This window comes from Antedon mediterranea, chromosome 4, assembly GCF_964355755.1.
Source record: "Antedon mediterranea chromosome 4, ecAntMedi1.1, whole genome shotgun sequence".
NCBI classification, from domain to species: domain Eukaryota; kingdom Metazoa; phylum Echinodermata; class Crinoidea; order Comatulida; family Antedonidae; genus Antedon; species Antedon mediterranea.
This window is the reverse complement of record NC_092673.1, coordinates 33,664,129-33,788,717: the sequence shown is the minus strand read 5'-3', so window position 1 is coordinate 33,788,717 and position 124,589 is coordinate 33,664,129. Positions and strand designations below refer to the sequence as shown.

At 32.8% G+C, this 124,589-nt stretch overlaps 7 protein-coding genes and 1 pseudogene across 13 annotated transcripts; 4 read left to right on the top strand and 4 right to left on the bottom strand.

Annotated features, from left to right (window-relative positions):
* Nucleotides 1-9,535: 9,535 nt before the first annotated feature.
* LOC140047378 (protein FAM78B-like) lies at nucleotides 9,536-22,343 on the bottom strand. 2 transcript variants are annotated; one of them, XM_072092374.1, is made up of 5 exons: nucleotides 22,328-22,343; nucleotides 22,121-22,168; nucleotides 20,479-20,619; nucleotides 17,467-17,791; nucleotides 9,536-10,421 (listed from the first exon to the last, which is right to left on the bottom strand). In XM_072092374.1, the coding sequence occupies exons 3-5, from the start codon at nucleotides 20,606-20,608 to the stop codon at nucleotides 9,887-9,889; spliced, it is 990 nt and encodes a 329-aa protein (XP_071948475.1). In that variant the 5' UTR covers nucleotides 20,609-20,619; nucleotides 22,121-22,168; nucleotides 22,328-22,343; the 3' UTR covers nucleotides 9,536-9,886. The 2 variants fall into 2 exon arrangements, with proteins under 2 accessions (XP_071948475.1, XP_071948476.1); XM_072092375.1 differs by lacking the exons at nucleotides 20,479-20,619; nucleotides 22,121-22,168; nucleotides 22,328-22,343 and adding an exon at nucleotides 19,462-19,603.
* A 2,874-nt stretch (nucleotides 22,344-25,217) lies between these two features.
* On the bottom strand, nucleotides 25,218-31,598 carry LOC140046436 (deoxyhypusine synthase-like). The gene is made up of 9 exons (XM_072091080.1): nucleotides 31,517-31,598; nucleotides 30,980-31,190; nucleotides 29,786-29,953; nucleotides 29,077-29,295; nucleotides 28,279-28,365; nucleotides 28,003-28,108; nucleotides 27,334-27,437; nucleotides 26,208-26,333; nucleotides 25,218-26,007 (listed from the first exon to the last, which is right to left on the bottom strand). The coding sequence occupies exons 2-9, from the start codon at nucleotides 31,169-31,171 to the stop codon at nucleotides 25,903-25,905; spliced, it is 1,107 nt and encodes a 368-aa protein (XP_071947181.1). The 5' UTR covers nucleotides 31,172-31,190; nucleotides 31,517-31,598; the 3' UTR covers nucleotides 25,218-25,902.
* Nucleotides 31,599-32,148: 550 nt separating this feature from the next.
* LOC140047828 (uncharacterized) lies at nucleotides 32,149-81,763 on the top strand. Its single transcript, XM_072092861.1, has 51 exons — nucleotides 32,149-32,660; nucleotides 47,335-47,479; nucleotides 48,785-48,949; nucleotides 49,559-49,754; nucleotides 51,166-51,261; nucleotides 53,678-54,442; nucleotides 54,980-55,102; nucleotides 55,564-55,668; nucleotides 55,967-56,074; nucleotides 57,602-57,655; nucleotides 58,011-58,064; nucleotides 59,283-59,381; nucleotides 59,842-59,886; nucleotides 61,082-61,180; nucleotides 61,471-61,524; nucleotides 61,950-62,048; nucleotides 62,572-62,670; nucleotides 63,381-63,488; nucleotides 63,815-63,868; nucleotides 64,295-64,393; nucleotides 65,486-65,536; nucleotides 66,198-66,353; nucleotides 66,447-66,500; nucleotides 66,839-66,892; nucleotides 67,811-67,954; nucleotides 68,238-68,291; nucleotides 68,542-68,595; nucleotides 68,826-68,933; nucleotides 69,168-69,275; nucleotides 69,387-69,494; nucleotides 69,958-70,119; nucleotides 71,594-71,647; nucleotides 71,923-71,976; nucleotides 72,142-72,249; nucleotides 72,697-72,804; nucleotides 73,230-73,334; nucleotides 73,644-73,751; nucleotides 73,917-73,970; nucleotides 74,216-74,269; nucleotides 74,843-74,950; nucleotides 75,260-75,331; nucleotides 76,495-76,548; nucleotides 77,195-77,239; nucleotides 77,481-77,555; nucleotides 78,170-78,319; nucleotides 79,069-79,242; nucleotides 79,343-79,481; nucleotides 79,797-79,900; nucleotides 80,190-80,320; nucleotides 80,762-80,906; nucleotides 81,022-81,763. Exons 1-51 carry the CDS (start codon nucleotides 32,288-32,290, stop codon nucleotides 81,163-81,165), a joined length of 5,979 nt encoding a protein of 1,992 aa, XP_071948962.1. The 5' UTR covers nucleotides 32,149-32,287; the 3' UTR covers nucleotides 81,166-81,763.
* On the top strand, nucleotides 43,095-43,212 carry LOC140048167 (5S ribosomal RNA; annotated as a pseudogene).
* Nucleotides 81,764-82,966: 1,203 nt separating the features above from the next.
* LOC140047377 (uncharacterized) lies at nucleotides 82,967-91,964 on the bottom strand. 5 transcript variants are annotated; one of them, XM_072092370.1, is made up of 11 exons: nucleotides 91,898-91,964; nucleotides 90,901-91,101; nucleotides 90,343-90,534; nucleotides 89,881-90,021; nucleotides 89,520-89,660; nucleotides 88,528-89,202; nucleotides 88,062-88,253; nucleotides 87,789-87,923; nucleotides 87,437-87,562; nucleotides 86,589-86,655; nucleotides 84,314-84,442 (listed from the first exon to the last, which is right to left on the bottom strand). In XM_072092370.1, exons 2-10 carry the CDS (start codon nucleotides 91,090-91,092, stop codon nucleotides 86,605-86,607), a joined length of 1,845 nt encoding a protein of 614 aa, XP_071948471.1. In that variant the 5' UTR covers nucleotides 91,093-91,101; nucleotides 91,898-91,964; the 3' UTR covers nucleotides 84,314-84,442; nucleotides 86,589-86,604. The 5 variants fall into 5 exon arrangements, with proteins under 5 accessions (XP_071948469.1, XP_071948470.1, XP_071948471.1 ...); XM_072092373.1 differs by having other exon boundaries at nucleotides 84,338-84,442; nucleotides 86,603-86,655; XM_072092372.1 differs by having other exon boundaries at nucleotides 84,352-84,442; nucleotides 86,579-86,655.
* A 495-nt stretch (nucleotides 91,965-92,459) lies between these two features.
* Nucleotides 92,460-120,932, top strand: LOC140047375 (breast cancer anti-estrogen resistance protein 3 homolog). 2 transcript variants are annotated; one of them, XM_072092366.1, is made up of 9 exons: nucleotides 92,460-92,497; nucleotides 106,100-106,197; nucleotides 110,071-110,191; nucleotides 112,991-113,060; nucleotides 113,363-113,387; nucleotides 114,479-115,699; nucleotides 116,586-116,683; nucleotides 117,249-117,417; nucleotides 117,990-120,932. In XM_072092366.1, the coding sequence occupies exons 2-9, from the start codon at nucleotides 106,105-106,107 to the stop codon at nucleotides 118,524-118,526; spliced, it is 2,334 nt and encodes a 777-aa protein (XP_071948467.1). In that variant the 5' UTR covers nucleotides 92,460-92,497; nucleotides 106,100-106,104; the 3' UTR covers nucleotides 118,527-120,932. The 2 variants fall into 2 exon arrangements, with proteins under 2 accessions (XP_071948467.1, XP_071948468.1); XM_072092367.1 differs by lacking the exons at nucleotides 92,460-92,497; nucleotides 106,100-106,197; nucleotides 110,071-110,191 and adding an exon at nucleotides 111,224-111,297.
* On the bottom strand, nucleotides 93,998-96,856 carry LOC140047827 (uncharacterized; the record flags this gene model as incomplete). Its single annotated transcript, XM_072092860.1, has 1 exon — nucleotides 93,998-96,856. A coding segment is annotated over one exon (1,500 nt), but the record flags the coding sequence as incomplete, so codon positions are not given.
* LOC140046435 (uncharacterized) lies at nucleotides 99,021-102,318 on the top strand. Its single transcript, XM_072091079.1, has 2 exons — nucleotides 99,021-99,419; nucleotides 102,050-102,318. Exons 1-2 carry the CDS (start codon nucleotides 99,083-99,085, stop codon nucleotides 102,067-102,069), a joined length of 357 nt encoding a protein of 118 aa, XP_071947180.1. The 5' UTR covers nucleotides 99,021-99,082; the 3' UTR covers nucleotides 102,070-102,318.
* Nucleotides 120,933-124,589: the final 3,657 nt, after the last annotated feature.

Below are 124,589 nucleotides of genomic sequence, written 5' to 3'. Positions count from 1 at the left end.
GGTGATATAAAGTTTGCGGTACACCACATATATTAAGTTCTGAAAAGAACTGTTGAATTTTGTCAGCCTTTTGATCAATATACTTTGTTGTAATCTATCTTACTCACAAGAAGATGTGATTTTTTACCTAAAATATTTGTTATTATTATATATTTACAGTAGTTAAATAAATATAATGTATGTAAACAGAACTCCACAACTTCAATCGAAAATCTGGAGGAGAAAATAATTTAACTATCATATCGAGAACAGTAACAGTTACATATTTCTTTTGTCTTGGCAAACGTTTGCGTTCAGATGAGTCAGACATAAAAATGCTTGTTTGCTTTCTTTTTTAAATGTCATTTTGACTTTGTTTTATATCAGTGAGATATTGATATTGTGCTTGTTTTATTGTCTAACTATAATGCATTGAACAAATATTTTGTAATGAATAAAAGAACGAGAGAATACGGTTGAACTCGCCAACAAAAATTAGTCTTTTCAAAAAACCACAAAAAGAAAACCTCAATTGATTCCGGTCTTGATTGTCAAAACTTTACTTTAAATTTATTTATTTCAGAAATTCTACAAAAATTGTTTACTGTGAACATTATATTCATAAAAATTATTTACAGGAAAAATTAGATTCATTAAAATAGTTTCCTACAAACTTTATATTCATTAAAATTATTTACAGCAAACTTTATATTCATTAAAATTATTTACTGCAAACTTTAGTTCCATTAAAACTATTTTTTTGGCGAGATTTGTTATTTATTAAAATTTACTGCTAACATTACATTCATTATAATTATTTTAATTATTAAAACATTAGATTTATTAAAACTATTTACTGCCAATATTAGAATCATAAATTATTTTTTGTCTTGCGAACATTTCGATTCACTAGAATTATTTACTGCGAACATTTGTAAATCTTGAAAGCTAACAAGCATAAAACAGGATGCTGTTATTTATGTAGATTTTAACCAATTTCCTGATAAGCAAAGTATCATTCATCTACTTGCAAAGTTGATATCAGAAATGCAGTAGTTTTGTTTTCATCAAGTTAGTATACTTGACCAACTTTAAAATACTTCTTCTTTCCAATATTAATTTCTAAATTGATTTATTATACAAATGTAGCTTAGGGTTAGGATTTAAACTAGGAAATAGCAAGCTTAGGTTTATTGAGTATCCCCATGTATAGATGGGTGCTATTGGCTGTTTGAAATGTATTATTGAAAATTAAACAGTATTTTGTGAAGCAGCACATAATTATAATATAACAAATATTGGTTTATACAAGAGTACTATAGATTTTTAATTTTAAGATCACTCACAGGAATGGCGATGCAGTATAATTTTAAATTCAAAAAGGTGTTCTGTTTAATGGGCTCAGTTTTTGTGCACGGACAGGACATTTAAATGTGGTATCTGTATTCCTTGTGAAACTTCAGATAAAAAGATAATCTAGAAAGTGAATGGTTAAGTTCTGTTTATAGTTTAATAGTTTATGGTTTAAGTTGTGTCTATATTTAGGGTATAAAAATGTAGTTGGATGCAGGAAATTCTGTCACCTTCTTAAACCCCAGTTCCTACCATCCAACTACCAAGATACACTTCACACTATTTGCACAATTGCCCGATATTCCCCACCATCAGTAAAGATTCTAACCTTCAGTTGATAATGACTCGGATATTACAAAGCCATATGACCCGACTAATTCTGTTTATTAATTCATCTTTTTAATTGCAAACTGATTAGATTATGTACATTCAAGAATGTTGAAATTAGATGTTTCCTTTTTCTTGTACTTTGTTTGCTCCAAAACCATACTCATCACCATCACCACACTTGATGAAATTAGATGTTTCCTCTTTCTTGTACTTTGTTTGCTCCAAAACTATACTCATCACCATCACCACACTTGATGAAATTAGATGTTTCCTCTTTCTTGTACTTTGTTTGCTCCAAAACTATACTCATCACCATCACCACACTTGATGTATTGTGTGATTTTTTTTTATCAATCAATAATGAATGATAATAATTTCTTAAATAAAAACAAAGTACAGAAAACATTTTCTAAAATAATACATAATAAATGAGAAAAGGGGTACCCCACTGAAAGCTTAAGCTTTAAAATGTGGGGTCTAGTGGAGTCTGTTAGGGATATTTTGGTTCACTTTTTTCCAAAAGCATCAAATTTGGTATACAGGTCGCCCACCCTATACAAATTAAATTTTTGATGGGCGCCAAGCAAAATGACCCCTTGGGTCACCTAATTTGCATAATTTAAAATGGCGGACACTTTCGCTTAAACAGTCTATATCTCTGAAACTACTGGTCATAGAGAGTTGATTTTTAGCTCAAAATGTTCAGAACATAAACATTCCTATTTACTCTATTGAAGTATTTTTGAAAAAAATGACCGGAAGTACCAGTTTTAACCTTTGACCCATATTTTAAGGCATTGCCATATCTCAGTAAATAGTTGTCACAGACAGTTTATTTAAGTGTCAAATTGTTCAGAATATATATGTTACTATTTAGTTTAATGAAACATTTTATCCAAAAATGACCGGAAGTACTCAGTTTTGCCTTTGACCATTACGGTGTAATTACGAATCTTTTTATGATTAATATATTTTGATATCCATTAAACTACTTGTCATAGAGAGTTAATGTTGGTGTCAAAATGTTCAGAACATAAACATTTCTATTTACTATAATAAAGTTTTTTCTAAAATAATGACCAGAAATACCATATTTGACCTTTGACCTGTTTTTTCAGGCAAATTGCTATATCTCATTATTGGGTTGCGTGGAAAGTTCATTTTGGTGTCAGATTGTTCAGAATATATATGTTACTATTATGTTTAATAGAAGTTTTTTCCAAAAAATGTCAGGAAGTACAGTTGACCTGTTACATACATAAAATTATAAATTTGTTCAAGTTAACTGTATATTTATATTATTTTGCAATCCACTTTTGAGCACTTGTCGAAGATGGCTACTTGCATGTGCAATTGAACGAAGTATACTGAATGAAGTTGAATATAGTCCTATTTGTAATGAGTCTAGAGTAACGCAAATGAGAGAAAATTGTATAGACAAAAAATACCCAATCTCATTCTCATCTAATCGAGTACTTAAATGAAGTCTTCTACACATTTAGCAATAATGTTTACTGATGAAATCTATTCAAATTTTGTTTTGGAAAGTTAGTGTTTCCATCACTTGTGTTTGTTTGGTTGTTACATTCAGGGTAATTGTCCTATATTGCATTTCTTTGCTGAGTATCTTTCTTTAAAGGGCCTTCAAACTGGGGTATAACCTACTAATTAAAAGGATGGACATTTTCGGGATGCACAATATAAAAACTAGACTACTGTTGCCATATCACGAACCACAACTGAAAAATATTTTTTCCACCAGACCTAAAGTAATCCTTGGTCCGCCAAACTTGGCAGAATTCTCGAATTTTAATTTTTAAAAATGTGGCCATCATCTGGACACGATTTGGGTATTACAGTTTTGTTACTTATGACATTACGCCTTAGTAACATCTTTTTCATTATTGCCTTTTTACTTGATTTTTGGTTGATTAGTAAATGTTAAATTGTTGTTATATTGGAGTTGGTAACAACTCTTGGCTTGTGTAACATAATGTATTGATGAGCTGAGCTTTTTTTTTTTAATTTGAAAATCTTTGAGAACCACCAAGCTGGACGGTCCTTGGATGACTTATGTCTGGAGGACAGAAATCTTCGGTGTCTTTTCCCCATTCAGTGGTTGTTCGTGTTATGGCAACAAAGAGAAATGTAGCAACATGAAATTGTTATGCAACAGCAAACACAAGTGACGGAAACACTAACTTTCCAAAACAAAACTTTTACTGGATTTCATCAGTAGGCCTACACATTATTGCTAAATATGTGGAAGACTTCATTTAAGTACTCGATTAGATGAGATTGGGTATTTTTTGTATATACAATTTTCTCATTTCTCATTTACATTACTCTACTACAAATAGGACAATCTATTCAACTTTGTTCAGTATACTTTGTTCAATTGCACATGCAAGCAGCCATCTTCGACAAGTGCTCAAAAGTGGGTTGCAAAATAATATCATAAATATACAGTTAACTATACAATTAACTGAACAAATTTATAAATTTTATGTATTTAACAAGTCAATAACTATACTTCCTGACATTTTTTTGAAAAGTCGTCTATTAAGCAGAATAGAAACATATATATTCTGAACAATCTGACACCAAAATGAACTTTCCACTCCAACCCAATAATGAGATATGGCAATTTGCCTGAAAAAACAGGTCAAAGGTCAAATATGGTATTTCTGGTCATTATTTGAGAAAAAACTTTATTATAGTAAATAGAAATGTTTATGTTCTGAACATTTTGACACCAACATTAACTCTCTATGACAAGTAGTTTTATGGATATCAAAATATATTAACCGTAACAAGACTGGTAATTACATCGTAACGGTCAAAGGCAAAACTGAGTACTTCCGGTCATTTTTGGATAAAATGTTTCATTAAATTAAATAGTAACATATATATTCTGAACAATTTGACACTTAAATAAACTGTCTGTGACAACTATTTACTGAGATATGGCAATGCCTTAAAATATGGGTCAAAGGTTAAAACTGGTACTTCCGGTCATTTTTAAAAAAAAAAACTTCATTAGAGTAAATAGGAATGTTATGTTCTGAACATTTTGGGCTAAAAATCAACTCTCTATGACCAGTATTTTTAGAGATATAGACTGTTTAAGCGAAAATGTCCGCCATTTTAAATTATGCAAATTAGGTGACACAAGGGGTCATTTTGCTTGGCGCCCATCAAAAATTGAATTTGTATAGGGTGGGCAACCTGTATACCAAATTTGGTGCTTTTGGAAGAAACTGAACCAAACACCCTTATTTCAGCCCTAACAGACTCCACTAGTCCAGGCAACATATTTAAGTAAGGTAAGGCAAGAAACAAAAAAACATTATGTAATTTTGTATGAATATTTTCATTTAGAAATGACACAATGCTGACAAATTAAAATTTGCCTCTATTTCTGTTACATCTACTAGTCCAATATTGGCATTGGCTTTTGATATTTACTTTAATTATTAAAATTTCTTATTATAATTTATAACACAACTAAGTGTGTCCATTGGTTTATTTCCTATCTGATGCTGTGGAACTGTGATACAATTGAGATTCTACTAGCCTTTCTTTTTTTCGTAAAATGTATTGAGTGAGGGACCAAAAAAAACCCTGACAATTCTTCCAAATTCATAGTTTTGAAGATCCCACATACATTCCTGATTATAATAATTCTTGAGAAGACAGCATCAGGAAAACCGGACAATTGAGCTGAACCCAAAATGCTTTTCAGAAAATTGAGTTCATTAACTTTTATGTTTTTGTGTTTAAAGCCCACATGTTAATAAAATTTTGTAAATATTTAATATGCTTCTCAGTAATATTTACCTCAGTTCCACTGTAATATTTTCTATAGAAAGTTAATAGAGCAAGTGAATCGTGTCAATCCTTTCATTTTATGTGTTAGTCAGCAAAACTTTGTCACAGGTTATATTTTCTATTTGCTTTGGGTGAATAAAGGACTGCAGGGCATCTAACTTTAGTCTTTATCTAAGTCTTTCTGAAATACTGTAGCTTTCTTTTATATTGTGTGTTTTTTACTGTTTATGTGAAAAACATATGTTTGTTTGAACACACCATTTATCTTTTCATCTGCTCGTCTTTAGAATGATCAGCCACAAGTCTTCTTATTTTGGTAGGATAGACTGAAGCCTTTTTCACTCGAGCTCCTGTGAATACTGTTCTGTCACCCTACTTTGGGACCCATCATCATGTCCCCATAAAAGATTGTCCCCTCAACAGGGGTGTCACCCTACTTTGGGAACCATCATCATGTCCCCATAAAAGGTTGTCCCCTCAACAGGGGTGTCACCCTACTTTAGGACCCATCATCATGTCCCCATAAAAGGTTGTCCCCTCAACAGGGGTGTCACCCTACTTTGGGACCCATCATCATGTCTCCATAAAAGGTTGTCCCCTCAACAGGGGTGTCACCCTACTTTGGAACCCATCATCATGTCTCCATAAAAGGTTGTCCCCTCAACAGGGGTGTCACCCTACTTTGAAACCCATCATCATGTCCCCATAAAAGGTTGTCCCCTCAACAGGGGTGTCACCCTACTTTAGGACCCATCATCATGTCCCCATAAAAGGTTGTCCCCTCAACAGGGATGTCACCCTACTTTGGGACCCATCATCATGTCCCCATAAAAGGTTGTCCCCTCAACAGGGGTGTCACCCTACTTTAGTACCCATCATCATGTCCCCATAAAAGGTTGTCCCCTCAACGAGGGGTGTCACCCTACTTTGGGACCCATCATCATGTCCCCATAAAAGGTTGTCCCCTCAACGAGGGTGTCCAAAGGAGGGGGTTCTACTATTATTAAATAGGTAAACAGATTGTTGAATAACATCATAACTTTAGGTACTTGTTTACTGTTGTGAAAAAATAGGTCATATAAGCTGATACAATTTGGAAATCGGAGCGTCTTTAGATCCCGGTTTACTCTTAGTAGTGTGGCTAGTGGGCTCTCTTCTTGTTCCATAATCGTTGTGTATAAAAATGTCTGTGCCTATCAAAAAGATTCACTGGTCGTATTCACCATTCCCACCCTTTAAACTTCAAATCCAAATACCACTTAAAGGAAATTCATTTATTGACTTAAATATAATACTTTCTGATGGACAAAAATCATAGACAAAGATCATTGATTGCACTGAAGACTAAAATCAAAACTTACGAACGCAACTAAAATTGAAAGTGAGAGTTTAAGTGCATTTGTCTGTTGATCGTTTCTCAGATTTCCTTGCTTATTCAAGCATCACACTGTGCACTGAAGCATGACTGTCAATATAGCTGAAGGTGTAATAATATAATGAGGGATTTCAATGCCTATTGTATTCTGATTTCATATGGTTATGATTCATGATATGCCTTTTGAGTAAATATTGTTGGGCATTTTAACCTTAAAAATCCAAAAGTAAATTTTTAAAAAAAGTACTTTATATCCGTTTTACACTTCCAAACAAAAACATATGTGGAGAGAACAACCTGCGAAGGTTGTATGCGTACACTCCCTTATAAACTTGTGAGTGAGTGGCCGAGCGGTTAAGACAGTGAAACCGTAATTACGTAGCCATAACATCGGCAGGGGTTCGAGGCTCACTCACTCCATGGTTCTGGTGGTAGAACGAGTCTTCTCGGATAAGGACTATAAACCGTAGGCCCAGTGTACACATCTAGCTCGTGTGCACTTTAAAGAACCTAGTACATCTTTCGAGACGAGTAGGGGTTACCCCGGTGTATTAGTACATCACAGCCACTGATCACCAACTGGGCCCTCTGGGAGACCAGTCTTTGACTGAAGAGGTTACCCAGTATAAATATAAATTTCAAAAAATTTCAATTCAAATAAAACTTCACTTCAGTTGTTTGTATATGTGATCAAAATATGAATAAAGGAAAAATCCCTAGAAACATTACAATTTAATTTTATATCATTTATTATTATTTATTTATTTATCATTTTATTTTGGGACTTCACTTCCAATTAGCGATCATATTTTTGTAACATGTATCTACACAAAATAAATTGATTCTCAGTAGAGGCCAGAAGTCATAAAACTACTTAAAACCCTGGCTTAAAAAATGATATTTAATTTTCGGTAAATATGATATAGGTTAAATATTATAGGTTTCTCTGACCTGTAGGATAAATAGAGTTGGAGGTCCTTAATTAGAGAGGAACAATATAGTGTAATATTACAGTTGTATATGCCTTTATAAAAAATATAGCTAGTGATGTTTTATTGGAGGTAAATATATAGTTTGATATTAGCGTTGATGTCATACATGTATAAAAAATGTAATAGTGGTCCCTGTAGACGAAATATAGTATTACAGTTGTATCTGCCCTATATAAAAAATATAGCTTGTGGTCCTTAATTGGAAGTAAACATGTAATAGTTAATATAACAATTACAGTTGCTATGTTTATGATTAGAGACCTTATTAATAATCCGATGTTACATTTATTAGATAATAAAGCAAATGAACTTTACTGATGGATTGGAAGTGAGTTATAATGTACTGTATCAAGTTATCACAGTAATTCCCTATTCCCTATTAACGGTTTCCTTTATACTAAGTCGTTCCTTTGTTTTATTTCCTGTCATCTATCCAGAAATCATAAAACCTGGCGCAACAGTCCCACCTTAGGACCTTGGCTTTTAGCTTTTTGTTGTCCTTATCGACCTTTGTGTAAACTCAGCTTTTTACACATTTTATTTCAACAAAATCACTAGACGGTTTAACGTCTTCAGTTCAGATTTATATACTATGTAAAAAATTGATATGAAATTATCATAATATTGTTAAGTTGATAGATTTGTTTTTGCATTGTATTTGATTTTGTGTATTTTAAAGGTAGAATAGTAAAAAATGAATAAAAGTTTTAAGTCTCGCTCCTTATTTGTATAAATAGTCTATCTATATAGATAGTTTTAGTGGTCTTTGTTTTGTTATTGAATTATAGTATTATAGGTTAGGTTATAGTGTATAGGTTTTGTTTTTTCTTTGTCAAAAAGTAACCCCTGATTGCAGAATGGCTTCGGTTACCACATCATGCATTACCTACAATATGTATTCCACATGTTCATGGGTTACACTATGTATACCATTCACCATGTAGATGTCACACAAGGTCATGTTTAGTGTTCACACAGTGTAGTTGATTATGTTTAGTGTTCACACAGTGTAGTTGATTATGTTTAGTGTTCACACAGTGTAGTTGATCGTGTTTAGTGTTCACACAGTGTAGTTGATCATGGTTAGTTTTCACAGAGTAGTTTCCCACACAGAGTAGTTCCACACATTCAGTTGTCACACATCTGCTGCTCATGTTCAGTGTTTACACTCACACATTGCATTCAGTGTTCACACAGTAATTGCTCAGTGTTAATGTTTAATTAATCATGCTTACTTGCCATTACCATACTATTGCTCATGTGCATTTATTGCTACACACCTGCAAACAGTACTGTAGTTGCTTGTGTAGACAGGTCACAAATAGTTCAATTGTTTGTCAGAGGTAAAAAAATATATTTCATACAGTTCATACTTTGCTTATGTCAAGTGACTACACAATTTGTACTCCACTTTTTAATATCCTAATCAAATTATTTTACTGTAGTTATACTGCAGTACCAACATTTTGTTTACTGTTTAATCTGTTTATGCAAATTGTTTGTAAGCGTTTTTTGTTGTATTAATACGCACTGTTTCAACAAACATATTGCAGTAATCGAATCTTGTTACTACTGCAGTAACTGCAGTATAATGATTTATAATAGATTTATTGTATGTAGTTTATACAGGTTTTCATTTAAAACATGTAATACAAAAATTGACGAGACATTTGCATTCAATTTATACATTTATATTTATTACCATTTTTTCTCACACTCTCACTTGTTGAGTTGAATCATATATAACTTTACAATTTGTTGTTTTTATTTCAAAGAAATCAATAATAGTCTTTTCACAAATTCTCTTTGAGAAGTTTTTTACAAAAATATCAATTAAGCACATGTTGATAGACAAAATGCTAGCACCAATTAAAAACAAAACGTTGATTGTATCTCCACGGAAGACAAAGGAAAACGATGAAACCATCAAAGTAAGAAATTATGGTCTTGTAAAAGATTGCGTTTGCCCGATACAAAAAAAATTAAATCGTTTTGAAGTACTGAAGAAATTTGAGAAAGCATAATTTTATGAAGAAACTGGCGGTACTATGACAACGTCTCCACCTGTTGTCGGCCTCCAGATCAAAGTTTGTGCATTGTTTGCGTTTGGCGCTCGTAGAGATTCTGGCGGTGCTACTTCATTTTGCCACGATTCTAATACAACTGGTTGTTCTTGTATCTTCGGCTCTAGTAGTCGGGCACGTTTTCCAAGCGGTTGTGTACCGTCCACAGCTATATTTATTTGCATCCTCCATTTTACAGTTCGGAGCACAAATTTTTGTCCGGTCGTTTGATTGACGGCTACTAGCCAGACGGTAAAACTTTGATCGCGTGCTAGACGAGTAAGTTTAACTTGATGGCTATTTCGTACTGGTATATCCCAGGTAATTGACGGGTGAAAATTGTCATTCATTCTAAGGTTTAAATTTGTCCAACAATTTGTCGGTCCAGATGCAGTGGCAACCTCGGTTGTGCACCCGTACCAGGGATAATGTTTTCCATCCGAATCACTGACAAATCTTTGTTGACCTGTTTTAAGTGCTGGTATTTCCCAACTTGATCTAGAAGAAGAAAATGTACAATAAGTCATGGAAATTGGTAATAATTTTAAAAAGAGTGAGTCTTGACATTTTCTATTTTATCTCTTTATGGAATATTGCTGTAGTCTTTTGTCTTTATACATAGCAATTATATTGATTGTTAATGCATTTTGTGTGAAACAACTGATTTTAATAAAAGTATGGAATCTAATTTCCCAACAGCGGACAATTTTGGGTGGCCTACATAATATGATGTTCAGGAAAATCTAGTTTTCACAATACATGTTAGGGCTTACTGTACATATTAACAAATAATAGGCATATAATGTTTGCATGCAGGAAAGTTTAATTTTCACAATACAGTTTAGTCTTACTACTATACAATAGACCTATAGTAAAAAACTACTGAAATCACACATTTTATTTAAATTTAATTTAAATCAATTATAACCCAGGAGCAACTTTGATATACATATATGAAACATTAAGAAAAATGTAGATTTTAGTAAGTTTTTGGTGTTAGGTATGGAGAGCTACATATAATATTTTAAAAATGCACTGTTGTTAATTGTACATTCAAAGTTTCATGCAGTTTCATTGTGTGTGATATTGAACAAGAAAGAAACACATTTGGTCCAAGAAGAAACTCCAGAAATATTGGATAAATTACTTCAGTGGAACTTGTGCTCATTTGTGGTATAGAGGAAAAATAACTGAAAAAGGTAAGTTTGTTAGATTGAGGTAAACATTAATAATTCATGTATAATGCAATTGTAAAATTATATTTAGGACACTTGATAAAATATTTCACCTGATTCTCTATATTATTATTATTCTTTATTTGGTCCAATATAAAAAATACATCAGAAATTTTTCTTATATACACTGCAGTGACAATGCATACTGTAACTCCACTTATGTCCAGTATCATAGGGATACAGTGTGGCATACAGTTTGTGTCACATGTGACGCCTGTATCATAATATTTAGGTGTCATATTTGATACATATGTGACAAATGATGATGATGATGATGCAGAACCTGAGCTCTATATATTTTAAATCCTAATTAATACCCAGTCACTGCTAACATACACCACTTTTGTCCAGTAACCAAAATGCATTCAAAACATATGATAGCTACTGTAACACTGTATTGTAGAAAGGAATTGGATGTTTCGCAGTTCAAAACATAGTGATTAGTTTATAAGGATGGTTAATTTTTCAATTAGAGGATGTCGTCAAGATTCTTTGACGTAGTTTGAAGCTTTTGAACAGTTTGTGCGTTAAAGTTTGCCCTAATTCAACGAGTTTCCTGAAAAATGATATCAGCTGAAATTTGAGTGATGACCATCGTGGTTTTTTTATATTATGTACAGTAATATCGTCGTTATAACTTTTAAAATAGATAATGTTGGTGATATGATTGTTAGGGAACTTCAGTAGTCCTGTAACTAATTTAACAATCGCATACGTAACGCATTTGAAGTTTTTGAACAGTTTGTGCATTGATGTTTGCCCTGATTCAATGAGCTTCCTGAAAAATGATATCAGCTGAAATTTGAGTGATGGCCATCGTGGTTTTTTTTATATTATGTACAGTAATATTGTCGTTATAACTTTATAAATAGATAATGTGGGTGACATGGTTGGTACTTTAGTAGGCCTGTAACTAATTTAACAATCGCAAACGCATATGTAACGCGTTTGAAGTTTTTTAACAGTTTGGTCGTTGATGTTTGGCCTAATTCAACGATATTCCTGAAATTGCAAACGAGTACGTAACGCGTTTGAAGTATTTGAACAGTTTGTGCGTTGATGTTTGCCCTGATTCAACGAGTTTCCTGAAATTGCAAACGAGTACGTAACGCGTTTGACGTTTTTGACTAACAGTTTGTGCGTTGATGTTTGCCCTGATTCAACGAGTTTCCTGAAACGCGTTTGAATTTGTAGGTTCGTAACTAACTACTGTACTGTAGGCTAAAGTTAAGAGCGTTTATTTTTCTATATAATATAAAACATATTTTTTTCTCGTAAAACTAAAAGCAAATACAAAAATAAAACCGATCTTTGTTATTAAGCCCTAATAATTGTTCGTGATGTCACGTAAATAAATATTCAAAAACAAAATACATGGACGGTGTACAATCTTAAGGGATCAAAACTATTCTACTGCAATTACTGCAGTAACTATACATTTTGTTTACTCTTTAAGTCCGATAATATTTAGCGAGCGGTTTGTTGGAGAATCATACACACGGTTTACTGCAGTAACTGCCTCAACATTTAAACAATTTAAATCATGTGTTATTGCAACCAAAATGTAGTTACTGCAGTAACTGTAGTGGATTAATTTTTACATACCAATTTCTAAAATTTGAAAAAATGTTGAGAACATCAGAATGGAGACGTTTGCTTTCTACAAAATAACGTTTAATTCAATTTGCGAAAGACCACGACAAAAAAGGGTGTATATTATATCCTTGGTAAAAAATATTCAACATCCGCGGTGGATGTAATTGTTATCTCGGATGTACATCCTTGACGTAGGAAATGAATTAATACATCACCGAGATGATTATTGAGGCCTCTACAAGAAATGACGTCATATCTCGTTTAACTCGCTGGTGTTTAATCTCGGGTACAGGAAATGGTAGGCTCTGGATAAATTCGATTGTCACAGTAGGAAATTGGTGACAATAAAAGTTACATCTTACTTATAGTTGCGACAAATATGAGATAAGTGAGATATCCGTGTGATGAATAAGATATCCGAATTTTCTTTTTTTATTTTTAAAGTTAACCTTTGGCGTTCTTAATTTAGATTCCATGTCATTATTAGTTATGATCTATTTTTAACTTTAAATTTTTAATCGAATTTCCTTAATTTATGAAAGGCTAATAATCCACGTTTATATAGGCCCTTGGTAGTTGAAATACGATCTAAATTTTGTTAGTGATATGTCATCATTTCCATATATGGGCACATCACATTCTTTTGTCGCATAAAGTTTGATAGTGTAGACAGAGCTTTAAAACAGGGATTCTAAAGCTTAATTCCTACTAGGACGTAACGCAACTCAAGCAAGTCGAATAATCCATCGTTTGAGATTGGTCAAATAATTTTGCGTTACGTCCTTGCGTTGCGTTCTAGTAGGAACCAAGCTTTACCCATCGTACGTGCTAAGTGCATAATCTACAGGATTTTCTTGTATTCGAATTATTAATTTGTTTTCACTGGAATAGCATTAGCACACGGAAAAGAATCGATGTTAAACCTATCTGAGGCGCCACGGAAAGCATGCAAAGGTTACCGACATCTGATTGGTTAAATGTTTCGAAGTTTTCTTCAACACACTCTGACGATAAAGATGATGATAGAATTTAAACGGAAAAGACTGCGGAACTCATCTTAGTCATACAAGATTTGATTATCATCTTTGTTTTGATCAAACGAATTTATATTTAACGTAATTACCGAAATTGTCTCTCTTTTAGCTCTGGTAAAAAAAATTGAGATACACGCAACCCATTGAGGCACTTGTTTCGTCGACTACGGTCCTTCTCCGTCTCTGGGACACTTATTCGACTGTGGCATTTAATGGGCTGCGACACTTATTCGACTGCTGCGTTTAATCGGCTGCGACGCTTATTCGACTGCGGCGTTTAATCGGCTGCGACGCTTATTCGATTGCGACGCTTATTCAACTGCGACACTTATTCGACTGCGACACTTATTCGACTGCGGCGCTTTAATAATAGGCTGCGATGCATGTTAGATGCACTTATTCTACTTTGGCGCTTTTTTGTACGCAGAACTTATTAATTTGTGACGTAATATACCGCTTATGTATTAGTTCCCAAGCTCAAACTTCTAATTAAAAAAAGCTACAACGGCACAATAATGTATGTTTAGTCCGCGCTAACAAAACCAAACTATAGGCCTAACTTATGTAGGGCCCTATAACCTTATTGATAGTGTTTCGTATTATTCCGCCAATGACCCACTAAAACACGCGCGTAAGTAACGATTTGTTAACAATTGTGGTTATCATCATGAACATTCTATAAATCCGAAAAACACTTAATATAGGCCCTATATATACTTTTTGTTTTGGGTTCCTATGCGATGCGAGATGTTGTTAGGAATGACAAGATATTTATATTTCCGTTTGACCTTTTTAATCACATAAACCACAATATTGTTGGCTAAAGAACAAAATCAAAACATTGTTATTCCATTTTGAATAAAAAATTCAGATTATGAACTACATCTGTGACGCGGGATAAACAACACAACGTGTTGCGCTGGCAACTATGTTTACTTAAGTCAAGATACTATGGTTAAAAGGTGCTTAAATGGAAACTTAATAATTAATCTTATGGAATCGATATCGTCATATAAAATTTAAAGAAAAATTTTTTTTATTGAAACTTTTGAAAACTGACTTAAGCAAGTCACTGACAACTCAAAGATGATTTTGTGGCTAAGCATTTGTTATAAGTCTGACCTTTGATCCTCAAAATGAGTGAAGTCTCCAATTATCGAGACCTTGTGAAATTACTAATTCCCGCTATATTATTTCCTTCTCTATAAACTCTTGTCCTCCATTTAAAAATTATTATAAATTATTTGAGTTATGTAGGAACAAAGGGGCATTGTTCTTATTCGAAAATATTCACACAATTGATTAAAGGTGTACTGCAGGTTATTAATACATTTGGACATAATAAACAATTGCTATACATAACCAAACAGGTAAAGCAAATTATAACAAGCGATTTAAGTACATCGTATGCTTAACTCAACACGTACAAAGTGTCGTGTTATTTTACTCGATTTGGAGTACAAATACGGTTCCATAATAGGGTCGAATGATTAAGTGACCCGTATGTCGTCTCCTCAATACTTTAATCATCTTAATGCGATTAGTAACCACAATGAGTGATTGAAAATTTAACGAAATATTTGTCGTGAATTGTTATTATTTCAAACAATAATGGGAAACACCCTGTACTATACGACAATAATTCTAGTATGGGAATGTTAATGCCGTCGTATGTATTAGACGCAGTACCATATTTACGTCATACATGTATTTAGACAGTTACGTTACGTCATATAGGAGTAGTAATGTACTGTAACACAATGTACAAGTAGTAATATACGGTATACAACACTATACGTTACTGTTACGTTATGTCATGTATGAACAATATACGTTACCGTTACGTTACGTCGTGTATGAGCACTATACGTTACGCTACGTACAAGCAGTAGGTCCCCTTATGTACGTAATGCAGTATATGTTACGTCATTTACAAGCAATATATAAAATCACAATGTAGTATATTTAGTATGCTTGGTTCCCACTAGAGACGCAACACAAGGACGTAACGCAACGTAAGTGATTTGATCAATCACAAGCGATGGATTATTCGAACTGTTGCTTGTCATTGGTCAATACGCTTGCGTTGCGTTTACGTCCTCGCGTTACATTCTAGTGGGAACTAAGCTGTAGGAATGTACCGTATTCAATACAGTAGGCCTACGCATTACGTAACAACATTACTTAACATACGTTATTATAATATACGGTTTACAGTAATTCATTATTTGTCATAATGTAGTTACATTTTGTTTCATTATGTTCATCAATAGCAATATATTATGTATGATGTAAACAGGTCTCTTTTATTTTCTTTCCTTTTATTAGGGACCACTTTACTTTCGTCTGATACGGATCGACATATACCCAAACAAATGAGAGACTACCCAGTCTTCCTTTGAGGAGTTAGTGACCGATTTGTTACTGGCGGTATGTTTGGTATTTATAGGGTTCCATTCGCACATGTTGATTCGTAAAATGACAAATAATATACTCGAATGATTGATGTTCACTTCCCTAGCAACGAAATGATTGATACCGTTGCTATAGAATACAACTCCACTACATTTACAACTAGGTATGTCTTCCCAGGCTCGTATTATAAAATCCTTTTTTTGACGATTTCGGCCTCTAACAAATTCTTAATCGTTCTTTTGTCCGTAGGCTACAATACATTCCCACTTAGCAAACATGAAAGGGGGCCTCCCGTGACAAACTGTCATTGTACCGTATAATATCAATCTCTAGTATTAATACACCTTTTTTAAATATTTTTTTTTTCGTGATTTACCAACCGAGTGCTTTTTTTATTAGCTTATAGGCCTACATTTTTAATGTACAGTTTTACATATTGTAGGCCTATGTGTTTGTATTGTTGGTCGTTGAACGGTGTGAAATCTATCATGCCGGTCAAAATCATCATAGTATAAGCCTACTCTCCAAAACTAGTATTGATACACTTTTTTTTTTTTACGGACCATTTCGGGTTCCTAACCAGGGGCCTCGGGCATCTGCGTAGGCCAACAGTACTTTGTATTTGAAAAGCCTACACTTGTTTGTCGTCGAGTACGTGAAGATAACAACTTTTCTTACATAGCTTAATTGCGTTATGTGATATATTTTTAAAGCACCGAGTCATACTTAAGATCATTTAACGGCTCCACATTTATTATTAACGCTTGGATGCTTCTTCATTTTTAATAACTAATAAATTTTAATGGCAACCAGCAACGATTTGCGGAAGTAAAAATAATAATAGTAATTTCTATGTTCTTAATTTCTAAAATGTTTGTTGTTTTGTTGTTGTTTTTCACTGGAAGTATTTTAGCCATTTCGTAGTTTGATATTCATAACATCAGAAAGATATTATATCATTTCATAATGAAAAAATATATGCATTAAATAGGCCTAAATGTAATTGTATAGTAACATGCTTATGTATAATATTGTATGTTCACTTTAATGCACCTGATGCTTTTCAATGTGGTAAAACAGAAAACAAATAGTCACTTAATATGTTTACACAATTATTTAGTATTGTACACGATGGTGTTTTTTTAGTTACATTTATCGTGAGGTAACTCTTAGTTCGGAACTACTGTAACAATTAATATTTATTATGTAAAAACAAAACGTTATTTTATAAATTAGTGATAGAAATAATGTTTAAATACTTACGTTCCTAAGTTTCCATATGTAATGGTAAAGTCCATATTACTGCATCCTTGCACCCAGCCTATCTGCCATGTATCATTACCACTTATTGGTGGAAAACGCACTTTGGCAGACGCTCGAAAGTGTGGTGTCTGGTATTTGAGTACAGTGTATGAAGATTCTATTAAAGACGTCGGGTGAGAGTCTATACGAGCTTGAAGATCATATACTTTGATGTCACCTTCTAGGCCCAAGTTCTTCTGCCTCTTGGGTAGTATGCACCCCATCGGTACTGGGTTGCAGTGCAGATTAGAGTTCTGAACCTCACTAGAGTTACTGTGACACGGCACTGGATATATCGAGAGAGTAAAAAAGAACTAATGTTTGTTACAAAATCCGAGATTTTAAGATTTAAAAACGACACGACGAGAGAACTGGTCGACTGAGTACTCAACAAGTTTCTGAAAGGATGCGATGATAGTACAGAAAGACCAGAACAGCCGGGGCTACCTCTAACGGAAGCTGTGTCTGATGTCATTTCCACCATTTGCCATTCAGCCCAGTGGCTCACGTATTAGGGAACATAGTGTAGAATACATTCAAGATACAGATCGTGTAAAAAACTGAATAAACTCCAAAATAAAGCAGTTTTTTTCTTTACCACTCCATGTGAATACGTGGTGACTACCACCACAATACAAACAGTCACTGAGTCAGTTTGCTAAGTACAGTTAAGTACATTTCCATTTCAATGGAGATTTAGCGAAGCGTATACTTGCTCAAGAAACGTAGTTAGCAAAGTTAACAAAAGAAATTATATCTGATTTTGTATTGAATAGGTACGACACTGTATGCCTCAAAAGTTCGTAACAATAGACCGTGGGTGAGGCGTTTAAAAAAAACATTTTTTAACCCCAACTTTGTAATAAACGAGGCTGTTTTCCGCTAAAGCTCCACATCATTATCAGGAAGTAACGGTTTAATTACAGTTTTATATACTACTAGTGTTAATATGAATGATTTCTACATATTTTCGGTTTCTGATTCATACTCATTCATCTAGGCCTACTACGAAAAGCAAAAAAATGGGTTCATTGGTGGTGACAGGAATGCCTTTGTCTAACTATACTAAGTGCGTAATTCACACCGTTAAATTCACACTAATCCGAATTAAAACAGGAAGGATTTTTAGGAACTAAACAATATTTTTTTTCTCTTTTGTGGGAATTTAGCAATATTAACAAGGATTTTACGTCATTGTTTAGTTGTTGTTTGTTATATGGAATATTAATAATTTGTATTTTATCACTAATGAATAATAACCGGTAGGAAGGATAGGATAAATCCCACACAGATATTCGGCACTGACTCCAAAACAGTCCGACCAGGCTTAAACAAAGAGTAAATATTAGATACAAAATAAGACATTAATATATATATATACCAAACAAAACTATATACGTTACTGTGAAAGTGTTTTATCTGCAGATCACGCGAAAATAGAAATAATAATAAACATTAATAAATAAATAAATTAGGCTACAACATACAAAAAATAAGGCTAAAAATACAAAATAAAAATATACGTTTAATCGTAAAATTGTTTTATCTTCAGACTTAAATATTAACTGTATTTATTTGTTTATGTTTAATAATAACATACAATATTTATGATCATCTCACTCGAAACTATAAATAATAATAAACATTGATAAATACATTAGTTTTCGCTTGTTTTTCATGATAATAATAAACACTAACTATGATTTGATTCATTTTCATTAGATAATAATGCCGCCAGTGGGGCAGTCTATTGATGAAATTAAGAAAAGTTTACGCGAAATCGAAAAGAGGGCGATATTCCGAAGAGAATTGTAACGTACGTGGGACTTACAGTACCCTTACATTTTGTCAAACTAGTTTGATAGTGTAGACAGAGATTTAGGGCCTTACTAGGCGACTATCATCAATGTTCAACATAAAAATACAGCTGTAAAATATATTTAATCTGATTCTCACCTTTTCTGCAGTCGCCGAATTGTTTGTAGGATGTTTCATCGTAATCTTCATGATTCATATAAGATGTTTTGGAATACATTTAAGCTTTTTATTATATTATTTTGTGGACATCTATAGTTGTACAGCTTACCCTCCAGTGTTTGTTTGGGTTCTGTCTACTCTGTCGCCATGCACAAAAAAATGCTATAGTTGCTACGTAGTGTTGCTATAACGCGCAGTTATGTACGAACGGCGCATAAGAAATGACGTCATTAAATTGTAGAGACGACGCGTTTGTTTTGGAGATTTTCGGCACAGAAAAAATTAAATGGTTGGTTTTTTTTTCTGTTTTTGGTGGGATTTTTTTTTTGCATTTATAACGAGGGTTTAAATTACAATATTGTTTTTAACGAAATTCTGTAAAATGGATAATAGTAGCAATTTAATTCACCCGCAAAACTACCGGTAGCTCTTGAAGAAGACAACAACAAAGTAAAAGACCAGTTGGAAGAACAAAGAAAATATTGACAAAAATGACACGGGATGACGGAACAGCACTAAATTGCACTGGCCCATTTAGACACACCCGGTCCACGACAGGAATAAATGGCACAAAATAGTAGATCGCGATATCTCATTTATTTATTCGACATCATGTCCTGGGACCCCAAAAGCAACAGAGTCGCCATAACATGAAATGTCTGGGGCCCCAGAAGAACATAACTACATAAAATAAAAAATCAATATAGGCCTACATTTCAAAATACATTAACAAATTTAAAAACAAGAACAACTGGTAAAAGAAAAAGAAAGCACACGGGGTAGAATTAGGAATCAGTAAAATGTTGTTTTAACTGCCTGAGGAAAACATAAAGAGAAGAAAGGACAGACGAGTCTTTGAGAGAGGAAGGAAGACCAAAGAATAGGGAAACGATGAATGCGAAGATGAGAGTGAGTTTGTACGAGCATAAAGATGTTTAAAAATGAGGGAGTTCGGATAACGACAATGAAGCGTATTTATATGTCTGTTTGACCTACCTGTTTCGTTTCGTCCGTCATCCTTTCGTTTGGGTCCGATGATGCTTGATATGGTTCGCAATTTACCGCTGATTTTTCTACCAAAATCACTGGTCATCACCACCAACGAACATTTTCTTACCCCTACCATTCTTGAGCTGTCTACAAAAGCAACGATAATTATTTTATACACTATCTTCAGTTCTGATTTTTATTTTTTATTTAAGAAACTAAAATTGATAATTGATATTCTAAAATGTTTTTAAAACGAACGTACAGCACATAATCCAACATACCTTGAATTTTTGACACGTTACACATGTCCTAATCAGAAGAAGAAGATATTGTAAGTAGGCCTATTTCAGAACGTAATTCTGTAACTAATATGGGGTGGAAATACAATTCGAAGGTATGATCCAATATTTTGGAATGGTGTTGATGTTTCTATTATATTATACGAAATTCTTTTTTCTGTTATCCAAAAACAGGAAAAATGAAGATTAATTAAATACTTTTACTAATTTTTTTTTTTCATCTTGTACCTTTAAAACCTTATTTCATGTTTTTTTCTTTGTGATTATATTTTTTCCCAAAGGCTCTTACGACTACAGACACTTACGTGTCTCTGTAAGATCCTTGTAACAATGTAAAAAAATAACATTTTTTCCGATCCAATTTTTGGCATATTCAACAAAACATTTTTAAGAATTATTTTTTCAGGTGACAAATATTTTCAAAAGTATATATATTTTTATTATTATCGTTTTTATTCTTGTTGCCATAGGATGTTTGTAATTGTTACCATCTTTTAATTTGTTTCTTTTTAAGGTGACAAGACCTTGTGCGAGCTTTGCTCTTTTTTTTGTCATCCTTTCCATTTTAAATTAAATGTTGTTATATTCTAAAAAGAGAAATTAAAACATATAAATAAAACCGAAGGCTGTCACTGTTTGATTTGAATTTACAGGTATGTACTTCCCTTTTAGTTTTCTACATCAATGCACAATTCTTTATGAAGTACATTGTTAGCGCATCATAAAAAATATAACGCTTTTTAAGCCTACTATGGAATTATAATAAATGCACTTAATAATGTCAAGACGATCGATCATCACAACATATCTAATGTATGACGACTCGTGCTTGATATAATACTCAATGTGTCATCACCATCGAAAATACTAATACACCTATTAAGATATTGTTAGTATAGGCATACGTTTATTGTTATACATACAGAATTACACAGTTTCTTGTTTCCTGTTTAACGACGTGTTTAGATGATCATTCTTATTTCAACTGTTATATTCATTCCAGAGTTTGCCTAATATGCGTTCGTTTCATTGGAATGTGTCCCCTAATAGGGGCTGTTCGGGGGAATTTTCTAAGATGTCAACAAATATGTACCTCGTTCCTTTCACGGGAAAATGTCCCCTGAATAGGAGTCCTCTGAATAGGGGAGGGTGGTGGCATTGTGGGGCGGCTATTCGGTGTTAAACAATATACCTCGTTCGTTTCACGTGAAAGTGTCCCCCAATAGGAGTGTCCCCAGCCCTGAATAGGGAAGGGGGAATTCTATGGTGTTGAACAATAAGTTCCTCATTCACCTACACCGAAGGAGTTCCAGTCTACTTTATTACAATGAAGTAACAAATTCACTTACATTTTTCTAGGTACTTGTTTTGCTGCAAAATGATCTGTTTCACAGTATCTGTATTAATAAGATTAAATGCTCAGTATAAATTCCGTTTGTTGCAGAATCAAGAGTGTGGAATATGAATCCTTAAGTACAGTTGAATTACATCTAATGTACGTACAATGATTACTAGATTATTATTATTCATTATTTTTTTTAATTAATTCTACTTACAGTACTGTTCCGAATGTGCAAATTATTCTACAATATTATTAGTAGCTATGACAGCAATGTCGACGTTTCTACAGAATTCCGTGTTTATTGTACGTTTAGTGGAGTGGAGAATAGATTTACTTTACTCGGTTAGCATCAGTGTTTAATCCAAATTATGTCGGCACGATATTAACTCGATATGTTTGTCTTTTGATTCTTCTTAATCTTAGGCCTCCTTAGCCCGAATGAAACATCTCGCTTGTGGTCGTGTTTATAATGTCAACGATCATCACATCACCACCAGAAGGATCTAACAACCGATACTTTAGTGGAACACTCTTGGTGAGTCATAATATTATATCGATTCAATACAATTCATCGTAGACTGTCCGTCTCATTATCATTACGTACGGCGGCCGTGAATTTAACATAAACTCATCAATTGTACGCACGTATCGTATATTCCCTTCGTGCTCTTTACGTACACTCCGATTCTAGACTGATCGCATACTGACAACTTAAATATGTATTGCTAGATTTTAAAATAAATGCTTGAGATTCAATTTCATGCAGCAGCCAGTATAATGTGAAGCGAATCGAACTCATGTTCTCATTTATTTTGACTATTCCTGTGGGAATGGCTGGAATCTGAGATGTAATAGGGGTCTTTTCAACGTGAAATTATGTACATGAAAATCAACCACAATACGAGGAAATCGTAAAATGTCATAATGCACAGTAAAATGTTTTCCTCTCAATATTAATTTTTTATCTAAAAAATTACAACGAAAAAGGAAGTTGACAGCGAAAATAGTATTTTCCTCTCAATATTTTATCGCAAAAATGACTATGAAAAAGGATGTTAACAGCGAAAAAAGTATTGTTAAAACAATGTTATCAAAACTTAAAATTGTTTTATTGACTTAAAGCAAACAACAGTGCCTGTACGGTTTGCATAATGTAAGTCTAAAGTCAGGACCAAAAGCTTGGTTCCCACTAGGACGGGACGTAACACAACGACGTAAACGCGACTTAAAGCTTGGTTCCCACTAGCGACGCAACGCAAGGACGTAACGCAACGCAAGTAAATTGACCAATCACAAGCGATGACTTATTCGCTTGTGATTGGTAACTGTCTATAACTTCGCTTGTCATTGGATCCAACAGTGGGAACCAAGCTTTAGGCTTGGTTCCCACTTGAACGTAACGCAAGGACGTAAACGCAACGCAAGCGTTTTAACCAATGACAAGCGAAGTTATAGACAGTTAGCAATCACAAGCGAATAAGCCATCGCTTGTGATTGGTCAATTCACTTGCGTTGTGTTACGTCCTTGCGTTGCGTCGCTAGTGGGAACCACGCTTAAGCAATTTAACCAATCACAAGCGATGGATTATCCGAATTTTCGCTTGTGATCGGTCAACTCGATTGCGTTGCGCTTACGTCCTTGCGTTGCGTCCTAGTGGGAGCCAAGCTTTAAGCATGTCGTTAATAAATACAGGATAAGTTTTAAGGAGGAAGCTGTTAATTCGAGTAAAAATACTTTTTTTATTCTACTTTAATAACTTTCGTCCGCCAACCTTTGATCATTTTTTTTCAACCTAGATATTGATGAATCCGTTGGAAAAATAAATAATAGATTTTTGATTATTATTATAGATTTTGATTATGATTATATAGATACACTTGATCATTTTTTATTTCAACCGAGATATTGATAAATCCGTTGAAAAAATAAATAGATTTTTGATTATGATTATGATTATAGATATTGATTATGATTATAGATTTTGATTATGATTATATAGATACAAATTGCTATTACGATTGTAATTTACAGTTCACCAGGCCTATACAATATAATTTATAACACGTGTATAATTAATTTCCTTATATAATTATTTATGACTCCGATATATAATTCATATCCAACTAAAATGAGTCGACGGATAGTGACAACATCGCGTCCAGGATCGCGTGCCAAGTGACGCGTTATTAATACATGTAAGTAGGCCTCTTATCCGATGTGACAAATTTATCTATGTGTAAAAACAAACTAATATTCACATTCGACTCCCATGCGGAAAATAAAAGGATCTTCTTGTCTTCTTCATGTTATTACATGTTCCCAGTAGGTTCATAAGAATGTCGTTGATAGTGGTGACAATCCCTTGGTAGAGAGATGCTACTTGGCGCGTTTTAATGGTGTGAATGAGAATGAGACTAATAAAAACAGATGATAAATTGAGAATATCATATACAAAATGTAACTGAGAAATGGAAAAGATTTTGTTTTCAAATGTGTATAATTCGTGATCCTTGAGAATTTTACGATTTTATGAAAATGATATATAATAAGTTAATGTAATTGACAGGTACTGAGTTATGGAACGCCCATTTCTCACTCAGGTGAGAAAACATTAGCTTCCTAAAATACTTCAGCGGTTTAGGAAAGCAGTTAAAAATAAACATAGTAACCGTTGTTTAGGCAGCAGTATTCTCTCTTGAATCGAAGTGTGAGTTGAAAGAGCTTAAATTGGCAAAAGTGGCGGCAGCCAATCTAGGATGTCGTTAGTTGTGAATGTGTTGCTTTACTGGTTCAATTTACTAAACCAGTGATAGGCAATCTAGTCTCGGAATTCCTTTGTTGGATTTCAAATTTAGTATATCTCCACATATTGCTACCATATATGTAATATTATTTTCCAAGATAACTTTCCAGTGCACATAGTAAACAAAACAAATGTAATCTTAATAGCTGTTATTATTTATAAGTGGCTTAATATAAGTGGCTTAATATAACTTCGTATAAATATTAAAATACATATAATAGTTTATTTTAGTTTAGTTTTAGTTTTATAACTTGGAAACTCATCTGGTTTGATGTATATATATCAAATAACTTTATTTGTTCTGATCAAAAGTTTAACTAATTATTTAATAGTTATTTTATTTTATTAAGGATATCATCATCAATATCATAGACTTAACCCAACAAAGTTTAAATTATTTTTTTTCTGGTAAGCATGTTTAATAAATCTGACCCCGATTTTTTATTGGTCATTCCAGATAACATACTGGTCATTAAAACAATTCCTTCTACTGTTAGCAACATGGCAACAAACAAGATGTAGCAAGTCAGACAAATATGATGAATCTAATGATCGAAGGTAGGAACAGTAATCTTTATATTACATTTTTTAAATAATTTTCTTAATGACATGGTCAAAGGTCACACAACCTTTTTAATATTAACTAAATACTGTTAAGTTGTATACCACTTTTATTTTGCTTTTGTATTTCAACTTTTAATGGGAAGCAAACTGGGGTACCTATTTTTCTTTTATTCAGTTGTCAACCAACAGCGATGAAACCGCCACTAACAGGTTGAATGCATTAGGATGCATTACCAGGTTGTGAACTTTGGTCTTAGGATGTCAAAGGTTATAGTTTTGACCTTTCATAAAGAATTGCTGGTTTATCTTTCCCTTTTCACTCTTGCAAATTTAGGGGTACCAATGCATTGCCAGTCATAGAGCTGTGACCTTTAGTCTTAGAAGGTCAAGGGTTATAGTTGTGACCTTTCATATTGTTAAACTAAAGACTTGCAGGTTTATCTTGCTCAACATTTGGTAATTTTACTCTTCTTGCAAACGTTTCAGCTACCAGTAATGGAAATATAAGTGTTGCTTCACCATATACCTTAACAAATAAAAAATATTACAATGTTTATAATTTAATAAATTACATATTTAAGTAACATAACATTAATCACTATACTAGTCCAGGAACTGATATGAATTAGACCCATTTGAATACCACAATACTGTGCAGCACCGGATATTTTTTTTTTATTTTTTTCAGTAATTTGCCTTTTGATTCATATTTTATTACTTTTTTACCTTAACTGGTTGAGCTGTCTTTTTGATTTTACCCCAGGAGACTGCCTCATCAGGCCGGGCACCCGAGTCAGAACCGTCAAATTCTTGTGCTGTGTTCACAAATACAGCAAAGTCTGCTCCATTCCTCTGCACAAGTTAAGAAAAAAGAAACCAAGATAAATATATGTCCAAGTCCAACAAGACTGGTTGTCCTCTTCAGTACAAGACTTCTCCCAGTGTACCAAGTTTGTTATTGTATGCATGAGCAATATGTATACACAGGACCAACAGCTTTACATCCCATCCAAAAGATGAGGCAATGAGAGTAAGGTATCAAAATATCACAGACTGGTACTGGTACTGGTTCAAATAACCGTCTCACAGAGACATCTGGTAGCCATTGACTTGAAGTTGGCATTTGGATGTGTTACTTTTAAATGTAGGCCTACAGTATGAGAGTGACTACTACCAAATTACACAGTCACAAAACAACTTATAAAACAGTTCATATATACAGTTAAAACATTGCTGGGAATTATAAATTTCTGTTGAAGCAGGCTCTAATGAAGTTGCATCTAGTAAGTTGACTTTGTTGTACAACTCTATCAAGTACTGATGGTATCTTCCGACCTCTTCGTTTACTTTGTGTTGTGTGAAAAGTAAGAATTTTTGTAGGATCTTCATTTTCTTTTCTAATTACATGTCCGATCCAGTTGAATTGTTGCTTGTAGACATATTCTTCTAGCGGTTGACAGCCAGTAATTTTGTAGAGATCGTCATTATCAATTACGTAACGCCAGTCTATATAGTTTTCATCTGTTTCTTCATCTGAGGATATGTCTACATGGTTTGGTGGGCAGACCCTTTGAAAGCCATTCACTAGCATTCTTCTTAGGAAGGTTTTGTATGTTGTGCTAAGTTTGGACATTTCACTGTCTCGAATCCATGCTAGTAAGATCAAATTCGCTATCAATGAATTAGGACTTCCAAGAACAAAATTACTGTTTTGAGAGATTTTTATTGTATGAGGCTTTTGAAAGTTTTTAAAGTACCGGATGTGGAATGGTTTATATTTTAATAATATAGATCATTTTTGAAATCATCAAATTACTGTATTATTGACCAAAAAAGGGAATCGGTTACTAACCATAAGATTTGCATTGCAGATATGATGTTTAATGACACCGCCCCCTAACAATATCATACCAGTATGGGATGCATACACAGCTTGACTGTTGATCAACCGTATATCTATAAAATAGAAGAAAAGGTAAGTGAGAAAAGTTGAGGGTGGCATGTTTACAGGGGCCAAGCAAGAGTAACGTAAAATCTATACATTCATCCTCCTCATCCCATTGGGACATATGGCACAATTTGATTAATGACATTGGCTGCAATCAGATGTAAAACCTGCTGTTCCTGATCAATGCACTGGGTTCTTTTTAAGTGCACACGAACCAGACGTGTACACTGGACCTCACATTTTATGCAGAGAAGATTTGTTCTACTACTATAGACGAGGAGTTCCTTGAATATATCCTAATTCTATGGCTATAGTGACTCTGCCTTAACCACTCAACTACAATCTGTACCTGATCTGTGATTTTTGTACAAATCAAAACAGACAATGTCACCAGTTGAGATGTTAGTTATTTACGAAAAAAAGCTATTTTATTCAAACCACGCTACATAATTAGTATAAAGGTTCATCTTGATCTCTGTATAGTATTCATAAAATTTTTCTTTTGGATCATCCAAAAGAAAAATGTTATGCACACTACATAATACCAACATAGTATTAGTTTGTGCCATTTACCTTCAGCAATGTCTATACGTAATCCAGGATTTTTGTACGAATGAAAATAAACCATGTCGCCAATCGAGCCGTCAGTTATTGCCGGACAAAACACTGGAATTTCATTCTAAAAAAAGTGTATTCACCCAAGAATGGATTAGTTTAATAATTCAACAAATATGATTAATATGCATATTGCTGCTGTATGTGGTAATAGTATTTTTATTTTATTTATTTGAACCATTCAGCAATTTCTGATCATTTGGGACCCTCAGATAGTATAGTATAATGCTTTACCTTATATGCCCAATACCAAACAGAGTCAGGATTGTTGATCTCTTTTCCAAACCTTGCTATCATTCTTGAAGGGGTCCATTGCATTCCCTTTAAATATAATAAAATTAAAATGTTTTTATTTTTGCCAATTTGAATTACCATTAGACTACCTATACTTAATTGGTGGAATCTTGCTTGCTCTTGTGAGATTTGGCTGTATCTTGTTTGTGTCCTTATGCACAAGTGACAATTTAAACTGGCACTGTGCATTCTAGACTGTTGTTGTGTACTTATGGGAACCAATCTTTTGGATGGGGCAGGCTAGAACTTGGTACACAAACAAAATAGATCAGGGAATGATCTCATGGTGTGTCGATCATGATAGGTGCTGTGGACCTACAGAATACATACAGTACAAACCTATTTTGGGAAACCTATTTAGGGAACACTCCTATAATTTATGAGGACACTTTTTTCCACGAAACCAAAGAGTGGCAATATATAACAGTACAGCCAACCCCTATTAAGGGGACAATAGCTTGGGTTTGGAAACTTTCCTCCTAGTATTAGTATTATAGTAATTATAGTAATTAGTTAGTGTTTAGTATTATTAGTAGTATAGTAATTATAGTAATTAGTTAGTGTGTAGTATTATTAGTAGTATAGTAATTATAGTAATTAGTTAGTGTGTAGTATTATTAGTAGTATAGTAATTATAGTAATTAGTTAGTGTGTAGTATTATTAGTAGTATAGTAATTATAGTAATTAGTTAGTGTGTAGTATTATTAGTAGTATAGTTTCTACTGTATTTAAATTACCTTTGTATCTTGTTCCTTCAACATTTCATTTAAGATTGGGACTATCCAGTCCTCAAATTTACAGTAATTATCGTTAGGTACTAATAGGTTTCCAATCCTGTTGATACCTTTCTCACGAAGGCTGGCACCATTTAGATGGAAGTCACCAAGGTAAGTGTTACCTAGACACTTAATGAGGTCTTCTTCTACACCACCAGCTGTGGTCACTATACAATCTACCTGTGAAATACAGAATCTCATTTATATAACTAAACGATATGAAACAAGTGTTTATACAGTCAACTCTCACAATACCAAACACTTTAGGCTGGCAAAATATGTCTGGCTTTCTGTCTGGTATTTGGCATGTGTTTTTAATGGTAAACATGAATCTGACTGTACAAAAAAAATGAAGGAAAACTGTGAGAGTGGAAAAAGGTTCCCCTACTATGATTCTGGTTTGCAAGGTTAGGAAATAAGTTTTCCAACCATGACTGTTTAAACACGGATGAATGACTGTACCAATTCAATTTCTTTTATTTTTGAAATATTTCATCCATATCAAAAAAAAAGTTTTATTAGGGGCATAAATGGGTACTAGAATATGTTGGAGGAGGGTGTGACATACCCATTTTACTTTTGGTTGAGTGCTCTGTAAACTTTTTTTTAATGGGACGAACAGTTTTAAAGGAGAGAACCAATAAATAAAAGTGACACTATTCAAACTTACTAGATTATGTTGTACAAGAAACTTAAGAATCTCACGCACGCCAGATGAGATTAAGTTTGAGGTAAATCCTAAGAAGATTGTACAATTAGTATGAGTTCTATGCAACGGGTTAAGTTCTGTACCGGTCTTAACTTTTTCTTCAGAAATTGGCTCTGCTCGTTTATCAAGCTGAAAGTATAAAAAATCTCATTATTCCATAAAACAATAGAAAACTAGATGTGGGCCTAAATTTGTTTATATATCACAACCCCACCACCCAAAAAATCATCCCTGGCAACACAATAATAAATTTGATGTACGGTTGACTATGCCGATAGCCACCACACTAAAGCTCTGTCTACACTATCAAACTCTATGTGACAAACAAATGTGATGTGCCCATATATAAAGATGATTTGGGCATATTACTACCATATTTGGGCACATCACACTCTTTGTCAAACTAGTTTGATAGTGTAGACAGAGCTTAAAGCCCCATTCCCTACGTTTTTTAGATCTAATTTAAGATCACAAACTATATTTAATGTAAAAATAATACTATATGGTCCTATTGCGATAACTTTTTTCGTCTTTAAACGGTTAAAAATGTGAAAAATAAGTCGATTTTAATAATTATAGCGGCCCGCTATAAATCCCAAAATGCATTGCGCGCGAATTGATATTTTTGTTTTTCACCTGTAATTCGCCCACTTTTCGATCGATCGTGAGGCCAAAACAAATGGAAGACTCCTAACTTTTCAGCGAAAATACCGGGTTTTCCCCAATTTGTATCAACGGAGTCTGGCAAAAATAGAAAGACAATTAATGCAGCAACTATACAACGTCAGGCTAGGTATATAGCTAGCGTACGATGTTCGTACGTTACCGATGTTTACCAGCTAGGCCTACAAAACTAAGCCTAGCCAGGCTAGGCCTAAGACCGTCCACGAGAGGTCGATCGCCGCGAGCTACTTAGGTAGTGCATTGTTTCTCACTTTTTATCATAATTTACCATAAAACGTACATTTAAGACAAGGAATGACATGGTTTAATGTTTTTAAAGTGATATATATGTATTATTTTCCAAAAAACGTCCAAAATTGCAGGGAAGGGGTCTTTTTAACTATCGGCAAGGTAAACCGTGCTGGAAAAAAAGGAATAATTTACATGCACAAATTTATTTATTAAAAACCGATAATATGCAATAATTCGTACCATTTTGTTTATTTCCTCCACTGCCCGTCCAAAGTTTGTTGCTTGGAAACCAGATGTCAAATAAGATTGAAGGAGGGCATGATAATCAATACCCTGGTTAAAATCATAACCTTTGACCTTCACAGAGTCTTCCGGCATCTCTGAACTTTGCACCAATACAGCATTTTGAGCCACTCCAGGTACATTCGTCATGATAAAAATCTTCAAATGCCTAGAAAACATAATAGATTAATATTTAAATAGGTTTCTGGGAATATGGAACTGCCTGATGTTAGTAATTTATCTCAATTTAGTCAAATGTATAGCCTAGTTCCTCAAACAAAATGTCATGTATTGTAATTAAAAGTACGAAGCGACTTAATTTCAGCATTGCAGCTAGATCTAACCTCTAGTCCTACCTACTAAATAAGAGTCTATTATTGTCCTCTAGCTAGCTAGTGATAAGGGCTAGCAAACAAAGATGCTAGACCTAGTTTAGTACACGGATCCTAGTACACATTGTAATGGGCAAACTACTAGAACTAAAATGATATTTACTTTTTACAATACAATTCAAAATCCTTTTACAAACAAAACAAACACATGTGTTGCACAATTCCAATGCAAGACTTCTGTTGATATTTTTATTTTGCTCACGCAAGAGGGCGGCATATTCCTAGTTAGTTCCCGGCGTTTTTCTTTCATAAATACTTTTTCCCCTTTTTTTCTTCCTCAATCATGATTGCAGTAATATTTATATTTTGCTGCTTGAAGTAAATTATCGATAGATAAGTCAATTTAACTCGTAAAATTGCGATAAACATAATTACATCGTAATTTACAATATTAATAAAACGATGTGAAAAGGCTATTTTTCTGTACATCGCCCTCTATTTTAAGTACGCACGTCCATTTATTTCAAGGAAAGCAAAAACAAGGATAATACAATTTCTACTTTAATTTATTTGTATATTTTCAATTTTATACCAACTAGGTTGTAGTCATTTCATATTGTGTATGTTTATGTGAAGTTTTGTATATTTTATAGTATTGTTTAGACATGATGAATATTATAAAGATTAAATTTAGATAACTGGTATAAATGGAACAGTCCTACACGACGAGGTACTTATCCATTCTTGAGCAAAAGTTCTGAAGTGTTCTCTAGTTGTCTTCCAGGCTGAGTTCATTGGAATGTACGTGAAGGGTTACTTGGCTGTCGCGGGGGGTTTAAATGCATCATGATTTTGGGCTGCAATATAGTTCTTGTTTCACTGTTTTACTCCTTTTGTCCTATATTTCCGGATAACTTGGAAAATAACTCAGAACATGTGTGCCGTTGGAAATGATTTGGTTTATGCTAAGCATCTTCGCACCGGGAAAACAATGTTTGGTAGACTGGCACGTTTGCCTGTGTATGTCACAATGCTAATGATATATGTATTGTGTTTATCAACGTTTGTTACGGGTCAATTAAACGAAAATAACGGATTAATTGAAGATGAAATTTTAGAAACAGACGGTATTGTAGTATTTCAGGAATCGTCTAGTAGTAGTGTATCAAGTGATACAGACTCATTTCTTGAGGATAGTTTTGATAAATATGTAATTTTTGACGAATCATCTTCAAGTGATGTCGAAGATGATGGAAATACAAGTGGTGATGGGGAATATATGCCTTCATCAACTCAACAAAATGGACGTAAGTATGCAAACATTGTAAAAAAAAACTTGAAGTTGAAGTTTTATTGAAAACTGCTATCTCTCCCCAATACAGTAGAGGGGCAGTCCTAACCCTAAATACCGCTCAACATCATTTTTATTTAGTAAAAATGTTAAGTGAACTTCCAAATACTATTGGATGATGTTTAGTCGATCTTTCTTGGGCGGCATTGGGCTATGTTGTCCGGTACCCAAAAGGAGCCCCCTCGTCGCAAAGAGGGTAATGAAATATTAGTAAACGTAAAAAGCATTGATTTCGAGAAATTGGAGTAATCCATCATACAATTTGAATAGCCTTTAGGGCGCAAATTTGAAGATTGCATTATAGTATATTTTCCCTAAGAATTTAATAATACTGTATTTCCTCAAATCAACTTGTTTAAAAAAAAAATCAAAAAAATATTTTGTAGGCTGATATGACTTCTTACATGCAATAACTGAGCTCAATTAAATAGTTATTTCAATAATTAATATTGTTTAATTTCCTGTCGAGACAACTTTAACTGTGAATCTGTCTGCTTGTGTATGCTGGGTGTAAAGTGCATTCACGAAGGTTATAAGGAATATATGATTCAACAGGCTTTTAATTACTCATTTTCACATTGAATATTTTTATTGATAACATACTAGCGTATCCGGATATTCACCCCCTGGACATTTACCCCCCGGACAACTACCCCCCGGACAACCACCACCTGGACCACTACCCCCTTAGGACAACTACCCCTTTAGGACAACTACCCCCCGGACAAATACCCCCCGGACAACTACCCCCTTAGGACAACAACCCCCTTAGGACAACTACCCCCTGGACAACTACCCCCCGGACAATTACCCCCTAGGAACAATTACCCCTCGGACAATTACCACCCGGACAATTACCCCCCGGACAATTACCACCCAGAAAACTATCCCTTTAGAACACCCTAACCACCCAGACCATTCAACAACCTGACTCTGCAACAGTGTATAATAGGAATTAATAACTATATTTTAATTCGTTACTTTGACGAATTACTATTCATTATTGTAAGCAAAAGTAAAAGATTGAACATAAATATAGCCTGGTATAAACTGAAGATCGTCACACATGATCATAGGATAGTCGAACGTATTATATAGTACTCCCTGTATTTACTGTAAAGACTGGGTTCGCTAATAATAATAATAATTTTTGCGTCAGGACAATGCTTCGATAACCACTGGTCTTAAAAGAATTAATATTTGTCTAAAATTTGTCATATATGTATTTTTGTACACTTGAAGAATAATATCACTTTTGATATTTGACCTCAATGTTCACTCACCGAATAAACGTCGATCTTTAAATAAATTCCCCTCAAATAAACGGTGACCATGTCACTCCCATGAAACATCATATGGAATAATCGGCGTCTATTTCCATTAGATTATACCCCCTCCCATTGAATAAACAACTTTCTTCCAATAAATGTCCACCTAAAAACCACCTAAACAATAAACAGCCCAGGCCGTTTTTTCAATAAATACGGTACTTTAAATCTAGCACATCTAGGGTCTAGCGTGCTGTTAAACAGAATAATCGGTTAAAAACGGGTGTTTCGAAACTAGAGACCCGAGACCAGAGACCCGAGACCCAATACGAAAAGGGAGACCTAAATATACGAAAAGGGAGACCCACGTACGAAAAGGGAGACCCCACTATACGAAAAGGGAGACCCCACTATACGAAAAGGGAGACCCTAATATACGAAAAGGGAGACCTAAATATACGAAAAGGGAGACCCAATTATACGAAAGGGAGACCCAAATATACAAAATGGGAGGCCCAAATATACGAAAAGGGAGACCCACTATAAGAAAAGGGAGACCCACTATAAGAAAAGGGAGACCCCACTATACGAAAAGAGAGACCACACTATACGAAAAGGGAGACCCTAATATACGAAAAGGGAGACCCAAATATAGGTCTCCCTTTTCGTATTGGGTCTCGTTTCAGGTCTCTGGTCTCGGATCTCTAGTTTCGAAACACCCGTTAAAAACAGATGATTTCATTTTTACAGAAACCGGTCCTATATATTTGTCTACTTTTGGATGGGGGGGGGGGGGGTAGTTGACCGGGGGGTAGTTGACCGGGGGGTAGTTACCCGGGGGGTAGTTACCCGGGGGGTAGTTATCCTAAGGGGGTAGTTGTCCTAAGGGGGTGGTTGTCCGGGGGGTAGTTGTCCGGGGGTTGTTATCCTAAGGGGGTAGTTGTCCTAAGGGGGTAGTTGTCCGGGGGGTAGTTGTCCGGGGGGTAGTTGTCCTAAGGGGGTAGTTGTCCGGGTGGTAAACATCCGGGGGGTAACTGTCTAGGGGGTAGGTGTCCTAGAACCCATACTAGCTTAGTCTACTGTATGCATGGAGTACATGGTCTCATCAGAGTGCACTAGGGGTGATAAGATTTTTATTTTTATTTTATTTTATTTTATTTTATGTCTTTTGGCAATGTGGCCAAGGATTCACAATAGTGAATTAATCACTGTCCTATCAGATAGGTGGTAATCCCCCTGATACAGGGGCTATTTTGTGAACCAGTTCATCGGGGGTAACCCCCTACTCTTTTCGAATAATGAACTGGGTTCTTTAAAGTGCACACAGGTTATAATGTACACTGGACCTACGGTTTATAGTCCTTATCCGAGAAGACTTGTTCCACCACCAGAACTAGGAGCGAGTCGGCCTCGAACCCTTGCCGATGTTGTTGGCTCTTTAGGTACGGTAAACGGCGCCCCTGCCTTAACCGCTCAGCCTCTCGCATCCTCTCTCACAAAATCTTCCCCTTTCCCTTTCCATTTAAAAAGACTACAATATTTACATATAGACATTGTTTTAGGGATGTACACTCCATGATTTCAGAGCAATTGTGAGATATATACGATTTTGCCGCGTGCGCTCGCCGTACAGTCGTCGCTGTAAATTGTTGTCTTAGCAAAATCTACCTCCTGTGTTTTCACATTGTTAACATACAAGAGGTACCGTCACTTCAATTGCTAATTTGGCCTGTAATAGGCTTAAATTTGTTTGAAGAAACACTTCAATAGCCAGATAGGAAAAAGAAACAATAAACAAATTCTTAATTTCTATTTTTTACGATTTATTTAAAAATTGTGTTTACTGGAAATTGTTCTTGCTTTGCAAGAGTTGTCCTTTAACCTTAGTGGGGCTAAATGATCATTTAAAATAATAATATATGTACCTACTTTCATTTCAAATTCTTGGATATGTCATTGTACCTTTTCAGTTTTCCAAAAAACAGTAATTACATAATGAACACAGAGAACCCATTGATGACCTCATCAGTAACCTTGACGAGTGGTAGGGTGTCATTTCAGAGTCCTACAATATTAGTGTGATGAGCCTTCTTTGTTGTTTTGGTATTATAAAACTTGAAATCTTGGCATGCTATTTTAGTTGGAGATGAGAGGTATACTTAATGAAACATGGTACCCAACTGGGCATCTGAACTTGGAATGTTTGCAATGTTTTTATATTCTGATTGTCATCGTCGCAAAATCTATTTATTATCGCATTGCATTGTTACTTTCAATTTTATACATCTGCTTTCGAAATGAAATCTTTAAATCTATGGAATGGAATTGTAATTGTCTTTGTTTTTTCCCATGGTTATAAATTATTGTTTATTAATAATGTTTTAACATCTATTATCGCATAAATGTAGTTGTCTCTTGTATATATATTATCAATTAAGAAAAAACAAAATATATACCGTATAAAAGTTTTTTTTTAATTGAGAAAATATCTACACTACTATCTATACTGTATTTCTGACTCTTACTATATAATTCTGACTCTTACTATATACTGTAACTAACTATAAAATATATATTGTTCTTTGTTCGTTTCACAGGAAATTATCCCCTTAATGATAGGGTTGTCTCCTAAATAGAAATATCCCGAAGGATAGCTTCTACTTTATTAGGACTTTATCATTGAACACGATCTACTCTCCTGGGGATTACAAAATAATGCGCAATTTATACAATAACAAAATAATGCAAATTGAAGATAGAATTCTATTCTGTATTATGTTTTAAATGAATAAACAAATAAACTGCTGTCAAATGTCATTTGAAATTACATTAATACTCATCCAAATGATAACGAGTAGACTCCCAGGAGGAAAGACAAAACAAAGGCAATCCTCCCAAGCCTTAAATGTGACCAAAAACAAAACAATTCCATATGTTCTCTCTTAATAATAAGTTATTACTAAATTTATTATGGTTTCTTATCATTCCTTTTGATCGCAATCAAAGTTCTGTTCCTGTATTTCTGCCAAAATCTTAAATGTGTAAATCTAAACTTCTACAAGAATTGTGGGCGTTTGTCCAACCTTCGTAACGTGACTGAAAACTGGGACTTTGTTCGCTAATAAACTCGAGTCGTTATTGAATTTATAATAATTTTATATCATTTTGTTGAATCACAATGATAATTGTTGTGGCTACTTTGAGCCAATATGTTTGTGAAACTATTTTCTGGAAAATCCCGAAGGTTTAAATTAGACAAAAATAAATACTTTATTCCCAATTGTTATGTAAAACAAAATAATTTTGCAACGTCGGAACAAATGTTTCCGAATTTAACATAAATTATCACTAAATTTATATTGATTTTATGTCATTTTGTTAATCATAATTTAATTTCTGTGATTATTAGTTGTGTCTAGGAATATCCCAAAGGATTATCCCATTCCATTCTTGTATTCAAGCAAAATCCCATTGGAAAAAATCATCAGCGTTCCCTTTTTATTCCCAAAGGACACTATGAGATTGACTTAACACGTGTTATATAAACTTAATTATAAATATATTTAGTTGATTTGATTTAATTTGAAATTTGTTGAATCACCATAATTGTACTACTTTAACATGTAAATGTATACACAAAATTGTCCTTTTTAAGCTCTGTCTACAACTATCAAACTTTATGTGACAACAAAATTACTCACTCATCATATCACTACCATATTTGGGTATATCACTACCATATTCGGGCATGTCATAGTTTTTTTGTCAAACTAGTTTGATAGTGTAGACATAGCTTTAAAACAAGTTACCCTCATATAAAATAAATTAGTGAATTATTTTCAGTTGATTTTTCTTTCTTTATTTATGACTTATGACGTATGATTAGCGATGAGATTGCCATGCCAATATAACAATTAATTCCAATAAACTAATCACCAATTTTGTGACAAGTAGGGAAAGAATTAATACTTTATTACATGGTATTCTAGTACAGTAGTTATTCCATTATTAATTCTAGTGATTTTGCTATTCCATCATTAACACTATACAACATTGAGGGTTAATGCGTTAAGTGAAAATATTAAGTATTTCACTTAAGTCATTTAGAATTTACCTTAGGCAATATTCACTTAACATTAGTTAGAAAAACTTTTAATTTTTTAAAGTGTTCTCTAGCCTAAGTGTCAGTGATGAATATGGTACAGTATCTACAAGTTCAAAGTCTTTGATTTGAGCATGAAGGTAGCAAGTTCCATTTTTGGAGAGTCTTTTTTTTTTGTCATTCTTATTTTTTCATAACATATTTTAAGGTTTAAAATGTAAATACAGTAATGAAGTTATTTTAATGATATTGCATTAAAATATAAATTGTCTCCTAATAAGGAGATGTTTACTAAACAAGATTGTCGCAAATATAGGTCGCTCTGGATCATGTGACCCTTAATTTCTCACCCCTGAAGAATATCTGAAGCTTTTATTACAATATTTCGTTTTGCCTTAATTTGGTAAAGACGTCAGATAATCAAACATTTCCTTGAAATAGTATAGTTTGTTTGCCTCCTTCATGCACTGTCAATGACCCTGTTATATCACAGACTCCCATGTGACCTGTGACATCATTGAGTGTATTTACAACTAGTCTAGGGAAGAGTGTGGCATTGAGAAATGAGTCCATGCTAATTTAAATTATTTAGATCTTTAATAGACATCCAAGGTTTTCCTCTAAAAACCAGACAAAAATAATAATTAGAATACTTTGTTATTATTATTAAAAAAAATTGTATACAAAAACAAATTATTTTACATTTAACTGAAAGTCCTATTCCCTGCAAAATTTCTTTAAAAGAAGTTTTCTTTCTACAAAAACTATTTGTTATATGATATGATAGTATATTGACTGCTTAGAGGTTAAATATAAGATAGCGTATTTACATAGGCTATGTAATATGATAGTATATTGGTCAGGTTTAATTAGTATATTAATGATTTTAACAACATTGTAAAAATTAAATTTGATTGGTTTTTTTGTTTTTTTTAAGTCTGCATCATCATGTAATTTAGTAATTTCATCGTCACTAGCGACAGAGCAAAATAATTAAATAATAATAATTCCTATTTTTATAAACTTTGAATTATTTAGCCCTGTTACTGAATACTGAAATGTTAAAATATATCCTACTATCACTCATTTCCTATAGTAGTAAAATGGTAAAGAAAAAGTAAAGTAAAACACCAGAATACTACAACATAACACTTGTTACTGTCTGCCGTTCAGGAAGTCTCAAAACTTGACAGGAACAAATGCAGTGATGGGCTATGTATGAAAGTATCTATGTAAACCACAGCTAAACCTTTTGGGAAACACATCGGGTATTAACAGCAATATATCGTCTTATATTTACTTAAAGTATTTTGGTAAAGATGTATTGAATGAAAAAGACAAAATGTGTATAAAAAATGGAAAAAACATGATGTGGATATGATTTACAATATTTATTGTCCCCCTAAAAAAGTATTTTTAAAAATATTTCTGTTGAATATGCCATTTCAATGATCGGAACAAAAAAATGTAACTGTAATGTACTAAAGCAAAAAATAGTCAAATTGACTTTAAGTCAATTTGTTTTTGGTGGAATTTAAGGGAAAAAATTATTTTGAATTTGATTAATACTGTGAAATGATCTATTCAAGGTTTTATTTTTTTTATTAATCTTCATTTTTTGTGTTTTTTGGGGCATCTGGTATTAGGAGCAATATATCCCATCACTTAAGCTCTGTCTACACTATCAAACTTGTAATGTGATATATGGACATGATGATGTCATATCACTACCATCTTTGGGCATACTACTATCATATTCTAGCACATCACATTTTTTGTCACATAGTAGATAGTGTAGACAAGGCTTTATATAAAATATTTTTGTGAAGACGTATTACTGGGATGAAAAGGACAAAATATTATATAAAAATTTTAAAAAAATCTAAAAAATATATATAAGAAAAAACATGATAGTGAAATTATCTATGGTAATTAATTTGTTCAAACATTTTTTTTTCACATCACATTTTTTTTTCAGATAAAGTTTGATAGTGTAGACAAGGCTTTATATAAAATATTTTTGTGAAGACGTATTACTGGGATGAAAAAGACAAAATATTATATAAAAATTTTAAAAAAATCTAAAAAATAAATTTAAGAAAAAACATGATAGTGAAATTACTGTATCTATGGTAATTAATTTGTTCAAACATTTAATGTTTAAGGGGATACATTACTATTGGCTTAGCTAGCTCTAAATATCCTGTTTAACTTGGCTAGCGTAGCATCAGTGTTTGTGACATTTAATTTCATGTTGTGCAAAACAGCGGAAGCAAAAATTAATACAGAACGTTACAGCTAAATAAAGGACATTTGGTAGGTCAGGTAAAAATATAAAGATAAAGTGAAAGTGATGCATTGTTCAGATTAATAATGGCCTAGAATTCAGGTTGTAGTGTGAATGATACGTCTATTCTTGATCGTACTGGACTTTTTTTATTACTAAAGCCTTGTTTGCATTGAAAAAATGGTAAATTTAACTAAAATGGTGCTTTACCCAATGTAATCTGAAGATTGGATTGTCGTCCGCATTTAGTTTTACCGTTATTTTACCAAAATTTAACTGTAATGTTAAAATCAAACTTTAGCAAGCGAATCGGTTAATTTGACCAAAGTATTTGTCCAGTGCATGCTATCGAGGCTTTAGTTGTCAACCAGGAAAAGTCCCATCTCAGCACTGGATACAATTCACCTATAGGTTAAATTAAATACCAGCAGTTAATTTTACCTGGCTGGTACCGGTAGAAATTACCATGGTCTCGGTTAAATTAACCACCGTGACTAATCCGATCCAATCAAGTGACTAAGGTAAATATATGAGTCGACTTTCATCGGGTTTCAATTTTTGTTTTTAATGTTACAGTTAAATTTTGTTGAAATTGTGGCAAAACTATTACAGTACAGTGGTCAAATGTACAATGTGGTAAATTTAACAGTTTTCAAGTCCAGTGTGAACAATGTTTAAAAGGTACAGCTGAGCCAATTGTTCCGACGACGAACGATTTAAAGGTATTAAAACAATCTTGAAATGGTTATTATATAGGGATGCTGGTCTCTGCTGTGACCCACTTTCACCAATGCATTTCTATATGTGTACAAATTTTGACCTATATCTATTAATCTGGTCCTTAATAAGAAAAAAAACATCTGGCTATATCATAATAATAAATAATATTGTTAGTTTCTTGCCAAGGAGCTATTGAAAAAATAGTACCCAGAATTTTCAATAGTGGTTAATATATTTGTGACCTTTTTCAGATTTTGGTTTTGCAACAAACTTTAGTTTGCTTTCAGTTTGAGTCTGTTTTATAAGATGAATATATGTATAATTGTATATATATATATGTATAATTGTATATATATATATGTATAATTGTATATATATATATGTATAATTGTATATATATATATATGTATAATTGTATATATATATATATATTTATAATTGTATATAAACACATCAGGCAATGAACATTAATTCTAAACCGCCCGGTGATATACTGAAATTTAATTAATTAATTTGAAACGATAAAGATGAGGAAATCTGTGAGAATGAGAAAAAGTCGCCCCAACCGAGACTCGAACTCGGTATATATATATGTATAATTGTTTTCATCTGTAAGCAAGCATGTTGATATCAGAGATTCATTTTGTTATACAATCTATCAATGCATACGCACATTTTATCATTATTAATTTGTATCCTTGAAAAAATATATATGACTAAAAGTAATTTTTTTGCTTAAACTAAACAAGTTAAAGAACTCTTTTTATGTAAGCCTATTTTTAGTCTTATTTTATGACAATGAATTTAATATTTTTTACAGTACTGTTTATTTTTAAATGTTCCATCCATGCAAAAATGTTATTATTAATTCTTTATGTATATTTGGAAAAACTAAATATGTTTTTCATGAATAAATTTGATATGTGAAAGCTTTTTAGTTTGGTTGCCATTCAGTAGAACCCCTATTGAGGGGACACCTTCTGGACCCATCGCATTCCTTTAAAAAGTGTCATCTGAAAGTTTAGCCATGGTTTTAAAACTTATATATATATTTGTCCTTGTTTATTTTAATGGGAACGTGTCTCCTTAATAGGGGTGTTCCCTCAATAGAGGTTGGCCATAGTTTTAAAAAACATATATTGTCTCGTTCATTTCAATGGGAAAGTGTCCCCTTAATAGAGGTGTTCTCTCAATAGAGGTTGACCATAGTGTTAAAACATATACATTGCCCTCCTTTAATTTAAACGGGAAAGCATCCTCTTGTAGGTCTTGGTGTCGCTCATTAGCGGTTGGCTATAGTGTGTTAAGAACACATTTTTCCCCTCATTCATTTCAATCAATTTCAATGTAGTTTTAGTAAAATTATGACTTATAATTTCTAATGACTAAATATAGACTTACACTATATATGTATACTTGTTTTGTATCATTCTATAATTGGTATGATTCACATTGTCAGTTTGGAGCAATATTGAATTACTTTTGAACTATGTTGATGTTTCATGCTGAGATCTACTGATAATGAAGTGAATGAAGAATATTATAATTGTCCAGGATATTAAAATTGGTTTTAGAAAATTTTGAACTAAAAGACTGCATGATTTTAACTGTAGCCAATGCTTTTGTAAAGGCCAATTTACACTGACAATCGGTAACAGTAATATAAATATAGACTCTATTCCTTATGACCATTTACACACAACGCGGAGCGGACGGGTGGTTTCCGCTTACAATTACTGCTCGTCTGTGTAAATTGCCTTTAGGCCTCATTTGAGATTCTTATTCAATATTGAACAGCATGTCTTTGGTATTTGATTGGTTGATTTTATATTACATGCCATGCATTAGTTCCTTCCATTACAATGATTGAAGGTTCCATTGCACTCAAACCTTGTTGTGAACTGTATTAGGCATGGATAGTTTGTTATGTGGTGGTTATATCTGTGGAGTATAGAGTTGAATGGAATATTATAGTTTATTAAAACAGTAGATTGAACGAATGTTTTGTATTTGTTAAACGGCTTTACCACGTTGAAACACCGGTTCTCGTCAGATCACCGAAGTTAAGCAACGTTGGGCCTGGTTAGAGCTTGGATGGGAGACCATCTAGGAATAGCGGGTGCTGTATACGGAGCTGGGGTCCCGTTAGGCATTTGAAATCAGCACTGCTGACTCTTATGGCAGCCCCTGCATCTAGTATCTGCCTCAGACCTCTGGTCAAGGTGGGCACTGGACGAGAGAAGCCCTTGATCAATGTCAGGACCAATCAAGGTGCTTTAAACTGTCCTGGCTTTGTTTGTATCAAACCTGTTAGTGGCGGTAACTATCGCTGTTGGTTTCGATTGAATAAAATAAAATAAAAATATTTTCATGAGTTGAATAAAAACTAAAATGTCCTATTCAACAGTCTGTCTACTCATGTCAATATTCCCATTGAACTCAAAAACATTCATTATTTGTATAATTATTATTTGCCAATATCTGGTATTTCACAAAACACATTTAGTCTATTTCGTGCCTAGCTTACCTGGATAAATCGACAATAGCTTTCTCCTATTGTCGGTTTATCCAGGTAAGCTAGCACTCATAGTGTAGACTACCAAAACCACTGTTGGTTTTTGTATTTTTGTATGAAAAGATGTTGGACCTTTTTTTGTTACCACAAGTCGAACAGGTGGTTTTAGTTGGATCGAATCAAGAAGGCTAAAAAAGAAGTAAAGACCATCAGTAAAAACCGTTTTTAAATGAAATCCGTGCTAGAAAAACCGTAGGATTGACGTATTACAAATTATAATATGTTGATGGTATTATCTTAGTAAGTAGTTCAATTAGTCTATTACATAAGTCATTACAATTAATTGTTTTGTTACTGTATACCACAAATTACGTTGCTGTAGACATGATGTGGTTGAAAGTTTGAAGTGTTAACACTTGAAATGAATGTCAAGAGGGATTTTGAAAAGTGAGGATTATGGAGTCTGTTTGACAATCATGACTCAACCTTTCCTGGTGGTGTTTTGTCTTGGAAAGACTTCCATAAGTCAAGGTGAGAAACCTTTAGGCCTATAAAGGCTAACCAGCCTGGACTGGGGTTCACAAGTTTAAGGGCCTGCTTCTACTGCTAGAGCTGTGTGAATAAGTTAACCCCCAATGCCTTGGGAGTATAATTGGGACTGGCTGCCTGGAAGGGCCTGTTTCTACTCTGTTAATAGGTGTGTGAATAAGTTACCCCCCCCCCCCCCCCCCAATGAGGAGTAGAATTGGGAAAACCTGGACCTGGGGTTTACAGGTCTAAGGGCCTGCTTCTATTGGACTATGCTGAGCTGTGTGAATAATGAATTTGAAATAACTAGTTATGGCATTTTCAAAATAGCGATTAAAACACCCAATTAATTGGAACATCATTTAACCCGTTATTACTGTAATACAAAATAATGGTTATACTTCATTAGTGTAATGTTGATGTTTTTTTCGTTGACGACCATGGGGTGGTTGGTTTATTTTGTGCTATGAGAATGTTTATCATAACAAACGAACTTGGTTGGCAATCAAAACATGTATTTATCTGGTATTAATTTGAGTTGTAATTGCAACTTAGCATTGATTTTCAATGTGGAAACTATTAATTACTGTGATGAAAGGATGTTAGTATTTGAGTAAGGGTCTGTTCACAACTACAGTACATTATTTACTGTGATGAAAGGATGTTAGTATTTGAGTAAGGGTCTGTTCACAACTACAGTACATTATTTACTGTGATGAAAGGTATTTGAGTAATGGTCTGTTAACAACTACATTGTTTTCAATTGTGAAAATTGTTTATTAACTGTGATGAAGGATATGTTAGTATTGAATAAGAGTGTGTTAACAACTACGTCGTTTTCAATTGTGAAAATTGTTTATTAACTGTGATGAAGGATATCTTAGTATTTGAATAAGAGTCTGTTTACACCTACATAGATTTAGATTGTGGAAACTGTTATTTACTGTGATGAAGGATATGTTTAGTATTTATAAGTAAGGGTCTGTTTGCACCTACAAAGTTATGCAATATCATACTTGGTGTACAACTCCGTAAGTTTGAACAAGAAAGAGATTAATAGAATCATCGCTTTCAAATTCAATTTTAGAAACTTCTAAAAATAATTAAAATATTATTTTGGTTGAATATGCCATTTTAATGTTAAATAAAACTCGCATAATAGTTAATTACTTTGACCTGAAATGGGATTAAAAACAATTATTTACTTTAATTTAAAGCAAAAAATTGTCAAATTCTCTGTTTTGGTTAAATTTATCCATTTATTTAATCATTTTATTAAATAAGTGTAATCATTGTCTAAAATTCATTTACAGTCTGATTTTATCAATCTTAATTCTTCATGTTTTTTGGGGACAATACATCTTCAATAAAAGTGTATTATAACTTTTGAAAAAAAACATAACATACTGATCTCCTGAACCGTCATAAAATCAAGTGGTATTGGGTCAAAGAGTTTTTCTGGTTTTGAGTAGTCGTTGAAGCTATGTGTTCCTATAGAATGGAATCGAGGAGTGAATATCATTGTATGGACTCTCTGGGCAAGTCCATTGCGGCCAGCCAAGAAAACTTACCTCTTTCCGAACCTTAATTTAATAATAGAAATATCAAACGTTTAAACTTATTTTTGGAAGCACCTTGTATTATGCTGTTACATTCCTACGACCATTTATAACAGGAAACACTTGACACAGACAGATTATGTCAATGGTATAATCTCGGTATTTAAAGGTTAAATATTAGGCTAATCCAAACTCATTCATTCATTCATTCAGATAATATTTATTCAGATAATAATGAATGAACATATACAAAATAGAAAAAAGATATTAAAGTAAACATAGATAAAGCAGTAATTGGAAGTCATTATTATCGTGGGCTCCCGAGCTTAAGGAGCCCAGAGCCTGAGTAGCCCCAATGCAACTACCCAGCGTTGGAGGCCCTTAGGAGTGTTAAACCAGGGGCCTTTGCCTTCTGTGTTATCCAGTAATGTAATAAAACAAAACGATTCATCAATATTTTTAATGTGCTGTTTTAGATTGCAACAAAAGTTCTTTGTTTGTGATGACTTATTTTCACTTGGTGATCTAAAGCTCTGTCTACAGTATAAAACTAGTTTGACAAAAAAGATGTGATGTGCCCAAATATGGTAGAGAGATGCTTAAATATGGTATATCATATATCACATGTCCATATATGGGCACATCACATACAGTTTAATAGTGTAGACAGAGCTTTGTGCTGTACTCTTTTACCTCATTTAATTGATTGATTGATTGATTGATTGATTGATTGATTGATTGATTGATTGATTGATTGATTGACATGAAATGAGTTATTTACAGCTTCTTTGACACCTATTGGTAAACTATTATTGTAAACACCCAAGGGGGACAGAAATAACAATAACATTTAACTTATAAATCAGTAACTGTCAATCATTTTGTCAATCATATTGTGTTTATATTCTTTTTTCAGGCCATAATAAGGCCAATACATTACATATTTATACATTAAATATTACATTACATTTATATACATAATACATATAGGGTAGCCATAAAAACGAGCATTGCTCTTTTGTTTTTTTCCTTCCATTTTTGCATTATTTTAACTATTTACCTTATCAAATAATCTTATGCAATTTAAAAAAATTATCTTATGCAATTTTAAAAAATAAATTGAAATCTTGAAATATTTTCTGTACAGGAAAAAATGTTTCCATGTACCCTTTGTATAGACCAAATAAAAATGTATTTAATATGATATAAGTATAAGCCCATCCCAAACTTGACCAAATTCTATGTTTAAGATGGTGGGTTATCATTTGTACATGGACCAATGGCTTAATGTTCTATTGGAAGGACGAGGACAATGGTAGTAGTAAACTATGGTACACCAGTAATATTATTATATTCTGTATTAAAAAACAAAAATGTGTTACAACTTGTGGCCAATGGCCAGATTGTGTGTAACTTTTTAGTACAGGCTTTTAAAAATATTAAAAATCACCAATATATAACATATTGCGAAGACTGATTTTTATGCCCTCATGCTCAACTTTAAACCAATCAACAGCAATGGAATTTTAATATTCAAATATAAGCCCACCCTCAAGCATTCATGTTCAAAGAGGGTGGGCTTGTGCCTAATTCAATAACGTTAATTGTTTATTATTAATTATTAACGCTTATTATTTGTTTATGATTGCAGAGGTGGTTGACCTATTAGGCCTAATGAGACTTGGTGAGGTTCCTAATGAGGTACATATGTTATTGGACCAGAATGATTGTATATATTACCAATGGCTACCAGAAGCTACAGTTAGCCTTCCTCTGTCCAGCTTAACAACATCCAGGTATACAAACAGAACTTTAAACTTCAACTTGTTTTCTTAAGTAAACAGATGTTATTATAGACCTGTATTGTAGTGGTTAAGTTACACAGCTTGGACTGGTAAAAACGGGTGGTTTTCCAGAAAATTATGAATGTGCATTTTGAATAATGGGAAAGAACTTTTAGAACTTAAAGAGACCATGTGAAGAATATTCTAATACATTAACTATATATTTTTCACTTTTTAACCTATTAATGATTGTATTGCAACAAACAGTTACTGCAGTCACTGCAGTACGGTATAGAATATATGACTTGTCCATAAGAAATTCCTGGTTTTGAGAGAGTTTTTGTTGAGTTTCAGGAATGGTTGAAACAAACATTTCAAATTTTAAAAGTAAAGATTTTTTAATTTTCTTTCCAAAAACGCGCTCCTCCTCTTTGGACCACCATAGAACATGCCTACTGGATATATTCCAAATTTAATTAACATTTTCCATTCCACTGTTTTGTTTTCCTTTTCTTCATATTAATATTGTCACAGAAATTTGTTCCGAATAGTTAGCATATTTCAATTTCATAAGTGATAGCCCTATGCACTGCTGTAGTGGTCTGTTTGCAATTACTCCAATTTTTACTATTAAAGCACGTCAAATGTAATTATCACTGTCAATCCCCTTGGCGATTATTCATTTCATTCACTGTTCTCCTTCTGTGATTATAGATAATTATACTTATTAACGTCATTGGTGATTTAGCACAATCTCAAATATGGCTAATTCAATTGTTTTACATGTCATACATTTTAATATATATGTTGTGAAAGCTGTTTTCACCAATTAGATAGATTATTACTGTATTTAAACAGTTTCAAAATGGATTTGCTTTTGAATAAAAATTATCAGTGATATTCTTGGTTTTTTTTTTATGGTATCAGTGGCTGGATCTCAATGGAGATACAAAATAAAATAAGCAAGAAACTAAATCAAAACGATAAATTAAAAAAAAAGAAAAATTAATCGGGCAACACTAGCCGTTCATTAGTGCATATTATATATTCATTTCTTTTTCTTTATTAAGCTATTTACTTTTCATCTAGATTTATTAGTTGTCAATCCATTTGTTTTTTTATTTAGGCTTGCCCAACACAAGATATTTTTAAATCATCTTTCAGTACATTTAATTGCGTTCATTCCCTGATCTCCTGTTTTCTCCACTTATATCTCAATGTACATTGTTCAACATAAAGGGTCAACATAATTATGTTCTCTTTGTTTTAGTGAACGAAAGAAGTTGATTTTTTATTCATAAAACGTTTAATTCACAGATTTCCACAAAGTCTATCAATTCTAATGCAAGTAAAATATCAGGAAGCTTTTTTGTCAAATATTTTAACCTTTGTTGATTCAAGTAATTCATTTCAACTGCGTGTTCTCATTGGTTCAAACGTTATCGACGTCCAGGTTCGTCTTGGGAGCCTCCAATCATACAGGTAATTTCATTTAAATATTACAATATATATAGTATTACTATAATATAATGATGTTTTTTTGTTTTATTAAGTTAAAAAAAAAAAGAATCCCTGTACAAAATGACAAAATAATGCCATAAAAATATTTAAAAAGTTGTCAATATTAGTTTAACAGAAAAAGCTTGTATTTAAAAATAAATTAAAGATGCTGATTATAAGAATATACAATTACCTGTATTGTACTCTATTGATTCGACCTACTATGTTTTTTTAGAATCCTGGGTTCAAGTCATATGTCAGGATTTTTATTCATGACAAAAATTACAACTCAACTCTCAAAACTTTGTTTATGTAGAGCATCTTGTGTATGTTTGTCCTGTTAACAGGATTGCCACCTTTAAGAATGATAATGAATGAATTCGCTTATGAAATTTGCATAAATATGTAAAACAAAAAACAAACACTTTGTTACAATGTAATAATACATTTTCTTACTTAATATCATTGATCAATGATAAATATGGGGTGTTTTTTTCTTCAAATTCTTTTGTATATGCTTTCATACTTTTTTTGCATAAACATGTGAGGGTAGGTAGAACTGTTTTTTCATAATAATTGATTTCTTTACAGATTTTTTATTAAAGATTTAGCCGATAACGATTGGCATAAAATTGGAATTAGCATTGATTCAAGTAGGATACGACTGTACAGAGATTGTAAAGAAGTATCATCATTAAAAATAAACAATGAACACATATTTAATGTTGATTCCGGAAGCACAGTGCTTATTGGTGGGTCTTTGATGTCATTTGAAAAACCATTCCAGGTAGGTCAAATTCATAGTTAGGAGGAGGGGGAGAGGGAATTTGGGGGTTTGTTAAAAATCTCTCTTTCCTGAAGTGCCCTTTCTAAAATCGAAAGAAGTAGTGGAGCTGTAGCTTGGTGGTTAACATGCTATCCTCAAATGAGACTTAGTTTATAAGCATAATAAATTATAAAATAGTTTATCCATCTTGTAATTGGAGAGTTTGTGCTCGCTGTTGGATGCGTATGAAATAAATAAATAATAAATAAAGTAGTGAAACTAAGGGTTAGTAAATAGATTTTTGTCCCTTTTGTGGAAAAAAAGGATGATGGATTTAAAACATCCGGTATAACCCAAATATGTGTGATGATCCAAAGAACAAAAAGGTGAAGGCGAGTGGGGGAGGAGTCCATACTTAAATTCATTTATTGAATGATAAGAAATGGGGAGAAGGAAGATAACCCAAGCATAACAGATATTTTGTAAAATTAAATTAAAATATGTTTACATTAAATGTTCATTGGTATGTGATGTCAGTGAAAGTGATTAGTATCAGCGGTATCAAAATACGTGCAACATTTTTAAAACAAATTTAATTGAGACAACAAAGTGTATTAAAGATGTTGACCTGACTATCATTTAAAATAAGAAATGTAATTGTGTTATAGGCACGTTTCTCATGACCAGTAACAGCATGGTGTTCTAATATTCACGTACCCTACTGAGATATGGTTCCACTCTCATCTATCTACGATAAAGCCTTTTATCTCATCTCATAAACTCTTGATTAAATGCTAAAAAAGGTGTGATAGGTGTGTCTTTTGAATTGGATAGGGGTGTGCCATGAATAGGGGTGTCCCTTGAATAAAGGTGTCCATGAATCGGGGTGTCCATGAATTGGGGTGTTCCTTGAATAGGGTTGTCCATGAATTAGGATGTCCATGAATTAGGATGTCCATGAATTAGGGTGTCCATGAATTAGGGTGTCCATGAATATTGGTATCCATGCAATGATAAATTTATTATTTAATATAATTTTATCATATTAATCCTTCAATTAAAAAAACTAAATATTTATCGTATATTTAAGAATACCATAAAACCCCATAAAATCCCATAAAATGTTTATTTTTAATGCAAAAATGTGTCCATCGAAACATTCCTCAAATTCACAGGTTGTTAATATGTAGTTGGTATTTATACAAAGAATATGAGAAAGTATTATGTGATTAAAATGCTATATCCAGCGACCATTACAAATGTTAAATGATATTGCAGAAATGTGTTCATTCAAACATTTGGTTTACAGGTTATGTTTACTCTAGGTTAGTGTTATAATGTTATGTGAGAATGTGTTCATGACAAGTGATATATTGGATATTAGCCAAGAAATGTAATCTAATAAATGTGTGTTTTTTTTTTCTTTTTGTAGGGTGCAATTCAACATCTACTGTTTGTAGATAACCCATATGCTGTAAATGAATGTACACAGTATTTTACTTGTTTTCCATTTATTCTTTTACCGCCAGTAAGTAGCAATGCTTTAAAAACATTTGTTGACATCATCATCATCATCATCATCATCATCATCATCATCATCATCATCATCATCATTATTCATATCACTGTAAATCAATGAATAACTTGCGACTTGCAGCCTAATGGGCTGACTTGCGCAGGTGTAGACGACACATAAGAGTCACTTTGTGTCAAGTTCTGCCACCGATGCCCGTTCATCTGTCCACAATAATCATAATCAGTGTAATCATAATCATCTATGCCTTAATCAACTTTCTTTACTTAGTAAATTGAGATTACTAAGTGGAAGTCAGACGGTGCACCAGAAATCTTTAACCATACAGGCTGTATTTGAATCCGAGATTGCTCTTGGTTTTTAATTGTGACAACAAAAAACCTCTCTATAAAGGGATGTAAACTAAAGGAACTGGGTACACAATTCATGCATTTGCACTAAAAGAACCCCAGCTTATTTTGGGAGATGAGTTTCCCTGGTGTAATGGTTTACATAGCCCATCTTTTGGAGAGATAAGAGAGTGCCTATTACATGACACATACGGGAAGAGCATAGAACTTATACTCCACCTGAACTTTTGATTATACTATGTATATATGAATATTTTATCCCTGCCGAAGGAATATTTTTTTAAAGCTTGGCACTTTTTTATGGCTATTTTACTGTACCGTTTTGATTTAGTCTTTATGCTTATTACTTCCGGATTAGTATTTCTATTGAGATCCAGCCACTGATACCCACAGCAGGGAGATGTAATGTTTTTTCAGTATTTTTTTCCTTTGGATGTATATATAAATATTGTATATGGCCATGTATGATTTCCATCCTCGAGTATAATCCCACCCCCTAATTTAGGTTAAATTGTAAGCATTACCATATAAAATATCTTTATTTGTTTTATGTACAATTTTTTTTTTATACGACTAGTTTGGTAAATTTATTAATATCTATCTTTGATATCTATTTTCGTATTCTATTAAAAAGTGACCACATACAGTTTTCAACTCACGACCTTTGACACCGAGCTTGCATAGCAACATGCACACAAATAATTGGCTCTATAGTAAATTAATCACAGTTGGAATTGCCAGCTAACTAGAGATTATCGCCAACATACTACCGGAATGGTGTGAGAGAATGTGCTTTGAATCCCATGAAAATACCAAATGTATCATAAAATAATATTTAAAGATTGGAGTTTTATGTTACTTTTTTTGATAGATGAGAATAGGAGAGTTAATATTTAGATATGGCATTTTTGGTGCTAAATACTCCTGGCGATTTGAAAGCTGATAGTATCACAGTTGAAGAAGTAATTAGGAGTTGCCCATGGCAAAGATCAGTTGAAATTGTAATATGTTACAAGCAAATATAGTAACAAGACCCTTGTATTTCCTTTCAGAATACCAATGCAATGTAAATTTCCTTTTGGTAAAACCACATATGCATACCTTTTGATGTTGGTAGATCGACCCAATCTCCCTCCCCCATCTTTTTAGAAATTATAAACAATAAATGCTCTTTAAAAATAAAATATTCCAAAATTACTGAAAGTATTGACACCCCCTCTAATGTCTCAGTAGAGAGATCCTAGGTGAGTGGTTTCCCTTTCATTAATTTTCAGCAATTGTTGAGAAAAAAAAAGTTATATGAGAAATAAATTTTTGAATTCCTCTGATGCAATTTGTAAGTACCGTAAATTTACTGACACTACTATCAGGATATTAAAGCAGAATTATTGTCAATGTTTTTTGTTTTGTTTTTTATGTTGCACATATGGAGGCACTCAGCCACTGGCACCACCACTCTACTCTGTCTTTCTACCTTTTACTATTTCATTTATTATTGTAAATAAATTAGAAATTTGAGTTTTATTTTTATTTATTTATTTATTCAATTTCTGCCATATACATAACAAAGAAGACAAAACAATTATAAAAGGAGGCACGGAAAGACCAAACAGGTGCTAAACACCTATGCTAGTTGGTCAACCCAGAACAAAGAAAAATAAATAAATTACGTTCTACAATAAAAGCATCGACAAGAAAGCGACCAACTACACACATTTTCAATATTAAAATTATTTAAAAAATAAATATTGAGATAATTAAGTAATTTGGTTTTAAAAGAACTAACAGAAATATTTAAGTTGCGGATTTCACTGGGTAAGTTATTCCAAATTCTGGTAACACGTGGGATATATGATTGAAAAGAAGATTCAGTTCTGCAGCGACGAATATCAAAAAGAGTACCAACAGAAGAAGAGCTACGAGTAACATGTTGTGGATTACGAATATTAAATAAATTGTCAGTATTAATTATATTAGAATTGAAAATCATAAAGAGAAAAACGATATCAGTAAAGTGAGTGAGTATTTTTCTCTAATATTTTTCATTGTTTGTCTTTTAGGTTATACCAACAACAAGTATATATTATACTACGAATATAGCAACAGAAATAGATGAGAGTGTAATCCCAACTACTCAATCCACAACTTTTAGTCTAGAAGATTTAGAAACGCCAAATAATGTTATAAATTTTGAAGATAGAACAACATCCATTCCATCAACGGAAAAATTAAAGGAAGAATTGGATTTAATAAGGACTACTGAATCGATTGAGGTTTATACTACAATTGTTAATGATGTTACTTTTAGACCCACTACAAGTGATGTCAATATCCCTGCTACAACTGAAATCTTAGCAACAGCGAGTTATACTACAGACTTGTATACAACGGTTGCAGTCCAGATTGAAACGCTGGAAACACTACATAGTGTAAATACAACCGACAGTGTAGATAAAAATATTTCTGTAACTCGTATTCCCGAAACAGACGATATAAACACGACGCTTGTAACGGAAATAGTCTATCCAACTGATACGTTAAGCACATCACTACCAGAGTTAAGTAGCAAGGAAACAGCAACGGAAATTAAAGAAACGCCTGATATACAGCTCCCTCGTGTGTTTACGACGACGGCAACTTACACAATCAAAGATGAAACATTTGTTGTTGAACCATCAGTAGTTACTCAAGTACCAATTGATGACATCACAGAATATATTAAAAATGATATGATAACGGATAATAATGAATATGAAAATAATAACGGGGATTATTATCCTGCATTTGATAAATCGACATCTAAACCTGATGAAGATGAAAAAAAAGTAAGAAGTGTTACTTTTTGACGTTTGATAAAATAAAAAATTGAGAAACTATTAACTAGTTATGCCTTCATTTAAACACTCTTGCTATAATAAGTTGTAGTTCAATTCAAACTCCTCTGGTTATGCTTATAATAATATAATAAAATGGTTCATATGTTGTATTTCAATCTATTTGCAGTTTGAGAGCATTTGTGCACAAAGTATTTATTTATTTTATAAAGGCTCACTCGCTCCATGGTTCTGGTGGTAGAACGAGTCTTCTCGGATAAGGACTATAAACCGTAGGTCCAGTGTACACATAGCTCATGTGCACTTTAAAGAACCTAGTACATTTTTCGAGACGAGTAGGGGGCTGCCCCGGTGTACTAGTCCACACAAACACAGGCACTGTCACACACAGCCACTGTGCAATTGGGACTGGACCATTTTTAGAGGTGTTTACTACCTGTTGGTCCTAATCCTTCACTAACAGTGTTAGTGAGAAGTTGAATAAATAAAAAATATAAATAAAATTTAAAATATCAATTTTATTTGCAGGAATTTATACTTAGTGTGAAAGGATATCCAGGCCTAACAGAAGCATTTATACAGGATTTGTTAAAATATGATGATGAATACACAGTATATCATATTGTAGAAGACATGAAGACAGAATGGCCAGTAAGTTGTAGATATGCAGATATTTATATTTTCCAAGAGTTTGTGCAATGGTTTACTGGGTTCTCATCAGATCACCAAAGTTAAGCAACTTTGAGCCCGGTTGCGTTCTGAATGGGAGAGCGTCTGGGAATCACGCCGGGTGCTGTATACACCGGAGAGTGATGTGCAAAGATAATATCGCACTAGCATGTGGTTGGCATGTGAGTCTATCTGTACCATACTAACTGCATCCTTAGGCAAGATGCTTAAAAGAACTTGGTACACTATTTGAAAAGAGTAGGGGATCGTCTCTTGGTGTGCTGATCCTGTAGGCGCTGCACTGCTGGCTGCCGTGGGTCTGTGGAGGCCTAATCCAAATTTTCTCAGTTTCCAGTTAAGCTTGACTGGCTGAAATATTGATAAATAGATGGCAAAAATCCTAAATAAAAATAATAAATAATGTATATTATGTTTAATTTTAGGTTGAAATTGGATTGATTGGACCACCGGGTAAACGTGGGCCACCAGGACCTCCAGGTCTTAAAGGAGAAAAAGGAAAGATTGGACCAAAAGGACAACAAGGAATGGTATAAATAAATTTGTTTACTTTTTCTGGTTCAACTATAAATAAAATGTACAATTTATAGCGGCATGAGTACCCAAAATTAATATTTAATTTCATCTTAAATTGGGACTTTATAAGATTTTAATTAATTTGTATGATTTAAATACATAAAAATAAACATTTAAAGTACTCTCAGCTCAACTTATAGACTACTGTACTGTATATGTTTGCAAGAGCTTTATGTACCTTAGTAGATTAGATTTCATTGTTTAGCAGTTCTTTTCTGACCTAATTTATATTTTATGTTTTTTTTTAAATAGAAAAAGAGGGGCTATCCTGGAGCTCCAGGAGCTAGAGGTGAACTTGGACCACGTGGGAAATTTGGAAAACGTGGTAATCGAGGTAGAAGGGGTCCTATTGGCCCTCCAGTAAGTTTTTTAATGTTGTTTATGCTGTTCCTTGTGCATTTAATGATATAAAATTTTGCCAATGTTGTAAAATTTGACCTAAGAAGGTTGTCCTAAATTTGACATTTGGAGTGTTAAAGAATTTGTCCGAACCAGAGCTCCAAAGTTTGGAGAAATCTTTTTTTTTTTTTTTTTTTTTGTCTAGTTCCTAATTTTTTTAAATAAATAATTTAGTAGATAAACAAATGTGTTTATACTTATTATAACCATAGAGATATTATATAATATCTCTATGTTATAACAAGCATAAAGTTTCAAGTTTTAATCCGTTGAGGTGACTTTTTTCTTATTCTCAGATTTCTACCATAATCTTAAATTCTAAATTAATGAATTCACCAGACGGTTTAGAATAAGTTCTGTGCCTGTCAATTTATATTCTTATGTACATAGATATTTTTAATAAATGTTTTTTACGATATAATGCCTTCACTACGGCTTATATTAATTGAAAGACATTTTCTTTGTTTATCTTTGGATTATTCATTATCAGGATATCAAATGATATTTTACTTTCAATTTGATTGTTTATCAGTTTCAAATTTCATTTCAATTAAATCCTGTTTATCTTGCAAATGTAAATTCTGCTTTCATTTGACTTTAGATTTAGAGTTTGTGTTGTTTCTTTGTACTTTTATTTTAATATCAATATATTTTAATATCAATATATTTTAATATCAATATATTTTAATATCAATATATTTTAATATCAATATATTTTGATATCAATATATTTTGATATCAATATATTTTAATATCAATATATTTTAATATAAATATATTTTAATATAAATATATTTTAATATCAATATATTTTAATATCAATATATTTTCTGATGCAATAAATCTATATGTTTGCCAAAACTGTATGACCTAATTAATATTAAAATGATTTTTTTTCAAAATTGTTGTTATAAGAAATAAATAATAAATTAATGATAGATTTTTTATTTTATTTTATTTTCATTTTTTTCAGTAGGGTAGCCCTCTCAGTAATAAAATAAAACTGCTCCTCCGAGAGACCCTACTGCACATTTAACCATAATTTTAAAACAACTTAAACTAAACTTAAACTAAAACTAAACTTCAATGCATGTTAGATAGATAAATAATGAATAAATACTAGATACAAAATTGAAAAAATTTTAATTTATTTACAAAATATTGTATACAAAAATATTTAATAAACACCATAATTCACTCCACATAAGATTTTATATATTGGAGTTTGTATGGTGTTGTACACAGAAATGCCATTTAATATTGGCAAAACAAAACAATTTGGCACACATGGCATGTCATTTCTATTCTTTACCTGGATTTAAAAAAATACAAATGTCTACGTGGAAAAAAAGAAATTCTGAAAGAAAGTTGTGCGGCAAGTCTAGGTGTTTCTGCAAAATAATGCTGATTACCTTTCACTGGCCAGTCAAGCTTCTACAACAATAACCAGATGCTTTTTGTTTATGATAATTTCTTTTCTCTCCCCAGGGTAGCTTGGGACTCACAGGTAGGCGTGGTCCAAAGGGAACAAAAGGAAGCCAGGTACTTTATTAATACCATATTAGGATTTTCATATTTTATGTTAAAATATATGAAGTCTGTGTTGTATAAATTCCAATACATAAACCACCACACAATTTGTTTTAGAAAATTTGCTTTAAAAAATGATAAATATTAATTAATATATTTATACATTTTTCAGATCTTTCAACAAAGTTAACTTTTGTAAATGAAATAAATTAAAATCATAATATTTTAAACAATATTTTGTTTTGATTTAATTACTTTAATTAATGTAACTCACTGTGATTGTCTCATTCAGTCAAATCTTCTATTTCATTTATAACTATATTTTGTGATTAAAAACCACCATAAATTATTTGTATTAATATTTAAGGGCTACCCTGGTGCAGTTGGTGAAATGGGAGAGAAGGGAGTAGAGGGACGACGTGTAAGTAACTTTCTTTTGTAGTGGAAATGTTTTAGTAGTACTCTATATATTGTGTTGTAGACCTGTGTTCACACTTAATTTAGTTTTCCTGTTTCATCTACTTGTAATGTACTCTATGGTGATGTCTCTGTTATGTCAAGCTTGTGTTCAGACGGAATTAATGTTTCTGTCAACATATAGAAAATACTTCATACTATATCTATGTTGTCAAGCTTGATTTCAGATGGGATTGAGTGCTTCTGTTGCTTTCACAAGTAATGTACTCAACCCAGTGTCTCTATTGTTAAGCCTGTGTTCAGACTTAGTGTGTCTGTCAACATACAGAAAGCACTGCTATATCTATGTTGTCAAGCTTGTATTCAGACTGGATTGAGTGTTTCTGTTGCTTTCACCCGGTGTATCTGTTGTTAAGCCGCTCAGACTTAGTGTTTCTGTCAACATACAGACAGTACTTCATACTATTAGTTGTCAAGCTTGCCTTCAGACCGGATTGAGTGTTTCTGTTCCTTTTATCCATATAATAATGTACTCCACCCAGTGTCTCTGCTGTTAAGCCTGCGTTCAGACTTAGTATTTCTGTCAACATACAGAAAGTACTTCATACTATATCTATGTTTCAGACTTGCGTTTCAACTTGATTTAGTGTAGTACTTTCACATATAGAAATATACCTGTGTTTCCAGACTTGCGTTCAGACTTAATTTGTTATTCCAGTCGACATAGCAGTCCGAGCACTATATCTATATTGTCAGACATGCGCCCCTGTCACTCCCGCATATGGCAACATTTTCTCATAATGAGCACTACTCCCTAGCACTTACCTTCACTGGTTACCTGGGGACTGTTAGTCATCGTTGTTTCACCTTTATTGTGAACAGGTGAGGTAGAGATGTTTCCTCAGCATTGTAACCATTTAAGAAAGAGGAAGTGTAGATTAAGATACTGTGCATTCTAGACGCTATTATGAGATCCATGTGTGCACATTAGAAAGTGGTAGTCCTAGCTGTTGCAGCTTGTAGCTTTCTTTTAAAAAAAAAATAACAAGATGAACTTTGAAGAAAATAAAATAGTTAAAAAATTACAACAATTTTGTTTTTTTTATTTTGAGTGCAATTATAATCTAATTTTATAAATTGCAAAATAGCTTACCTTAAAAATGTAGTTTGCACCAGAAAATTACAATTTTTCCATAAATTTGAAATAATTTTTTTTTTTAAGGGAATGGATGGATATAATGGCTATAATGGAATACCCGGCGAGGATGGCCTACGGGGTCTTCGTGGAAGACAAGGCATGCCTGGGATACCTGGTGTTGCCGTAAGTATTAATCAAAACCTGGACAGTATTGCGCCTAGCTTTTGAGTATATATGTTAAATCTCTGAACCACTAAGGTAGCTGTGATTATTAATGTGATCATGAACTTGCCATGTTTTCTTTATTTTTAAAAATGTCATGTGCCCATATATATGGATGTGATGTCATATCACTACCATATTTAAGCATATTGCTACCATATTTGATCACATCACACTTTTTTTGTCAAACTAGTTTGAAAGTGTAGACAGAGCTTTACAATTGTAATAGAGGTATACACCAGAGAGAATGACCTGAAGCCAGGGTCCTGACGTCCTCATAACTTCCCCCCCCCCCCTCCCTCAACCTGATAGCTACCTATTTCTTGCAATTTAACACTTAACTTAACACAGTATTATATTATTATTACTACATTTATATCCACCCTGGACATAGAGCTAAAATGTCTGTTTTATTTATTAGGGAGCGGGTGGAATACCAGGACCACAAGGTGTGTCAGGGGATCAGGTAAAAGCACTTCATTATTAAAATATAGTAAAACTGTACAAATACATATTTGTTATATATACACAAACCTAAACAGCTTCACTTATGTACTCTCTGGTTAGTATCCACACGCGCAGTGATCAAATTGATGTGGTCCCTCATCTTTAGGCTGAATCCATGAGGCAAAACCTCTTAATAGGGAGAACTAGGTCAGGTCAATCTATGTGTCGTTGATCATCGTCTGGACCTACAAACCGTCAAACCTGTGTCAAGGTGAGAAGCGAGGACACGCGTTCCAATATCCCTACATGTGCACAATGAATTACCATGACGTAGTTTGGTTGTCATCGTTCGCAAAATCGAAAGCTCCCTGTTAATAGTCTTATGTATTTATATGTTTTCTAGTATTATATTACTGTAACTATGACAGACTATAAATGATTTCGATTTTGGAACAGTAGACAAAAGAAAGTAATTTCACCTGTATCTGATTTGATATTTAATCTCTTAGAGATAGTTTCAATTTTGGGTGTAGTGTTTTGCTACTTGTAATTTTCATATTGATAACTGGCATACAATTCCCGTAGGTGCCTGACTCATGTCATCTTCAATGACAGTGACTTACCCGGGACCCCTTAATGCTGTCAATTTTATTGTATGCATTCAACATTTGGTTTATTGAATTATCTATTTGATTGGCTGGGTTTGAATGTTACTTGAAAAACATGACATTCAATATATTGCACTTTAATGGAATCTCACAGATGCTCAAGCTGAAGTTTAGAAATAAAAGTGTATTATTGAAATATATATATTTCCTATGGTTTGTTTATATTTAATATATCTGCATTGTGAATTTGGGGTCATAACTGAAGCTATCACAATAAAAATATCCCTATTTTATTTATTTTTTGTTTTATATACTACTATAATCTGCTAACAATATTGACATTAAATTGGTTTCTGGTCATTTCTTTATTTTGAATTTTATTGTAGAAAAGATCATCTTACCCTTCATCTTATTGAAAATACTTTATGTGAACCTAGAGTGTATAAAATTAATATAAAAAAAGATTGACAATTGCATCAAGTAACAAAACAAAACGTTAAAGAAAAATATTTGTAATGCTCTGTTTTTGTCTCCACCTGACCAAGTACAAATAAAAAGTTACTTTTCTTACTAAATTAGTGTTACCACTTTGTTTTCTTTTAAAAGGGTCCTATGGGAAAAAGAGGAGAACGTGGACCTCCAGGAGCAACAGGCTCGAAAGGAGATCAGGGAAGAGTTGGACGACCAGGTTTATATGGCCTACCGGTAAAAAAATTAATTTCGTATAATAATTGTTTGTATCAATCTGAAGATCGACGCATCATGTGGATTTTTCACAATATTTTTATGTACTTGTGTATCGTTACATCTTTGTATATACTATACTTTTATAAAACAAAATAACTAAAATTACATTTTTTTAAATGAAAATGTCACTGTACCAATTTAATTTATTTTGTCAAAATATAATATATAATTACAGTAAAAAATATTGATTTTATATAAGTGTAAAATTATATTATGATTGATGCATTCATATTTTTCTGTTTTTGCAGGGTCATATTGGTTTTCCAGGTGTTAATGGCACATTTGGACGAGATGCAGAAAATGTATGAATTTTACATAGATTTTTTTTCATTTTTAATTAAATTTTAATAATTAATTTCCTTGTTATTTGATTAAATAAAAAGAGTATTCAATAATTCATAATCAATCCACGATAATAAGCATAATTGCAATTTGTATGACCTATTTCCACAGACAGTATATATTTTACTTGGTGTGGAGCTAAACGGCAAGATATGTTTGTTTAAAGTTTTAGATAAAAAGTCTATTGTCAATTTTTTGACTTAGATTTGGCATCAAAAGTAGTTTATTCTAAGCTTGAAGACGCTGCAAACTGCCATTTTCTTCTTTAATATGTCATGTTAAATAAAATATAGATGTTCCTAAGGGAGGTGATCAACACAGTGTTTGACGTAATATGTGATAATAATGTATAAATAAACTTTGTGTCAAACTCTGTGTCTTTTAGGGTTTAAATGGATCGACAGGTGCTCTTGGGCTTGTTGGTGATCCTGGTCCTCCAGGAAAATCTGGTGAACAAGGCCCTATTGGATTGAAAGGCGAAAAGGTATCAACAATATAACGTCATGAATGTCCAAATTTGGAAAAGGTCCAAAAGTAGGGAATTATTAAAATCCTTAGTAATATTCAAACAATTCTCAACAAAGTAACCTTGGTGATACAAATATTTAGTTTAAGTAGAAGGAAAAGGAAGTCAGTGGTGTAACAGCTATGAGTACTGACTGGCTAAACCCAAGGGCCCAGCTTATTGGGACCCCTAAGCAGGACCCAGATGCTTTCAATGATGGCCATTACTGTCCCTAATCCAGCGGCCTCAGGCCTCTGCGTTAGACAACTGGAATAGATGCTCTAACCTGCTCCTTGCCCTACACAAAATTCTACATTTTTTGTAAAGAAGCTGCCCCTAAATTGTGCCAAATCCTGTTTATCAAAGTAGAGTAGTAGAAAGTTTATTTTAAAAAGTACTACATTTGACAATTTTGTTGAACAAAATACATTTTTTTCGAGCCTATGAACTTTAACATTAACATAAAATAATTCAATTGTTTTCATATCTTTGATTTTATCAGGGAACTGTGGGTACACCAGGCTTGAAGGGTGAACAAGGCGACATAGGGCCTGCTGGGAATGTTAGCATCAGTGGCGAACGAGGAATCCCCGGAGAGAAGGTATTGTGAATTGATATGATCTTTCTGCGTTGTGTCAACGTCTTGTCTTTTTGTATTGGTGAATAATACATATATAACATACAATAACATATGACTATCAGTCTTTATCTTTATGTGATGAAAGAAAATATGAATCGTACAATTAAATCTTGGCATTGGATGTGACGCATCGATATAACAATAATTTAACTGTTTGATATGGTCTCCCTGAAAACCAGAAACACTACATACGTCTTTTTGTATTTTCCACATATGTCATTAAGATTGTCTCCTCAAGTGAAGAAAGTATTGTGATATATCATAAGTAAACATTTTGTTAAAATAATGTTTTAAATACATTTCTGAATGTTTTTTTTAGTTGAATAATTTCTGTAATATAACCTCAACATTACATGTCTTGTTACATTTGTGTTGTATGATATGATTAATGAGTTTTACAGAAAACACTTCCTACTTATTATTATTTATTGGTGATATATTAATTGATTGGTAATTGATTATTGATAAATTCATTGATTGATAGATTCATTGATTGAAAGATTCATTAATTCACGATTTATTGTTAAATGATCAATTGGTGATTAATTGATTTAGTAGTAGTCAATGATTGGTTGGTTATTGATTGATGGGTTGATTGGCATCTAAATTGTTTCTTCTAGTACTTTAATAGTTTATAGTACCTTTTCACAGATGTTCTGATTTAATTATAGGGGTTTAAGGGTAATAATGGCCCAGCAGGTGGCCCAGGTAAGGTAGGACTAGTTGGACACCCTGGAATTAAAGGAATCAAAGGAGTAAATGGTATGAAAGGAGAAAATGTGAGTAATATTAAATTATAATTTAATGTATAAAGTATATTAATCTATATACATTATTATATTTTTGGTTTAACTTTGCAAAATCTGACATATAGAATTTACTGAATACAGAAAAAAAATGTAAAGTGCAATTTGTTTTCTAAGCTTGTGGTTTATTATAATTTGAATCCAAATTTGAATCCACATTCCTAAGACTAGAATTTTTTACTTCATGACTGTACCATTTAATATACTCTGAATACAGTTTCTGACAACCAGATATTTGGGAAAGCATCCAGGTTAAGGGAGATTTAACTAATAATTTCTTTCATTTGATGTTCATTTAGGGAATGGATGGTCCGCCTGGAATGATGGGTGTGCCTGGCGCACCAGGAGAAAAGGTATGAAAAAAAAAATCACTTTTTTAGAGTCTGAGGTTTCAATAAAGTACTTTTAAGCTGCTTGCTTGTGGAGTGTAATTTCTTTTCTTCTTTTTTTGATAATTGCTAAAATTGAATATATTTGGTGAACAGAATCTGAATTCAAACAACTGCACCTTTCAATTGTATGTTTATTTTCTTTAAAAAAAAATGAAATGTTTATACTGTTGGACCCAAGTGGCGGTCAGTGCTAGCTTTCTCCGTCCAGTGCTGACCAGTGCTTTCCTTTATTGATGCTTACCTTTAATTTATGATCAATTTGTTTGAACAGTCAATTTCATACAAAATAGAAGAATGTTATTGTTTTGATTTAAACTCACAGTTATGCCACATAAAAACTGCTGATGTGTATTCCATTTATTTATCATTGTGTTTTTTTAAACTCAGGGTGAATCAAATGAGCAGGGGTTTGATGGACATCCAGGTCGTAGAGGATACACCGGAAGACCTGGAGTAAAAGGAGTCAAAGGTGAACCTGGTGAAAGTGTACGTAGGTTTACTACAATTAGTTTCTATTTCATCAACAGACAATGTATGTTTAGAGCTATATAAATAAAAAGATTTTTAAGGATTTCAAGAAAACAATGAAAAAAAAAATCAATGAAACTAGGGTAGATTCAGAAGGGAATGGGGTACATCCTTAGCTCGTCTTCTAATATATTTCCTCTTCTCTAACAATAACATATGATTGATTTTTTATCAATAATATCGTTATTATTGCATAGATATTTCATACAAATGCTCCTCCGCCTTATGTTAGTTTTTTGGATCTGTGCCTGAAGTGAATATTAATACATTTTTTTAATAACAATATCAATATCTTTTGAGATGGGTATCTTTTTAAAGAAAGGCTGAGAAATTAATACAAATTCTCAAGTGACTCAAGTTATCAAGGAAGTCACAACTTTCCTTTGTGTCTGATACAATATACGTAAATATCCACTTGTCAAAATCCACAGAATCACAAGTAAAGTATCATGGGTTAGTCAAACGATCCTTCTTTAGCCAATTAATTGTTACCAGACCGACGGCATTATGCAAATTACAGTAACTTCCCATTTTTGGCCATGGTTTTAATCCTAACTTTTTGACCTATTGTAGAGGCTATGATTCTTTTCCTATTACGAATGTGTAGTTCAAATTCTAACAATCTCAATTCAATTCATCTTTTATGTCCCTTTTTACTGATCAGCAATTCTATAGATTCTGCTTTAGATTTCACTGGTATACCAGATAAATCGTCTGAATCCCTTTCTTCTAATCTAATTCATATAAAAATAAAGATCAGAAAATCTTTGTTAATAAAACTGCAGTTTAAAATACATAAAAAGGATAAGAGCAGTAAAAAGTGCAGACAAAAATTAAAAGTTATAAAAAATAATTCATTATTTACAATAAAATTCTGGCAAAATTTTTAACATTTATATGATTTAAAATTATGATCCAGATTTTTCTCTCCAAAAGAAAACAATTATCTGGAGACAAGTTTTAACTTAAGAGTTTTTGCTATATTAATTGGTTTTTTTTTTATGACAAAGGGATAAAAGTAATATAACTTGTTTTGTTTTGTTTTTCTAGGGCCTGCCCGGTCTAGACGGAGAACCTGGCTATGCAGGCTATGGGATACCAGTAAGAGCGATTATTCAAATTATATACCGTATTTACAATATCAAACTTTATATGACAAAAAATGGTGATGTCACTGCATGGAAATGATGATGTACCCCATATGGAAATGATATCCCTACCATATTTGGGCATATCACATTTTTTTTGTCAAACTTTTTGGACTGTTTTGTTTCTCTATTGATAGCCTATTTCTCAGAGCCCTGAAGCCACAAGTATGGTTGCTAAGGTTTGTGACCTGACCACTTTTTTAGCAGAAGACTTTGACAAGACCATATGGCCCACACAGGGGATTGTTCCCTCTTGTTACGACAACTGCACCACTTCACTTTTTCTAGTTGCATTTAGTTCCTCCTTGCCTCTCTCTTGCTGCTGAAAATAAAAAGTATCTAAAATTGTTGATCCAAAAAGAAATTACTGAAAATTAGCTGTGGCTATCAGTGACTGGCTCTTAATGAAGATGCAAAAAAAAAAATAAGCAACACAAAATGGTAAAGTAAAAGAGTCAGAAGGTATACATATCATGTGATAAAGATTTATAATATTTTAAGCTTGACAAACAGTTGGCCTTGTGTCGAATAGAATGTAGAAATAAGATTCAGTTTTTCTGTTTCCAATTAATGATTCACTATATATATAACTTGCACTCTTTCAATCAATGTAGGGTCCAACCGGTATGCCAGGAAAAAGGGGAGAACAAGGATCTCCTGGACTTATTGGAGTGATTGGAGAAAGAGGAGACAAAGGTGTCAGAGGAAGCATTGGTCCACCAGGCCAGCCAGGATTGCCATCAACGATCAATGGGACTAAAGGTCAAAAGGTCAGAAAGAAATTTACAATTTATAGAGCTAAAATTTAACCAACTTATTAGGTCAGCATGGCATAAAACATTATATAAATGTTAATTTTTTAGGGCAAAAAGGGAGACCCAGGAGATGGTGGTAGAACAGGCTGGCCTGGTCCACTGGTAAGAACCAATTAACTTGTCTTTATTATTTAAATTTATCATATTTACCTTTATGTAATTATTTGCTAAGAAATTGGATGAAATTTGAGATCCATAGATGAACAAAAAGCAGTCTTGACATGGTAACATAATGTTGCATTTGTGTCACTAAATTCACACTTTTTATACAGAGAAAAAAAGGCAATTTTAAAATATATGGTGACTGTCTTATTCAATCTCTCACAAACTAAATTACATTTTGCTCCCGTATGCTATAATATCAAACACAGCTCTCTGACAATAATTTAGTAAAATGAATGTATTGTTATGTTTATACTATTGTGTCATTAAATGTGTAGGGCTTACCTGGACTTCGTGGACTGAAGGGTGTCAATGGTACCAAAGGTTTACCTGTAAGTGTTATTTCTACCCTCTACTGCTCAGAGCCATATCTATACATACTGTAGTTGATTTATAGACACATATAAAAACCACTGTAAAATGAATTCTTTCTCCCAAGCTCATGATCTGCCCCAAGAGATCTTGTGCTTGACACAAAATGGTTTTCCATTTGTTAAATGTCATACTTTCCACGCTGCCTTTACAGAGAATCCTAACAGACCTGGGTTCGGAAATATGTATTCCAATGTTTCAGGTCTGTTAGGATTCTCTGTAAAGGATTCATATTGATGACAGCGTTGAAAGGAGATGAGGGTACCCAGGCTTAGGTCTAAGAGGTTGAAACAAAATTGCGAGCGGGAATGACATACGCCGCCAATAGTTTGACTTTTCAATTCAATTCAAGCATTTCATTCAAAACATTTAATTCAAAACATTTCGTTCAAAACATTTCATTCAAAACATTTTATTCAAAACATTCAATTCAAAGCATTCAATTCAAAACATTTCATTCATATATCACGCCATTCAATTCATATCGATGCATTTCATTCACATATCGCGTCATAAAATTCATATCATCGAAATGTTGCGTAAACGGCGTTCCATAGGTACTTCTATAATGTACATTTGTTTCATGGAGTGGAGCTTTAGCTTGGTGGTTTTATGCTTGGCTACTGATCCCAGGGTCCTGGGTTCAAATCCTGTCAGATGCAAGGGTTTTTCTCTCATGACACTACACTACTCTCCAAGCATCTTGTGTATATGCTTCTTTGGTATTATTTAGTGGTGAGGTTGCTTTATTGACATCTCAAAGAGACTTGTCTAAAAACTGCCATAAATTTTTTAAAAATAACAAATCATAACTGAATTATATTGTTATTATATGCCTATAAATTATTATTATTATTAAATTATTAACACTGAATTAGGGAATAAAAGGTTATGCTGGTTCTAGAGGATCACATGGAGCAAGAGGACCACCTGGAATGCCAGGTGATCCTGGCCCACCTGGAAGGAATGGCACAGCTGGCTTGATTGGTATCATGGGTGAAGAAGGAACTAAGGGTCGAAAGGTAACTTAAATTTTCAAAAAAATAATTGGTGAAAGATAGGTTGGTACTGTACATGACTTATGAGGGACCTTTCCATTTCAACTGACGACCCATCAGACCCGTCGGTCATCTCAAATCAAAAACTCACTATTGTGTAATATTTGAAGGGAGCGATTTAGTCAAAAACAGGATTATATTCAATGACTTCTAGAAACTTCTCAGAAATAGACCCCACACATTAGAGCCTGGTACACAACTAGAATACTTATGATACTTATATATAAATCGTTTCTGATTCTTATAGGGTCCAAAGGGTGATAAGGGATTAAAAGGAGCTACAGGAATCCCAGGTGAGAAGGTATGTAAAATGATTGCATAATATGAATTGCGATTTGATATATATTTGTTTATTATCCAATATGATAGAGTTTGCATGATGTTAATACAGAAACAGAAGCTCTAAAATGTCCAAAGCAATCTGTGATCTGATTGGTCAGAAGCTATGTAGTTCAACCTGCACACATTTTTCTGTTGCAGCATTATTGTTTATGTATTCTGGCATGATCATACCTGCTATAGGTTTTATTATTATTATTATTTGGTTTTAGGGAGACCCTGGTCGACCTGGAGAAGATGGTGCTTCTGGTATTAAAGGTGAAGAGGTACGTTGATACTAGACGTTTGATTGTAGCAATTGTAATATAAAAAGAGTACAATGAATTTGTACCAATTTTTAATGACAAAACTATAATTTAATATTAATGTAAAATTGAGAAATTTTCCAGCTCTCTTATGATTTGGAACTTGAACATTTGTTACTCTATTTTATCACTATTTGTTTAAACTATATTGTAATTTTAGCAATATAGCTAATCTATTATTTTCATGATAGGGAGAGAAGGGTGGCAAGGGTAGCAGTGGTATCCTAGGTGTCAAAGGAGACACAGGAACACCTGGCCTAGCTGGTTCATTTGGACTTCTAGGTAGAGGCGGTTTCAGGGTAAGTACTTATTAATAATAATGATAGTAATGTCTATTGTTGTCTCTAAAATGGATACAATTTCTTTTCTATGAATACTTTATGGACAGTAGAACATGCTATTCAGACACTTATGAAATGTATAAGGGGATATTTTAACACTACAGCCAACCCCTATTCAGGGGTCCTGATGGTCTCCTTAATAGTGATAGTCTATTGTAGTTAATTTTATTTCCTATTTTAACATTTTCGCAGGGAATTGTTGGTTCACCTGGGCCAGGAGGTCTTGCTGGTCCGAAAGGAGCAAAAGGTGAAAAGGGAAAGCCTGGACGTACGGGGGAACCTGCAGCACCAGGTCGTGATGTGAGTAAAATCTCTTTTCTATCATCACCATCATTCTCTCTATATTTATCATTTTTATACACCCACTATGGTTTTTTCACAATTTTCGTTGTATGTGTTATAATTTAACAGGGTGGCAGAGGATACACTGGTACGAGAGGAATCCAAGGTGTTCCTGGTGAAAAGGGAGATAAAGGTCAATCTGGTGAAAAAGGCATCAGAGGTCCAATAGGCAACAAGGTATTTGCTGTAACTACAACATATCTTGCAACAACAAAAATTCTAACTACGAGCTCAGCTAAGATTATTTCATTGTATAAATGGTTGGATTTAATAAGGAAAATTATTTATTTAACTTCTAAAAATATTATCACCAAATTTACACATTCGAATAAGGTAAAAAAAATCTCTCAAATTATTTCCATTTTACATATCTTTGAGCAATAAGTCTTACCATGGAGGAAAAAAATAATATAACTTTTTTATTTAAATATTTTTTCCTCCATGGTCTTACAGGGCCCAGTGAATCTACTGTGGAGACACAGAAAATATGGGAGGATGATTCACCAAACAACATTGATTGGTGCTTAGTCATGCATTACTAATTAGTTTTTAATGCACATAAATATGTAAAACATTTTTTTGTAACAGTTTCTATTAAAAAAAATGTTAAGAAGTATGTTTAATTTGTTTCATTAACTAGGGTCGTAAGGGCAATTTTGGGAAATCTGGTAGCATAGGCGACGAAGGAGAACCAGGTCCAAATGGATTGGTAGGAATTAAAGGTAGCAAAGGTTTTGTTGGTAATATTGGAGTACAAGGACCAAGAGGTCAGAAAGGTTATGATGGTGTCAAAGGTTATTCTGTAAGTTTTTTTTATTTTATATAGTTTTCTGTATTGTGCTGACCTCACGAGCTAGAACCGTCAACCTCGCTATTCAGTAGATAAACCCAATCCACGACAAAAAATACTGCAACACAATCACTTGTTGACTGACTCTTTAATACAGCAAATTCAGCCATAAACAGGGTGAACTGAAATTAAGCATACTTAAATCCAGCTCCAAATAGTAATAAACATAACATAAATATAAAACTATCTGCAAAACAGATCAAACGTAGCGCCCTCTTACGGAGGTGTACATGCCTAAAGAACATAATTATTAAACAAAGTCATCAAATATTCAACGGCGCCCTCATACGGACGTACTTCCATAGAGATACGGCATACAAAATAGAACACGGAGACTCTGGTTTATCGCCATGCTGTTCGAGCGATCGTATAAGATTCAATCTACGCAGGCATAGGCCTACGACCACAATGTAGTATAGCATTAATAATCTAGGCCACTACTGTGTGGTTCATATAATTCTAATTATTGTAATATAATACTCTAACAACTTACAAGCAATGTGCGGCCTACTAGTTTAGTAAATTACACACTATCTCGGCACAATAAGACATTTAGAAGCCAAACTCTAGAACACATGTAGTCAATGCGAAACTTATAACATGGATCCTAATTACATACGCCCTCTCTCGGAAAGGCAAGATACAGCTAAAATAGGAGCAACACAGTATAATAAAGCAGTAATTTATTTGCAAACATATAAACAATTTTTTGTGACCAATTAAATTAATTAGATCAAATATTATGCATAATAAAATGTGAAGGGAACATTGCCATAAAACAAGAGGCAATGTATAAATGTTTTAACACTACAGCCAACCCATATTCATGGGACAACCAAATTTAGTCCTGAAGGTCTCCCCTTGATTGATTGAAATTTATATTTATACTGGGTAACCTCTTCAGTCAAAGACTGGTCTCCCAGAGGGCCCAGTTGGTGATCAGTGGCTGTGATGTACTAATACATCGGGGTAACCCCCTACTCGTCTCGAAAGATGTACTAGGTTCTTTAAAGTGCACACGAGCTAGATGTGTACACTGGACCTACGGTTTATAGTCCTTATCCGAGAAGACTCGTTCTACCACCAGAACCATGGAGTGAGTGAGCCTCGAACCCCTGCCGATGTTATGGCTACGTAATTACGGTTCCACTCACTACAGTGGCTGTGATGTACTAATACATCGGGGTAACCCCCTACTCGTCTCGAAAGATGTACTAGGTTCTTTAAAGTGCACACGAGCTAGATGTGTACACTGGACCTACGGTTTATAGTCCTTATCCGAGAAGACTCGTTCTACCACCAGAACCATGGAGTGAGTGAGCCTCGAACCCCTGCCGATGTTATGGCTACGTAATTACGGTTCCACTCACTACAATTAATAAGGGTTCTAATGTAATAGTAGTTGGATTTTATGATTTGTTTTTAGGGACCTAATGGAGATAAAGGAGATGTGGGTGTGCAAGGCAACACAGGCTTACAGGTAAAAGTGTTTTTTTCACATATTAATCAATGAAATTATTGAAAAGATTGTGAGCATGTGATCTCGTACATAGAACATAAAAAGTCAAAATAAATGGCAGATGTAACCCATTTGTATTTAAGATAATTCTTTTTTGTTGTGTCGTTGATGTTAATTCCGATTGAATGAGGTCACAGAAAATTAAAATGATGATAGTGATAAAGATAAGAATGATTATGATGCTATTGATAAATAAAAATTATTCTAAACATTCATGTGTTTTTGTCCTTATTTAGGGTGAGAAAGGAATTAATGGAGAACCTGGTTTGACCGGAGACTTTGGAATAACTGTAAGTTATCATAAGCTATAAAAACACTTATGAACCTTTACACCTAATTATTGTATACATGTGCTATAAAAATACACAGATTTTATAAACTTTATATTTAAAATGATTTAAAGGTTTATTGAATTACTACTTATTTAATTACTACAATTTATTTTGATTTTTTAGGGTGAAAATGGTCTAAAAGGACAAATTGGTGATAAAGGAGGCATCGGTGTAGATGGCTTGAAAGGAGTACAAGGAGAATCTGGAGAAGTAGGCCAATCAGGACGTCAGGTAATTTCTAATTAAACATTTAGAAGAGTAGAACCCAAATGGAAATAAGTTTTATATTTATTTAAAACTTTCTTTGGTTATCCTGATTCAAATAGTTTCGTTTTTAATTTTATTCATGTTTTTAAGCAAATAAATCAGATCAAATATCACCTTCTTGAATATTAGGAGGCAGATTAAAAAAAAATGTCTTCTTCTTTTTGTCAGCTGAAACTAACTACTTTAATATGTACGCCCGCCACAAGATTTGTATCTTCTTGGGCACTGCCTACTTCCTTTTATTGATATCTGTATACTTTTTTTTTATCATCAATTGACTTGTTATATATTTTACTGGAATTTGTTATGTTTACCTCATTTTCTTGAAGGAAGAAATAAATGTTAAGTTAAATTTAATTGAATTGAATAATGTAGACAGAGCTTTACAATATATATTATTTGTCATCAAAGGGGAGATCTGGGCCAAGTGGACCTAAGGGAGAAATTGGAAGTCAAGGAATTAAAGGCATTAAGGGTGTCAAAGGAGTGAAAGGAAGTGTTGGTGAAGTTGGAAATCTTGTAAGTATATTGCCATCGTAGTTGTTGATATAAATAGTATACAGGGTATAGATTTCATTCGCGACATACGTCAGTCTGGTGATAACATTTATTTAAAAGATCTGTTTGAGTTTATCATAATAATTTTAAGCTCAATTGAAGAGAATTTCAGGAAAAAATATTCAACAACCTAACAATACCTATCATTGGTCAATAAATAAAAAGTAATTTGATCTATACAATAAAAGATTCGATACTAACCAATTGCTTCATCACAGAGTTTGTTATAATTATTTATTTTTTCTTATGACTTGAAACCACTATCAATTTAATTGTATTATTATTTATGACAGTACAATTCAATATCTTTATTTTCACATGATTTATCTTCTTTTTTTTCATTATTTCTATCTTTATACATTATATAATGTTATTTTTATTTGTAGGGACCACAAGGGACAAAGGGTGAGAAAGGCTTGATGGGTACAACAGTAGCAGGTAGGCCTGGTCGCAAAGGTCCCAGAGGAGTACAAGGATTACAAGGCCCACAGGTATAAAATGCAAAAATAAAAGAAGCCTTTGTACAGTAATTGGCACTGACTGCTAAAAAGTCAGCATCTTGAACACAGAATTGGGTTTGGGTGTGTATGCTTACTCCATGATCAACCATGGAGTAATAATAGACACAGCAACATGGATTAATTTGCAATAAAAAAATTGGCCTTATAGTAAACAAATTCAACTGACTACAGCTCAATTTGACACCATGATGTCATAATGATGCTCTTCAGTAGCTACTAAAAGGGCCAATCCAGTAATCACAATGATGCAACTATTGTTGTGTTGCTTGGTATTTCTAGGGGGATAGCGGACCGGTTGGCAGCAAGGGAAAGCAAGGTGATGAAGGACCAAAGGGTGATGAAGGGGGTATAGGAAGGCGAGGTTCACGAGGCAAAGTTGGACGTCCAGTAAGTATGAAAAATCTGCAAAATTGATCTCTTCATCAGATTATGTCATTCATAACCAACCAACATTGTAACAAATTACAGTACTTCAAAACTAATTATTTGTGACCATTAATCTGCAACACATTTTCGCTTGAAACATAATTGTTATTATTTTGTGCGAAATAGGGAGTTATGGGTGAACCAGGAAAGCAAGGCAAACGTGGTATACCAGGTCCAAGGGTGAGTAATATTCAATTAGCACTAAATGGGTAACATTGGCAGTATTCACATTCATTCACGCTTTAAAATTACCTTAACTAAGTGAATACCACTTAAGTGAAATCCTTAAATATTTCTTGACTTAAGTGAAATAATATTTAATGGAAGTATCTCACCTAAGTGTGATTGGTGTCTTAAAATGCTCTCCAACTTGAGCTGAATGATTTATAATATCTAAAAATAGTTTTGTTTCAAATCTCTTGTAGGGTCCAGACGGGCGGCAAGGGATAAACGGTGATCAAGGACCTTCCGGAACCAAGGTTTTTTTCCAACCATTCTTAAGATAACTTTGTTGCGAAATAAAAAAATATATAAAAGATGTAAAATTAAGCTGCTATGTCTGGTATTACATTCCAAGAGTTCCACATTGTAAAGTAATATAGAAAGCTGTTTCAGAATGGAAAATTAGCTGGTTCAACTGAAAACTACTGTTCATTTTAAAATATTTTCACATTTTATTTTTAAAACAGAAATTTTGTCATAGACCATCTTCAGTGCTAACTAACTGTTAAATTGTTTGTATATACACATACTTTACCTCATAATGTGTACACAACAACATTATTTTTCTGTGGCCTGTTTATTTGGTTAAAATCTTGGGTTTTGTACCACTGAATACTGAGAAAAGGGGATATTAATATTAAAATAATTCACCTTCATAATTCTTTGCCAGCCAGGACTCTCCTGAATATTATAATGCAAAAGATAGGACTTAATCATATTAAGATTATCATTACATTTCACAATTTTTAGGCACTCCCCTCGCCCCCCCCCCCCACCCCTATTTCAAAATCCCTGATCTGCCACTAACTATAAATATTGTGATTTCGTAGGGTGTTAGTGGAGATAGAGGTGTGGATGGACCAGAAGGACCAAAGGGGATGAAAGGTGACCAAGGATGGAGAGGCAAAAATGGAAAACAGGGTCCAAAAGGAATTATGGTTTGTTAAATAATAGAATAAAATTACATCTGTTTTAATTTATATTTAAAACAAAAAAATATAAGAAAATATTTGATACAATAAGATGTTGACAAATTTCTTATAAAAGATTTCATATTTCAATTAGACCTTGTCTCTACAAAAGAGTTACGATATTATATAACAAACAGTAAATAATAAAAATTACATCTCTATTTAATTTTTAGGAGTTTGAATTGACCAATAAAGTGTTGAAAAATGTTAATTAAAATTAATTAATTAAACAATTTGTTGTATTGATTTATCTATCTAACATATTACCATTTTCAGGGAATAATTGGTAAGCCTGGGCCACCTGGTCTAGTTGGTACGATAGGGCCACCTGGTCCGCGTGGATCATTAGTGAGTTACTATAATGTATATGAAAAGAAGGACAAGCTTCTAAGCAATATGATGGTTACTCAACTGCAAACAAAGTATTACTTGCTAAAATGTTCAGAAAAATCTAATTTGGGATTGGAAACTTCATGTATGGCAATCTTTAACTATTAGTTATGCATGACTGAGTAAAAATCAAAACAATTTGAATATAATATACATGTGTAAATATTTTAGAACTGTGCATTATGATATAAACTTCACATGATACCTTTTTTTTGGCAAGTAACACATCATTGTTTTAGAGGCTTAGTTCTTTGTGTATTATAGTCCTAGTATTTAGAAGAAATTGATTCATTTCAGGGTAAAAAACGAAAAGGCAAACGGGGTAAAAAAGGTCGTAAGGGTCCTCCAGGGGATCAAGGTGACACCGTGAGTAAATGCTTAAATTAAGCATGTAATGCTGTTCCTTCTTTTCAAGTCATTCTTCCCTTGTGGTCCTACCATACCTCACCCTTTTTCTACATTTTCCCTTTTAGCCTGTTCCTCTTTTACTTGGTTGACAACAAGCATGCTAGTGTTCTCAATCTATTGTGGTGTGTTGGTGAAGGTTAGCGGTGGCTCGCATGTACTGTATCTTTTCAATCTCAGGTCTCGCTCCAATTGTACCTGCAAAACAATTTCACCGACAACTGTTTTTTTTTACGTTGTGTCCAACCTACAAAGGGAGCTTAAACATTATAAAATAGTGGTTGCTATTTAAAACTGCTATTATACCACTAAAGTCTGTATTCACCAACCACACTTAAGTGAGATATTTCCCCTTAAATAGTAAGTACTGTATCTATTTACTTAAGTCAATAAGTATTTAAAGAGTTCTCTTATGTGGTATTCACTTGGGGTAGGAGAATTTTTAAATTTTAAATGTTTAAAGCTTAATAAATAGCTTAAGTATGATTGGTGAATACAGCCACTGGTCCCAAAGTGTTCTTTAATTGGAGTGAGACCTACAATTTAGTAACCTTATCACTTTACTGTAGCTTATAGACCTCTACCAATTTGGCATTACCCTTTGTCTTATTTTCTGTGGAATGAATCCTTTGCACTTTGCACAAAAAATCCATATTCACATAATTTGTTGTCTCAATACAATCAATTGCATTTTGATCAAGGAATTATTTTTGTAGGGTCCTAAAGGTGAAAAAGGACGCAGAGGTAGAAAGGGTATACCAGGACCTCCAGTAAGTTTTTGTTTCTGCATATTTTATTACTTGGTACTTTTTGTTTATCAAATCAATCAATCAATCGTTAGATTTATATAGCGCCATTCCAACATTCATTGCTCATGGCGCTGTAAAAAATCAGAAAAGGTGAGTTTTGAGTAGTGACTTAAAGTGACTCAATAATGATGTGTGTTTAATGTTCAAGGGTAGGTGGTTCCAGAGCCCAGGTCTAGCAACACTGAAAGTCCGATCTCCCCAACTATGTTTGCTCCTTGGAATGTCCAGTAGCACCTGATGACTAGATCTTAGTTCTCGCTTTCCCTTCTTGACTGTCAAACTATACTATGCCCACAATGTTTATGTTATGTTATTGTAATTACTAAGGAGTGTTTAATTCAAAACAACCTAGGAACTAGCTATGTCATGGTATTGTACATATGTGTGGACATTGGTATGTTCGTCTTTACTTGGTTCTGTGACACAGATACAGAACAGACACAGAATATTCAAGGCCCAGGCTTAAAGGCCAATGACACAACTTGCTTTTAAAGAGGCGCTCCTTATTAATTTAACACACAATTTTTCAATGTTTCGACCCATGCTCATGTTATGAACAAAATTGTGTATAACAAGTTTTGAACTTTGTAATTTATTTTTTTGACAGGGTCCACCAGGTCCTCCTGGCTTAGGTCCATCTATCACATTGGAGGTAAGCCTGATTTGATCATTTTTTTGTCTGAATATTTTTCATACCTTGATTTTATTAGTTGTGCCCAAATGTTCAATGACTAACACAATTTACATTCAAATACAGGTATCTTCTTCAAATGTAATTGTAATTTATTTTTCATCTTTTTCTATTGTGGATTATTTAAATTTCTATCACTAACTTCTTATTGCTCTTTCCTCACATACTGTCGTCTTCCTTTCTTCTGTAAACTTTGTATTAGGGTAACTCTACCCACCTTTCATGGAGCATTAATTATCCAGAGGCCACTCCTAAACCTGATGGTCGACCAAATAAGGTAATCTAGATTGTATAGACAAGGTGGCAACTTTAAAGCAATATTAAAATATAGATCTGTAGTGCGACTGAATGAAGCCTAGTTGCATGCTAGATATTAGATATATATATATATATATATACACCGGGCGGTTTAGAATTAATGTTCTTTGCCTGATTTGTTTATATATATATATATATATATTTGTTTAATTTTTTTTTCTATAAGTGAAGTCGGCTAATGCCAGAAACTCTTCCCAATTCAATTGTTCTTTATTTTCCACATACAACACATTATACATATGTAGATAAAGGATGCAAATTTTAAAATCTGTTCTATGCAGAGCACAGATATTTAGTTTATATACACCCTAAAAAGAAAATATAATAATAAATAATATAAAATAAAAATAATAATAGTTGATTTTAGAACTTTAAGAAGTAAGACATGGCTTCCTTTGCATTCTTTCTTATTGTACAACTTTGTGAATGACTATGTTCAATGAATTGTTAAGAATTGTAACTTTGTGAATGTATTTATACCAAATGCTATCACCTTCCCTAAACCTTTCCTCATACTGTTCTCTTGCATGTATATGTCGTACCTTTTTCTTTCCTTCTTCTTCCCTTAAACAGAAGAATAAACGTAGAAGATCTAGAAGCGTTCTACCGTTGCAGATGAGCATGCCTCTTGTGCTAGCATATAGTCATCGTAGACGAGATAATCTCTTGTTATTAGAAAACGCTATTAACGAAGCTGTAGAAATACTCTCAAAAGAATTTGTGGTAGATTTCATTCTTACGTGCACTTTGCACTTGCTTAGTAATTTTGCACTTTATGCTTTAGAAAGCTCTGTCTACACTATAAAATGTTATGTGACAAATATGCCCATATATGGACATAAAGATATGGTCATATCACTACCATATTTGGGCATATCACACTGTTTTTGCCATTAATTTGATAGTGTACAGAGCTTAAGTGGATAGTGTAGCTAACAGATGAATGTATTTGATGCTTGTAAAATGTGTGCGACACCTCTACCATACTCTCTCAAAAAGTTTGAAGCAAATTTGTGCTACATAAAATTGAAGTGTGCGTAGGCCTAAGCACAGCTTGTAACTTTATGCTTCAAAACCATAATTTTATAAATAGATAGAATAGCTAAGTAGCTAGATTGAAAAAATGTATTTGATGCTTGAAAAATGTAGAAATGTGTATATAAAATCATGGTTTATCATAAACAGTCAAGGAATTGCTGGCTAGATTGAAGAATGTCTAGCATACGCACTTAAGTAAGTTGGATTGGAACCATAATGAATTTAAGGTGTATAGTCAGGTTGCTAGACTATAAACCACCTACTTTATTTAAAAGCAAAGTCTATCTGGTGATTATGTGTTAATAAAAGTATCAGAATGCTTAGAACCGATAATGGACAACAGTGTCAGTATTTTTTTTGTTCAATTTTGACACAATGAGAACAAATTTACTGACAAAAGTTAAGTTTAAACATACTTTATTTTATTCCATTAGTTTGTTCCAGGTGCTCCTAGTCCAAATATTCAAATTGTTCCGGGTCCAGATGGTAGAATTACGAGTACTCCTGAACCGGTAGCAGCTTTTCCCGATTCCGTTACAAAACCATCATCATTCCACCGCGTTGAAGGACTTGGACCACCAGCCACCGAGAAAACACAAGCTGAAAAGGTGCGTCACTTGCCACATTGCCAACATAATATTTTTTTTAATTAAAAAAATTCACCTTAATATATATGTATTGAAAATAAATGTATATTTTTTATTATAGGACGAAATGGCTGATTTATTGTCCAAGTTACAAATATTATCCGAGAAATTGAAGGAAGTTGAGACGCCGCGTGGTTCTAAAGATTTCCCTGCTGTGTCTTGCAAAGACTTAAAGCGCATGCACCCTAACCTCACAGACGGTGAGAAATTGTTTATATGGGTTGTATAATAGCATCTGAAAATGCACAAGAGAAGTGTTCCTATTAAGAAGACTTTTTGTTAGCTCCTAAAGGTGTCCCCTATATATATTTTTTTATCATCAATATTTTATTTTTTATTGGATAAATAAATAAATAAAATAAAAAAACAGAGTTGAATTTGTATTCAATCCATTGTTCATTTTATTTTTTGACACGGCAAATTCATGCGAAATCACTAATGGAGAACAGGCTTAAAATCTTCTGTTTTTATTAATATATCTAAATTTTAATTAATTATATTCATTTTTGTTTTAGGTTATTATTGGTTGGATCCAAATGGTGGGGCAGACGGTGATAAGTTCAAAGCATACTGTAATCTCTCAGGTGGAGGATACACCTGCGTTGACCCTAAAAAAGAGGTTGGTATCATTCAATCACCTTATTAATATGCAAATGATCCAATATGCAAATGATGTGGTAAACTAATCAAATATGCATCTTTGTATCGATAAATAGGCTGTCTTGGTTGAAACATTACACTATCAAATTAGTCTGAAAAAAAAATGTGCCCAAATATGGTAGTGATATGATGTCATCGTGTTCATATATGGGCACATTACATTTTTTTTGTTACAAAGTTTGATAGTGTAGTAAAATAAAGTATAAAGTCTTTTATAGTAAGAAATTATTTGTTTTCTTGTATTTCAGATTGCTCTTAAGAAATGGAGTATGGATAAACATTGGTTTAGTAAAAGCCAAAGTACTGAACAGTTTAGTTATGAAGCTAATAAAGTTCAGCTACGATTTTTGAAACTACGCAGTAGTAAAGCAATACAAAGGTGAGTGGGGATGTAGCTACCAATCCCAGGGTCCTGGGTTCAAATCCTGTCAGATGCCAATAGCCGTATTCACCATTCACACTTAAGCTTAAGGCTTAAAAAAATCTCCTATCTAAATGCATACGATTTAAAAACTTAAATATTTATTGAGTTAGGTGTGTGATTGGTGAATATGGCCACAGAGTTTTTTCTCATGACAGAACAATTCCACTTTCAAAGACTTGTAATAAGGTTTGGTTTGTGTAGATCATCTTGTGTATATCATTGTGTTTGTGATTATTTAAGAGGAGAGGTTTTATTAGCCACTAGCCTTAACGGCTATATGGCCTCTCCAAAAAAAAAATATTATCCCAAAGTGACTGGGTTTGAGAAATTGTTCAAGTGCGACCTACTTAATATGCAAAGATTCTCAACTATTGACTTACATAATTGTTTCTACAGATTTACATTCAAGTGTGTGAACACAATAGCCTATTATGACCGAACGAAAAAGAATTATAACAAAGCTTTGGAATTTTTAGCGCAAAATGGAAAAACATTAAGATCGACGCATCCTTCATACAAAGTCACTAAAGACCTGTGTCGAGTTAGTATTGTTTGAATTGTCCTATGTTTTGAATGGTTATAATTGAGATATAATACTATCGATTAATTTTGGAAGTTTCAAACTATTTACTGATTTTTAATACTTTACTTTTCAGCAAAATTCCTCAACAGTTCGTAAGACAACATTTCAGTTTGAAACTGGTAAACTTGCATTATTACCTATCATAGACTTTGCTGTAAAAGATGTAAGAGATGCTCAAAAGTTTGGCCTACAAATTGGAGAAGTGTGCTTTTTGTGATGACAGTTACATCTAGTGTGTCCAAACCGTAAATGGTCAAATAAGCGCTAGTTGAGATCAGAAGCACTACTTGATCAAACCCAGTTCCGCTTTGATCTAAACGTTGACAGTTCTTTTCAGAACTATACATGTACCGCAAATTCAAAATCAACATTTGATTTTGCCATACAAACCTTCCAACGATATTACAATCAATCATTCAGCAATTGTCGCGCATTCGTAATAAATATATGACGCATGAGCGCTTCAAAGGACGTTTGCTTGTTTGATCATTTACGGTACTCTACGAACGAGTTACAAAAAGCATTCCTGAAAGAGTGTTACGATGTGCTGCATTTAAACATATCAGGGTATAAACAATGTGTGGTACGAGTCATTAACTTCTTTCTATATGGGTAGTTTAAAAGGAGGTTGGTTGTATTGTCTTCCACCGACCTGATCAACAAACAAATGTGTGCTAAGAGCTTAAACTTAGGCAAGCTCAAAATCTTACCCCTTATGAAACCCCCTCCCCTCACAAAAAAAAAATTTTTTTTTTTTACAGTATAACTATATCAGTGTGTGTTTATGGTTAGAAGAGACCGTTTATTTTAAAAATTCCAAGATCAAAAAATTTTTTTTTTTTTTTGATCTTGGAATTTTTAAAATAAACGGTCTCTTCTAACCATAAACACACACTGATATAGTTATACTGTATACCAGTTAATTGAAAAACGGCAATTAAATCTGTTGTTTAAACACAAACTGAACACTTTATGTATTGAATACACAACCTTTGGTAAGAATGAGAAGAAAGGGATTGACCGATTGTGGATGAAAAATCTACAAACGAAAATGCAACCTTTGATGAGAATGAGAAGAAAGGGATTGACCGATTGTGGATGACCATCTAAACGAACGAAAATACAGTTACATTCTTATTAATATAGTATTATACAATACTGTAATAATAATTATTATTTTATCAATTTTTTTGGTTCAAACTTTAGAAAAAAAATTAAATAAAAATCCTACCATTATTGTTGCTGACATTTTTTTGAGCTATAATATTTACTATTTTATCATTTGTTTGGTCCAAATTTTAGAAAAATAAAATAGAAATCCTGTTGCTGACATTTTTTGTGAATAGACAAAAAAATATAAATACAGTACAACTAGATAGAAATAAATCCTGGGACATTTTTAATTGTAGTATAATATATGTTAACATTTTATTATTAAAATGACATTTTATAATTTATGGTATTGTAAGTAGGTTATTATCATTGTATCATTTAAAGAAACTATTCTTGTATATTAAATTATAACGAAAGTCAGTAGTTTATTTTATCCTTGTAAATGCATTTCACCCAAGACTTTACAAGAAAAATAGATCTAGAAGTTACATATCCTTTTAAGCACATGTAGTCTCCTTCAGAATTCGCTCAGATTTGTGAGCAATTCATTTGCATATTCTGCACTCCGTCAGATCGGTTGCTATGAACAAATATTCTACACGAGAATTTTTTTATCCTTCACATTTAGCCATTTTAGTCACGCTTTATCGCTGGGCAGATCCAAAAGGTCATTGGCTCGTTACAGCCAACTATTGGTCAACACTGCATAGTCTATGGGCGGTCTCTAAGACCATTTGTGAAGACGCGAACACGAGTAATTTTTTCCATTTGGACATTTTGTACGTCTAGATATCTGCTCGCAGCACTCACTTGCAATTTTCAATATCTAGTATATTAAAAAACCGTTCTGTACGGTATATCAAAATGCCTTTACGTATCGGCCCTGATCAGACAAAATACCAATATACCAGTATGCATTTATTTATTGCCCTCGCACATACAACAAATTAATACACAAACTTTGAAAAGCTTTTAAAAAGTTTTAATTTTCAGCTGTGATATTCATTACAATAACAACTTGCACCCCACCACCTGCATCTCATGCAAATAAGCTATTATGTGCACTATCGCATTGGTGCTTATCTTGAGGTATTCTACATTAAATTTGCATAATTTGAAAAGTTTAAACATATAAAATACAGTAACAATTGGTAAACTAAATTTAAAGAATAGTTGGATGGTTTTTATATCTTTCACATTATACACAATATTCAACCTATTGTCTTTTATACATTGTAAAAAAATAGCTCATCTTCTATATACATAACATCATTGAACAAAAATATTTCAAAGTTTTTTTTGGCTCTTAACTTCATAAAGTAAAGAATTGCAATCTACCATATCTGCATTGCAATGACAATATAATATTGTGTTACTGATCTATACAAACATTTTTTTTTAGTGTTTAAAACAAAATATCAAAATTTTACCTTATTTTACTATATCTAATCTTATATTCTAAAAATGGAATGAATTTGGAATATACTACAGTCTTTAAATAATAAATAAATTAAAGAAATGTAAATGAAATGTTCACATTAATTTGGTTTTCATGTCTGTACACTATATATAAACTATTGTTAAGAAACTATTTCATTTGGAATGCAATAACACCACCTGGTTAAGTACTGAAAATAAATTTTAAAAAAATAAAAAAAAGGATATTAAATAATAAAGTTGAAACTGTATTGTTTTGTCAATTGCTGGTACCCCCAGATTTAGTTAGTTTTACAAAAAACTACATGAAAACAACATCTATTAAACTTTTTAAGCTACTATTGGACTTTTTAAGAATCTTAAAAACGTTTGGGTTTGGGTGATGGAAATGGCTTCTTATCTGCTGTCGGAGAAAGAACTTTAGGTAATGCAACATTATTATACTTTTTTGCCCTTACATTGGCGTACAACTCATCTAAATCTTCACCACGTTTTAATGGGACCGGCGGTGCAGGGGCGTCTCTCGCGGGAGGTCCAGGACTTTCTGCTCGTTCATCAAGAGGAGGAGTTGGTGCTGGGCGGGCTGGAGGACCGGGGCTGGGTGAACGTAAAATGCTAACGTCTGGTAAAGGTCCCAGGCTGGATGAGTGTACATCAATTATATCTGGAAGTGTTCCTAAACTTGGTATACGTACACTGCTTATACCTTCGGGGACAGGTCCGTAAGTATCACCTTCTTCATCGAGATCGGGCGGTGAGTTACAACGATTGTCACTCATTTCATTTCTAAAAACATTAGCATCTTCGTCTAAACTACCGTGATATGAGATGCGTATTCCAGGACTGGACGATCGCCGTTTTTCTTCCGAATGTTTATTCTTATTTCCAAGATCCATGCTTAGTCGTGGTGGTAACTTACTTGGTCTGCCATTCACTTCTTTTTCCTATTTAAACAAACAAATTATTATGTTAATACAATTTAGTGCAATTACTTGATATACCACTTTTTTCTAGAGTTTCAGCATTTGCATTCGTTAAGTATATTTGACACGACAGGTTTTTTGGCAGATCTAGCTTTTCAAACTCACTGTTTATATGCAAGCAGATCAGATCTATATTTTGGATATTTGGAAGCATTTCATACCAATTCACCCACTTCTGAGTCATTTCAAATTAATTTCAAAATTCATTTTTATCTAGCAAATTTAAGGATAAAATGCGTCTTTGCTCATTTTATTTGAAATTGGCACATGCGCAATACAAAGGTTTGATTATTATTAGACCATTTATTACCAATAATATTAAAATCCAAACAAATTTTAATAGCAATATGGATAAAGTATGTAATCATTCAGACAATGTAATAACTTCTACCATAATACTTTCATGTAGGAAGAATCTGGTATGATAGTAAATTTGTCAAAAACAACTTCTATTAGGTACAAGACACTGCAGCCTAAAAAGAAGTGGTACAAGGTTAGTGGCCTAGAGAGTGTCTGGTTCAAGTCTCACCCAAGAGATTGGCAGTCTGATTAGTGAACTAGAGATTTTGTATTGATAACTGAGAGCCATTTTTTTGCAAACGTTGGTTCAGTACATTTTACACATACGGTTGAGCAATATTTACGAATCAACCAACCAAATGCAATGAAACTAGAGATAGAGGAATGATGATAATGATAATAATTAACCGTTGTCTACTACCATTCTTGTTCATTTATTATCATACTTTATTATAATGGAATAATAAATTCTGCATTTTTTAATAAAACTTCTATTTTTTTATAGCACTATTTTAGAATACCGTAGTAATAGCAGAAATAATTTAAAAGTTAAAATTGAAATTTTGAGCAGAAAAAAAGTTGAAGATATGGTATGGTATTAAGTTGGTTGATTGTATAGGTTTTGTAAGTTATACATATATTTTAAGTTTTTAGCTTGAAACAAGACTTTCTTCACACAATTCACAATATGTTGCCTGAAAGCTCTACTAATTTTTCTGTTTTAATTTATCGTTTAGATTTAGCTGTTTGCTTATTTTATTTTGTATCTCCATTGAGATCCAGCCACTGATACCCACAGCATTGTCATTTTATTAGTAATTTACCTTTGGATTTATATATGCTGTGTTTATAAAATAAAACATTTGTAACGAACAAACAATCGATTGCTTTTAAACAAACAGTAGAAACTCATATACAACTGAATCATATATGTATCTTTTGACAATGATAGGTTTTAAAATAATGTATAAAATAAAGTAACAATGATTTTCCAAATGCTGTATCATGCATTCATTTTTATTTCAAACAATTTATTTAAAAATAAGAAAAGATAGCAACCAATAGTTTTGGAACTAGCCAACAAACTGCATTCCAAGACTTTTTATAAATACAACTGATTAATTTAAGATAAGATTAATGATAAGGACTCTTTCAATATTATTGTAACACCATTGTTAAAATGCAAATGGCTTAGTCACTATGGCATGCATTGTGAATTATGGAGTATTATTTGCATCCAACATTCGTGCAATAGTCTCAAAATATCTGAAACTAGGCTTACAGAGGTTCCAAACATCCAAAATTCTTTCCTACAATGTATAATATTCTGGATATCATACTAACCAGAAACTCTGCCGTAATGGGCCTGTTGAGCTTATTACTGAATATAACATGTAGTGGATTTGCCTATGTACCTGCAGGGAGTACAACTCCCTGGTACCTGCATAAAGCATTTTGCATGAAAGGTACTCTGAACATAGTAGGCATACCATCCCCACTCAATGGGTTTAGTGAGTCTTTTTGATATCTATTTTTTCAGAGATTTTTTAAAATGTACTGCTTCTCCGTTCAAAAAATCCTGGATCCAACCCTGGAAATTGTACCCAAGAAGTTACTGTAAGCAATTTAATTTATATATTTAGTTTCTGCCCCAAGCAATCCACAAAAGTTAATTATTAATGCATTTAGAAAATGAATGATAGCACAAGCATGTCTCACTAATACCACAAATTAAAATAATGAAATGTGATGAATTTATGTTTAATAGAATTAGAACACATGACACATGATTATTACATTTTATTACCCTCAAACACTTGCCCTTAATAAATCATCGATGTGGCTAGTGCAGCGATACCACGCTCTGCTTTGCCCTTTTTTTTAGAAGGAAAAACACCAAATAAAAATAAAATAAAACACACTTAACATACATTTAACAATATTCAATCGTTTCAAGAAAAATCAATGAAACGGTGTTAGAAACAAACATATATAGGCAAAAAAAAAGACAAAACAGTAATTTTACCAATTCTATGGGAGATAATTCTATTCTCTCTAAAGTTCTGTCTACACAATCAAACTAGTTTGACCAAAAAGGTGTTATGTGCCCAAATATGGTGGTGATATGCCCAAATATGGAAGTGATATGACATCATCATGTCCATATATGGGCATATCACATTTTGTTGTCACATAAAGTTTGATAGTGTAGACAAGGCTTTATAGCATGTAAAGTTTCAATTTGGAAAAATAATCAAACCTTTCACCTTTAAGATGTGTTCCCACTTGGATGCAAAGCAATGTCAAATTTCTGGGGCTTACGTCCTTGTTGGAAATAACCTTTTAGAGGGATATGCCCAGTTCACACAAAGTCTACCAAAGGGTCTGACACAAGGTTATTGATTCTTCAAAAAGCATTTCTTTGTGAGTGAGAATAGTTTCTTAGGGCTTCAAAGTCATCCATTTTTATATTACATCCATATATTGATCATACATGCATGTATTTTCTCTAATTACTATGACGTACCCAATCAACACATAAACAATATAATAATATAATTGTCATACTTTATTGGAATTAATATACAGATTATTGTTAGTAGTTATTAGTGTTAGTCATCATTTCTGGTACCCATTACTAACGAGTGTTCGTACCTCAAACTTGGCTACGACCTTTTTCTGGCCTAGGTAATCCACCTTTGATATGTTTTCCACCTTCGAAGCTGGTGGCTTGAACACAGCGTCTTTAGGAAGGGTAAATAAATCAAAGCCTTTTGATGCCTATTAAAAAAATATATATATAATAAAATTATTCAAGCATAACAAAGTTCAAACTAGTAAAAAATCTCTTTATGAAAATCTTTAATTATAGTATTGTTTAGCCTTAGTAATTAACGGCCAGGTGGGTAACAAAATTTGTTATATATAAGGAGTGGGGAACTATTATTTAAATAATGCCCTTCCAAGGCTGAATTAATTGAATAAATAATATTTCTATTTAATTTACCTTAAGCTGAACCATAGCAGAATCAATTTTACTATGTCTAATTTCAGATTTTTTCTTCAGTGCCAACTCCAAAACTTCTTTAGCTAACTTCATATCATCAAGGTGATAGTACATAAGAGACTGGTTATAGAGAACCTATCAAAATAAAAATCATAAAAAGTGAGTCGAATACACTACAATAGGTTGCCTTGCTTTCTCAAAGTTTTCGTTTTCTCAAATTGATTCAAATTTATGACCTGTCCCAAATATATAATATTTAAATTAATACCGAACCTCGCATTCATATAGTTTGTAGGGCAATCCTATTTGCTTGTAGTCGATGCTGTCATTTTGTCGCAGTGCCCTGCGGGCTTTATCAAACGCTTTCCATGCCAATTCATAACTTGATTGTTGAGCCAAAGCAATGCCTTGTTGGAAGAAGCCAATCGCCATGTGTTCGTCCTTTTCAACTGCTAATTCCAATGTCTGAAATGTAATGAAAAATATATATTATTTAGAATCACAGAAGAAAGAAAGTCTAATCACAAGCGATAGTTCAGATGGTCTATCGCAATGTGATTGGTCAAATTACTTCCTTGCTTTAGGCAGAATTTGATCTCAGAAACTAGTTTCATTTCAATGATTTTTTGTTTTCTTAAATTTGTCTAGTATAACCTAACCTTTAATTTAATATGTAATAAACCATTGTATTTTAATTTTAAATAGTATATTTTAGTGATTTTAAATTATTATTACATGCCTTTTGTGCATTAGCAACATCATTAGTTAAAAGTTGAAAGCTTCCTATGTTAAACAGAATCTTGGCAGAAGGCTCTGGAATTGAAGTAAGGTTCTCCAAGGCTTCTGAAGTTGCACCAGACTCGTACACCTGCATAGCTTTATGCCAAGTCACAATAATCTCTTTATGCGAGAGTTTGTTTGGACTAGGCCCTCGTGAATTTATTGGCGATGGTTGTGGTGAGAGATTAGATGGAGAAATTGGTGGCGGCCTTGCTGGAGGACCTTTACCAGCACTGTTCAGACGTTCAAAACTTTGAGGAGGTAGCCTTGCTGGTGGGGATGGACTAGGCCTGCCACTGCTCATAGGAGGTGGTCTCATTGGAGGTGTTGGGCTTGGGCTAGGTCTCCCTCCTGGGCCAGATGGTGGTGGTCTACCAGGTGGTACTGGACTAGATCGTCCAGATGGATTAGTAAATTTACCATTTGACGGTTGTAACCTGTCTGATTCGTTATTGAAAGGTGATGTTGGAGAGGGCGGCAATCTGTTTGGAGGTGTGGGACTCGACCTAGAATCTTGAGAGTTGATTGGTTTGAACATGTTTGAACCTGGAGGTTTTCTTGAAGGGGGTTCCAAGGAGGACCTCTTAGGAATGGGTAAATCTATAACCTTTTCTTCCTTTTGTTTGGCCGGTTTCTGTAGATAAAACAGTAGAGAAAGTATTTTAAAATGTTGATTTTTATTTTAAAGGCAAAGAGAAGTGAAACTAGTGGATATTCTATCATATCAAGCTCAACATCAAAGTTAATTTTTAAAGGGGTCTGTAATTATTTTCTAAGATGGGGTTCGAAAATTCTTACATCCTAAACAATCTTCCCCTTTTGAAATCAGATATCGTCCAATGAAAATTTCTCCAGTTGGACTTTATTAATCTGTCTGCTGCATTAGTTTTGTCAAGACTAGACTATCCAATAAGTAGACACTAGAATACATTACAAATTACTTTGCCTTACTTTTACGCTAGATCCTGGTACCGTGTGAACTACTTTAGACTGTCCTAAGTAATCCGTCTTATTTATGTTTTCTATTTTGTCTTTTGGAGGTCTAAACAATTCTTTTTCAGGTAGACTGAAAATTGAAGGAGTAACACCATCCTGAAAGAAGTTTAAAAAGTGTTTAGGTGTAGTGTTTAGCTGTAGTGTTTAGGCGTAATGTTTAGGTGTAGTATTCAGGCGTAGTGTTTAGGTGTAATGTTTAGGCATAGTGTTTAGGTATAGTATTTAAGTGTAATGTTTAGGTGTACTAATGTTTATACAGTATGTACAGTAATATTTCTGGACAGCAGTTTTTATTATTATTATTTTATACATCTACCTTGAGCTGATTTTTTGCTTTTTGGATTGATTGAACATGGTTTGGTTCTTTCTCGCATTTGTCCGTGTCGCTTAATATATCAAGCGCCCACTCGGGATCTTTTGTCATTGCGGCAACTGCAGTAGATATGTTGAAGAGAATCTATCAGAAAGAAAGTAAAAATTGTGCGTCATACATCATCAAATATCATAGTACACATATTTGTATGCTTATGCTTTACATCCCATCCAAAGGATGAGGTAATCAGAGTAGAATCTTGCCTATAGATAATGCACACAACTTTGTACTGATTACTAGCTGCATTATGGGAGTATGTTTCCATACATGTAATGTGAAGCACTTAAAAGCATATTATTATTATTATTAAGCAATATGGCAGATTTTTGTATGCTTATGCTTTACATCCCATCCAAAGGATGAGGCATTGAGAGTGAAGAATCTTTTTTCTCATATCAAACTAACCTCACATCTGTACAGTTTACAAGTCATTCCAACGGCTTTGTAATCAATATATTGTGAATCACGAAGACACTCTTTGCTCTTTTCGAACATCTTGCGTGCTTGATTGAATTTGTTGTTCCGAAAAAGAGCAACACCACACTGGAAGAAAGCGGCAGCTAGATGGCAGTCTTTCTCAAAAGCTGCTTCAAAATTCTATGAAAGAAACAAAAAGAAATTTTTAACATTGAAAATGAAAAATACTGAATGAATACTGATATTATTTCACATGGATGTGAGTTAGGTTATCAACTTTTTTGATTGTTAGGGTCAAGGCAATAGGGAGTTTTCAATTTACGACAAAACATTGGTAACAACACAATATGCCAATATGCCTAGGTTTTCCATCGTCCTCATAAATTAAAAACTCTTTACCATTTCACTTCAGGGGCATCAAGACTAAATGTTTATAAGAATAAACATGTAACCTAGTCAAATGATATCAGCTATATTTAACACTACTATTTCTAACATATATCAACCACAATTAGAATTATTTAAAAGCAACAACATTCTTCAAACCTTGGCTGCCTTTGTGTATTCCTGTAGAAAAAGGTAAATGTGTCCAATGTTGTAGAATATTCTTGACGTGATCGACGCTTCTGGAATCTGAAGCAAAATATCTAAAGATTCCTGATGGCTTCCTCGATCAAACGCTGTAACACCCTGGTGCCAGGTCAGAATAGTTTCTTTATGAGTGAGTATAGAATCCATTTCTACCAGCTACAAGTAAAAATTGTATTTTTAAGTGATTATTGACATTTTAAGGGATCTTTAATTTCGACATGTCAAAAAGTCGAAATGTCAAATTGTGATTGTTCAGCAACATATGAACATGACAGTTAGACTCAACAGCTGCATAGATGTGTGGCGCCTAGTAACTTAACTGTGATATTGGTTTAAGTGCACTAAAGCTCTGTCTACACTATCAAACTAGTTTGACAAAAAAGTGTGATGTGCCCAAATATGGTAGTGATATGCTTAAATATGGTAGAGCTATGACATCATCAATTCATGTCCATAACATATAAGCAAATCACATTTTTTTTGTCGCATAAAGTTTGATGTGTTGACAAGGCTTTCCTTTAATGCGATTTAATATCCAACAACCCTCCCTGCTCTGTGGAAACACTTTTTTGTATGGTACTTAATTTAATTACAGACACATATTATGATATTTAGCCAGCCAAGCACAGCTTAATCTTAATAGTCTAAAACATACTAAAAAAAGATCACATTATAACGAAATGTCGGGTACAGGTATACTTCATAGCCAAGCCTACCACCATAGGAACATACCACGTAAGTTGCTGACTAAGTCGCGGCTATCTGCTGCTTTTAGGACCTACCGGTTGCTTAATTTGACACTTGTTGCTGATTATTATATAGGCCTAGGCCTACCTCTTAACATTTACAAGTCTCTCAGGACAAACATTCTAATCGAACTTAAAATGTTATTATTCAGTTTTATAAAACTAATATCCCTACAGTTGTTTTATTAACCAGTAAAATAACTAACCGTGTTTCCTCATATACACTATCGAAACAAATGATGGTAAAACCGTTTTGTCATCGTACGTACGCACCACCCAAAAACTTCCTCATTGATTGTTTTGGTATGTTTTGTTTATTGGTGTGATTAGTTGCCGCAATGTCCAAGGTTGTTTTACCAATTTTTAGAAACTTAGTTTAGTTCGTAAACTTAAACACTTTCTCATGTTTTTGTCTTCACTTATTTCCCTATTGCTATCTCCCTAAAATAGATAGTGGTATCGGTGGTAATCACTAAAGTTTATGCCATTTATACAACCGGTATGGGAAAATAATAGATAAAGATAGAGACGTAATTTCCATGTGTGACACTCCTACCTATGAATACGGTGTAATTCTTTTCCTATTTCAAAATATAGAAACATGTTGCCTTTTTTGCAAATTTATTTTATACTATTTATTTATGTTGTTTTATATTAAATAATTATATATTGTATTGTATATAAAATATTAAAATAAAACACGCATGTTTTTGACTTCACGCTTCATTGACTCGCAGACGAATTTAAAAACCTGGTCACACAAACAAAAGCTGCCTCCTCGGTAGCAGCGAAAGAAAGTTGAAAAGGTAAGAAGATTTTCTTAAGTAAACATAACTGACAATCAATTAATATTTACCTCTATTTAGTACATATGTAGCCTACCTTAATACTAACATGTTTGGAACAAGCCTTCTTTTGTAATAATTACGTAATTAAGTGTTTTTTACATTTCTTTACTCGATGTGTTGTAGGCCCAGTGAGTGGTGGCATCTGGAAGGTCATTCTCCTCCTCCTCCACACACACTCTACAACGCCGGTGAATTTAGTTTTATTTTCGACGTCGATATAATAGATTTGTAGGCCTACTAATTCCAAAGAGATGGCTGTATAACTTTTTTTTTTTTTTTTTTAAATAAAGAAAAGAGTTACTGTCATTATTATTATTTAATAAAAAGTATAATACTGTAGTATTGACGTTTTTTTAATGAGATTGAAATGCTATAGCCACATGCAGCAGCTGCTCAAACGGTTTGAGAGATGAACTGGAGTTTAATGACCTGGCCCATAAAAAGCCCATCATTAGGCTATGTTTGTTGTTTGAGAAAACATACCTCCTATGCTCAACAGGCATTTTATGTTTTGGCTATTTTGGTCATCAAATTATTAGTACAGTATTGTGTTACTGTTGGTTTATTAATATATGCCCCTTTGATAATAATAATAATGCGATCATATTTTCTTAAAGTTAATAAAATATAATTTAATTAAATTGAAGAGACAACAAAAACAACATTTGGTGTGTTCATATGTAGAATGATTTTGTTGTTAATTGACCTGAAGTTGATTTGTTTTCTGATTGTCTGAAATGTCTTGTACATTGTTTTAAATCTTTTGAGTACATACATACATATTTTTATGTTCTATTTTTTTATATAACATCACTTGTAAGTCGGAACATTGTTCCTGTTGGAATGTTTTTGAATAAATAAAAACAATTATTTAAAAAAACTTGTACGATCATGAATTTCTATAGTTTTTATCCGCATTTCTGTACATCCATATTTGCCAAAATTTACGTAGTGTAACACGGTAAGTAACCTTAAATTATGTCATTGTTTTTACAGGATTCTTTTTCATAATTTTGCATACTATACTGTAGTTTGAAAAATTATCTGGGATGGAATGAATCTGCGTAAGATGAATATCAGATACAATATTATATTACATATTTATTGAGATGTCAAATTGATTTTGAAACTTGACCTTAGATGGCAATACTGCAAAACTATATTATACAGTCCCTGTACTGTTAAAAGAATAAGTTAAATTCCATAAATTTGAGTGGCAAATATGCAGCAAGTTTACGTTAGACTGTAAAACAGATAAACTATTGTGTTGGTTTATCTATCTTGAGAAAAGGATGTCAAGTTCTTCATTTGACCTGAGAAACAGATAGCAAATAAATATAGCCTACAGAAAAACTTGTCATCTTAGTGTGTTTATTATGAAGCTAAAGTACTAGAGGAAATAGTCAACTGGCAATTTGTAAGAGTCTTAAAGATTTCATTGCATACTAAATCCTACTACTTTCTTAATATTTACTCAGGTATTTATTATCAAACATTCTGTAGATGAACTTCTGAACTGCTAAATCTCTAAATACCCTGCCAGACCTACTTCCATGTAAAGAACATCAACAACCACAATATTTTGCCTCCAGCAATTTACCTAGGTTAAATAGTCACTTTTTAACCAAGTTCGGTACTGTAGTTTGAATGCTGGTACTTATTCTTTATTCAAAATTAATAACATTCTTTAAAGCTCTGTCTACAGTACATTAACAAACTTTTTGTGACCACAAAATGTGATGGACGTGATGTTTGGCACATCACACTTTTTTTGTCAAACTAGTTATAGTGTAGACAGAGCTTTACATGAAACTTTTGATGTTTTCGAATTATCACTCTTGATCCTCTGATGAATTCAAGATGATGAAATATCATGTGACCAACTTAATTAAATTCCAAAAAATTACTGCAAAAACTACATTTTTACTGTAATTGATTTTAATTTGGTGCTGAAATAAACAGTGTGCATGATTGCTCAAAAAAGCTAAACAAGTAAACAAAATGTTACTGCAGTAAACTCAAGTAGAACATTCAACATTTTCATGGTCATGGTATCTTACGACAAAAGTAAATCTGTGTGACTGTGATAAAATACCGTAATTCATTGCCAAAAGTGATGATAATAAATGTTTATGACGGCCATGATAAAACACATGTTATTATTTGTTAAGCTTGGTTCCCACTAGAACGTAATGCGAGGACGTAAACGCAACGCAAGCGTTTTAACCAATGACAAGCGAAGTTATAGACAGTTAGCAATCACAAGCGAATAAGCCATCGCTTGTGATTGGTCAATTCACTTGTGTTGCGTTACGTCCTTGTGTGGCGTCGCTAGTGGGAACCACGCTTTAAAGAGTAAACAAAATGTATTCCTGCAGTGAAATAATTTTTAACTAGATACTGTAACTGAATCATACAGTACATTCACTTTTTGTACTAGCCATTTTATCTCAATTGATTGATATTTTCATAAATTATATAATATTTATTGTTCACGGTTATATGTGTATGATTGTTGTTAATTCAGTTTTCAACTGAAAAAACAATTGAAAGAAGCAAAAGGAATTAAACCTTTTTAATCGTTTCTATTAATTTATATTCAAACTTGTAGTTGTACCAATTTATCTTTTATATTCAATTTAATTAATTCTTTAAAAAGTTTCTGGAGAAATAATATTGATATCGTATACATGCAACTACACCTACAAATCAACACATGATATAGTTATTCTTAATCTTTCAAATACAACAATTTTAAATTGGTGTTATCAATTCTAAAAGGTTTTATTTTGTTGTTTAGTTTTTTTTTAAGTCATATTAATCCTTAATTTTGTAGTTACAACGAATAAACATCAATTGTTCAAATCTTGCATCACTTAAATTACACGTTTCGGGTCTAAAGACTTTTCCATCGTTGCTGTATATCCTCTTGGTTGATTGTGATGATGCAGGAATTGAAAGATACTGCAAGGCAATTTGAGCAACTACAGGATACCTCTGGTGGTTTGTTTGCCAGTAGTCGAGTGGACTTACATCTTCTGGTTCACATGGTTGGTTAAGATATTCAGATACCTCTATGGAGGAGGAATCCCATGGTTGGTTAGATGGCAGAGATCGAGATGTCATGAAAGAGAACATGCCACTACGTTTATTTTCAACTGGTTGATCTTGTGCAGTTGGTCTTGACCAGATGAGTTCTGCTTTGCGCATCAATAAGTTCTTTACTCCTTCTACTTCATCGTCCTTACACCAGTCTAACTTGAATCGTGGATCTACAGTTGCAGCTATTTTAAAATCATCCATTTGTTCATATTGGGAAATATGTTTTTCTATAGATGACTCTAATATGTCCACAATCTCGCTCTTGTAAACTTCCTTCTGTCTGGCAACAGCTTGTCTAAGACTACGAACACAGGCAATAACAAGGCTAGATGTAACATCTTGCTCTCCGTCAATCCGATCCATAACTTCTTCAAATGGTTTCAAAATCTCACATAGTTCGATAATCAGTTTAATCTCGTATTCAACAAGTTTAAACGTTTCTTCAAACTCTGCTAAAGTCTCTTCAGGAATTGTTTTGATAGGTCTAAGCATCTTAAGCTGGTTGTTCCATGATGTTCCATCTTGTGGGCTGGATTCTAAGCCTTCTGTTGAGCCTAACAGCATCAATCCCTTCGTCAACACCTGTTGCATGTCACTTTCTTGCAGACTGTCAGAAACTACAAGTTGCAAAGCATGAGTAAAACAAGGGCTATGATGCAACGGAAGGTAGCGATACTTGTCTGTTATTGATACAGCCACCGCATGTTTAGTGCCATCTTCATCAGCATCAATTGCAACAGTGTCATCAGGTATAATGCTAAAATCTCTTGAAATATTATCAGTAATTATATTACAAACCTTATCTGCAATATCGTAAGCTGTGATTGTTTCGTTGTACATCTGAAGGACGAGATCATCATTGGGTCGATCTTTCAACCGCTGGCATCCTAAAAGGACAGAGTGTTGTGTAAAGTCTACAATGTAATTTGCTATTATCCCAATAAAGAAGTGCTCATTTGTGCTGGACCACACATCCAAAGAGAGACAGATATTTGGAACTTTCTGTATTTGAGATTTAACTTTGCTCTCGATGGTAGCATGTTGATGTGGTATTTCTATCGTACTCAGATAGTTTCTGCTAGGCATGTTAAACTGAGGCTGGGCTACTTGCAACAGCTCACGTAGGCTATCACTATCGACAATCGATAAAGGTAGAAGATCAGTGGCTATGAACTTGACCAGTTGGTCATTCAGTTGGATCTGGTTAGGATCACAATGCCTCCACTTGATTTGTCCAGGTTCGATCATGAATTTGTTCATAACTTTTTGATCATTATTTGAAACTTGCGAATCGGCTATCTGCAAAATTTCAGGATGTCTTCTCTGAAAATAATACAAAAATGTATTTTAAATTACGGTCAACACTCTCATTACTGGACACTCAGTCTTGGACTGACCCAAAGGGTTTTTACCGAATGGAAAGTGTACTGTAATTGGAAACAATTTGCAACCTTTTGGACCTGACAAAGTTTTTTTTTGTGTTGGACAATTTCCAGTGAAACAAATGAAGGGTGCTCAACATCTATTCAGGGGAAGGTCAAACTTAAAATTACTAAAGGACCGAGTACCACTGGATTGTTCCAAATTTTACAAACCGAGTAGGTACTGTTTTATTTAGAAATGTCTTTGAGCATTCCGGTTTAGTTACTACAGTATTCTGCCACATGTCTGTGTGTACTCACTTACCTGTAGATGCCTTCTAAAGTTTGATGTAGCCTTTGTTGATCCAGACACTGAAATACCACAGTGCATACACGTTGCTCTGCAATTTCCCAATGTTTTGCTGACACTGGGGTCTGTAAAATGGTTGTAAACGGATGCTCTAATGCGTGGCATTATTACACTACAGTCACAAAACCATGTAAGAAAAGGTAGATCAGAATGATCTGAAATCTACTAAAAACTATTACACTATGCCAGTTTCTGATATTTACACTGTTAAACACTGAATACGAATGAATTTTCCTAAGCTCTCTGATGTTTTTCTAGGCCTGAAACTGTAGATATGAAACAACACCAACAAGTAACAACAGCAGCTGTAATTCCAATTCTAGCATAATTGGAATTCATAATTCCAATTCCTGATTGGTTGACTGGTAATTTAACAATTCAATTCTTGGCTTGTTATGTGAGGAAAGTCATGCTTGAGTGATTCTAATTGTAACCTGTTATATTATGCCCAGACCTATTCATTTGGAATTCCCTTGCTAGTCTATTAAATCAAAACCATACATTTTAACTCCAGAGTTTGATCTAATTTATCATTTTTTAGAAAATAAAATGTAATTCATCGCTGATTATTTATTTTACCTATATCTTGGCTTTTAAACATGCAATATTTATTATAAGGTTTAGGCGTATAAAAATCACATAAATGTTTGAGGCAAAAGTGTTCCATTTTATAAGAAAATTTTACAGTAGAATCTTAATTAAGGGGACACATTGGGACACCAAAAAGTGTCCCTTTAATAGGAGTGTCCCCAGAATAGGTTGACCACAGTACAAACCATAAATTAACATATTCTATTTTGTGTATAACACCAAATAAATGGCCTTGGAGTTTATTCTTCCAAATAACCCTAAAAACTTGACCCAATTTCTGGTTTTTTTAATTGTTAGTTTTATGTTTTTATTAAGTAAACAAAGCAATCAGAACAGTTAATATTTTATTCATTTTGTTAATTATTATTTTATTCTTTCTGATTATTAAATATCTTTCCATATCATATGATTATATCATTATTATTATCCGTTTTATCTTTCTTTTTTGCATAAATTGTAATTTTATCACAAAACTTGTAAAAAAAATCTTAATTGAGGAAACAATAATACTTGTAGAGGCATATTAATTGTAAAATCACTTATCTGTTAATAAGCCTAACTAATTATCATGTTTATTGACACTTGAACAGTTTCTAGTTTCTGTGGTGATAATATAGAGCAGTCAGTGTGTGTAGTACAGGATACAAGTATTATTTATCAACCAATCGGAGTCTCTCTCTTGATCCAGTTTCCATTTAAACATTTTGTTCCATTATAAAATATTTTAACAAACTTTTGGATTAACAGTTTTGTTGAAGATGTACTTATATTATATCTTGTTTTCTGGTTATTATATGTGATTGAAAGTTTTTGTTATCCCTTCCTTCAAAATTGTTTTTTTCATTTACGTAGTAGTACGATGAACTATTATCCTTGACCAGTCATGCCTTATTTTGTGAATCATTGTGGAAAACACAACATGTAACAGATTGTTCAGTTATCTTTTACGGTTCCAGCATGCTACAGTGTCCGCAGCTTACTGGTTGAGATTTTCAGATTGTCATTTCGATAGAATGCAACGACTTGAACACTGTCCAAGTCGAGTTTCACTTTGCTTAACAGTATTTTATCACGTGAAAACATTATTTTATCGTGTACCGGCATGCACATTTCGATATAATGGAACGAAGGGGTAAGGACGAACAAAACTCGCAGGACGATAAGGAATCTAAGAAAGGCCGCAAACGCTGGTCGTTGATACCTAAACTTGGAAGATCAAAATCATTTAGGAAAGAGAGCAGTAAAAATGGCAGTGCAAAGACAGAAATTGACCTTGCTGGTTTACGACGAGGGATGTCTGAGCACAGAGGAAGAAGTAAAAACAAACAGAAGCAGATAATGTCGATTAGTAGTCCAACAGTGGAACTTCCAACTATAGATATTACCGAAGAAAATTCAATATATTCATCCGTCGATAGAAAACCTGACGTGCAACTGGCAGCATTGGAATTATTCAGTAAGTTTACAATTCCGTACTCAATTACAAGCCCACCTTTGGTGCATAATAAGCCCATCCTCCCCTGATTAGGAAAAATTTGTATAAAAATGTGATTATACAATTCTACTTTGTACTAGAAATTAAGACAAATTTGATTTGGTTACTAAAATGTTAATTTGGAAATATTTACATTTTGCATGACACTTCTTACATAAACTAGATGTTATCTGTCAAATGGATGACCTCTTTGTGACCTCTTTTGATGTCAGGGGAAAAAAATGGTGCAGCTTAAATGGTGCTAGTCCTACATTTTAGATTATAGGGTAACAAATTTCTGGTTAGTGCAAATATAAAAATATTATTTTAATATATAATACCAAATAAGTTTGATATAATATAAAAAAAAAAATCCAAAAAAATGTGAGGCAAAAAATAATGATTATATTTCGAACGTTATTTGTTCATCTTATATTTCATACAGTTTTTAGTTAAATTATATCGGTTTTATGACCTAATTTGATGCTTTGTGAGTAGAGCGCCTTTATTGACAAGCTTGGAATTGATATGAAACATGATTATAAAAAACACTTAGCATTCTTAATTTAATTCTAAGTACTTTGCATGACCTTTATCAAATATATGAGTAATCATGTCAGTTACTATAAGGGTTCATTTTCAATATTAAATTAATATTATTATTAAACAAATTTTAACAAAAGGGTTTTATTTTCTAGAAAAGTTTTATTTTCACAATTTAAATCTTGTGTGTAATATTTATGCACCATATACAAATGATTCCACTGCAGTTACTGCAGTACAGTAAATACATTTTGTTTGCTATACGTTTATGCTATTATTTTTCAAGCTTTTTATCGGCATATATACATACTTTTTATTGTAGAGACTGCCTCATAAACATGTACTTTTGAAACTAACATCAAATCACATCGTTATTGCAGTCTATGTAGATATGGCAGTAATTGTAAAAAAACATAAAAACGACTAAATAAGGTTACAATTTAAATTGGATTTTTCACTTTTTAAACTAATACTAAAAATCATCTTTACCAATTTATAGACAAATTAGCATGAAGCAATATTAATTTTATCCTTGCAGTTCAGATAGCTAAAATTTAAATATCTAGTATTGTTAAATGTATACATATAGGCAAACTTTGTTGTTCATTGACTAATTATAGTGTTTTAGTTATCAATATTGAATTTAAATTAAGAATAAAACAGAAGAGTGCAACATTAGGAAACTGTAAACTTCAATTTACGTTGGTAAATTACATAAACTTTGTTTGATTTTCATTATTAAAGAAAGTAACAGAAACTAAAATGTTGAATACGAGTTTGTTAATCATGTTTCTACTGGTGTATGAGTCATGCAGCATTTCAGACTCATTCTGTTTATAAAAAGTGATATGCATTGAGTCACTTGTGTATTGAGGAAGTCTCACTACTTTTCTAAACAGTGCACACAGATTCAACTGTCCAGAGAATTTTTACGTTGACAGTCAAAATTATTTAAAATAAAATGAAAAATTAATTTATCGATGAATCAGAATTTTTTAATTTTGTTTGCAAAATGTTCTCATTTTGTTTCCAAAATGTGATCATTGTTTTTTAAAGTTTTTTTTGTTTTACCCAAAATAGAGGGAAGGTTGTAATGTACTTCAGGGATTTTGGGTTGTAACCAAGATTAACATTTTCACGAGACAAGAACTGAAAGTCTGGGGCTTCGTAAACTCCCTTCAAGCTCATACAGGTTTAAGTAACGTTTGCGGTGTTTTTAAAAATGACAGGGCATTCCCCTCCCCAACAAACAATATTACAAAGTTTGTAAATGTAAAAAAAAATAGTTGCAGCACTCTTTCTTTTCATGTTTTGTATTTAAGGTATTATTTAAGGTAAACTGGAATACTACAAATTCAAATTCAACAAACTTTAGGCCTATTTCTTACTACACCTTTAGTTTTTCTTATTTGTTTTAACCTTCTTTTGACTTCCTTCTACATGTTTTTTTGTACATTTTTATGGAATTAATAATAATTTTCATATCTTATCCGTCTGAAATAATTTGTTATAAATGTGTGGCAGGTAAAATTATATTTACAAAAAATAACATCTTAAGCTCTGTCTACACTTATCAAACTTTATGTGACAAAAAAATGTGATGCCCCTATAATAATGGATGTGATGATGTCATATCACTACTATATTTGGGCATATCACTACCATATTTGGGCATATCACACTTTTTTGTCACATAAAATTTGATAGTTAGTGTAGACAGAGCTGAAGATGCTATTTCTACACTATCAAACTAGTTTGACAAAAATAAATGTGATGTGCCGAAATATGGTAGTGATGTGCCCTAATATGGTAGTTATATGACATCATGTCCATATATCACATTTTATTGTCTAAATTTTGATAGTGTAGACAGAGCTTTATATTTGTTAAATCATGCTATACAGATGTGATTCCTAATTATTTCATAAATTGGGTTCAGATCATTGCATATTATATTTATTATATTATTTATTATACACAAGTTAATATTATGAAAATATATGATATAATAAGAAGGCATCCAACCAATTACAATTGAGAATACATCAATACATTATCACCTATATTAGATAATAATGTCAAAGTTTAAGAAGATGGGAGCCCTTATGGAATCATGACCATGGGAATCTCTTATTCAGAGGCGCAAACATCACCCTAACAACAGTAAGGTGAATTGGCATATACATCTCAAAGTGAACGGCATTGGACATGAGTATTTTGAATTGTTCTTGCCTATTGTGAAGATTCTAGGTAAATATAGACATTGTACAAGAATGCAGACAACACATTTCAAATTTGTTCAGCTCCTCAATACCAGGAATAAACGTCAGTTTCTTGTTGTAACACAATTTTAGATTTCTTTACTTCTTCAATACTTGGAATAAATTATATGTGAGTTTCTTGTTTTATTTATTATTTGACAATATATTTCAAATTTGTTTAAACTCTTCAATATCAGGTATTTAATATTAAATATTAAATATTAATTAGTTCTATTTAATATTACATTTCCAATGTTGGTTCCTGAATATATAAAACATTTCTGTTTTTTATTCATTTGGTCTTAAAATCGAAATTATTAGCCTATTAATGACCGAGTTATTCGGGGACGTCCCCAGAATTTCATAGACACGGGTTATTACATTGCTATTTATATGCTTATTAGTCTGGGTTTAGCTTTCACAATGATCATGTCATGATCAAAGGTGGTATATTATTAGTAAGTATATTACACATGTTAAACAAATGTTATCAGATTTTATATAAATATTGTATGAATGCTTTACTGTGCACTCACCTATACACAACAATTACTTTGTTGCTTCTTTGTGAAAATCTTTTATTATCGAAAAATAAAGCATATAAATTCTATTTTACTGGTCTATTTTTAATGACGCATGAACAATATCCAAGACTTTTTAAAAGTTACAGTGGATGGGGGAAAAATAACACTTTAAAATGTTGCTTATAACAAGAAACATGTTGTCTTCTAGACTATAGGCTTCCGGTTGATTTTGTTGAATTTTTTAAAAATAAATTGCGGTTTTATCAAGTGAATATTTGTTTGTATCCAATTTTTGGTCAAAGTGAATAATAACTATGAGACATTCTAATGGTTTATTTAACAACAACAAAATGTTTAAATTATTTTTTTTAGGAGGCAAATATATTTTGTTTCTTATAAATTATTTTAAAATTTCTTTCAAAGCGTAGTGTAGAATTATCAATAGATTAACAGGCCATCATAGAAAACCTACAAAGTACTAAATACGCTAGAGGCATTGTTTAACAATTAGTAGTCTAATGTGTCACGTTTATCAAACAATGGTAAATAAAATAAGTCTTATTATGGTAATTAGCCGAAGATGTTGTAAAGGAGAACTTTTTGAGGTCCAAGGACATTAAGCACAATGGTAATAAAAACTGTGCTACCACAAATAAGATTATTAAGGTATTTTAAAATTTAAATCTTGCTGTGATAGGGTGTAAGGATTACTTTGACCATGATGCTGCAGTAGAAGGAACCCTTATTAAGGGAACACATTCGGCACCAAAAAAAATGTCCCTTTAATAGGAGTGTCCTCCGAATAGGGTTTGGTAGTAGTGTTAAAACATATATTTCCCCATGATAGTTATATGAAATAATGTCGCTTTAATAGCGGTGTCCTCTGAATAGTGATTGGCTGTAGTGTTATTTCCCCTTGATAGTTATATGAAATAAAATGCCCCTTTAAACATATATTTTCTATTGGTCGTTAAAATATAAAAGTGTCCCGTGTGATCAAAACCGCTAAAGTAAGAGTGTCCCAAAGGATGGGTTCTACTTAAACATTCAACCATTGTCTAATTTTATGTAAAAGGTTGCTGGCTCGAGTCACAGCAAAATCATAGATTATAAATATTATTAATTTTTATATACCACAAAACAACTTTCTTAAAATTATCTCTTCCTCATCACCAAAGATCATATTCAGTAAAATTGATTAAAAAAGTTGTGGGTGAGGTCAAATTGAGACCGCTAAAAATGTTTTTGACCCATTTTTCTTGGCAAGAAAGTGCCTTTTTTTTCAAATATGTTTTTATAACTGTATTCTTTTGCTCTATAGGAACTGTCCATATAATACTTTACATCAACAAAATCACTATTTACTTGATTAATAGATTGTTTGATTGATTAGTTATTGACAGTTTAATGATTGATTGAACAGTAAATTTGACCATAGGTCATCATCAGCTCTGTTATGATTGGTTGATTGATTGACTGCTTTATTGGTTAATTGATTGACTTTTGATGATGTCATAAAGATTAGATTGGTTAATTGTATGAAAGTTTATGAAATTAGTTTTGTTCTTGATGATGACAAATTCATGCTGATGGTATGTGTATTTCATACACAAACAATTACCGTACCCGGGTAAACCCCCCACCCCCCCCCCTTCTTTTGAAAGATGTGCACATTGAACCTTACCTCCAGTTTTAAGTTTACTACCAGAACTGGAGAGAGAGAGAGCATTGAACCTGTGCCGATTCCATGACTTTGGTTTACTATGGACCTATAGGTCCATGGGTTTACAGTGCCCCTCCCACTCTACCACTTCACTCCAGTTCCGGTTGTTCATGTATAGTGTATGCCAATCAACTACTTTATGTTTAATACTGGTAAATAATTTGATTGTTCAATGTCTTTATTGTTTAATTAATTGCTTTACTGTTTGTTAATTGTTCCCATTGTCTCAAGAACAGCTGGGTAATTGTTTCCCTTTGAAGATAAAGTAAGGGAATTAGCCGATCCGACTTTGAACTTGAAACATTTTAATTGTCTCTTGAGGTGTGATTTCATTGTGAACTTTACTTGATAAATCCTATCTTATTTCCTGTTCTATTGTATCAGTTATTGATATACTGTAGTATTCGAGTTGACGGGCTTGCGTAAGATTTAGACATGTACACAATTGCGTTAATGACCGTACGAGTACATGTGCAATTCATGTTAATGGTGTATGCTTTGGACATGACGATCAAAGTCCTTATTTGTAGTTATCTATTGCAGACAGATAATGCTTCTGATATTTCATTAAGGACAGTAGGCAATTGTTATTTAGTAAGTAAACTTGAATTGTGAAGTACGCAGTTTGTGTATTGATTGATAGCAGTAACAATTTCGAGGAGAAACAATCAGAATACGTTTGAAATTACTATTTTCAATTAATGAAAATATAGCAGGAGGTAAGTTTAAAATGATTTATAAATGGTAAAAGTTTTTTAAATTTCAGTAAAATATGTGAAAGTTTGGAAGAAACGTAACTCACTCGATTGTTGTTTTATATGACCAACATGAAGCATAGGAAACCGTTGCCGCATCATGAGATATTGTTGGATTATGATTATGATTTCATATTCAATATTGTGAAGGAATAAATCGTACAATATTTAAGAATAGGAAAGAAAATATGTATGATTTTCTAGTAAAGATATTGTCTTATGATATTCATGAGTTAAGTATACTATTTCACAATGATATTAAAACACCAATAATTGTAGTGGGTTACGTCATTTTATATGAAAATAACACTCCTTAAACAATTGGATTGTAAACCCTTTCAAAACAGGATTTTTATTGTTGTGATGTCATACATCCCAATGTTGTTAATGATACTACCAGTAATTCCAATGGGAATAACACTCCCTTTTCCTGTTGTATTTAAACTCTTTCCTAAAAGGATTTCAAATTGTTTACTGTGATGTCACAGATCCCAATGTTGTTTAATAACACTACCAGTAATTTCATTTGGAATAAGATTCTTTCTTTCCTAACAGGATGTTTATTGGTTGAAAAATGTAACCGTGATGTCATTCCAAGTTAATCCTCATCCCGTATATTATTGTATTATATTGATATATTGATGTTATTTAACTTTAAACAATAGTAAAAGTTACTCCATACAGCAATACAAGATCATAAAGCTACAAAGTACCGTCAGTGGGATTTCCCTATCGTAGTACTGTGTGGAATACAGCTGTTTACACTGTGGTTTATTCAATACTTGACAGTACTCAACAGTTAACATATTAGGATTATTTTCTAAGACGGTACTAACCTTTTTTTTTACATACGCAGATGATATGATGAATCAAGGAGTTGGAGTTGATATTTGGTTGAAAACATTGCAACTCGAGCAATATGTCGACAACTTTAAACCGCACACAACGGTTGATGTGAGTTAATTTTACTATTTTCTTATAGTTAAAATGATCTTCTGTTCTATTTAAAAAAATGATTTTAACTTTTAATGTACCGATTTTATATATTATTCTAAATATTTAATATTATATAATTATAAGTTATGTATTTATTGAGGGCTCTTAATAATCAGTTCCTTCACTGGAATTTGATGGGCCACCCTTATTAAAGATGGTATTAGATAAATAAACAAATAAATAAGCTAGGGAGTGTTGATTGTCTACATATTGATTAACTTTCAGCCGAAGTGTTAACATTAACAATGAATGTCTAAAACATTTGTTGTTATTTATACAATATTTATATTATATAATTTTATTTGGAAGTTGTACAGTAAACTCTGCCACTAATATAATTAAATCAGCTTTTTACTAATTTTGTAAATTATTAAACAGCAAGTTTGTGTAATTTTATTTTAAAATATCTTAAAACATTGTTTCTCGGTTGTATGTTTTCTCTTCCCTAAACGTGACCAAATTTCTTGAACAAATGGAGTAGGCTTATTATCGAGGCAATACGGTACATATATTCAAAATTATTGACACTCCTCTTTGCTGTAATCATACAGATATTATACTTCACTGTAACTTAAATCTCTGTTTGATATAAATATACTATTGATTGACCCTTGACCCTGTGCGTTATAACACCAGAGTGCACAATTCTTCCAGTCTGCCACCTTCTGTTATACTCTCCTACCTTCTTATTGTTAATCAAGTCATTGAATACTTAAATATCAACAAAACAGCAACGTAAAGCAAAGTTAAACTACCTGTGTTATATGGTAGACTTAGTACTGTTATGACAACAATAACAGGTAGGTGAGTTAATAACACTTGATAGCCATCAGTTGACTTTTGTCATGTTGCAATATGGAGAATGAGATATTTTATTACACGCAATAATCAGTTGTTCCAGTTGAACATTTCAAATTGTCATCTGGAAGTTGAAATCTATAGAAATCAAAGATAGAGGTGTTTATTATTTGATGGAATATTCCGCAGTGCTTGTTGAACATTTCCTATCTTAGAAGTTTCCCAAAATCCGGAAATTACTAGAAAAAAACGGCATCACAGTGAATGGAATAATTGATAGTGCCAGTTAAACATATCGCCAAATTCCTCTTGGAAATTACGGAAGAAAAACGGCAGCAGTGAATTGAATAATTGACGGTGCCAATTGAACATTGCCAAATGCCTCTTGGAAGTTACGGACACCAAACATTACGTGGATCAATTAACTGTTCCATTCCCACTTGAAGTTACAGATTTTAAACGGCACAGTTAATGCCAATAATGGAATAATTGTCAGTGCCAGTTAAACTTTCCCAATTTCCACACATGGACATTACCAATAGAGAATATCAATAATAACATTAATACTGCCAGTATTATATATTTTAAATGTATAAATTCATAGTTTACTATTTCTTAACCAATACAGTACAAGTTTGTCAAATGTTTATCTAATTATCATTGGACACAATAAAAGCACTGTACCAGTTCAAAATTCCTAGCTCCCACATGGAAATTACTCTCAATAGATAGGTAATTGGTCGGGATAACATTCCCAGTGGGTACTTCTGAAACTGGCATTCCACCCACTTACAAATTACCAATAGTTGTTGTCTATATAATGACTGATTCTGTGGTTTTTTAATCAGATCAACTTTGCTACAGAATACTGTGTACTGTATTGTAGTGTGCAATTGATTCGGAATAACACTCCTTGATGAATATTCAGATTTTGAACTTTTTCCTGGATTGAAAAACACTTGGATTGTCAACTCTTTCCTGTATTTTAATTGTAACTGTGATGTCATAGATTCCTATGCTGTTTTTTACCATTAATTTGATTGGAATAACACTGTTAAATACACTCGGATTGTAAATTTTTTCGTTGATTTTTATTGTTTACTCTGATATAAATCCAAACACTGTATTGATATTGATACCTTTGATTAGAAATAACACTCCCTTCCTCCTCTCATATTAATAATATTCTATCTAGGATTTTTATTGGTTAAGGAATTCAACCGTGATATCATTCCAAGTTTAATCCTCATCCCGATGCTGGTCATATTCCAGTCATTCATTCTAGGATCATTTCTCAAGGTTTTCCGTGTTTGATAAAGGATTTGCTAAGCAGTTATGATTCATAGCTAAAGTATAACATAATTTCTCATAATTTTGTTGGATTTCATTTTATTTTTTGAATCGGACAAGCATTCAGTGGTATGTACTTTAAAATCATCTCTGTTAGTTTTCATCGTCTTTGTGGTATAAACATTTAATTTTGTATTATTATGTTATCGTTATTATTATCATTATAGTACTGTATCAATTACTGTATAATATCATAAAGCATGTTATTAGATTTTTAGCTAAAATGTGTTATTTTTATTTGACCAAATGTTAACACTGTGTTCTTAGTGTACATAATGATACTGTAGAATCTCTATTAATAAGAGAACACTTTTGGGAACCAACAATGTGTCCTCTTAATAGAGGCGTGTCTATGCCCTATTAAGAGGACACTTTTGGGAACCAACAATGTGTCCTCTTAATAGAGGCGTGTCTATGCCCTTTTAAGAGACACTTTCCAAACTCCAAATGAAACAAGGGGCAATGTTTTTAACACTACGGTCTACCTACAGTATTCTTGGGACATTCCTATTTTGAGGAGACAACTTTGTTGGGTTTGAAGATGTCATCTTAAGGCATTCTTATTGTTTTGATTATTGAGAGTTTTCTAACAAATTACTTTTACATTCTTTATGATTATGAATAACCAGTACTGTATCTTCTTTATTAGTAATAAGAATATTTTATACCTCATTCTTGCTGTTTTAATTCTAAAATTTCATATTTTATGTCATTTATTTATTTTATTAAAACCATCAATATAGTTTTTTTACATATAAATATTATAAATGTTAATTTTTTTATGAATATTGTATCATCCTGCATGTAATGTAATCAGCAATATGTGTGTGATATACAATATTTATCATAGGGTTACATTTTGAAGGTAATCCTGCTAAATCAAAAAGATTACGATTTACTATTCTATACTACAGTACCTTTTAGCATAAAAAGGTGTAAAATCATTTTATGCTTTCTTCACAATCTGTAGCCTCAGGTATTTTGTATTTATTCCACCTTCTGTATAAACAATGTCTTTCAAGTTCATAAAATAGTTCAAATTTTATACTATTTTTACCAAAGATACGAACTATCAAACTAAATTTCTTTTCTGTTATCATCCATATCTTGGTATTGGTTCGTTACATAATGCTCTTAAATGAACTAGTTTTTCCATGCTTAATTTTCCTTAATATTTACCAATTTTATAATCATTCAGGTAAATAATTTGTCTTTACAATGTGTTTTTCTTTCACGTATTGTAAATGTTTAGGAGTGCCTTTAAATTCCGGTGCTGCTATTATTTTTGCTAACGCAAATATTATTCACTAACATGTCTTCCTGTTCCAAACCCAACACAGAGAGTGTTAAAAATAATATAGAAGTTTAAATATAGGGGAAAAAGACTAAATTATTTTTTTGTATGTTTTATGTAAAATAATATATTAAATTACAGAAATATAATAATCATTATAATGTACTGTACAATCGTACTCTCCTAATAAACTCTCTGAAAACTGAAAAATCATCCAAAAGATTCTTGTTACCATTAAAAACACATTTCGAATACCAGAATTCTGGAAACCAGACATATTAAACCGGCCTAGGGGTGTTATGGAGAGTTGACTATAATTATATTATAACGAAAATTGACTGTATAATATTAAGCTTTCATTCACATTTCCATGTTATTGTCCTTGACAGACATTGTTACATCTGACAGAGCAAGACTTGCTGGACATTGGAATAAAAAACGCTGTGCATCGGGCACGAATCGCGTCAAACCTCATACTCATCCGACAGAAATGTACGAGATATAATACAGGTAAGTTTATCTTATTTCCAATTTATTATTTGTAAAAAATAATTGAGAATTCTTTAATTGTGATATTTAATAATAAAAAAACAAAAAATGTTTCACTTCATGACTCAATTACTTTACCATCAATTTACCTTCAAAAAAATTCTTGTAACTCTGGAGGTTTTCTGCATCTGGGAACTCCTCCACCCTCTACCCCGAAATTTCTCTTAAAAATTGAGTGCATACATAACTAATGTACCATATAGTTTGTAAAGTGAAAATTATGAGTTCAAATCCACGCTGACATAATGCAATCTCAGTCACTGTTCAATAAATCAGTTGAGTTTGTTTAATAATTCCTCTATAGTTTAACTGATGGCGTGTGCTGCTGGTGTAACAATTCTTAATTAGCTACTGTATAATATTGATATATTGTTTGTTAAATAGAACACTTTTATTAACAAGATAAATTATGCTATAAACACCTGGTTAATATTGTTTAGAAGCAGGAAGATTTCATTCTATAGTAATTATCGTAGTCATCATTTTTAGGACAAGTTTTTCAGATGTTTTTTATCCATATTCATCTGATCTACCAAATATAGACATTTCACTACCAAATATGGCCATCCCCTACCAAATACGGGAATCTCTTACCAAATACAGGCATGTTCTACCAAATATTGGCATCTCCTACTAAATACAGTACGAGCATCTCCTACCAAATGCGGGCATGTTATACCAAATATGGGTATCTCATACCAAATACGGGCATCTCCTACCAAATACGAGCATCTCCTACCAAATGTGGGTATCTCTTACCAAAATGGGCGTCTCCTACCAAATATGGGCATCTCAGACATTCCAAATCCCTCCAACAATCTTCTGGAGTAATAACAGACTTTGTTATGCAACAACCAAAACATCAAGAAATTCTCAACCTTTTAGAATCACACAGTGTAATCGCAATCTTACTTTACTAGTGTTTTTTGGCATCCATCAACATATTTATTATCTGATAAGCCATTGTATTTTTTTCATAGGAGGTATATGGAATCGTTTTTCTTCTTACGTTAAAAGTTTTTACAATAATGAAAATCGAAGTAGCGAGTTGCGTAATTCATGCAAAGGTAGACGTCCAACTTTGCATGAACAAATAAAGGCATTTTTTCTTCTCTTCTCATATGTTATATTGACTTGTTCTGCTTTCTCTTTTGATTCAGTTTTTCATAATTCAGCATTTTGTAAAATACTATTTACTGTTGATATTATTTTCAATTATTACTAATTGATATAAATTAATGATTAAGATATCTTCATTAAAAATCACATATCAAGAATATTGACAACTATTATAAAAAATAAATTGCTGGAAAAGTTTCAAAGGCAAGACAGAAAATCATTCTTTAAATATTGACGTTATTCTTATAATACGAATTTGAATACCATGGAAACCCCAGTGGTCTAATGGTTAGGACATCTACATATCAAGCAGAAGGTTCCGGGTTCAAATCTCGGTTCGGGGGACTTTTTCTCAATCTTACAGATTTTCTCATCTTTATTGTTTCAAATTTCAGTAAATCACCGGTCTGTTCAGAATTTAGTATATAATGATGTTTATATTAAAAATGTTCTATACATATTATTAAAATTAAAAAAGAACAATCAAAATTTGATTGCACATTTATTTCCAAATTTGTATGAATCAAGTAATATGGTTACTGTATCAAGGTCAGTCCATTCACAAAGAGACAGGCTTGGTATTATAATATCTCTAATGGTATGATAGTTTATCAAGTCTGTTCATCTTCTTATTGTTAATGTCAAGCCTCATTAGGTCCAATTATCCAACCATTAGTACCTCAATGGTATGCTATTGTGGTTTATATATTCAATTTGTCACAGAATTAATAACTTTACACCATCACATATACAGCGAATTACGTCCAAGGTTATCCCACAATATGTATTTTGGGTCTGTTTCAGCTGTGACAACTGGTTAGATGGTGTGTAAATAAAGTACTATCATTTTCCACCTGATTCTCTGTACTGTAACTCCACATAAATCAAAATGTTATGTCCAGTATCATAGGCAAATACTGTAATACATTGTCACATATGTATAACATATGTTGTGATGTGACTGTATCATGTTTAGGTTAAGCTTTGGCCTATGGCACAGGCATCACATGTGACAACCCATTTAGCTATCAACTTATTATTATATGGTGTTAATCTTCGGGCAGATATATGTGGGAAAGTGTCCCTATAATAACGGGATCCCAATGGAGATATTTTCAAATGCAGTCAATTTGCTTGATATATGGATAGATTTTCATGCTAAAAAATATTAAAATGGACCTTTGGCATTTTGTACCCCATTTTGCATGAAAAAATACTTGAAATACTGTACAGTAATCTGATATTAATTCTTCTACAATTATACAACATTTCTCTCCACTTAAAATACATGTCGTGATTCACATTCCATATTATCACTTAACATTTATCAAATGTTATCATTTCTCAATCCAAATTGGTAAATTCCTGATAGATCATTTGATGATATTGCTATATTCTTTGAGCTCTGTACTACTATGTCTACTCATTCCATATTATCATTTTATCACATTTTCTCATTTCTCAATACAAATTACGGAATGATAGATCCTTTGATGATATTGCTATATTCTTTGAGCTGTCTTTTCTATTAACATGTCTCAGAATGTGTTTGCAATTAGACATCTAGCATAAAGCTTGCATATAATTGTATTTATGTGTGTTTTATGTCTTTTTATCGTTTATTTTGTTTATTTCTTTTAGCTGGTCACATTGGAACGCTACCTCGTAAAAGAGGCCAGTCAAGTCGCGTTAATAAAACTCATCGTCACAGGTATGTATGACATATTAGTCATAATAATTTTGTTATTCACAATAATAACAAAAATCACATTTGATTGAAAATTGCTCTGTATATCAAAAAAGTATTTTTAGGTACTTTACACTATATTATTATTTTTTAGCATAAATAGTTCATAATTTAATGAATTAGTTTTTTAAATGTTGATTTTAACCATGAAGCATATACAGATGTATGTTTTTTCAATAACAAACCATGTTATATATAATATTAGAATGATGTATATGTTTTTGAATATTTTATTTTACATATTTATTTATTTTTGTACTTCACAGTAGCATACAAGGGGAATCCTCAAAGGTAAGCAGTACTAAAAAATTTGAAGAAAAAAAATGCTTAAATTAAACATATATCAATATTTTAAATTAAAATAAATTGTCCCCGAAGTGTTTTCCAAAGGTTTGGCATTGAATTATATAAATGTGTTACTATGGCCTAAGGTAAAAAGAAATAATAACACTATTAAGGATTTTTTTCACTTGTGTTATGCACCAGTGGTTTCCTTATTAGTAGTAGATTATTAAAATTAATAATAGTTACAGTATCTTCCCTAGTATAAATGGGCCTTAAAGGTAGACAGAAATATTAACACTATTAAGGAGTTTATTCACTTGTGTTATGCACCAGTGGTTTCCTTATTAGTAGTAAATTATTAAAATTAATAATAGTTGTGTTCTCTTGCACCATGCTTCATATTATTATTCAATTTGTCACAATGAATTAGTCTCACATCATGTGCTGGGGTCACAGGCATTATATTGCGTAGAAATTGAAAGTGTTCCTTTACTATATCACATGCCAATAACTCATCAGATTATGTGTTATACATATTTTAATAATTTGTAATTAATCAGTTTAAGGGATAACGAACCTACGCTAATTTTTCATACTTTTTTATGTATCTAGTGGTACATTGGAAGTATAGACTTGGCTTGTAATACATTGTCATTAATAATCGATCATTCATTTTAAAATTATGAACCTTGACTTTAATAATAATAATATCCTAAATTTATAAAGTGCCTAATATTGTGAAGCCTCTAAGAGTTTTACATATTATTACTCCGGGCATTTTTTGGATCAAAGACGTATGGAAACATACTCCCATAATGCAGCTAGTAATCAGCCCAAAGTTGTGTCTTGGCCTTACTACTGTAGGTACCTATTTGTATACCTGGGTGGAGAAAGGCAAGTGTATTGCCCAAGGATGTAAGCAATATGATGGGCGAACCCATGATCTCGCGGTATCAGTAGTCCAACATCCAACAAACCTAGGCACACACCATTACTAAGAAACAGAATGTATGTAAAGTAAAGTATCATTTTAATCTTTCCTATGGTATCAGAGTCATTATAACAAGTAATACTTATTTTTACTAATTTCTCCACAGTTTTACAGACCAACACCTGACAAAATGGACCCCTGGGAAAAGAAACCTTCGGAAGAACAGTTAAAAAAAGACCTGGAAATGGAATTGAACCTACCTCGTGATGATATACGAAGTCATGCATGGTTCCACGGTGGAATCAGTCGGGAACAGGCTGTTAAAAGCCTTAAAGAAGACGGAGAATTTCTTGTTAGAGACTCGATCTCAAAACCTGGTAGTTACGTACTCGGAGTCATGTGGAATAAAGAAGTGTTACATTTTGTTATAAATAAAACTATTCAACAAGAATATACGCCATATGCTAAGATACAATACCAACTGGAAAACAATGTATTTGACTCTGTTCCAGCACTTGTTATGTATTACCACGGGAAGAAACCAGTTTCACGGACATCACACGCAATTATACGCATGCCAGTTAACCGGACATTACCACTTAGCTATACAGATACGAAATACGCACTAGCCAATCAAAAAAATTCAGATATTCCTGTTTACGGAGTGGTCACTCCTAAAGTCATCACACCTCGCATGAGTGGCGTTCCCCAATTTCAAAAACGATTATCGAGAGATGAATCAGAAAACTGTTATGACTCGCCAAATTCTAGGCCGATTGAAAAAGAGACATCGCAGCCTAGAACTATAACGCCCGAGGAAAAGGCTTTGTATAGCTATCCGATAAAAATGAAAAATACATCTGAAATAATGAATTCGATGAAAATTGATGAAAACAATTATAAAACCGATCAGAATCTTAATATGGAGAACTTATCGTATTTAGACGAAAAACCGGTACGTGATGACGGTAATCACTCAAACAATAAAGAAACAATTTTGTTACGAGACAAACCGGGAAATCTTCTTTACGAAGAATTTTCCCGAAATCGCTTCCTTTCTGATAACATGGAACCCGATTACGTAGAGGGGGACAATTTCGCCCCTGCAAGAGTTAACCAAACCAATTCAGTACCTCATGATGTTATACAACCACCTGACATATTTCAAAATCAAGCTGACCCAGTCCAACCTGCGGTCATAGTTCAACATCCAAGACTTCCGACCAATCAAATGTCTTCTAAATTCCATCCAACAGAGTTCAAGTGCAATATACTGCCAGATGACCATAGAATCTTAGATAATCGGGTGTTGGCAAATGTCCAAGATATGCTAATTAATAACAGTTCGTTGGTTTTAGGTCAACATATTCTCAGTTTAGATGTGGAGGTAAGATTTTGTATTTTATTCTTTTTATATCCATAATTTAATCAATCGTTTTAGCTCAACATAAACAAAATCAATTTGATTTGAGAAATTTTTAAACAACCTTTCAGTTTCATACATCCCAACATGCAATTGTCTGATAAGATATTTCGGTAACCGTAACAATATGCATTTCTCTGTATAAGCCATTCAAGTTAAGCGTTCGTAATTGGGGGGTAAATAGTCCTATAGCAATGACTCAACGTTCAAAGGCTGGCTTCGGTGACCTACCTCATACTGTAATAATAGGTTGTAAAATAATGTTATTAAATGCATCACTTCATTTCTTTCCTGTTGTCTCTGTGGTTTACCCTTACTATAATTATTAACACTTGATGCAAAAGTGATTTTAAATTGCTTATTTCAAAAAGCACAACATACACACAGGATGTTGTTATAATAAAATACATACCAGTAATTATATATTAAAAAAGAAAAAGAATAACGACAAATTATGGATTCGCTTTTTTAGGCCTGTTTACAAATGAATAATGTATGAATAAATAAATTTCACTTAAGTGGTTAAATGATGTTTAAAAAAATGTTAAAACAACTCAATCAATTGGTGTTGGAATGTCATTTAACTGGTTATCGCTCCAATTTTTAGCTGCAATGCAAAATAACAGTTATTTTATTTACTTCTTTCAATCAACTACTGTAAAATCTTTACCGTTTAACTGCCTGAGCACATGCATTGTAATGTTAAAGATGACGTCCACACACTGACGGAAAAGTTTTTTGGGAACACAAACTATTTTAACTGATTTTCAAATTTGTTACAATTATTTGGTGTTATGCAGTATAAACTGACACTTTTCTAATTTAATTAATGATTTTAATTCTCTTCCAGCTTCTTCAAATGTTGTCTATTCCTGATGGATGTTTATCCGGCCTGGAGCTGTTAACCCTTCCACAAGGATCTTATTTAAGGAGTGACCTACAGGAAAGGTATACTAGTGTTATTGTTTTATTGATTGTATCTTAACTTTTAAAGTTTAAAGATTAGTGGTGGAAGTTTAGATTTTAGAAGAGCCTTGTGGACTTCAACCTGCATGTTCCATGTCTTCTATGTACCACCCTTGTTATCTCTGGTAGTAATTTGGAGTCATTGGAATCAAAATTGTGAGCGCTAGAGTGATGACAAACAAACAAACACACACATACACAAACCGCACCGATCAACATACTTGGCCAATTTTCAATTTGTATTATAATGTGTTGGGAGTGATGGCTAACATAATTTGTACTGGAAACGTCTTAAACACATCACTCAGTATCTGAGGTGTGTTGGGAGGGAGGGGAGGAGGGGCAGAAATACTGGCGGAAATACTGGCGTAAAGTATAACATGATTGGAATTGTAATAGGAAAAGTTGCTACATTTGGTCGGGCCTGTGAATGAATTTCTACACACTATATCCAACCAAGGATTTGAAAAAGTACATTATAGGTATAGGAACATTTATTTAACATAATATAAAAATACATAATTTAAATTACTCTTTATTTTAACAGATTTAATTGTTTGAGATTATGGTGTTCTGTAACCATTGTTTACTGTATGGAGATTGAGAAGAGAGTTAAGCTACTGCATGCGTGGATCCAGCTAGCAGATACAATAGCCTACAAGCTGGGTGACATGTTTGCTTTTGCAGCTATCATGGAAGGCCTAGCATCTAAGCAGGTTAGTAATGATAAGGGATTATGAATATTTATGAATATACTATTGAAAATATCTAATCATGCTGATACTGATTATGTTGATAATTATGATTCGTAGAAGTTATGGGTTACCGTGGTGTAATATTAAAAATGAATAAAAGGATATGTAAACGTCAGTATTAAATAGTTAGAGAGGTCCCAACTGGGATGGAAAAATGAAATATTGGAAGACTTTATAAAAGCAGGGAGGTGAAAAAATAATCACCTCCCTGATAAAAGCATGGCCAAAGCATAGAAGGAGTTATAATTTTTATGAAATACATCTAAACATAGAGGGCACTATTTAAAAATATCTGACATCAGCATCTAAATAGTAATAAATATGCCTGGCTCTTTCCAAGCATGACATATGCTGATGAGCAATGCTGAAAATGTTACTGCAACCCATTTAATAATAAGTCGGATAGTTTTGCCCTACTCTGACTAATTGTACTGAATACTCAGTATATTGAGAACACTTTGTAAGTTATTGTCAAGTTTAAAATAATTATCCAATATAATATAATATAAAATATCTAATTGACATTTTTTAAGGTTCGAGATTTGAGATTGACTTGGGAACTGTTGAGAAAATCGTACACAAGCAGCGCTCTACTTCACGACACTAAACTCCGATCGCACTTTAAGAAACATCAGCAAGGCAGGACTGTACTCAATATAACTCAGACCAGTATTCCACCTATTATGCCAGTTGTACACCTTCTAGACATGGATTGGACGCCGTTAACCAGCAGGGATTGGCATCAACCAATCAACAAACAGGTTACAGATAGTCTGCCTAAAGATGGATTGTGGGTAGATTGTACAGATAGCTTTGGTTTGGAGGTATTCATACGCCATCTAACTTTTGTTAGAAGTATTATTAGTAAAACGACGACGTACCAATTAAACGCGAATTCTAAGTTACAGGATTTCAGACCAGAACAAGATATTCTTGATAGCTTCCGCACTGAGTTGCACATGGTTGTTTTATGGGGTCAAAAGGGCTTACAAAGTAACGGTCAAGAACGTTTTATGAAATATGAACAAATGTTGAACCTACTTGTAACGAAAGCTGAACCAAGTATCTGAGTTGATCCCTTATGAATTGGTATGATGAACCAAGTATCTGAGTTGATCCCTTATGAATTGGTATGATAAACCAAGTATCTGAGTTCATCGCTTATGAATCAGTATGAAGAACTAAGCATCTGAGTTCATCCCTTATGAATCAGTATGAAGAACCAAGTATCTGAGTTCATCCCTTATGAATCAGTATGAAGAACCAAGCATCTGAGTTCATCCCTTATGAATCAGTATGAAGAACCAAGTACCTGAGTTCATCCCTTATGAATCAGTATGAAGAACCAAGTATCTGAGTTCATCTTTTATGAATCAGTATGAAGAACCAAGCATCTGAGTTCATCCCTTCTGAATCAGTATGAAGAACCAAGCATCTGAGTTCATCCCTTATGAATCAATATGAAGAACCAAGTATCTGAGTTCATCCCTTAAAATCCGTATAATGACTCATAGCTATTGTACAGAGGAGTCTGTATAATGACTCCTAGATATTGTACAGAGGAGTCTGTAAAATGAATAGTAATATATTTATTTTGTAAATATAAAATGACTCATTTTGGTAATACAGTAAAACCCCTTATTTGGGATACCCATATTTAAGGGGACATCCCTATTTGGGGAAGATCCCTATTTGGAGGACACCATTATTAAGGGGGTTCCCTCATTATAGGGGTTATATGGTATATTAAAAAAGGCATATTGACACTCCATGGCAGGATCTGTAATAATAAAATGTAATTTTAATCCATTGCTCAGATTCCAAGAATTTGATAACTGTTTCTATTTCATTAGCGACACGCGCAGGACTTCGCAGTTAGTGACTTTGGTCCGTTGTTAATGAAAAAGCTTGTGCTGTTGTTGTTTTGTTTGAATTATTTTCTGTTGAGCAAAATTCGTTTACAATTTACCATTCAAATACAAAAAGTACTAAACAAATCTTTATGTGGACTACGAAAGTTCCTAATAGAATACGACAATTGTGTTGTCTTAATACCTACCCTGTGCTTATTTTAATGTTAAAAACCCCATCAACATATTGTTTACTAGTTGGGAGAGATTATCAAATGTGGTATATTCAGTATGACATTATTTTGCTGTTAAGCACTAAAATAAAGTGTCCTTTAATTTTATATAGTGCTGTGCTTGAAATTCACTATTCATTTCATTCATTATTTTTAGACTTTATTTTACAAAAAGCATTAGTGTAATAGATAAATTATATTTATGGCTATTTTATTGTTTTGTTCTCAACTCAAAAATGTTTACGATACATTTTAATTTATCAGAAATATATGTTTGTTTTTTTAATTTTACATAATAATATTTGTGAGATTACAATATAGCCTCAAGCAATATTTTTAACCAAGTTTTTTTTTAAATAGTATTATTTTATAAAGTAATGTATTAGAATATTTGATACGTACTCTCCTAGCATTACTAATTCATTACCTATGTATCGGTGGTAAATCCAAGATTTTGAAATAGGCCTATAGGCTTAAAAACTATAGATTTATTTCAACTTATTTAAACTTATTTATAGGAGTAATCACAGGCTAGTGGTCTGGAGTCCATCGCCAGAATTTGGCCTACTTGCAAATTTTTGTCACAAATACTTTCTTTCAATGTGATATACATTTCAATATTATCCCCCATCTTGGATCCAATATGACGGCCAAAATGCCATATGTTATATATTTTGTATTCTTCCTTTAATTTGGATGGATTTGGGCCAAGCTTGCCCTCTTCGATTTTGTCATAATTAAATAACGTATCATCAACTTCAAGTGATTACCAACACTCTAAAATGGTTTTCAGTTCTTGTGGTCAGAGACCATTATTTAGTTAAGCCATTATTAATAGTACTGGACTATTTATCCATCCTATTCTACCGCATTAATTCTACCACATTATTTTTAATATATAATTTTAAAACTCTTTAAATAGTTACTATTTTAATGTTCAACAGTGTTGGTGTTACAATAATTTTAGCTTTTGTTTATAGAAAGGCACTTTATCTTTACCTGCTATTGAGTCTAAAGGTCATTCTGCACATGCTCAAATGCTTCTGTTTGTGTGTAGAATGACGTTTTGACTTGACAGCTGCATCAAGTGGGGTGTCGATATTAGTGTTAACAGTTGCATACGTCTAGTGCCTAATTAAGTTTGGTTACCACTATGACGTAGGCCTAAGTGGAAAAGACATGCCTACCCCAGTTTCTGAAAGATGTTAATATTGTTACTGTATACAGCTTGCACTAAAAAACATTGATTGTTTAAAACGGTTAATTCACATGTAATTATTCAATCATATTTGTCAAATAAATTATACCGTTTACCGGCAATTATAGTCTTAATTGATATATAATAATCTCACTTTAGGTGGTAAGCATATTATTGAGTGTGCTGGTAACTGCAAGCGGTTTCAAATATGCAATATAATTGGATAATTTGACCAAGGTGGAATAAATTTAAGTAATGTATTTCAACATTCACGCGGATACCTCCCAAATCTCGTTTACTATAAGCCTAGTACAGGGATTTTTTCAGAAAATGGCAAATTTTCGACACTTTTATTTTTCGACATAAATTGTTTCTATGGCACTATAAGATGATGTATGATCATATACAGCAATATTATCGCATAAAAATGAATTTTGAAAAACATGATATTTTGGCCATTTTTCGAAAAATTACCGATTTTCGACCCTTTTATTTTTTGACATAAATAGTTACTATAGCATAATAAACATGCGCAGAGTCGAATAATACGCTCTGCACATGTTAATTGTGCTATAGTAACCACTTTTGACATAAATGGTTACTATAGCATAATAAACATGCGCAGAGTCGAATAATGCGTTTTGCGCATGTTGATTGTGCTATAGTAACCACTTTTGACATAAATGGTTACTATAGCATAATAAACATGCGCAGAGTCGAATAATGCGTTCTGCGCATGCTGATTGTGCTATAGTAACCAGTTTTATCGAAAAATAAAAAGGTCGAAAATTGGCAATTTTTGGAAAAAATCCCTGTACTATAGTACAGGGAAATTTTCGAAAAATTACCGAATTTCCACCCTTTTATTTTTTGACATAAATGGTTACTATAGCATAATAAACATGCGCAGAGTCGAATAATGCGTTCTGCGCATGCTAATTGTGCTATAGTAACCAGTTTTATCGAAAAATATAAAGATCTAAAAATCGCAATTTTTTGAAAAAATCCCTGTACTATTTATTATAGTACAGGGAAATTTTCGAAAAATGACCGAATTTCGACCCTTTTATTTTTTGACATAAATGGTTACTATAGCATAACAAACATGCGCAGAGTCGAATAATGCGTTCTGCGCATGTTAATTGTGCTATAGTAACCACTTTTGACATAAATGGTTACTATAGCATATTAAACATGCGCAGAGTCGAATAATGCGTTCTGCGCATGTTGATTGTGCTCGCATGTTAATTGTGCTATAGTAACCACTTTTGACATAAATGGTTATTATAGCGTAATAAACATGCACAGAGTCGAATAATGCGTTCTGCGCATGTTGATTGTGCTATAGTAACCAGTTTTATCGAAATATAAAAAGGTCGAAAATTGGCAATTTTTCAAAAAATCCCTGTACTATAGTATAGAAAAATTTTCGAAAAATGACAGAATTTCGACCCTTTTATTTTTTGACATAAATGGTTACTATAACATATTAAACATGCGCAGAGTCGAATAATGCGTTCTGCGCATGTTGATTGTGCTATAGTAACCACTTTTTACATAAATGGTTACTATAGCATAATAAACATGCGCAGAGTCGAATAATGCAGTCTGCGCATGCTAATGTACAGGGAAATTTTCGAAAAATGACCGAATTTCGACCCATTTATTTTTTGACATAAATGGTTACTATAGCATAATAAACATGCGCAGAGTCGAATAATGCGTTCTGCGCATGCTAATTGTTCTATAGTAACCAGTTTTATCGAAAAATAAAAAGGTCGAAAATTGGCAATTTTTGGAAAAAATCCCTGTACTATAGTACAGGGAAATTTTCGAAAAATGACCGAATTTCCACCCTTTTATTTTTTGACATAAATGGTTACTATAGTATAATAAACATGCGCAGAGTCGAATAATGCGTTCTGCGCATGCTAATTGTGCTATAGTAACCAGTTTTATCGAAAAATATAAAGATCTAAAAATCGCAATTTTTGGAAAAATCCCTGTACTATAGTACAGGGAAATTTTCGAAAAATGACCGAATTTCGACCCTTTTATTTTTTGACATAAATGGTTAATATAGCATAACAAACATGCGCAGAGTCGAGTAATGCGTTCTGCGAATGTTAATTGTGCTATAGTAACCACTTTTGACATAAATGGTTATTATAGCGAAATAAACATGCGCAGAGTCGAATAATGCGTTCTGCGCTTGTTAATTGTGCTATAGTAACCACTTTTGACATAAATTGTTACTATAGCATATTAAACATGCGCAGAGTCGAATAATGCGTTCTGCGCATGCTAATTGTGCTATAGTAACCAGTTTTATCGAAAAATAAAAAGGTCGAAAATTGGCAATTTTTGGAAAAAATCCCTGTACTATATATAGTACAGGGAAATTTTCGAAAAATGACCGAATTTCCACCCTTTTATTTTTTGACATAAATGGTTACTATAGTATAATAAACATGCGCAGAGTCAAATAATGCGTTCTGCGCATGCTAATTGTGCTATAGTAACCAGTTTTATCGAAAAATATAAAGATCTAAAAATCGCAATTTTTGGAAAAATCCCTGTACTATAATAGTACAGGGAAATTTTCGAAAAATGACTGAATTTCGACCCTTTTATTTTTTGACATAAATGGTTACTATAGCATAACAAACATGCGCAGAGTCGAATAATGCGTTCTGCGCATGTTAATTGTGCTATAGTAACCACTTTTGACATAAATGGTTATTATAGCGTAATAAACATGCGCAGAGTCGAATAATGCGTTCTGCGCATGTTGATTGTGGTATAGTAACCACTTTTGACATAAATGGTTACTATAGCATAATAAACATGCGCAGAGTCGAATAATGCGTTCTGCGCATGCTAATTGTGCTATAGTAACCAGTTTTATCGAAAAATAAAAAGGTCGAAAATTGGCAATTTTTGGATAAGATCTTTTACGAAAAATGACCGAATTTCGACCCTTTTATTTTTTGACATAAATGGTTACTATAGCATAATAAACATGCGCATAGTCGAATAATGCGTTCTGCGCATGTTAATTGTGCTATAGTAACCACTTTTTTTTTTTTTTTCTTTATTCATACTCATCCAACAGCGAGTAACTCGCCAATTACAGGATGGATAAACTATTTAATAATTTATCGTGCTTATAAACTAAGTCTCATTTGAGGCTTAGGGAGTGGAGTTGAAAGAGTCATGAGTTACAACCCTGCACTAGGTCAGGATTGAACCCGGGACCTTGGGATTGGAAGGCAAGCACGTTAACCACCAAGCTACAGCTCCACTCCACTTTTGACATAAATGGTTATTATAGCGTAATAAACATGCGCAGAGTCGAATAATGCGTTCTGCGCATGTTGATTGTGCTATAGTAACCACTTTTGACATAAAGATTGTTACTATAGCATAATAAACATGCGCAGAGTCAAATAATAATAATAAAAATATGAAAATTATATATACTACTATACTTTTATAGTACAGGAAAATTTTCGAAAATGGCCAAATTTCGACCCTTTTATTTTCTGACATAACTAGTTACTATGGCACTATAAGATGATGATAACATAATATATGCGCATATATGGCAATATTACCACATTATTTTTGAATTTTAAAAAGTGGATATTTTGGCCAATTTTCAACAAAATCCCTATGCTATATAAGTACAGAGAAATTTTTAAAATATTGGCCAAATTTCGAGCCTTTTATTTTTTGACATAACAACTTACTATCACACTATAAGATGATGATAACACAATATATGGCAATATTATCGCATAAATATTGAATTTAAAAAGTGGATATTTTGACCAATTTTCGAAAAAATCC

Excerpts from the sequence above, each read along its gene's own strand:
- LOC140047378 (XM_072092374.1), bottom strand. The coding sequence starts at position 20,608 with ATGGTAGGGGTAAGAAAATGTTCGTTGGTGGTGATGACCAGTGATTTT. Across the intron at positions 17,792-20,478 it reads TGACGGACGAAACGAAACAG|TGCCGTGTCACAGTAACTCT; the intron begins GTAGGTCAAACA and ends CGATATATCCAG. Across the intron at positions 10,422-17,466 it reads ACATATGGAAACTTAGGAAC|ATCAAGTTGGGAAATACCAG; the intron begins GTAAGTATTTAA and ends TTCTTCTTCTAG.
- LOC140046436 (XM_072091080.1), bottom strand. The coding sequence starts at position 31,171 with ATGACGAATGTACCTGGAGTGGCTCAAAATGCTGTATTGGTGCAAAGT. Across the intron at positions 27,438-28,002 it reads ACGTATAGACATTGCTGAAG|ATATACGGTTGATCAACAGT; the intron begins GTAAATGGCACA and ends TCTATTTTATAG. Across the intron at positions 26,008-26,207 it reads AGACAGCTCAACCAGTTAAG|GTATATGGTGAAGCAACACT; the intron begins GTAAAAAAGTAA and ends TTATTTGTTAAG.
- LOC140047828 (XM_072092861.1), top strand. The coding sequence starts at position 32,288 with ATGTGTGCCGTTGGAAATGATTTGGTTTATGCTAAGCATCTTCGCACC. Across the intron at positions 48,950-49,558 it reads GGGAGCCTCCAATCATACAG|ATTTTTTATTAAAGATTTAG; the intron begins GTAATTTCATTT and ends ATTTCTTTACAG. Across the intron at positions 69,276-69,386 it reads CTGCAGCACCAGGTCGTGAT|GGTGGCAGAGGATACACTGG; the intron begins GTGAGTAAAATC and ends ATAATTTAACAG.
- LOC140047377 (XM_072092368.1), bottom strand. The coding sequence starts at position 91,092 with ATGGATTCTATACTCACTCATAAAGAAACTATTCTGACCTGGCACCAG. Across the intron at positions 90,535-90,900 it reads AATACACAAAGGCAGCCAAG|AATTTTGAAGCAGCTTTTGA; the intron begins GTTTGAAGAATG and ends TTTCTTTCATAG. Across the intron at positions 84,443-87,436 it reads AGGTCGTAGCCAAGTTTGAG|GAAAAAGAAGTGAATGGCAG; the intron begins GTACGAACACTC and ends TTGTTTAAATAG.
- LOC140046435 (XM_072091079.1), top strand. The coding sequence starts at position 99,083 with ATGGAACGAAGGGGTAAGGACGAACAAAACTCGCAGGACGATAAGGAA. Across the intron at positions 99,420-102,049 it reads GGCAGCATTGGAATTATTCA|ATAATAATGTCAAAGTTTAA; the intron begins GTAAGTTTACAA and ends CACCTATATTAG.
- LOC140047375 (XM_072092366.1), top strand. The coding sequence starts at position 106,105 with ATGATGAATCAAGGAGTTGGAGTTGATATTTGGTTGAAAACATTGCAA. Across the intron at positions 110,192-112,990 it reads ATGTACGAGATATAATACAG|CTGGTCACATTGGAACGCTA; the intron begins GTAAGTTTATCT and ends TATTTCTTTTAG. Across the intron at positions 113,388-114,478 it reads TACAAGGGGAATCCTCAAAG|TTTTACAGACCAACACCTGA; the intron begins GTAAGCAGTACT and ends ATTTCTCCACAG.